Consider the following 121,896-nt stretch of genomic DNA (forward strand, 5'->3'; position numbering starts at 1 on the left):
TCACCGCCCCACACTGATATGAAAATGGGTATAGACAATGACGTTGGTCCTATCTACTCGTAAACGTAGGTATACACTATAGTGAGTGAGTTTGGTTTAACGGCGCTTTTAACATTATTCCAGTTATATCACGGCGTGTCAGATTAATGTGGGAGGAAAGTCCGAAGTGATGCAGGTCTCAGACGTTTACCACTTCGGTGAAACCCACGAGCACGGGTATGGTGCTGACAAACCTAGAACAATAATTGGGGCGAACTGGGATTCGAACCCACAATCATAGGTTTCTGGCGTGCCCAAGGGACGCAACTCTGCACAGCGAATCGTGGCGCCTTAGACGACTGGGCCACCCGTGCCCCGGTATATAATATAAACGAATGAGAACTCCACGTATACAGTACAAAGTTCGCTTTATGAAAAAAAACGGTTTGATAATCTTACAACATTTCAGCTCGTGGAACACATTTATAAACTACAACGTATATCAGATTTGATTGATTGCTCGTATATCTACTCTCGTCTTGGTGGTCTATAATCAAGATTAAGGTATCAAAAAATAGACAGATGTGAAACGGCAATCACGTTGACCTCACACTATAATCTATTGCAGCTGCCAGCAATTCGTGTTCGCTGTACGACATAAACACTAATCCGAGTGTCAATACACAAAAGGAACTGGGGAATTGGTTACTTAAAAAACCTTGATCTCCAATTCTGTTCTGTCCGCCATTTTGGAAACGTTGCGACCCCTTGCAGCAACGTGTAACACGCCTCGCCTTGAGAGGAATACCCATGTCAAACTGGCTAAGCCCGATGCAATTGTTTAAAAGTCTGACATGATAAATGTACACCCTTTCCGATGTCAAGTGATTGTTTGGTTGGTATATATCGTGAAACGTGTGAGTTTGGAGCTGTCGGAGTGATAAGACTCATCTTAAAACGGGCAGCCATGTTGACATCATGTCAAACATGCCCGGAGCTCCTGCCACCAGGGGGCGCTATGGCGGCAAAGCATGCCGGGATGGCGGTCGGGTTTCTCCAGAGAAAAGTATCCCCCGGATCGTTATCGTGGTGCAATCATGACCGAATATGTAATACAAATGACAAGCTTATGTTCCCGTTGTGGCTTCAGAGGTAGTCTACATGAGCTCGGGTTTCGTGGGAATAGTTAGGATCGTGATCGAGCTCATTGGACCACCTACGGCCCAGGATTTGAAAATCCACGAACCTTGTTAGCGTGTGCAGGAGATGGTCTTATGTAAAAACACAAACATGCTCCTACAAACGACAAGCTGGTTATAGGTGCGAAATATGGCCATTTATCTTGTTAAACAAGAATCATGCCGTGACACTGGTTGGACTCACCGCATGGACTTTAGACTTCTAACAAACAATTCTTTTATATTATCAAGCCTCGCTATGAATTCTGGTAGAATAACTGACAACGGAATTCTCTGCCAGTAAATACATCATCTTTTCCTACAACCGAAAATGACGTGTACATATGATACACAAAAGAAGTTAAGAACATCCCATGTTTTTCATATGGCTATGGTTACCCTATCATGGCTGGTGGGTATTGCAACACACAGCCTTCCACAGTGGATGTTCTTTCACTTGGTATTCAACTAGAATTCATATTTGAATACTGCGTGATTCTTCGAGGTGTTTTATTTGCCATGCTAAATACTTCACTAGCAGCGTTCCAGTTTATATATGATATAGTTAATATTTCCAGTTAATATAGTTTGATATATATGAATGTCCTTAATTTGTAGACATATTTTATGTGTAGTTTATTCTCAATTTACTTCCAAGGATACTTTGGCGCCCCTCGCCGGAATATTTTGGAATTTTGCTAAAAACGACGAAAATACAGACTCACTCTCCCTGATGATTCCAATGAATGATACTCCGGGCGTTCTATAAATAGCTTTACACAGCAACAAACCGTACTCACTCATATTCAACCTAAGATTTCATAGGAAAGATGTTATGGCGCAAATATTCTTCTTTCTTACACACTCAGGAGTCTAAAATATTCCATTTCCCCCTATTTTCATCTTGAAACCGATAATTCGAAAACCCCAAGACATTCTATGTTCAGGGAATGCTGTTTCTCAGCAATAAACAGGATTACGAGTTGCATCGCGTATGTTACAGAACTGTTAAGTGACATGTCCAACTTGCAAGACCTATTAACCAAACATTCAATGGCTGAGCAAAATGCGCGAAAGAATACCCATGATAAAGCTATATGCAGCATGGACTCAATGGTCAACTTGCTGACAATAACTCGATATAACTGCGAGGACGATAGTTCAAAAGAGATTCAAAAACATTGTCTTCGAAACATCTTTTTCAAGCAGATTTATTTGAATACGCCAACACGTTCTATGTCCCGTGACGCTGTCAGGGAGAAACACGTTTACCAGGAGCATTGCAAATAACTGCGATTATGCTATTCCAAGAGATATTACATTATATTCCAAATGTCGCTTTAAAAAACATGAGACTCGTTCCTTCATAGTTACACAAACATGTTCCTCTACAGCTTAGGTTGAATAAAGATGGAGACAGAAATAGTTTCGAGAACGTATAAATATGAGTATACAATTATCAAATCACTTTGAATAACACTTTTCTGTAATCAATGAAACATTTATTAAAAAAATATTCTTAAACAGAAATTTGAATTGACACCTTGAAAAAATCTCCAATACCACAGGGTACAACCTGTTCTGTTCCGTAGGAACATTCCTCATTGAGCTACCACAGTGTCAAAAATAGTATACGTTCGTCTATTATACCCCGGCAGACATTGTCATTTAATAAATCATACAATTTCTATCTTCTGGTATGCACTTGTTGCTATAAAATATAAATGCTCATACAAAATATATTTTGATGATGATTGTTTCCATCGTGTCAGTTAAAATTTAGGTCCATTTTTACAGGATGACAAAAAAAAACGAAATAATAAAATAAATATAGAAAAGTCGAAGAAGCTGTGTATTAGGAATCTGACAAATTCAATATTTCTACAACAAATTCCACACCGTTGTATTATCAGTCCATGAAGCATTGCGATTATTTTCTCGTTGGTGTATATGCATTTGTAATGCATGCGCATTTTGTCCTTGTTTAATTATTTTCAAAACACTTAAATACTGTGTAGAACTATGCATCGGGAGATAGTTTTGCAAGCATTCTCTTTGGAGCAAGTCATTGTTCATTCAGGCAGTTAAATAGTTCAATGCTAAGGACGAACGGATTTCAAGAAACACGACAAGTTAAACTTTCGTAAAAAGAGATATAATAAAGTTCTCTACCGTGACACATAGAATCAATTGCAATTTAAACTCATCTTAAGTTTAACAAAAGATCAAAATGTGCTTTAACCAGAACAGATAGTTACAGCCGACATGTTGTAAACAGTTGTAAGGAAACAATCATCTGCCTTACATTACAACGCAGCAAATCTTCCCCCACACCAAACAGTATAGAAACGTTCTTCACATTTAATGAGATAATTCCGTCTCTCATTGCCGTCTTACACAATTAAAAATTCCTTAGCACGTCTTACAACCCAAACACGTAATTGAAATCTACAGTGCAACAAAAAACTCCGAACAATTAACACGGAACGTCGTACAATATTTCTTTCTAACGACAATCGATTAAAATGTAATCGCTCACCATCAAATTGAAATCGACACTCAAAACGTAACTCTTTCTAATCATTGCGCTTTTATCACTCCGACCGCCCTACGCATTGTGTTAAACCGCGACGGGTTATAGTCCCGCTGGTCGTAAAAAGGTGGTTAATGATAAGTGACCGATGATGACCGCTACCTGGCATGCCGGACAATGGTCACTACCTGTTAGGTGTTACGGTATGATAGCTTAATCAAACGGTGACACCTACCTATTTACCTGTCCCGAAACGTCCCACCTGAGCAAAGGTATACACAGTTTAAATTTCAATTAGGGAGATAAAGAGCTTAAGTTTCTACAATATGTTCTTTAGATGTGTTTAGTTTAAACGATTCACGTTTCGTTTCCAATTTTACAGATGAATGACATTGCGCAAAAAGACACTTGTTTTTGTCAGAAAGATTTTGTCGAAATGAGCTGAATGGTTGTCAAACGATGTTGCGTGAATGGACATCTGTCTGATTTAAAACAAATTTTGTCCAAAATACTCTAACTCTTTCAATTTCAAGTCAAAACGTTGTAATCGTTTAACTATAGTGAATAAGTAGTGAAAAGAATGCCAAATGTGACTTAGGGTGTTGGTTATCGTTTCGTGTTTGGACTAGATGGTATACGAAGAACCTTCTGTCCTTTTAGATATAATTAAGATCGGAACGACGATGCAAACGCAGAAGACGCTTCCATTGTGACGAAGGTTCACCAAATCCTATTTTTGAAATATGCATGCCGCATATAATGAATGGTCTACATTACAGTCATTGAAAGATAATGAAGAAATACCTCGAATTCCCATTTGTTCCTATTAAATCTATTTCTGTTGGAAATCTATTACGTGATATATAAAAAATCCGTCATATAATATGACAATATTAGTACAATTTCCTTTTGTAATTGATCGTCCACTCATTAACTTTTTATTTTACGGCAGTAATATTTTCAAACTGACGGAAACAATGGTCGACTTTTATGGCCAAAAAGTGTCATAAACTGACTGTTATGAAATGAGTGTAATTATGCTAGATCTGTGTGGTGATGAACAATATACCATGAGTTTGAAAACGAATTACCGTTAACCTGCCATTATATATACAGACAGGAGGATAGTTAGGCCTACGCATATACAGCCAGGCAAAGGAAATTATACACCCATGTTTGGCGGTGGCTAAAAGTGAAACAAACAAGAAAAGGTTCATCGATGGTGATGAGTTTTAAAAAGGAGTTTTGGGCGTTACGTTTGCGATGGTACAGCGACTGTTTTCATCCTAATAACGTTTTGATAACGTTTGTAAATGTTTGGTCAAATCCAATTTTCAAGTGTATACTTTCTTTTGCCCGGTACTTTACTTCGATTCCCGTTATAGATGCAACAATGTTTCATTTGTGATGCTGCAGATTGTTGGCGGTGTTTTTCTTGATGTAGACGTCTTCAGTGTTGGAATCATTCGTGTGTTACTTCTTGATGCCAAGTCTCTCGATGTGTAAATTGTCACACCGATTAGCTATCGTTATTGAAGGGTGCCATTGTCCGTGTCCGTCGCTATCAAATTTGTTGATGAGTTTCAGTAGTTTTGTTTGAGTGGAATGGATTGTCTTGATGACTATTTACGAATGATAACAATTGATGATGAACTTCAAACGACCCGCCTTCTCCCTTCGTCATTGTTGTTACTGAAAAAGATCAAGTTTTAATTAGTTGTGAGAAGTCAGTATCTCTATTGTATAAAGTCCCTCTCCATTGAATTAAGTTTATAATTGAACCAGTTCCTATTGTCTCCGAATTAAATGCATATCTAAAGCAATTGAGGAACGGATTTGAAATACGTTTGAGAGCACTTGAAAACATGTGTTGACCTCTTATTGTAAGCTCACAGTTTAGTTAATTCGTCCTTTAAATGCGTTAAAGAGGTCGAAAACTTTAGCTTTCAATAGAAAATGCCCCCTTATTGGAAAATCCCAAGGGTAATGAACGATAGTCCTCAAGAATGGGACAGAAGAATCCTGATCCGAATGACGTTACGATTGAAGTTTTCGTATAAACCTTTGCACCATTCCCGTGAAGACTAATCCGATCAACAAGGTCTTAATAAGATCATCAAAAGGGCCCGGTATCGCTTGTTTGATGGAATTAAATAGCATTGATACTTTAACACTTATTAGTTCGCACTAGAGAATTGGACAGCCGCTCGATTCGACCAAATCGGAACTAAAAGGTACTTTTTCTTGGACCAGATGGTCGCTTTGAACTCACCGATGGGCGTTTTAAGGTTTTCAATTCTTTTCATAAAGAATAAAGAAATTGGACAGCTATTTCCGTATTTACCAACTGTAGTCACCAAGCTTTACCATGTCTTGAATGTAATAATGGGGCTTTGATATTGCTGAAAACACCATGGAATTTACACTCAGACGTGGACGTTGAGAGGATTGGCAAACATGTTATTTATCATTATGAATCGGGAGGGACCATAGTACTCCGATGATCTTTTCTTGATCACACGGCGTTTAACAACTCATTGAAATTTCCTTACGACAAAGTATCAATATTTATTTTACATTGTAATGAGATTTTTTAAAGTTGGGTATTTTTAGTTCGCTTTGATCTCGATGGATGTGTATGGAAGGTGTTTGGATACCTAATGCGCGTTTTACTTGTATTAAAGAAGTTATTTAACCTTGTGAACAGAAACATGAAATTGAAATAAGATCCTGACACTTAAAGTGTGCCAAGCTTCAATAACATCATCTAGAGCACGTGTTCATTTTTGTGTTTCTTTTCTAATGTTCGCTTAAACCAGTTTTGACTCTTCCAGTTCACTTCCTGAGAGAAATATGAAAATGCTTTTATCTTTTCAGAATAAATTTTCTTTCATCTAAAATGAAATCACTCTTTTGCTTGAAGACCTCTCTATTGTTTCCTATTCATTCAGCGGAACTTTCAATTAGTTAATTATTAATAAAATGTTTAATAATTATACAGTAGTTGCTTAAATTATTTTTCGCTGAAATATTATTTTGGTTATAAATCATGAAATGAACTAATAATCTCAAATCCAAGGGTTCAGGAAGTAAACGCTTTTAAAGAAAAAATAGATTTGTCTTCAAAAAGCAATCTATCCATCCCTACAACCAATAAACGGAACGCAAAATGGTTTATTACTATATATTCATAAGTAACTTGTGTGCATATGTTTTTGTAGCTGCTCATAAATAATACGAGAGAGGAACATAAAAATGTTAAATATATAATGTTGACACCAGAGAATATTATCCGCCGAAAAAGATTCTATTGAGCGTAAAAGGCTAAATAGCGACGAAAGGCATATGAAAAGATCACTGAAAATCAGTGATGACACCAGGTGTTCGCGAAAAGACACTGTCCTCTCATATATACACTTTGTACTTTTTATATATGCCGTGGGGAATTCGGTTGGAGCTGGTTCCCGCAATCTATGTTGGTCCTAAGAGGCGATCAAATGGATCGGGTGATCAGGCTCGCCGACCTGGTTGATAGCGTGTCATCGTACCCCGACGGTATAGGTCGTTGTTCAGAATATCAGTCACTGGATTGCCTGGTCCATACTCGTTTTTTTACAATCCGCCTTCATTCAACTGTAATGTTGTTGAGTTTGGCATTAAACAACAAACAAACAAAAACTTTCACATATACATGTGTCATCGTTTATTATATTTCTGGTTAAATAAGGACTCCCGAATTAAGCTGAATCATAAATAAGACACTGAAACTACCCCTTCCGCTTTAGAATATTATTAATAGGTCCATTAATAAGGCGTGATTCCTTTAAGTAAGGGCAAATCCATTTGATTTCTTTGGGGGCGGGTGTTTTTATTTTTTTTAATAGTTTCTTCAGAAATATATACACAAAATGAATAGTTTGTTGTCAGTGGCGAAAAAAAATGAATAGTTTGTTTTGAGGAAAATATTTTTGTGTTAATAGTGAAAATGAATAGATTGTGTGATGGTGTTCAGTTAATGTCAAGTTTCGTGGATATAGCTAGGGGGAAATCGATTGTTCTACACAATTAAAGGGATGTTCCCCTAGTTAATGCCCATGGCTGACAGAAGGAGAATGACTGGCAGGGCAGCGTTGTGTGACGAGATGTGTTTTCAGTTGATATTTGTAGGATGGGGATGATGGATCTGATGAAGCCAGAGACCTGATGTGTGGTCAACAGTGGTGATGTACAGTACTGGACAGATCTGTGATGAGGCTGTCAGACGTTACTCTGAGACTTGGAGCAGGTGGTCAGAACGCGGACTCTAGGTGGCGTTTTATTGCTATGTACGGGCACAATCATGTATATATCTGTCACTGTCTTCTCGGTTCAGTTCTACAACAGGACATGTGACGTGAAAAGGGGTTTAACGTCGCCTTCAATATCATTTCACGTGAAGAGCGATGTACATGCACGTGTGTGTGTGTGTGTGTGTGTGTGTGTGTGTGTGTGTGTGTGTGTGTGCGCGTGTGTGTGTGTGTGTGTGTGTGTGTGTGTGTGTGTGTGTGTGTGTGTGTGTGTGTGTGTGTGTGTGTGTGTGTGTGTGTGTGTGTGTGTGTGTGGTGTGTGTGCGTGTGTGTGTGTGTGTGTGTGTGTGTGTGGTTGCTTGTACTTGCACAGCCAATGAAGGTTGTTGTGATGTAGTGAGATAAATACTTCGGTTCAACATTGCCACTCTAATCAGACACATTAAACCACCTCCGAGACGACCAGTCCTTGTTTTACCCCCTTTATGTCGACCACCAGGCAGGGTAACGACAAATACCACCTTTTAAAGTCTTTTGTTATGATGCAGCCAGGGGATCGAACCTCCGAATTTCCGCTCTCCGGACAGACACTCTTTCCACTAGACCACGGAGGCGATTTCCATAACAGGTTTTGACGTGAAGCTATATATATATAATTATAACGTTCCCATTATGCCAGTTTCATACGCTTTTCTAAAAAGAATAAAAAAATATTAATTCTTCAACAAGATTAATTGAACTATATATGTAATTGTAACTTTATATTTTTACAAAATGCACATAATACCGAAAGGGTAATGTACCAACACCAAATTCAATATCCTAAACTATATTCCCATTTATCTGCTCTGAATTTAACACAAAAAATGTTTTTAAATCCTAACATAACCGTAGCAGAATAAGACCCTGAACACCATGACATGAAAACGCATACTTTATAACAGAAACATGCACCTAATAATGTATGCGTTTAACGTTTTCTTCTGTGTATAACATTAAGTTATTTTGTAAGGCTCTTCTGGGATATTAAGGAGATGTTTTAGATGTCTTCATCTGACGGAGATATATAAGGCTGTTGTACTATGATACATATTTTTTTGTGTGCGTGGCGGGTGCTACCGGTAATGGCAGGGCATACTGACACTTTTTTGCGAACAGTTCATGTCATCACTGATTTTTAGTGATACATTTATATAATTTTCACCGCTACTTTGCCTTTTACGCCTAACGGAATCTGTTTCGTCGGATAATCGAGACTGGTTATTTCTAGTGCTAACTAATATTTACTGACTTGGAAATCAAATTAAGAAATAATTGTCGTGCCATTACTAGTATTTGTGGAAAAAAATAATTATGCTTTATAAGTATTGATACGTAATTGAATTACAGACAACTGAGCCTCAACGACGTTAAATGTCGAAGAAGAATACATTTGAAGTTTGGATCATCAGTTTTGAAATAATTTCAAATATAATAGCAAAGTCGATACACTTGTGTATATTAAATAGTTCACACATAAAATTTCATTATTCATGCAGTTTAATCATTTTGTATATACAAGCATGTCTTGTTCTACCTTTATCATCCGCCATTCACACAATCTGCAAAAATGTAAGTCTTTGTTGTCTGAGGCCGCACAGCAGTAGCCCTGCCGCACGTCTGATTTACGTTTTACGTGGCCACAATGAGGTCGCAACGACAGTTTTAGGCTACTGTATAAAAGAAAGGAAGCAATACAGAAGTTTGATTATAAATTAAATATTATTGGTAAGAAAACTGACATGCAAAGGTATCATATTTCGAATAAGTGGCCTAAAAACTATTTTTCCTACCTTAGACACGTTTGAAGTCTATTCGTAACGTTAACTAAAAGACAATAAAGGCGACAAAATCATTTCCATAATCATAAGTAATGTCTGCTAAAAGAAAATTCTATCTATATTGCTGAATATATTTTCTCCTTCGAGTCCGAAATTCGCGTTTAAACATACATAAATTTCAAAAATTATTTACAGCATAAATATAACACTGAACTGAATAAATATAACCTCTGCCAGAACCAAACATGTCGCCAAACACATAAAACTAAGGATTCAATAACTGATATCATTTGGAGTACATAATGCCACTTTAATCGTGGCAAAAAACAAATTAATCACATGAAATGCTAACAGCGTAATCCTCAACGATTTCATTTCAATTTCCAAGGGGTAAATCAATTGATAAAGCCAGTGGGAATTAAAACACTTAGATGGCATTATTAAGTGTTTGAGTAACCACTTTGGGAGCACTCACGTGCATCTTGAAACTCCTCTGACCAATCAACGCACAGGTTGCTCTCTTGTCACGACAATCCAATCATTTCTAACTGAGAGTCATCTGTCAATTTCTTTATTTAATACCTGACAGAAAAATCATTTCGTATTAAGCTATCATTGTGAATTATTTGGTTATTGGATTAGCCATATTCCTATAGCCGTGAATGACTGTGTTACTTCAGATTTAAGCATATTCGATCGATTTCTCCAATGAGAAATTAATAATTTGATTATGATTATTGAGTCATTTTTCATTGAAACAAATCTGTAATGATTTTGCGACACGATCACCGTATTTCAGCTCAGCTGTGTTAACAATGAGCAACAATAGGTGGCTGGCATTTCCGAGAGCTTGGCACTCTTTCTCAAGACGTTTTCATTCTCAGACCTGCCAATGTTCCATAAATCACACAATTGTTTATCAAGGATTAATGAAAACTATATTGGAAATGACCGTTCAATTGCTAGCTGAACAAACTGACCCTTGGTCAAACGACCGTTAATCTTTTAACCGCCCACGATGCCAGACAATCACAATGACTGCACAATGGTGTGACTTCGGACAGATGAGGAGCATATCTTTGTTTAATTCTGTCAATCACCTCTATCAAATCCATCCCTCAACAACCGCTCCTTTCACGTGACCATAATCCACCATTACCGGAAATGACCGCCATTTTGTACACCACCTGGGTTCCCAGCCCTTCATTAATATTCATAGCGAGGCTCAACTGTTTCTATATTTCTTAACATCTTTTCAAGTCAAAGCAGTTTACAAATGAGCTCTTTCACTTCATTCTTATCCCACCTGACAATTCCTTTGCCAATAAGATCAAACAGCCCTCCCCAATATCAATATTATTCTACCTTGCATTTCGACGTTTGCGCTTCGTCCGACTTGTATCCGTCCCCTTGTTTTTTATTCTAATTAAATCTTTACCCCCATAAAACTGGTCACAGTAGTAGTTATTACTGAAAACGGGGACAAACACAGGTGGCCTAATGACTCTTTAATCTCGTGTTTACATGCAGGTCTTTCAAGTATTGGGACTATTGGTCTACTCTCGCACGGTGGTCCCGTGTTCTCCAACCGAATCTTTAACAAATACACCTTTGATTGAGGTTGTTGCTCCAAACCCCACCACTGCGGTAAACCGGACAGTAAAATGGAAATCTCCGAGCTGAACCTGTTCACTACAACACAAACACGATTCAACATTGATATGACACGGCAATAAAGGTTTAGGAAATCCCAGAATATACAAAGTAAACGGAAGTCGTTAAACTGGTACCGTGACGTTTCAACGACAGACAATTGTTACCTGCTCGCCGATTACCATCTTCTATTCTCACCTGTAAGGTGCGAAAACATTGCTTCACCTATTTAGAATCGTTGGTGGCCAATGGATTGTGAAATCATCTCGACTTTTGACCGGTTTTAGCTATTGAGCTGAGGTGTGAGGCTCGTCTACGCATGTAATGGCATACCGGTGGTTGTACAGTGAAAAGAAGGCGATGTATGCCTACGCTGATGATTAGATTAGGAAGGCAGTGCTAATTTTCCTGAACAGGTGACGGTATGTCTCGAGTTCCTGTGATGGGTTTCTGATTCACCTTTTATAGTAGCTCTACATTTGTATCTGTGTTGCAGAATGTTGAATATGCTTGAACATAAACAGTTTCTTCGTGAAGAAAACATCATATGTTTGTAAACATTTAGAGAATGTTTGAGGTTATGTGTCAACCCCCTATACTAACGTGAAGAAACTTCAAATTCAATTCAAGTACAAAAGATGAATTATTCCATATGAAAGGGTATGGAGCCTCTACTTTTAAAGTTCCATGCTGGTGCCACCACACTACCGTTATCGCTCTGTTTAATGGTAAATTGGATTGGATGAAACTGTAAACTGTACAAGAGATTACACAAGTGTTGTATCTGCCTCAATGAATATTAAAAAATAATTTCAAACACACGTTTATTCATACGTATTATGAACAGTGGGTGCTCCGATGCTACATGCATATGTCTGCATGTATGTAAACATATCTGAGCAGTTTATTTCATATTTATAATCGTTCATAAATTATTCGTAATGAGTTCAATCATATAAATATCCGAAACACCCTGACACAAATGAAATTGTTGAGTTCTCCTGGAGGATCCAATTCTGTTTCATATTCCACGTGGCCGAGATACGATTTGGAGAGTCAAAAAATAACTAGCACGTATTATCCTCGTCTACGATAAGCTCTTGAGTTTATTTGCAAAATCGGGCCGAAGGAAGGGCTTCTAGAATAGGAAAATTAAATACATATTTGTTATTTACTTAATACCTGAAGGACAATATGTTTTCTTTTCCCCTTCGCCATCAGTCCCCGCTTCCCAGTACAATGTTTTATGTCAGACAGCTTGTGAAACATGTCTGAGTTTAATAGGTAGAAGTGTACACTTGTACATAGGCAGTATTGGTTTTCGGTATATGATAAATTTGGATGACAGTCACATAACCATTGTAGTGAGATGGGTTTCAATCAAAACGTGGTGAGGTGAGCTGAAATGGCCTTTAACGTCGCGTTCAAGATTATTTCACTCTATATATAACGACGTGTAAGTGTGTGTCTGTGGTTGTGTGTGCGCGCGCGCCTGTGTGTGCTTGTACTTGTGCTATCCCACTGATACACCATGCAGCAGTTTAACATGGATACTCAGACACCGAGCCCACCAGTCTTTGTTTTATCTCCTTGATGCCGAACGCGTGGCAGGGTAACATCACGTACCATCTTTTCACGTCGTTTGATATGACGCGGCCAGGGGATCGAACCCCCCGGCTCTCCAGGCAGACGCCCTACCCTCTACACCACAGAGGTGGTCTATCAAATAGTGGTTTCAGCTGTTTACGAAAAGGTGAGCGTATCTTACCACACAGGTTACAGGTTCAATCTTATCGAAAGGAGTACAGACATAATTGAGTTTCAAGAAATATTAAATATTTAAATTATTCTTGACTGATGCAATGTTTTGTATATGAAAATGTAATACATTTCTGAAATTATATTATCATTTTGTCCTGACATAAATAATGTTGACAAATCATTATAGTATAAACATGGGGTGATGTTGTCATAGTAACAAAATGTCACTGCCAATTATCATATCATAATTATTGATGTAACTTTTGCAAAGTATTAATATCATTTACATCTAATGATAATAACAAATATATTTGTGTGAGACTGTCATGGTATAAATGTTCTCTCATATTTTCATGTCAAAATGCTTTTGTCATGTCATCACAGAAGACATATAATATATTATCATAATTAAAATGTTTGTGAATTGTCTTGATATAAATATTGTTTTCATATTAAGACCAACATCTCACTTAAACCGACGAAATGAATTAAAAGAACTTTGTTTTAATTAATATTGTTTTACATTTATCATGTGTGCAACTAAAAATACCACATCTTATCCAAAATGGAAGCCGTGTCATGATGTAGAGATTGATTTTCGTTTCTATCTGGATCGCAAGAATGACAAGAAATGACATCGCTTGGCAACCTAAAATGCATGCTGACGAACATGACAGATATTTAATAACTGGATATTTAATGACCATGCAATAACATGACAATATTATTAAAATTGAAAATTCAGAAAGTAAATGATCATGTGTAAATCATATCAACAATTCGTGTCATCAAAAATCATTATGTACCGATATCAAAAGGTTGCTTTAGACGTAGATTGAAACTTATTATTAATTACAAGAACATTACTAAAATGAAAATCACAGAGCCTAATTGGTCTTGAATTTCTCAGCACAAGGAGAGAAAGACTGGCTTAGAAATACCATGGTAACGGTTCCTTTTTACAATTTTTGTTCATTTTCAGATTAAGGAGGTCCTAACCTATGATTTTCCATTGTATGTGTTTACATTTTATTTATTTTGTAACGCTATTCGATAAAAAAAATAGTGCGACTGATTACTTTGGGATGGATCAGTCATCCGACCCATTGCTTTGACTCCAGGAAAGGAAAGTTGTAACTTTCTTTGGCGCCTATCCTTTTCATCGCAACACATTCGTAATAGTTTCTCACCGCTTCACTAATCCACAATAAACTCGTTTTCGCTGATCAAAGCGAATGCAGACACTTTCATGTCAATTTCGTCTTTTGATATTGTCAATTTCACCTGTCAGGTGTGCTGTCCATATCTTCTCACTCATGCGGACACCCGTCAAAATCGGGGATTCTTTAACGTTAATTTCAAATTACGGCGTGGAAATTAGACATACAGCGCGAGTGACACATTCAGTTTTTACAACACTGCTATCACATGTCAATTTCAGAATGTAATTTACAAGGTGGCTTGATGCGTTTAAGAGGCCCGTGATATGAACATCAGCAATCAGCTGTGAAAGTATATTGACATGTGACCTTTTCACGGCGGTCGGGACATTAAGAGGTTGTTAGTTGCTCCAATGACAACACAGTGATAAGAAATGCCTTGTAAATAACAGATTCTACCTTCGCGTTACATCCATCAAGAGGTACATTTCATTGTCACTTTGTCAATTGCACACAGGTACGACAAAGACATGTTGGGTCTTGCGATCATCTGGAATGTTTTTGTCATTCGAAAGATAGCTTTGCAAGAAGAACGAAATGTTCCCAACAGGTATACTGTGAAAACCTCCATAGCTCGAGACCCCGTTAATCCGGAAAACTTGCCGGACGATCAATTTTTCGGGATATTTACATGTATTTATCTACAAAGGACATTTGTTAATACGCAAGTTCATTAATCCGGTATATATGAACTCCACCTTCCTTGAGGTTCTATTTTACCAAGTCGGTTTATCTGCTGGCTGTGATTTTGACCCTGAGACACATCACTAACTTATGGACACTTAACTTATGGACATATGATGCCTTTGACAGAGATTTCGTATGATTGTGGAAAAGCTATTGATGCTTTTAATACACAAAGTGTCATTAACATCATAAGCATCATTCAATGTTTACAAATTCCTACAGTAAACGTAGCCAAGTTTTATTTTATTTTATACAGGATAAAAATGCCGATTTGAAGTGATAAAGGATATATTGCCCATTGTCTGTTATGCTGATTATATATAAATGAAAAATGAGAAAATCTCATAAACCTACATACATTTGTGCTCATTAAGCTGTCTTTATGTGAGTAAAAATGATCTAAATAACATTATTATAGTTATGTTTTATTGTCTGAATGTACAATCATATTGGGTTATATGACACACTTATGTAGCCGCCTCACTGTCTGGAGATTTACGCAGTGTGCACGTATATGAATATAAACAACGGGTAATAGACATACATAAATGCACACACATAAACATACATTTACATACAAGCATTACAAAAATATCTTGTGGTGCAGATAGACACAGATCCACAGCAATGGATAAATATATTAATTTGGTGATCTAATACAGCTGATGATTGTTGCGTTAAATGTTTCAGAAACTGGCCATAAAATGTGTGAATTAAGTAATAACTCTACATTTGTTCATTGTTGATTTGAAAACACAAGAAAATGACCTCTCTGGAGAGAGAAAGATACTTATCATTGTGATATATCCTGGTTTTATTAAATCGCCTTTTTAGAATAATCGAACGGTTTTAGGTATATTCCTGAAGAGTAGAAAGCGACACACGCCCTAGTTTGAATGTTCATTGCTGCTTGGTGTGATGTCACGTTTTCGTCGTAGATTTTTAAATTCAAGCGACAAGACCCATTCTATAATTATGAGAAATCTTTGCTAGAAGCAGTTTACATGTTCATTTCTCTATGACGGACAGAAATGATGCTATCACTTATATTCAGTTATCTGTTTATAAAACTTTCACCATGATTTTGCCTTTAACGCAAAATGGAATCTTTTTCGTCGGATAACCGAGACTGGTTATTCTCTGGCATTGTTGTTTTATATTTTGATGTATCGTTTAGAAAAAATTCAATTTCATTTCTCTAAAGGTTACTTTTAGACCCAACTTTGGACCCAGTCCACGTGGATTCTGAAAGATTATTTAAATGATAAACTCGCAAAGTTACACACAGTGATAAGCCATAAAGTGGAAATACATCATGTTTTACAACGATAACAAATGATAATTTTAATGACACTTACATGAAACACTTGTGATGCTAAAATATTTGATATAAATCCATTTTAATTACTAACAATATGATTTTAAAAATCAAAAGACTTGGATGCGTCTATTATGGATAAATATTCGATTCTATAAAACAAATCGACAGAATGTGGGCATGTCTTACTGTTCCAAATGAGCAGGTACCTCCGTAGAAGAGTGCCATCATCGTCAAACATTTCCCAACCTCAGGAGAGCCTCTTTGTAGATGATGCAAATTTCATATTGATGATCATTTTCTGTAGAGCACGAGAGCTCAGTATTTGTGACGAGAGACAGACAAACACAGAACATGTAGATTGTATGTTATCATTACATTTCCGAGCTGAGCAAACCAAACCCGTCGTGATCGCCAATGAAGTGAGAAAGACCAGCTGGTATATTTCATGTTGATTTCAAAAGCTGAAATTGACGACACCAAACACTCGAAATGAACACGCTCGCAGTCTCCGTCACTAATTCACAATGCTTGCAAAATTTCGCACATTTTGGTGTGGTTCTAACAACTACCAGCACCTATGTTACTCCAGCGCTTCGTTTTGTCAGCAAACACGTGGAAAAAAGTATTAATTCTCCCTCACGGGTTTTTTATTTTGATATAATTATGTCCCATTGGGACGAAGGATGTTTCGCGCTAAAGTGAAATGTTTACCAATCTCTCATGTGAGTTTTGAAGGATCACAGGAGTATGAGCTTGTCAATTGCATTGAGGCGGCAAGGATCAAAGGGTTTGGGTTGCATACACAACTGATTTAGTCCATCCGTTTGTTTGTCGTGCATACACCAGGGTGATACAGGGTCTATTTGAATATTAGTTCTATGAAGACGAATATGCCTTAACACGTGTAATTGTTTGTTTTCGGTCCTCGTGATTGCTACAAGATGATCGCCGAGCTCGGGCAAATATTTTCACGGTCTTTTGAAGGAAATTTTTACAAGAGTGTAGTGATTTGACGCGAGGTTACGCGGGTGAAAACAATGATGTACATATCAGAATGCTTGTCTGTTTGTGAATGACAGATGTACATTGCGTGAAGTCGCCCTGTCGACACCCCGGGTACATGGCACAATCAGATATGAATAATACACTGGCTTGTCAATTAACTTCGTTACAGGGAGTCGCACGAGAAACGCCCAGAGAAGTATCTGTTAATTGGTGGTTTTCATGACAGTGTTATCTCATAAAACTATTGAATTGTCATGCAACAATCTGGTTGATTTCAAACAAGCCTTGTTCACTTTATTGAGAGGATGGGTAGATTTGGAAAGAAAGGTCTTCTTGTCAAGCTGGGGACCTGATTCGGTTACCAACATGTTTGCTTGGATCGCATAATTATTTTCAAATTATTTTGAACATTATAAACTAAAACATTTAAACAATTTTGAAAAGACTGTGTTTAAATTGTCTCTGTCATATGCACTTTACCAATAGATATTTCTTTCAAGATCATACGAGGTCATTAGGAGACAAACACTCTTAAACTCAGTCGCTAATACTGTCACATTTCGCAACCCAAAGAGGGCCTCTTTTGAAATCTGACTCAGGTTCTTCTAAACATTTTTAAAGTAATAAAAAGGCGAGTTCTAACAACTGTTCGGGCGTTTAATTTCCTCCGAAGTTGTTGCGACAATTTCCTGAGATACATATTATTGTCTTCCTGGCGTGAAAGAGGCGAGACCCTTCAAACATGGCGCCGCGACTTCCGGAAATTGGGTTCTTGTTTTGGAATGTGGGTTCCAGAATTTCTTGAAGAACAGACAAACGTATGTTTGAATACTCGGCCCATACATAGTGAAATTAGTTGAAACTAGGGAAAAAGCCTTTCTAGTCTTTGGTCATATTTGCGTAGCCATCTCCGGGTGTTTTTGATCTAAATTTGGTACGAGGAAAACATGGGCGCTTTGGTACCCCATATTACTTGACTCATATATATGCGATTATAACTAGCAAAACGTCTGGATACAAAACATGCAATATGAACAATAGGTTCATCTCTGTATCATTGTTATATTTTCGAAATGAAATTACAATCTGATGGCCTATGCATTGATGACATACAAACTGACATGCGAGTCTGGGATATGGCCTGGCAGTTCTGAAACTTTCTTTGACGAAACTATCTCATTTCGGTCCTGTTTAGAAAGGACTACTGAGTTTTGGTAATTATCGGGGTAAACTTTAAGGGACCGGCATTTGGTATTCGGGGGAGGTGGGGAGGATTTTGTCGAAAAAATTAAACTGTAAAAAAAATCTTGAAAAAGTAATTATGTTTCGGAGTGTTAAAAAAAGAATTTGTCTGCCACAAAAAATAACTTTTTGCAAGGTGTTTTTCTTATAAAATATATTCAGATCCACAAATATTTTTTTTTAAAAGATCTGGTTTTGAAGCTGCAGCTGAAAAAAATATCTAATCTCAAGACAAAATCTCATTAAACATCTGCCGATTGTAAGATTTACAGAAGAAGCACGGTATATATATATAATATTGTGTGTGTGTTTCTTTCAACACACGGTTTGGTTTCTGTGCCTGTTAAATTCCTCACTCACGCACTCCACGACCATTATTGAATCTCCACAAACCCCAGGGTATTGATTCTTTGAATGACATGGTGGATGTAGGTTACAGTAATAACAGGCAGCTGGATTGATGAAAACTCATGTGTGTCGACCTTGGTGCAGGGAAGGAGAAAATGCTCACTTTATGTTGGCGATTCTGTCCTGTATGCAGATGTTGTAGGCTGGCGAATGTATTATTCATGATACACCGGCTAACTGTTTGTCAATGGAATAACCGTTGGGGTTTTTCGGTGTTCAAGTGAGTTGCCTTTGCATGTGTTTGTGACGGGTTTCACCGGTGGGACAGGATACGCTCACCTTTCACGAACACCTGGTATCATCACTATTTGATAGCGATTCATGAACACATGTTTATGATATAGTCAGAATCGTACAATGGGCTCTGCTTTCGGCAATAATGTCTTATGAATGTGGAAAGGGTTTTGTCGCTTTTAGTTATATATACATGAGCAAGTTATGTGTTGTTAATGTATATAGACTGTTTAACATATTTTTTTACTATTTTGGAAAGGGTTTTGTCGCTTTCATCATTAGGTTTATAATTGCAGTCAGTACTCATTTTCATCTCTATTTATACTAAAAGAACAAATAATGTCGATGTTTTTGGGTGTTACATTGTCTTATATAATGGAAAACAGGCCAGAGATGCTCTTCATCCTTGAGCTGAAGACATCTAGACTTGCCAAACAATGTGAGGGTTTTCAGATATCTTTATTTTAGGTTTTGAGAGTCTAAAAACAATAGTAATTCTACGGGAATAGCTACTTATTGAAGTCACCGTAAAATATCATAATCTATTTTGGTTATTGAAAGGGTTTTGTCGCTTATCTTTTCTCAAAAAAAGCTTCGAGCTTTGCCGAAGCAGATAATATGTTTTCATAATTTAAATTACTGATAATAAAATAGTTTTAAGAAAGAAGAGTTAAGTTTGTAAGTTTTCCACGAAATTGAGAAAAAGTAAAAACGAACCTTACATAAATCGAATTTTGATGACGAATGAATTTCATTGGTCAAGTTTTATTCGTTTAAATAATCTAATTATATTTGATATAACAAAACTACTTGACTTCGCCAGAAAAAAATTCCAAATCAATTTCAGACAATAAAATATGCCAAAAAGGAAAGAATATTAAATTATTTTTTCTATGGACAAAGTTAACTACAACCTTCGTCATGTTATCAGCATTCGTATTTCAAACTCTGTTTAATAGCTGAACGTGTGTTTAACCCCGGTCAATTTCATTGACAATGCTTGATCACTCCCCAGCTGTCAATCAAAGAACGTGATCGGCCAATCACTGGGTTTGAAATTACCCAGACTCAGCTCTTTTGTCCAACAACTTCAAACCAGGAAAACGTTATTCTTTCACAATATATTTTCTGTACACCACAGTTGCCACCTAAATACTGATGTTAACATTTCGAGCAATTAGAATACTATACCCCTCAAAAGAAGTGAAAGAACACTCGATTTTCTTCACATGACAGTTAGTCTGTCATGCCATGGCAGATGAAGTATGGCATGACAGATTAACTATAATAATTTGACAAAAAATATCGTCAGATTAAATATATAAACATGCATATGAAGAAATAGGTTATTTTATACTTCTTTTGATTATTTTATAGATTCGAAAACCTAAAGAACTATTGATACACACAACAATGGGCGTCGCTCATACGTCAGTACCTCCGGAAATGCCATAGTCATGACATTAGCAGAATACATATTTAGAAACTCGTATAAGAAATTGATGTGTTCTCTTTTAAATTTTTGTATGCGTGCGTGTTTTAATTCCACAAAGGCGAAAGGTTTGTAGTGCATGGACTGAGGGTTCGTGTCACGGTCTAAGGGACGTAACTCGTGGATTTCGACATGACTAAGAATTAAAAACAGTGCTGTAGGTTATACAAGCTGGATGTAATGGTGAAATTGTGCATCTGTGAATTATGATAGAGTACATTTTGTGCTCAACAAGAAAGAAACCCTCAATGTTTTATTAAGGACGAGTCATGAATCTCATTATGATCGAGCCATGATATGTCTCCTATAGTCAGATGTCAGTCAGCAATACCCCAGTGCGGCCTATAAATAGTCTGGGATAGAAACACCCCCGTCAGGCAACAGAATCCCTTCTCTTTATAAAACTGTCTCGGTCTAAGGGATGTAACTCGTGGGTTTCAAGGTATTCAAGGCGGTGATGGACTTTACAAGATGGAACTATTCGGCACTGGATTCCTATTATCTATGACCAATACTACTCAACAAGAACGAACCCTATATGATTTTGTGACATAAATTCTTATTAATCCCGTCTTAATGGACTGCCTCCTTGGCCTAGTGGATAGAGCGTCTGCCGGAGATTGGAAGGTCGGTGGTTCGATCCCCTGGCCTGGCCGGTCCAATCAAACATTCTCTTCCTACGAAGATTGCAAAGAGCGTCATACGACTCTTGCTCAGAAGTTGTTTGATCAAGGTTACACCATTCTAGGCCGCAGTAAAGCGTTAAAAAAGTATCATGGTAGACATGTGGAGGACTTTTCCAAATATGACGCATCAGTGACAAAAATTATGTCCGATGCAATTTCCTATTTTGACTTGAACCATACGTTCCCAGTTTTTTTTCAGGTGAACAATTGGCTTGCCTTTGCGTGTGTTTGTGACGGTTTTCACCGGTGGGGCAGGATACGCTCACCTTTCACGAACACCTGGTATCATCACTATTTGATAGCGATTCATGAACACATGTTTATGATATAGTCGGATATTGGGATAATTAAAGTAGTATATAGAAACATAGTTGTATCACTTGCATTTGTTTAAAACAAAATGGCGGCGCCCAGTCAAGACGATCTGCTCGATAATCAAGATCTATATTGTGATAAAACGGGTCTTACCTCGCGAAGTGCATCAAATCACGTGAGCACCTTGATTAAAAACGCGAAAACATGCTTTGCAAATCACGCAATTGACCGAAATCTGCACGACAGTTTACGAACCGGATTTCGATTTCGGTGAGCGAAGTCACTTAATTCCCTTGCCTCGGGAAGATGATAACAAGGACGTGTGTGATAGGGTCAAATGAATGTGTATAATTATAAACGCCATTTCACAACGCCTTCTTGACAACACAAATAATTGAAACTGCGACATCGAATGAAAGGTTGAATTGCATGACGTTTATTTAAGACCTGGCTGGAAAGTTTCGCTGACGTGGACACGCTTCAGCTTTTTATCCTAGTTCGGGGTTGTTATTGTGATATTTTACGGTAACTTCAATCACTATCACTGCTGTTATTTGTAAGTCATTTTGTTGGTGGTGTTCCATCCCAAGCGGTGATGTCATGTGAAATTTGGTCTAACGTCGCGTCCAAGATTATTGCACTTATAAAGCGACATGCATGCACGTGTGCACGGAGAGCGGAAGGTCCGGGGTTCGATCCCCGGCTGCGTCATACCAAAAGACGTCAAAAGATGGTACTTGGGGACAAGGACTGGTCGGCTCGGAGTCAGTATACTGTGTCTATTCATGTTAAACTGTGGCATGGTATCTCAGTGAGCTAGCACTATAAATCGGCATCAGTCCGGACTAGTACAAGCAGCCACACACACACACACACACACACACACTAGTGTCTGCTTGTACTAGTCCGGACTGATGGCGATTTATAGTGCTAGCTCACTGAGATACCATGCCGCATGAAGAGACACAGTATACTGACTCCGAGCCGAGCAGTCCTTGTTTTAGCCCCTAAATGCCGAGCGCCAGACAGGGTAACAACAAGTACCATCTTTTGACGTCTTTTGGTATGTCGCGGCCGGGATCGAACCCCGGACCTTCCGCTCTCCGTGCACACGTGCATGCACGTCGCTATATAAGTGCAATAATCTTGGACGCGACGTTAAACCAAATTTCACCTCACCTCAAGCTCTTGTTACTGGTGACATGGATACAGTTTGGACTCCAATGCTGACTGACTGCTGTATGTTCCTTGTCATGTCCAGTATGTCCGCTAACTCATCACATGTACCTGCCACCTGCTGTGAAGGACCCAGACTGGCTAGAGCGTGGTGCATTTCGTTGTTTTGAGAGTTGACAGCAACACAGGATCTGGAGTTACATCAACTGTAACTCTTTCACTCCTGTCTGGAATACCGACAGCTGTCTGACTCCCACTTAAGGTTGCTAGTTGCCATGGATAATCAGAAAGCAGCAGATGTTTTACAAATGATTTGGAATGTGATGTTGATATATTTTGAATTTAGTGTTAGCCTGATCTGCAACTGATGGTACATTGATATGGTCAACCAATACCACTGTGAGGTCATGAAAATAAGGATTGCACGTGTCCTCATCAACCAAACAGTCAATGATGTGTTGTAGAACAGAAGTGGACTCGAACAGTCTTAAGTGCGGACGCACACATCAGCATTTAGGAAAATGCAATGAATGACTTTTGACAATATGTTTTGAATTATGACGTTCTTAAAACGTAGACAATATTCAATTTGTCTTTTGACAGTGTTTTAAACGTTGAAATATCTGTAAAAAGAAAAGTCCATTGTACGTGTCCGATGTTAACATGAACATGGGTTTATGACTCACGATGAGTTAGGGATGATAGCGCTCTTTTGGCTTTCTCGTGAATGAAATCTATAATATGTGTTGCTGTGTTGATGATCACACCAGTTTCCGATACAGTGTCGTCGTTTCCGATACAGTGTCGTCGTGTAAATCAGGAGTATGACTGTCCCCACCCTCCTTACAGTCAATGATGTCATTAAGAAAATGAGTAGCCTGACTGTCACTCACATCAGGGACGACTTCAACTTCCCCCAGCTGTAGCTCGTCAAATGCTTTCCTCAGTTTGTCCATGTCGTGTGTGAATACAACCCTTCCTGGTGCTGGTCTGTTGTCCGCTTCTCTGTTGTCTGTATTCGCCTTACCGATCGAATCATAGACGGCATACATGTCCACCTCACAGTTGGACGACACAGCAGTGGCTGTGAACTCATACTGCTACTGGTACATCTGTAGCTCGATCTCCTGGGATTGGATATCCACTAATAATTCTTGTAGTTGTTTTTCAAAAGTTTGGTCGACTTCATCAAGAAGCTGTTCTTTAAAAAGACTTCTACTACTCTCTCTCGTAATTTTCTGATTTGATCTTTGATATTTTGCGCATTAGTCTTAACTTCTTTGAGTTGAGATTTCTTCAAGATTATTCTCTTTTCTGAAGCTGTCATGTTGATTTTCAGTTCATGGTTTTCATTTGACAACTTTTCTTTTACAATAGTTGTCATGCTGTCTAAAGCATCGATATTGTCGCATTTCCTGTGTTTTAGACTGCAGCATGTGTGACAAATGGCCATCTTACAATCTTGACAGAACAACTCTATCGCTTTGGATTTTACACATGAAGCGGCGTTTTGTCTGTCTCTTGGTAGGGTCAGACAAATCCATTACTTCATGATCACGTGACATTGGCATCATGTTATGCATCTTGAGACATCCATCACAGAAAACATCGTCACAGATGGAGCACCATGAAGTGGCTGGAGTGGTCTTCCCTAGAGTTATGCAAACACTGCAGACATTTGCATCGGCAGCTGTAAAGAAAAATATTAGTCTACACTGGTGACGCACAAATCATCATTTGGTATTTTTGAATTATAAACTTGACAATTGTGTAAACGTTGAAAACTGACAGTTTTTGAGAAACTCAAAAATATTACTAGATGTATATTTCTAGACTATATATGTCTGTTTACGGATTTAATATTTATATACGTTTCATAATATATTTTATGAACTCATGCATGTAGATGATAAGTATACTATACTACGACATTGGTTCGGAACACGAACGTCCACGCAGTTTCGCATTTGGGTTCAACGTATTACACGTTTCATCTAATATACGCACACATGGAGTACATGCATTTCTAAAATATTTGTAAAAAATTCATATAATTCAGTTTTACATTTGAGATGAAGCCATCTTTCTATGACATCTGAATATATTTATCGAAATATGAACTATCCATTATTTACCTTCTGTCCCTGGTGCCAAGTCATCCATCAGCCCCTGTATCACGTGGCTTGGCTTCAGCTGACTGATTCACTCCTCTACTGAACTGTCAGAGTTGGCCACCTTCGTCAGTTGTCTACAGGTGGGACATGAGACGGACTTGGCTTGCATTGCTTCAGGCTGTGTGTTGGTGTATTTCAGCAGACATGACTTACAGAATGTATGATGACACTGAAGTGTGGCTGGGTCTGTGAACACCTCTGTACAGATGACACAAGTGAGGTGATTTTCTGTCAGCGTCTTAGCGGTCGCCATCTGAAGTGAAACAGACAGTTTAGTTGGGAGTGCATTTAATATTCCTTTTCCATAAAATGGCTTTCCCAACTCAACTCATAGCAAAATTTAATCATTTGTAATAAATACAAAAATAACTAATGGAAGACGAGCTTACTTCAAAAGTAGTCATCTAGACCATTAAAGTCAACGAATCAATACGAAGATGTCATACATCTCTTCAAGAGTGTTTGATCAGGGTTACAGCATTCAATGCTTTGGTATAGCTTTCAAAACAGTTTATGCCAGAACTGTTGCATCAGGGGCCAAAAGGTTATCAGAAGCAATTTCCTATTTCCTGCGAGATGAGCACAGATTTTACAAGTACGGGTCCTTCAGTTTCTTTCACAATCAAGCTGCTCTAAAGTTGTCTCTTGAGAGGGAGACCGAGGTGAACTTGTTCAGGCACCAACTGTTGAGCAAGATAAACCAGCTTTTCGAAAAACACTTGTTATCACTATTTCATTATGATGAAGTCGGAATCGTATGCATTCAATATATACTTGACATATTCTGGGGGTACGGGTGGCCCAGTCGTCTAAGGCGCCGCGATTCGCTGTGCAGAGTTGCGTCCCTTGGGCACGCTAGAAACCGATGATTGTGGGTTCGAATCACGGTTCGCCTCGATTATGTTTCTAGGTTTGTCAGCACCATACTCGTGCTCGTGGGTTTCACCGAAGTGGTAAACGTCTGAGACCTGCATCACTTCGGGCTTTCCTCCCACATTAAGATGACACGCCGTGATATAACTTGAATACTGTTAAAAGCGGCGTTAAACCCAACTCACTCACTCACTCACTCATCATACGATATCTAAAATTCCTACATTTCGAATATATCAAAATCATGATGGCAATACAGTACACAACTCCCATCTTTACTCAAATATCGAAAACTATTAAATGGTGGCCGCAGTAACTTATATAAGAATACCAGCGACAACATGTGAGCGTTCACAATGTAACTAGTGAATGTTTTGGGCGCCAAATGTCTGTATATGCAAACAAGAACATAGTCGGAAGGTACACATCACAATATTGAGTTTGGTATTAATACCCCCAACTAATCCCTGATAAGCAGACCATGTACCCGTCAGACACCAGCAGATATTTGATATATTGATCATTTCTACTTTCGTGATAACAGGTCACTTTGACCTAAGATAAGGGTAGGTGAAAAACTGTCTGCCTACATGTATTTTCACGTAAATTAATGTTTATAACGGTAATACATTGACGAAGACACCAAGAATATTTATCCTTTTTGCAGCCATGAATTTTAGTATAACTGACATTACACAGGTATATTACAGATGTATTCATATTTGACTCCATTAGGATATGCCGACCGATACAAAGCTTACTTTCTGTACTAAAGTCAAACCTATGTTAGGTAACACAACGATGTATTTTCACAAAAAGGAAAGTTCTATGTGTGTGAAATGTTACCTCAACGTGTAACCTACCGATGTGAAAACGGGAATCTCTTCTGTCTGAAGGGTTTCTCACGTCCTGGTTGCTGGCCTCGTGTGTGTCACGTGACGTGACTTCAGCGTCGTGATCTCTGGACGGTAGTTATGTACAATATCGACGTTTATACAACGATTTATAGTTAATGGTAAATAGGTCTGTCTTGTTAGTTTCGCATGTGCGCATGCGTGTGTTGTGTGTATATTCCTTCTCTATCCTATTGTAACGCTCTTGTATAAGCTTCTTGTGGACACAGTTTGACAATTACTTGATCAGTAGAAAACGTTTATTGCACATCAGTTTGTTCATACAAGCATTGTGATATTGGTATGATTTTCAGACAATGAAATCACTCTGAGGTATTGAGATGGTTTCCTGAAATGTTTTAAGGACGTAGGCCGGTTCTGCATTAAGAGTATTTGACTTTTTCTAAGAAACATTTTTTTCTGAAAGGCTTCCTGCTGTAGAGTAAAATGTCTTTTACATCAGAAGTGACGCTATAATGCTTACCAGGCAGTTCTTTCATCAAGTTTGGAAAAAGCATTGCAGTCATGGCTACAAAAGACTTGTACACAGATACATTGTCCTGTTGGAACAGCACACCTTTAGTGAGTTTCCACGACGTTTGATATATTGCCTTAGCAGATTAGCATAAAGGACCGAACATTTGATATTCCTGGGGCATTTTATCGAAAAACAAGGTATTTCTCGAAAATAATTCAGGTTTATAGGTTCCAACAATTAAATAACTGATTTTGTAGCTGTTGTTGATAAAAATATCTACTTGATATGAAATTCCAGCCCTCAACCCCACCTCTCAGAATATCAATTAGTAGATCCCCAATGTTGGTCATTAATGGTCTTGACTTTCGGTAGTCAACATGTAGATTTATTTGGAATCCCAGAAAACCGAAGGTATCAGTCTTTGCCTTCTTTGAAGGAGGAGACTTTCGATGTTTCCACTGACTTGACTGTTGTTTAGTCTCTGGCTGCTCGTGGTGAACCAAAGATACAGCCATGATTACTGCTCAAGAAAATCAGCTGCTTCAAAACAAAGCTTCAAATTTTCACGAGAGATAATGAACCTAGGGTGTTTTTGAGTTGGAGTCAGAAGCCTGGAACCCTGCCCATGCTGCAACCTTTGTCATGTGCGCTTCATTCAGTGGAATGTTCTAAACTCGCCCATGAGACATGTGTACTGTAATGACTATTTGATGTGTCGTCGATCATCCATAATCATATGACGTATTTCATTAACACTTTCCTCAAAGTGGTAGTTGAAGGTCTATCTGATCTTGAATCATCTTCGATGCTCTCTCTTCCTCTCTTCAACTCCGCACCCACCTCTTAATAGAAGGAGCATCATCTCCTAAAGTTGTCCGATTGAATGTCTGTTGGGAGTAGTCACTTTCGTGCCTACAGAAAAATGCTTACTTTTTGTGTATTTGGCTCAAATGCAACAGTTAAGCATGGAACTGTATTGTACTTAGGACATGCACACTGTTAGAGTTGTACTGTACATTAGAACCTTTCAACCAGCCCTCGTATGTGTGTCGTGTCTTGTGGTGTTAAGGATGTTGCGTTCGTACAAGCGTGTGTGTTTGTTTGTCCCACCGCAATTAGCAATACTTCAGACTCGGCCCTGTCATAAAGGAGTCTGGACCAGGCAATCCAATGCTTTTAAAACCAATATCCAAGCCGTAGGGTTACGAGGACATGCTGTTAACCGAGGCACCGAGTCTGGCCACTTGATCCATTAAGTCTCTCCTCACGGCCAGAATACATGGGAACAAAACCTGTCATAATCTGTCAGAGGAGGAACCGAGGCTCCTGGAATGTATTCAAATGAAAGACCACACAGCTCTAAGGACAACGTCTGGACCTCGTCTCAAAGGGGGCTTCAGATCATGTCCCTCTTTAAGATGCTCTCGCTCGGAAAATAAAACCATTCTGGCGCTCGGCTGACATCACCATGGCATATGTTCAACTTAAATAAGTATATTGACAAAAATTGGAAAACCGTCGAAGATCTTTCTGGCATTTTCATCTGAAACATCTCCATATTATTCAAAACGTTATGCCTAAGGTATATGAGTAGAGACGACAAGCCAGTTTCTTCCAAATCACTCTCCAACCTTGAATCAATTGTTATCAGGTCTGACAGAACAGCTCTCATTGAACAACATCCAAAACAGGAGACAGTAATCTGACTCTGGCTCTTGCACGACCTGGATGTATCACAACAACCAGCACAGAAGTTTTCTTGACAGCACCTCCACAAGTTGATTCAGTTGATATGATCTCATTTACTAAGATAGAAAACTCGTAGCAGAATAATGCAGAATATTTTTATTTACGTAACAAATAATGTCCATTGGTCCGACGTATACTGATTGTATATGATTGCATGCATAATTATCTAAGTTGATCTGGGTGAGGTTACGTGTGATGCGAACCAACCCAAATCATGTATACAGCCGATCCATACACAGCTTCATTAAACCAAGATATTACTTACTGAACAGGAAGTCTCTAAATGTTTTGATTATCTTGCAAATAATAAATCTCCAGGACCAGATGGCATCTCAACGGAGTTCTTTAAAGCCTCAAATAGCTCTCTTAACGTTAACATTTAATAAGATATTCCAAGACGGGTCGTTTCCTGATACCTGGGGGAAAAGGATTATTTGTCCCATCTTCAAACCCCAACAACTACAGAGGCGCATCCCTGATAGACTCTGTGTGTAAGATATTACTTCTATTTTAAACAATCGGTTACGACAATGGTGTGATCAAAATAATATTATTCATGAGACACAAGCAGGATTCAGATCAAATTATTCCACTACTGATCATATAGTTTCACTCCATGCAATGATCAAGAAATACGCCTGCAAAAAAGGGAGATTCTGCTGTTTGTTTATTGTTATTGCAAAAGCCTTTGATACTGTCAAACATGACGTGTTACTGTCAAGCCTTAAAATGAGGTATAAATGGGAAAATCTTCAAAATATATATATATATACATATATCCTGATGCAAATAATCTATTTGCTTTCGTGTCGCTGATACTGCATTACATATACAAAAAAAAGATAATTGGTTTGGATTTTCTTCGTGAATTATATATATATACATATATCCTGATGCAAATAATCTATTTGCTTTCGTGTCGCTGATACTGCATTACATATACAAAAAAAAAGATAATTGGTTTGGATTTTCTTCGTGAATTAACTGGTATGAAAGTAAATGTGAAAAAGACTAAGGTTACCGTATTTCGTTACAGCGTCCCACTGCGACACTATGAGAATTGGTCTCCTCACGGCCAGAAGCTTGAGGTGGTGTCATTAATAGATATTTAGGTATAGTATTTACACCCAGACTAGTTTCGACTAAAGCACAGTCCTGCCTTGCACCGCAAGCAAATAAAGCCCTAATGGCAATATACAAGTATCCAAAACAAGTAGGTAATAATAATTGATCTGATCTTTTCAGGATTTTTGATGCAATAGTTACACCAATATTGTGCTATGGGTCAGAAATCTGTGAAACAACATATTGTAAAACTACTGAAAATGTTCAGATAGGAATGTGCAAATACTTCCTGAAAGTTGGTAAAAGTACAAGCAATGATATAGTACTGAGTGAATGTGGTAGAGCTCCACTTCAGCTGACATACAGGTCACTGGCAGTTAGGTTCTGGTGTAGACGAATCAATCTTGATACAAATAGGGTACTTCATCAATGTTATTTAATGTTAAAGTCTCTTGGTGATGCGTTTTGTTTTGTATGGATTAGCTAGGATGTTGGGAATATTTCCATTTTTATCAGATTTAAAATAAGACTTCGTGATAATTTTAAACAAAACTGGTATTCTAAACTACTCTCTTCTCATAAATGTGCTAACTATGTGTTATAAGACACTTTTACATGTGGAAACATACATGTGCATTGCTATTTTTGCATATGCCTTTATATTTGAGAATTTGTTTCACAAGATTTAGATGTGGCAATTTTAGACTTATGACAGAAACAGGAAGATACACTAATATACCATACCATTGAAGACTGTGTCCTCATTGTTGGCTAAATGACTTAATGTACTTAGAAGACGAGATCATGTTTTACTTGTATGTCATGCATATACCTCTATTACAAAAAAAAGTATATAAGTAAATACATCAGAAATGACAATGCAGTAAATATATTCATAAATATTATGAACACTCAAAATACACAAAGTGATCTCTGTATATACCTATTCAATGTGTGTGTGTGTGTGTGTGTGTGTGTGTGTGTGTGTGTGTGTGTGTGTGTGTGTGTGTGTGTGTGTGTGTGTGTGTGTGTGTTACGAAATGAAACCTCTATGTCTGTATTTGGGGCCACTGGCCTCTATACTGAATAAATTGTCTTGTCTGTCTTGCCTTGTCTTGCATGCATAATTATTAATCTTATCCTTGAAACAGATGAAGTTGTGAAAGAAATAAGGTACATCTTGAAAAAGGCACATATGTCTCAGAGATCAATTATATGGTCAGGTCGTGAACACTGCCTTTACTCGTCCTAACAGCGGTAGGTATCGGGACTTCTGGGCGTCATATTCCGCCCGGTAGGCTGGATCGGCTGGGCCCCAGTCAGGCTTGGCACTCAAAGGAGCCTGAAGAATCAACACATAGAACAATACAGTCAAGGTTATACGTCTCGTACGTACCTACCAATGTCTACATGTGTCAAATGTTACTGGACGTACACATACAGTGACGTTTTATGCACTGTCGTATTCAGAGCGCTACGTGATCGCAATGCTCATGGTATCAATCACTGGATTGTCTGGTCCAGACTCGATTATTTACAGACCGCCGTCATATAGCTGGAATATTGCTGAGTGTGGCGTAAGACAACAAACCAACCAACCATAAGTGGACAGAGACAGAGAACTGCTTAAGGTGACCAGGAAATGGCATACATTTGTATTGTTTTACCACTGTAGTCATATTCAAACGCCGCGTAGATGTATTTGTGTAGTCACAACATCGCAGACAACAATAATTCCATGGCAATGAATGTTATATTTCAGGTATGGATCAGTTTAGCAGAGACATCAAGATGATGACTGGTCTGCGACCTCCTGTCGCCTTGAAGTTCATCTGGTGTTTCGTACTTCCTCTCCTTATCCTGGTAATGTCAAGAGTGCCTGAGTGAGTGTATGGTTTTACGCCGCTTTTAGCAATATTCCAGCAATATCACGGCGGGGGAAACCAGAAATGGGCTTCACACATTGTACCCATGTCGGGAATCGAACCCGGGTCTTCGGCGTGACGAGCGAACGCTTTAACCACTAGGCTCCCCGACCGCCCCTCCATCTGAAAGAGAAATTGAGTATGTTGTGATGCAGTCCCGGCTGGTTCACTTCAAGACCAGCGACCCACCCTACCAGGTTCTTTGAAAACACAATCAGCCCACTCGTCTAAGGCTCAGCATAGTTGCGTCCTTTGGGCACGCCAGAAGCCTATGGTCGTGGGTTCGAATCCAGAGTCGTCCCGATTATGGTTCTAGGTTTGTCAGTAGTAAACTCGTGCTCATTGGTTTCACGTCCAGGGCATGCATCACTTCGGGCTGTCTTTCCACATAAAGCTGACACGCCACGATATAACCAGAATACTGTTCGAAGCGGCATAAAACCCAACTCACTCACTCACTTTACTACAATCAGTTAAAGATGGGGCAATGATGAATGGTACTGCACAGTGCCTGAAGAAAAAATATTTCAACATATCACAGTTAGTGTTTCCAAGATAAACCTCTCCTCTAGTGTCAAACGTTGAATACACAATGCCATTTAGAAAGTGGTCAAATGTAACTAATGTTATATTTGGGATAACACTTTCTTAGTAAAGTACAGATTCTAGTACTTTTTTGGGTTGAGTCCCGTCCGGGATTCGAACCCACACCTGCCAGGGTGAGGCACCTACTCGCCAGCACACAAAGTCAGCGATCTAACCCACTCAGCCACCGAGGCTTCCACAAAATGGAAGTTCGACAACTGGTAGTCTAGATCACGTACTTTGAGTACCCCCTGACAAGTGTAAATTGGCACGGCTCCCACATTAACACATTACGTTCTTACAACAAACAGTCACGCCGTCAGTTCTTACAACAATCAGTCACACATTCAGTTCTTACAACAATCAGTCACACATTCAGTTTTTACAACAATCAGTCTCACATTCAGTTTTTACAACAAACAGTCTCACAGTCAGTTCTTACAATAATCAGCCACACATTCAGTTCTTACAACAAACAGTCACGCAGTCATCTCTTACAACAATCAGTCACACATTCAACAAACAGTCACGCAGTCAGTTCTTACAACAATCAGTCACACATTCAGTTCTTACAACAATCAGTCACACAGTCAGTTCTTACAACAATCAGTCACACATTCAGTTCTTACAACAATCAGTCACACAGTCAGTTCTTACAACAATCAGTCACACATTCAGTTTTTACAACAAACAGTCTCACAGTCAGTTCTTACAACAATCAGTCACACATTCAGTTCTTACAACAATCAGTCACACAGTCAGTTCTTACAACAAACAGTCACACAGTCAGTTCTTACAACAATCAGTCACACATTCAGCTCTTACAACAATCAGTCACACAGTCAGTTCTTACAACAATCAGTCACACATTCAGTTCTTACAACAATCAGTCACACAGTCAGTTCTTACAACAATCAGTCACACATTCAGCTCTCACAACAATCAGTCACACATTCAACAATCAGTCACACAGTCAGTTCTTACAACAATCAGTCACACATTCAGCTCTTACAACAATCAGTCACACATTCAGTTCTTACAACAATCAGCCACACATTCAGTTCTTACAACAATCAGTCACACAGGCAGATCTTACAACAATCAGTCACACATTCAGTTCTTACAACAATCAGTCACACAGTCAGTTCTTACAACAATCAGTCACACAGTCAGTTCTTACAACAATCAGTCACACAGTCAGTCGATGCTCATGATATTAATCACTGGATTGTCTGGTCCAGATTCGATTATTTACAGACCGCCGTCATATAGCTGGAATATTGCTGATATATCTTTAAGAGGCGTTTAGAAGTTGGAGCTCTAAGTAGGGATACGATTTATGGATGACGACTTGCTTGATAACGGTGTTAGAACCTACATCGAAACGTCGCTCCTAATTGTAATAAACAAGTTGTCACTTGCTTAATAACGATGTTAGAACCTTCACCGAAACGTCGCTCCTAATTAATAAAGAAGTTGTTCATCCATAAATATTATCCTTACTTAGTTATCCTGTTAATCTTACCTGATTTCTAACAATAACGAGCGAGACCACAACAAACAATGGAATCGGCGCAAGCGGTACCAGGGAAATGAACCAGCCCATCACTACAGCCCACGTGGGGAAAATGTAGCTACCATAAAATAGTCCGCGTTCTTGAGAGAGGGATAGAAACAACAGCAACTGAAAGGTAAGACGGGAAGTAGTTACCCAATATAGATTTGAATCTAAAATCAGATAATGGAATTTTATTACATTCGAAATGTTAAATGTAACGATACTTACATCTTATATTCTGGTTTACATGTAATGATATTACATGTATCAATTTCAAGGCGTATGCGGTTAGACAAACTGCACTCGAAATTTGGTCTCACACGACCTTGCAGATTATAAAATCCAATACGCCCTGCTAATATCAGATCAAGCTCCAAAGACATGGTTTGGTTTGTTGTTTTACGCCGCACTCAGCAATATTCCAGCTATATGACGACGGTGTGTAAATAATCGAGCCTGGACCAGACAATACAGTGATTTACATCATGAACATTGATCCATGCAATTGGGATCGATGACATGCAGCAACCAAGTCAGCGAGCCTGACCACCCGATCGCGTTAGTCGCCTTTTACGACAAGCATAGTCACCTTTTACGGCAAGGTTGCTTTTAGGTTGCTGAAGACCTATTCTACCCCGGAATTTTCACTGGTCCCAAAGACATGGAGCATCAAGAACCCCAATGGTCGAGGATAATTATCCTGAGTGACTAGACGTACTAAACAACAACTAATGTTCAAGCAGCATTACCAGAATAACAAGAGGAAGTACGAAACACCAGATGAACTTGAAGACGACAGGAGGTCTCAGACCAGTCATCATCTTGATGTCTCTGCTAAACTGATCCATGCCTGAAATATAACGTTCGTTGCCATGGTTTAACACTTTAATGTTTGGACTGCACACATACATCCATGAATCCACTGAAAGTGACTATATCGGTAACTCGGTATATATGATACATATGTATCTCCTTTTCCAGTGAAACATAACCTTGACAAAGGTAGTAAACATAAGCTTGACAAAGGTAGTATCGAGCCAGTCGTCTCCAGCGCTTTTATTTCACTGTGCACAGTTGGAGTGAGTGAGTGAGAGAGTGAGTGAATGAGTGAGTGTATCGATTCGCTTGCGCCACCGGATGTGTCACACATTTGGGTTTGGTAAACGATAGTTAATTATATCATTAAAATGGTATCAAGATGACGAGTTTAGTATTATGTATCTATATGTACGATTTTAGGATCAATGTTTTTCCCTCAATCTGTGTCTGTAGTTTTAATGAAGTCTATATCGTATGTTAATGTTTTTGTCAATAACAGGTGTTCGTGCAGTGTTTGTAGCAATGGCGGAAGTGGTTGGGAACCTTCCAGAATCCAATTTCTGGAATTTTTCATTGTTCTTCCTGGTTCTGTTGATTGGACTCAGGTATCCGAGAGTGGGTGAGTGGGTGAGTGAGTGAGTGGGTGGGTGAGATAGTGATTTGGTGGGTGGGTGAGTGAGTGAGTGAGTGAGTGAGTGAGTGAGTGCGTGCGTGCGTGCGTGCGTGCGTGCGTGCGTGCGTGAGTTGGGTTTAACGCCGCTTTTAACATTATTCTAGTTATATCACAGCGTGTCAGCTTGATGTGGGAGGAAAGCTCGAAGTGATGCAGGTCTCAGACGTTTACCACTTCGGTGAAACCCACGGGCACGGGTATGGTGCTGACAAACCTAGAAACATAATCGGGGCAAACCGGGATTCGAACCCACAATCATAGGATTCTGGCGTGCCGAAGGGACGCAGCTCTGCACAGCGAATCCCGGCGCCTTAGACGACTGGGCCACCTGTGCCCCCGAGAGAGACGACAAAAACGTGTTTCAGTTCACATACCATATATCCATCCGACCGTCAGGAACTGGAGGAAACCAAGTATATAGACAGAAAGCCTCATAGCACTGACATCGACCATAGTGAAAAAGTACACTCCGCCCTGAAAATTAAAGACAAAGATAATAAACAACGCAAGAATATATGTACTACTATGTCTCTATTTGTAACTTTACTTCTTCATATACATATACTACTATGCTATTATTTGCCCACTTGTTCTATTTGTTCCATTGCTGACGAAGCCACAAGTGAAATTTTCATCTTTTTCAGATCATGTGAAATATCGATTTTTTTCCTTTAATGTTATATATCTTTTTTCGAGGGCAATATCGGCTTCATATTGTCATATAAATATAGTTTGTTTTTTGTTTTTGTGTTGTTTAACGCCGCACTCAGCACAATGTCAGCTGTGTGACGTCAGTCTGTAAATACTCGAGTCCGGACCAGACAATCCAGTTGTGACCGATGACATGAATCAACCAAGTCAGTGAGCCTGACCACCCGATCTCGTTATTCGCCACTTATTATAAATATAGTATTCCATCACAAAGTAATCAAAAGACTATTTCAAAAAGTCGTCCGTATTCAGAATGACAGGTTTAATAATGAAAAAAGGTAAAATGTTATAATGAATTATCTAGGATTCAATTCATATTCTGACCGTCTGTGACACGTGGGTGTTGGTGATCTGGTGCCTGCTTTCTTTGAATGAGTGAGTGAGTGAGTTGGGTTTAACGCCGCTTTTAACAGTATTCCAGTTATATCGCGGCGTGTCAGCTTCATGTGGGAGGAAAGCCCGAAGTGATGCAGGTCTCAGACGTTTACCACTTCGGTGAAACCAACGAGCACGGGTATGGTGCTGACAAACCTAGAAACATAATTGGGGCGAACCGGGATTCGAACCCACAATCATAGGTTTCTGGCGTGACCAACGGACGCAACTCTGCACAGCGAATCGCGGCGCCTCAGACGACTGGGCCACCCGTGCCCCCTTTTTTTAGAGTGTCGTACTACAGATGTGTGGGAACGTGGTCCCGTGCACAGCGTATAGATAATGTGTGACCGTGCTCCACACTGAAGAACAGTGAATGGGTACCGGATAGGACGAAATGACAATGTAACTGTTAACCTTACAGCGCCTCACAAGGCAATTTTGGTTTGTGTACTCCCAAGAAAGTCGAGAACGAAATTCGACTGCACATTAAGCCATTGATCATGGCTAATAATGTAGGGCTTTGCGTCTGCTGTTTGGTGTGGATTTGGCGCACAGCCATGTTTACTCAAACGTTTTTCAGCCCCTCAGCACATAGCGGCGAGATACAATTAAAGAACATGGACAAAGTGCTGAGGTCAAAATTTAACATATCGCAAAAATCAGACTGTACATGTGAAACCGCACTGCTTACTACACATACTAATTGTCCAAAATACATGTAAGTTGGAACAATAACGACTACGCAACGGCCATAACGTTTCTTAAAGTAACTACTCTGGCCATTTTGAAAACCAGATTTGAACCTGTAAAGTCACTTCGTGAAAATATTTTTTTAATTGGTGTATACGATTATACCTAATGATGAAAGTATTTCTATGCAATTTTGCATTTACAAAATTGCTTGTATTTAAAGTTATTTCATTCTCTAAAGTTATATAAATGTTCATGTAAAGTGGACCGCGTCCGTGGTCTAGAGGTAGAGCGTCCGGCCGGAGAGCGGAAGGTCCGGGGTTCGATCCCCGGCCGCGTCATACCAAAAGACGTTAAAAGATGGTACTTGTTGTTACCCTGTCTGGCGCTCGGCATTAAGGGGCTAAAACAAGGACTGGTCGGCTCGGAGTCAGTATACTGTGTCTGAGTGGGGTATTCATGTTAAACTGCGGCATGGTATCTCAGTGGGCTAGCACTATAAATCGGCATCATCCCGGACTAGTACAAGCAGCCATACAAACACACATGCGTACATGCACGTCGCTATATAAGTGCAATAATCTTGGACGCGTCGTTAAACCCCATTCCACCACCACCATCATGTGAAGTGTTTGGACTTACCCTGGAAAGGTAAGGAAGTGTGAACAAGAAGGACCCGCCACAGAAGCATGCGGTGATGAGGAGTCTTATCAGCCGAGATCGCCGTGGCAAACAGTCAAGCACTGCCGTTATTACAACCTCTGCAAACATTATCTGAAATAGATTTCGTAATGTTATTATATACATCTATTCTAAAGTCATTTATGGGATAAGGTGGCCGAGTGGTCTAAGGCCGTGAAATTTCCGGGCTTACATTTCCAAAGTAATGTTCCTATGATCCTGGGTTCGATTCCCAGGTTCAGACTGATTATAATCAATGGTATGTCTGCACCATATCCGTTCCCTTGGGTTTCACCAAAGTGGTAAAGGTATAAGGCCTACATCTGTCACCAAGAGGTGTAATAGATATTGGCAACTAACAGAAACTCTGAGATGAATAAAGTTTATTCAAACCATTCTCATAGGGGCAACAGTCGTCAATGTGTTCTCAAGCTCAGATATTGAAAATCGCGAGATTTGCAAAATGGTCACAAAACTGAGTGAAGTTGCATTCCAGCCCAACCCCGGATCAGAAACGGCACTAATCGAGCTTTCTTCGGCGACAGCTAATGAACGGAGTTTGGTCCCTGTCCAAGGTAGAACTACAAGACCACCGTCCACTACTCCTGTAAAGAACTTGAAGTTCTTCTGGTAATGGCCCTATGGTCTCTTTCAATGTGCAGTTCTAATGTGACAGTAAAAATTATTTCCATCCCAACTAAGCAGCATGGCTGCAAATGTTTCACATGACTTGCTTCTGCCACCACCTCAATTATAGGCGAGTTGTCACTATCTTGGATAGGGGTCATACAACATGCATGTCTTCTTTGTATCTTAAAGAAACACATGCCTACAAATTAAAAATGAGAAATTCAATCAAAAAAAACTATGACTTGAAATACATGATTTTCTCGTGTTATTATCTTTTTCTAAGAAATTGGTCGTGAAAACGTATTCAAACTTTAGGTCAAATGAACCATCATAATGGGATTAGGGCGGTCGGGTAGCCTAGTGGTTAAAGAGTCCGCTCGTCACGCCGAAGACCCGGGTTCGAATCCGACATGGGCACAATGTGTGTAGCCCATTCCTGTTGCCCCCCGCTGTGATATTGCTGGAATATTGCTAAAAGCGGCGTAAAACCAAACTCACTCACTCATAATTAGATTACCTTGAAACCAGTGATTAGTTTCGTACCACCCCATGTCGTGCGTTATGCGCTAAGTAAATGTTTAATATAACTTTCATGTCAATAACCATCATGTTTTGTATGATTTACGTGATGTTATGAATGGATGTTCCTATTTGGTTTCCTTTTTTACGGCGTCGTGTGCAAAACAAATTTCCGTACATCCATTCAGCATAATATCACGAGTAAATGACACTTTTTTTTAGGATAACTTCTATACTTTGTCAGGATGTTTCAGAGCTACGTCTTGCGTCTTCATCAGTTGAATGAAACTCATTTATTCATGTTCTCTCAACTTCTAAATGCCCATCAAAGACAGCATAACATCACGCAAATCTTACAAAACGAAATAGGCCTATATTTTTCTAATTGTTTAACAAGGGTTAACGAATGGCCTTTCCCCCATTGGCCGCCTACTTATTTCAGTATTACAGACATAGTTGTGAATACTGATCAGACCATAACCACAGCACTAGTCACGCAGCACTTGTCTCTTATAGGATTCTCAGATATAGATGTGCGTTCGAATCCCGGTTCGCCCCGATTATGTTTCTAGGTTTGTCAGCACCATACCCGTGCTCGTGGGTTTCACCGAAGTGGTAAACGTCTGAGACCTGCATCACTTCGGGCTTTCCTCCCACATTAAGCGGACACGCCGTGATATAACTGGAATACTGTTAAAAGCGGCATTTAACCCAACTCACTCACTCTCGGATATAGACCTTACCTGTATGTTGAGTCCAATCAACAGAACCAGGAAGAACAATGCAAAGCACCACAAATTGGATACTGGAAGGCTCCCAGCCACTTCCGCCATTCCTAGAAACACTACCCGAACACCTGTTATACACAAAAACATTAACATATTGTATTCAGATATAAACTTCATTAAAACTACAGACAAAGATTGAGGGAAATATTGATCGTACATACAATCCTAAAATCTTACAGACAGATACATATAGAGAATACAACACTCGTTATCTTGATACCATGTTAATAATAGAATTAACATCTATCGTTTCTGGGGGGAGCGAAATTTTCGTTCGTTTACCAAACCCAAGTTTGTGACACATCCGGTTGCGCAAGCAAATCGATAGTCGCTAAACATACGCCTGTATGAAGAGTTCCTGCTGCTCTTGTGCACAAGTGAGTGAGTGAGTGAGTGATTGAGTTGGGTTTAACGCCGCATTTAACAGTATTCCAGTTATATCGCAGCGTGTCAGCTTAATGTGGGAGGAAAGCCCGAAGTAATGCAGGTCTCAGACGTTTACCACTTCGGTGAAACCCACGAGCACGGGTATGGTGCTTACAAACTTAGAAACATAATCGGGGCGAACCGGGATTCGAACCCACAATCATAGGTTTCTGGCGTGACCAAGGGACGCGACTCTGCACAGCGAATCGCGGCGCCTTAGACGACTGGGCCACCACCCACATTAAGCTGACACGCCGCGATATAACTGGAATACTGTTTCAAGCGTCGTTAAAACCAACTCACTCACTCACTCATCCACAAAGTTTCGCACGATTGGTATCCGGAGTGTCCCGCGCGAGTGATCGGGGTTGTCTTTCATAAAACATTTCGAAAACAGTGCCACAAAATATGCTTGTATGGAGACACAGGTGACACAGGTGACACAGCCGCAAGAGGTAAGTAAGTCTATGTATGGTTCGAAGTTTTCTCAAGTGATTTCATTTCACCTCGCTGAATAGTGTATTGAAAGTCGGTTGCGTCAGGCACAGATGTAGGCCTCGTCCATTGTGTCTGCATGGTAAAGTTGGAAAAGATTTAAGTGCCTCACGTCACGTGCTTGTTAAGATTCACAAAGAGTGAATATCACAGACTGTTCGAGACCAAAACATCGCCACAAAACTGAATTACAGGAGGGAGAATTTGAACTTTCCAATACTTAACATTCCCTTTATGTCGAGCAATATTCTATCAGCTCCAGCCTGTGCTGTCTACAGTTAAAATAGCGTCATACGACTCTGGCTCAAAAGGTGTTTGATCAAGGTTACAACATTCAAGGCCTAAATTAAGCTTTCAAAATGTCTAATGGTAGCCATCGAGAGGACATTTCCAAATCATTTAATGTGACGCTACTGTGACAAAAATGAAATCCGATGCAATTCCCTATTTTTCTTTGTACCACATGCTTCCGTGTTTGTTCCGGTGATACTTGACTTGGATTTGCATGTCTTTGTCACGTGCCACCTGTGGGACAGGATACCCTTACGTTTTATCGCTCATCTGATTTCATTACTATTTGATAGTGATAACAAGGACAAAACCCTTTCCATTCTCACAAGATTTCTTCATCAAAAGCAAAGTCGATTGTACGATTCCGACTGAATCATGAGCATGTGTTGTATTCCCGACATGGGTACAATGTGTGAGGCCCGTTTCTGGTGTCCCCCGCCGTGATATTGCTGGAATATTGCTAAAAGCGGCGTAAAACTATACTCACTCACTCCATTAATGCATGTTCAGGAACAACTGCCGCCTCGCTTTTTTAACATAGTATTCAAGTGGTGAGTGGGTTAAATTTTACATCGCATCGGCAATAATTCAGCCATATAGCGAACATAGTATTCAATGAAGCGTTGGACACAACACAACTATATTAGCTCGTGCCAGGATCCGATGAGCTACGGTCCTAATCCCAGATTCGCCCTGCGCATGCTCCTTGGTGTCACTCACTCACTCACTCACGCACACACGCACGCACGCACGCACGCACGCAAGCATGCACTCACTCTCTCACTCACTATCTCACTCACTCAAACCCACTCACTCACTCACTCACTCACTCACGCGCGCACGCACGCGCGCACGCACGCACGCACGCACGCACGCACTCACTCACTCACTCACCCACTCACTATTTCACTCACTCACTCACTCACTATCTCACTCACTCACTCACTCACTCTCACTCTCTCACTCACTCACTCACTCACCCACACACACACACTCACTTACTCACTCACTCACTCACTCACTCACTCACTCACTCTCTCACTCAACTGGTCATATGGTTGTACAGATGCAAAACTTACCTCTGTCAACTACGTTGATCATCTCCACGTTTTTCTGATGAGCCAATGCCCCGAAGAAGCTAAACACCATCATACTTGCAAAAACCCCAACGCCGAGAGTTACACCATACACTATGAAGGAGTCTCTGCAAACAATAGAGAGCCATGATGTTTCATTTCTTATACCAGCCGTGATATTGCTGGAATATTGCTTAAAGCGGCGTAAAACCACACTCACTCACTCATATCTTATGCTAATGACAATACCTGCTCATGAAACGAAATTAATTGAAATAAATTATATAAAGTATAAAATAACCACTAAAAACAACATAATGTCAATGCTTGCTCATGAAATTAATTAACTAAATTAACTATAACGTTAAATCTGAAAACAATAGTATTCATGATGGATAGTGGCAAACTTATGCCAACACTTGCTCATGAAAAACATAATTTAATTAAATTAAATATACGTAATGTCTGAAAACAAGAGAAGCCACGATGCATCGTTTCTTATATGCCGATGGCAATAACTTTTCATGAAATTGAATTAGTTGAATTAAATTAACTGACTGAGGTGCGCGTTGTCTTCATATGTATTTGTTTTACATTGTTAATTGAATTACTGCCTTTAACAATGCAGCGCTAAGAATTAATGTGAACATGTATACGTCAAATGGCCCATTACACTGATAATGATAGGTCACGTATCTGTTGAGGGCCAGGTGAGCTAGGAAGTGATGAAGCTAAAACTGACCTCAGTGCTGTAGAGGTGAAGCGTTTGTAGCTTGCCAGGGTGCTGATGATGCCTGTTGTCATCCCCGTTGTATACAGTGCACTGAGAAATGCAGAGCTCCACGTCTGAATGGAAATATAGTCTCATGATATACCAAAAGATCTCAAGAAACCATGATAAAGAGTTACATACATATGAAAATGGCCAAAATCATGATTTACGAACGTTTATCGCTAATCAATTTACTGTTCGCCCTTATAACAGTGGCCACCTCCGTGGTAGAGCGTTCGCCCGGAGAGCTGAAGGTCCGTGGTCCGATCCCCGGCCGCGTCATACCAAAGGTGCAATAATCTAAGTGCAATAATCTTGGACGCAAAGTTAAACCCCATTTCGCCTCACCTCTTTTCTGTTCGGTTGTAGACAGAACACACACACACACACGCACACATACACACGCACACATACACACACACGCACACACGCACGCACACACACACACACGCATGCACGTCGCTAAATAAGTGCAATAATCTTGGACGCGACGTTAAACCCCATTTCACCTCACCTAACCTTATAACGGAATGTTTATCGTTTGTCATTTAAATGTTCGCCCTTTCAACCAGGGCACAGTTGGGTACATGTGTACATATAGCAGGACAACTCACTGTCTCCTGTAACCTAGGGCCAAGAGGGGACCAAAACTTTGAAAAGGAGGAGGGGGTTAGGCAGTGGTGCTGCACACTCCCCAGGAAACAAAGTGAAAAGCAACAGCATGACAGAGGGGCGGGTTTACACGTACACAAAGTAGGTGTCTTAAAATAAGAGGCGTGGGCACCTTGCACACGCCTACTTCCGGTCTGAGTGTTCTAAGGCACAGCATGGCTTTGCCGTGTTTGGAGCCATCGATAGTGGGTATGAATCCAAATTCGCCCAATTAATGATCCTTGATTTGTGAGGGCCACATACCAGAGTTCAAGTAAGTATATGTTTGCCACGTTTTGGGAAACGCCATGATACAACTAAAATACTGTCCAAAGCGGCGTAAAACTGCACTCATTTAAACACGTAAAGCAAACCTTACCTGTACGTCCAAAAGACGGTCCGAGGAGGGATAGAGGAGGTACCTCACACCCTCCAGTGATCCCGGTAACGTCATGCCTCTTATAAACAGTGTCAGAAGGAGGACGAAGATGAGTGGCACCGTGACGAGCACCAACTGGAGAGACGGTCAATTGACAGTCAGTGAGGGTCTGACCATGTGGTATCATGTTCCAGAAAATACACGACAATAATATGTTGTTTTGAATGCTGAAAGAATTGTAATGTGAAGAAAGACTCAATGTTAGGTGCCTCCTTACAGAGAACAGAGTGGATGTATTTAAACAGTGACTGAAAACAGACATACAGTCTCCAAAATTATAACCATTCCAAGACCAATCCCAAACCCTGCACATACACCCTCCACACCATCCACACCACACCACACTGCACCACACCCATCAAACCACCCCATCCCACACCACACACTACCATACACTACCCATTACCACACCATACCCATCACAACACACCGAACCGCACTGCACCACAACCATCAAACCACCCCATCCCACACCACACACTACCATACACTACCCATTACCACACCATACCCATCACAACACACCGAACCGCACTGCACCACACCCATCAAACCACCCCATCCCACACCACACACTACCATACACTACACATTACCACACCATACCCATCACAACACACCGAACCGCACTGCACCACAACCATCAAACCACCCCATCCCACACCACACACTACCATACATTACACATTACCACACCATACCCATCACAACACACCGAACCGCACTGCACCACAACCATCAAACCAAACCACCCCACACCACACCCATCACACCACACCACACTGCACCACAGCCATCAAACCACCACATCCCACACCACACCCACCACACCACTCCACACCACACTGCACCACACCCATCAAACCACCCCATCCCACACCATACCACACCCACCACACCACACCAGACCACACTGCACCACACCCATCAAACCAACCCACCCCACACCACACCCATCACACCACACCGCACTGCACCACAACCATCAAACCAACCCACCCCACACCACACCCACCACACCACACCACACCACACCACACCACACCACACCACACCACACCACACTGCACCACACCCATCCAACCACCCCAGACCACCACACCACACTACACACCACACTACACACCACACTGCACCACACTATGCACCACACTACACACCACACTGCACCACACCCATCAAACCACCCCACACCACCACACTACACTACACACCACACTATGCACCACACTATGCACCACACTACACACCACACTGCACCACACCCATCCAACCACCCCAGACCACCACATTACACTACACACCACACTATGCACCACACCCATCAAACCACACTACACACCACACACCACACCACACCACACCACACCACACCACACCTATCACACCCGCCACATGTGTCAATCACACCCTTTGCTGTTTCATTCTGTGAAAATGATAACTCGGTCACTTTAACAGCAAGAAGTGTTATGTTGTGCAAATGGGCTGATTTATTTTCCATACCTTTCCAATGACCTTAACTCCCAAGAGCAAAGGAGCAAATATGAGAACCACGGTGCCGAACCTACATCCGACCAGCTCCCACTGAAGTCCCCCGGGGTCTTCGATTCCAGAGGAAATTTGCAAGACTCGATTACTGCAATATAAAGGAAAAACACATCTTCATTCATAAAAAAGTACGTGGCCTGATGTTCATAACGCAGGTCGCCACTGCATACGCTTCTAAGACTCATTTCTCGAGAGTAGACAATGACATGCACGGAATAAATCCTTTATTGCTGCGTCCATTTACAGCGGCATTAAACCCTAAACAATCACTCACTCACAAAACCTGAAAACCAGAATAGCAGAAGTACACACTAGATGAATTTATTGGATGCATTAACACTTGAGCTTTTTTCTCATCAAATATTATATAATCAATTTGTAATGAAAGTTTCCTTTTAAAATTTATAGATTTGTTTCCAAAAGAAACAAATATTATTTCTATAAAATAATAATGAGCATAAGGTGTCACGTCATATAGCATGGCCAGAATACATGGATATACAGTAAACAACGGTTATAACGAACTCAAAGGGACCACTAATTTTAGTTCGTTATAACCGTAGTTCGTTATAAGCATATATACAGCATATGTACAACAAGTGGCCGGGACTAAAAATAAGTTCGTTATATCGGTCAGTTCGTTATAAGCGTGTTCGTTATAACCGTAGTTTACTGTACCTGTATCATACAATATTCAAAATAGGATAAAAACATACACAAACGTAAATTATTTTTATGTTCAGTGCTACAAGCCGCGTGTTAAAATACTATGTTTAAAAACGTCATTCCACTTGGGCCTAAGCATGGACCAGTCAAACATAAAGGAGATACTATATAGTCAGTAGGTCTAGGTAAATATATAAAACTGATTTAAACATAGAGTAAAATATGTTTTGAAAATATGCTGTAGAGGTTTCTGCAAATATTTGACAATTAAAGTTAGGACAACTATAAAATATACAGTTTGTTACTATAAAATAGTTATTGACAATCTAGAACATATAGAACGGCAAGCACAACGATGGTCACAAAGTTCTACCAAATTCCTATCATGTATTGATCTTGTCAAGGATGTCATGTATGCTAATTTAGGAGACTATACACAAACTGTATTTGTTTTTTGCGTCACAAGCAGTTTACAAACTTATTTCATGCTGTCATGATCTTGACCTTTAAAGCTAGCCATTCATACGTCATTGAAGACGACTTAAACATATACACAGATTAGTTCAAGTGTGAATGAAACAGTACAGAGAGATTTTAAATTGGATTTTAAACTTATTTTCAAACACTGCCAAGCCTACCATTTTAATTTTAAATGACAAATTGACTTTCTTGGAAAGGAGGATCTTTATTAAATCTTTTCCGAACAGAAAACGTTGATGCGAAGGCTACATTCTTTTAAAATAAAAAAGCCTCCTTTCGTTGCCAAAGACATGAAGAACATGTGATCGGAATATCATACTGATATGCTCAGTAGTGTGGAAGAAGAATTTGTGTAAGTTCCATCCGCTGACCACAGTGACCGGATCCTAACATGGCTAAGGGCCACAACCCTATACAACTATCTCTTCTAATGATACTATACATTAAAAAACAGTATAATGTCACTGTGTTCATATATGAGTGAGTGGGTATGGTTTTACGCCGCTTTTAGCAATATTCCAGCAATATCACGGCGGGGGACACCAGAAATGGGCTTCACACATTGTACCCATGTCGGTAATCGAACCCGGGTCTTCGGCGTAACGAAGGCTTTAACCACTAGGCTACCCGGCCGCCCCGTTCATATATTATGATTGCGCTTTGCCAATATACAGAGTGGCCTTCATACAGGTGTGGAACATGATATGTTTCCACCTGGGCCTTACTCAAAGTATTCTTCACCAGGAGACGACAGTCTTCTAGGCATGTAGGAGTCTCCACTCGAATTAAAGGGTAGGGTTTGACCGTCGACGCATGACCGGGTGTTCCAGTAGTTATTGCAGGTTGTCCATGGCTGGACGGTGGACCCTGACTGGAAGAGGTAGTACATCCCCCATGACGGGATGACGCCATACATTGGGTGAATCACTGCATTCACTACGACCATTCCCACGCCTACACCTGCAACAAGGAAAAAAAGAATACAGTTTTGACAACGACCACTCATGTCCCTACCTATATCTGCACTTGCAACAAGGAAAATAAGAATACAGTTTTCACAACGACCACTCATGTCCCTACCTATATCTGCATTTGCAACAAGGAAAATAAGAATACAGTTTTCACAACGATCACTCATGTCCCTACCTATATCTGCACTTGCAACAAGGAAAATAAGAATACAGTTTTCACAACGACCACTCATGTCCCTACCTATATCTGCACCTGCAACAAGGAAAATAAGAATACAGTTTTCACAACGACCACTCATGTCCCTACCTATATCTGCACTTGCAACAAGGAAAATAAGAATACAGTTTTGACAACGACCACTCATGTCCCTACCTATATCTGCATTTGCAACAAGGAAAATAAGAATACAGTTTTCACAACGACCACTCATGTCCCTACCTATATCTGCACTTGCAACAAGGAAAATAAGAATACAGTTTTCACAACGACCACTCATGTCCCTACCTATATCTGCACCTGCAACAAGGAAAATAAGAATACAGTTTTCACAACGACCACTCATGTCCCTACCTATATCTGCACTTGCAACAAGGAAAATAAGAATACAGTTTTCACAACGACCACTCATGTCCCTACCTATATCTGCACTTGCAACAAGGAAAATAAGAATACAGTTTTCACAACGACCACTCATGTCCCTACCTATATCTGCATTTGCAACAAGGAAAATAAGAATACAGTTTTCACAACGACCACTCATGTCCCTACCTATATCTGCACCTGCAACAAAAAGGGAAGACACACAGTCTTCCTGATGACCAACCCCAACCTAACCCGTAAAAGGTGAGAAATGCAGGTTCCATTACGTTCAACCCTACCCTGTTACTGTTACAGGCTCTTAAAGACCTTTCCAGCGCCTACCCACACTTGCTAGGAGGAATTGCTCGGCCACCTCGAGATCGAGATCGAGAGAGAGAGAGAGAGAGAGAGAGAGAGAGAGAGAGAGAGAGAAGATATGACTGACTATGTGGCTGAGAGAGAGGGAGACTGGCTGTAGCTGAGAGAGACAGAGACAGAGTGAGATAAGATATGACTGACTATGTGGCTGAGAGAGAGGGAGACTGGCTGTAGCTGAGAGAGACAGGGACAGAGTGAGATAAGATATGACTGACTGTGTGGCTGAGAGAGAGGGAGACTGGCTGTAGCTGAGAGAGACAGAGACAGAGTGAGATAAGATATGACTGACTGTGTGGCTGAGAGAGAGGGAGACTGGCTGTAGCTGAGAGAGACAGAGTGAGATAAGATATGACTGACTATGTGGCTGAGAGAGAGGGAGACTGGCTGTAGCTGAGAGAGACAGAGACAGAGTGAGATAAGATATGACTGACTGTGTGGCTGAGAGAGTGGGGACTGGCTGTAGCTGAGAGAGACAGAGAGAGAGAGAGAGAGAGAGAGAGAGAGAGATAAGATATGACTGACTGTGTGGCTGAGACACAGAGGGGGGAGGGGGACTGGCTGTAGCTGAGAGAGAAAGAGAGACAATGTGAGATAAGATATGACTGACTGTGTGGCTGTGTGTGTGTGAGAGAGAGAGAGAAAGAGAGAGAGAGAGAGAGAAGATATGACTGACTGTGTGGCTGAGAGAGAGAAAGAGAGAGAGAGAGAGACAGAGTGAGATAAGATATGACTGACTGTGTGGCTGTGTGTGTGTGTGAGAGAGAGAGAGAGAGAGAGAGAGAGAGAAGATATGACTGACTGTGTGGCTGAGAGAGAGAAAGAGAGAGAGAGACATAGTGAGATAAGATATGACTGACTGTGTGGCTGTGTGTGTGTGAGAGAGAGAGAAAGAGAGAGAGAGAGAGAGAGAGAGAGAGAGAAGATATGACTGACTGTGTGGCTGAGAGAGAGAAAGAGAGAGAGAGAGACAGAGTGAGATAAGATATGACTGACTGTGTGGCTGTGTGTGTGTGAGAGAGAGAGAGAGAGAAAGAGAGAGAGAGAGAGAAGATATGACTGACTGTGTGGCTGATAGAGAGAGGGGGGTGAGGATGTAAAGAAATATAAGTGGGGGAGGGAAAGTTGCTTTATATTATACAGCAACATCATGGCCGCCTGTAAGAGTGAGAGTTTATCCATATAACAATATCTGCCCCGTCATATATACTTGAATATTTGTGACAAAGAAACACAAAAGAGAGTGCGAATTAGATTTTTTACTTAAACACACCAATGCAGATTGATTCTGTTATTCTTTCAAAATGTCAAATACCGACACAACTGTGAGATATGGGGCCCGGGACAGACACGCCATTGTAGTATACAAAATATGAATTTTGAAATCTATATAAGAATTGGTACAAATTATTTTCCCTAGATATGTATGTAACGTCTAAAGCAAAGATGATGCGATATTACTAGTATTTTGTATTTCCATTAACGCGCAGGTATTTCACTTCTGTTGAAAAACGTTTATATGGTAGAAGTCTCAAAGTAAGACATGTCCAGCATATCTAGTTTATCTCTCGTGATGTACAAAATACTGAAAATAATTATATGAACAACATAGCGTGTTCGAGATGTTTCTATCTGAACTACTGAATTGAATAAGAGTGTAGATGGTACATATGTTTCGTGAAATAATGCTTACCAGATAATGAGAGTGTAGATGGTACATACGTTTCATGAAATAATGCTTACCAGATAATGAGAGTGTAGATGGTACATACGTTTCATGAAATAATGCTTACCAGATAATGAGAGTGTAGATGGTACATATGTTTCATGAAATAATGCTTACCAGACAATGAGAGTGTAGATGGTACATATGTTTCATGAAATAATGCTTACCAGATAATGAGAGTGTAGATGGTACATACGTTTCATGAAATAATGCTTACCAGATAATGAGAGTGTAGATGGTACATACGTTTCATGAAATAATGCTTACCAGATAATGAGAGTGTAGATGGTACATATGTTTCATGAAATAATGCTTAGCAGACAATGAGAGTGTAGATGGTACATATGTTTCATGAAATAATGCTTACCAGATAATGAGAGTGTAGATGGTACATACGTTTCATGAATTAATGCTTACCACATATTGAGAGTGAAGATGGTACCTTTTGTTTCATGAAATAATGCTTATCAGACAATTAGAGTATAGATGGTACAAACGTTTCATGAATTAATGCTTACCAGACAATGAGAGTGTAGATGGTACATATGTTTCATGAAATAATGCTTACCAGATAATGAGAGTGTGGATGGTACATATGTTTCGTGAAATAATGCTTACCAGATAATGAGAGTGTAGATGGTACATACGTTTCATGAAATAATGCTTACCAGATAATGAGAGTGTAGATGGTACATATGTTTCATGAAATAATGCTTACCAGACAATGAGAGTGTAGATGGTACATATGTTTCATGAAATAATGCTTACCAGATAATACGAGCATAGATGGTACATATGTTTCATGAAATAATGCTTACCAGATAATGAGAGTGTAGATGGTACATACGTTTCATGAAATAATGCTTACCAGATAATGAGAGTGTAGATGGTACATACGTTTCATGAAATAATGCTTACCAGATAATGAGAGTGTAGATGGTACATATGTTTCATGAAATAATGCTTACCAGACAATGAGAGTATAGATGGTACATATGTTTCATGAATTAATGCTTACCAGATAATGAGAGTGTAGATGGTACATACGTTTCATGAATTAATGCTTACCACATATTGAGAGTGAAGATGGTACCTTTTGTTTCGTGAAATAATGCTTACTAGACAATGAGAGTATAGATGGTACATATGTTTCATGAAATAATGCTTACCAGATAATGAGAGTGTAGATGGTACATATGTTTCATGAAATAATGTTTAACACATATTGAGAGTGAAGATGGTACCTTTTGTTTCATGAAATAATGCTTATCAGACAATTAGAGTATAGATGGTACATACGTTTCATGAATTAATGCTTACCAGACAATGAGAGTGTAGATGGTACATATGTTTCATGAAATAATGCTTACCAGACAATGAGAGTGTGGATGGTACATATGTTTCATGAAATAATGCTTACCAGATAATGAGAGTATAGATGGTACATATGTTTCATGAATTAATGCTTACCACATATTGAGAGTGAAGATGGTACCTTTTGTTTCATGAAATAATGCTTACCACATATTGACAGTGAAGATGATACCTTTTGTTTCATGAAATAATGCTTACCAGATAATGAGAGTATAGATGGTACATACGTTTAATGAATTAATGCTTACCAGATAATGAGAGTGTGGATAGTACATATGTTTCAAGAAATAATGCTTACCAGATAATGAGAGTGTAGATGGTACATATGTTTCATGAAATAATGCTTAACACATATTGAGAGTGAAGATGGTACCTTTTGTTTCATGAAATAATGCTTACCAGACAATGAGAGTATAGATGGTACATACGGTTCATGAATTAATGCTTATCAGATAATGAGAGTGTGGATGGTATATATGTTTCATGAAATAATGCTTACCAGATAATGAGAGTATAGATGCTACATATGTTTCATGAATTAATGCTTACCACATATTGAGAGTGAAGATGGTACCTTTAGTTTCGTGAAATAATGCTTACCAGACAATGAGAGTATAGATGGTACATACGGTTCATGAATTAATGCTTATCAGATAATGAGAGTGTAGATGGTACATATGTTTCATGAAATAATGCTAACCAGACAATGAGAGTGAAGATGGTACATGTGTTTTATACAATGGTTGTGCCTGTCAGTGTAACCTTACCTCTGAAGAGTGGACTGAAGTTCCAGATGTGGGCTGGGCCTCTGCCGCAGAACTGCCCCAGACTTAGATCCATGTAGAAGATGGGGACTCCGATCAGCAGGAGAAAGATGGCGTAAAGGATCATGAAGACAACTGGGGAGTAGGACATGACAGAATGTCAATCACTGGATTGTCTGGTCCAGACTCGATTATTTACAGACCGCCGTCATATAGCCGACAGACAGTAGTTTTGAAATAAAATAAACTCAAAACCTCAAACTTGTAATTCAATATTTTAGCTTAGTTCAAATTAAATGAAATAAAATGTTTAAAACCTCACTTTAATTTCAGGTTTCTCTTTTTCTGTCATCATCTAATTCAGAACTGCAAGAACTATTTTAACAAATCATATCCCGTGTGAGTTTTCCAGCTAAACAATTATCTCCAAAAACGTACATTCCATGAATAAATATATTCTCGTACAAACCTAAATATTGTCGCTAAACGTTGAATTCGCAACGATACAATACTGTCCCAGTTATAATTTCAAAAGACTATTTTATTCAAGCAGTACTATATAAAGTAGCCCGTGAAGATCCGGGGTAGAATAGGTCTTCAGCAACCCATGATTGCCGTAAAAGGTGACTATGCTTCCCGTAAAAGTGAGTGAGTGAGTGAGTGAGTGAATACGGTTTTACGCCGCCTTTAGCAATATTCCAGCAATATCACGGCGGGGGACACCAGAAATGGGCTCTCGTAAAAGGCGACTAACGGGATCGGTTGGTCAAGCTCGCTGACTTGGTTGATGCATGTCATCGCATCCCAATTGCGTGGATCGATGCTCATGGTGTCAGTCACTGGATTGTCTGGTCCAGATTCGATTATTTACACACCGCCGTCATATAGCTGGAATATTGCTCAGTACGGCGTTAAACAACAAACAAAACTTAATAAAGTAAGCAAATGCTTCAGATGCCGAATATCGGTGTATACAATATTTTCCTCGTGTTATATCATTCAATATATATCATGAATTTGAGCTATTGCGCGGCCAAGAATTATGTAAGAGATTCTTGGATTAGAACCAGCGATCATGGATTCTGGCACAGAGCATTAAGGTGACTTTGACGATTGAGTAAACAGTGCTCCCACTAGGTTGACTGGGGTGAAAAACAAAGAATCACTTTATATACTTTGCCAGTCATATTGTGTCATGGTTGCATTGTATATATTTAGACGAGGCTGTCCACATTTCCACATCACAGTGCCTGTAAATTGTCTAAATTCTTACCTGCAAGTACCCGAATATTGTCTATTCATCTAAGTGTACCCTCAAGTTGTCAACTTGTCCTCACCTTACGCATATGTATTGCCAACATGAAAGCGTCCTAATAATGCCTACACGAACACGTTAGAACTCTAATATTGCCTACGTACGTGTCAAAATGAACGTGAAGTTAGGTAATAATTGAAGGGTTGGCATGGTTAGAATATATTATGTTCTCCGATCCGTGAAATGGTTTGAGTGAGTGAGTGAGTTGGTTTAACACCGCTTTTAACAGTATTCCAGTTATATCACGGCGTGTGGGAGGGAAGTCCGAAGTGATGCAGGTCTCAGACGTTTACCACTTCGGTGAAACCCACGAGCACGGGTATGAGGGTGACAAACCTAGAAACATAATCGGAGCGAACCGGGATTCGAACCCACAATCATAGGTTTCTGGCGTACCCAAGGGACGTAACTCTGCTCAGCAAATCGCAGCGCCTTAGACGACTGGGCCACCTATGCCCCCTGAAATGGTATGAATATGAGCAAGACATTCTAACACTGATCACTTACCTCCGCCGTGTCTGTAACACGTATAGGGGAACGACCATATATAGGAGTAATCTGTGGTGAAGGCCAACGCGGCCATGATAAACTCTGCATTGCAGGTCCAATGCTCCCGCTCCATGCCCTGAGAAACAGCTGTCTGGTCCTCGAATTCAAACCTAGTTACATGAATAGGTACCGCGGGTCCCGATGCAGAAGGCGCTTGGGTAGTTCTAAGAGGTTGCTCTTGCTCGGCAAATTCGTTGCTGAGAACCGTAGCTTCCTTGCTCTCGAGCTCCGCCATGTTTCGTGTGTCGCCTTCCTCTGCTAAAATGTAAACATATATTGTCAGGGTCAAACGGTATTTTCCTTAATTGATCCCTTATCCAATTGTCTACTTATGTCGTCAAATCAGGATAATTGTCCTTAAAGTTCATTTGCACGAAAGTCCCTATTAGAACGTGTTCTGTTTAAAAGCTACACGGTAAATTGTGGGGAAGGCAGATACTATCTCGGAGTTTATTTCAGTCGTTTGCATCAATCAGTAACACCTCCAAAGGTGTAGGACCGAGACGTCGAATTTAAAAAAAAAATTACTGTAGAACCGCGGCATCGATTAACGTCTAGGTACCGGGGCGTAAAATAGGTATAATCACTGAGGCTATACGAATCTACCGTACTATGAACAGGTGATGCATAACACACATATCTTCATCACTGAAGCGAAAGACGACTGGTGCATTACAATCATATCTTCATCACTGAAGCGAAAGACTACCGGTCTTCACGTGCACCCTCGACAGGAACCTTGAGCTGCTGTACGAGTCTACCATACTATAAACAGGTGATGCGTTACACACATATCTTCGTCACTGAAGCGAAAGACTACTGGTCTTCACCCTCGACAGGAACCTTGAGCTGCTGTACGAGTCTACCGTACTATAAACAGATGATGCGTTACACACATATCTTCGTCACTGAAGCGAAAGACTACTGGTCTTCACCCTCGACAGGAACCTTGAGCTGTTGTTCGAGTCTACCGTACTATAAACAGGTGATGCGTTATACACATATCTTCGTCACTGAAGCGAAAGACTACCGGTCTTCACCCTCGACAGGAACCTTGAGCTGCTGTACGAGTCTACCGTACTATAAACTGGTGATGCGTTACACACATATCTTCGTCACTGAAGCGAAAGACTACTGGTCTTCACCCTCGACAGGAACCTTGAGCTGCTGTACGAGTCTACCGTACTATAAACAGGTGATGCGTTACACACATATCTTCGTCACTGAAGCGAAAGACTACTGGTCTTCACCCTCGACAGGAACTTTCAGCTGCTGTACGAATCTACCGTACCATAATTACACACTATCTACATCTCTTTGACCAGACGCATACCACTCACGGAGATCCACGAGTTTAAGTCTTTCCTCCTGTCTGTACTGTCTACAACCGAACAGATAAGAGGTGAGGTTAAATGGGGTTTAACGTCGCGTCCAAGATTATTGCACTTATATAGCGACGTGTGTGTGTTTGTGTGGCTGCTTGTACTAGTCCGGACTGATGCCGATTTATAGTGCTAGCTCACTGAGATACCATGCCGCAGTTTAACATGAATACCCCACTCAGACACAGTATACTGACTCCGAGCCGACCAGTCCTTGTTTTAGCACACTAATGCCGAGCGCCAGACAGGGTAACAACAAGTACCATATTTTAACGTCTTTTGGTATGACGCGGCCGGGAATCGAACCCCGGACCTTCCGCTCTCCGGGCGGACGCTCTACCACTAGACCACGAAGGCGGTCCGAACAGAAAAGAAGAGACTTACGTCTGAGTGTTTGAATACATCCAATTAGCTTTTCAAAACCTGGGATTGCACCTGATCCCTGCTGTGTTTCAGCTAGAATTGCAGCCCATAATGCAGTGGGTGAGAGTTCAGCTGCGCACATCTTGATCCGGAAATGACATCATCACATCGACGCGGTGGCGCAATGTAGCAGTCGGTGACGTCAGAGAGGTGTGTACATACAGTTGAACGGGCCCTGGCAGCTCCCAGGAAACACAGAAACGTCAACATCGGTGCCAGAATCCGTGCTCTGAATGATGATCTCAGACACACCATGTGGGTAACTGAGTGCACGGAAAATGTAACCGAGTTGATACATCTCGAGTAAATGTACTGAAACATGTTATGCTGCTGTGGTTAGGTTGAGTTGGGTTTAACGCCGCATTTAACATTATTCCAGTCATATCACGGCGTTATGCTGCTATGGACAAAATGAGATCAAATTATATAACATTAAAATGAGATAAAAAAATGTTGTACATTTATATTTATATGTAATCCAATGTTATATTTTAGAGTGAGTGAGTTGGGTTTAAAATCACTTTTAACAGTATTCCAGTCATATCACGGCGTTATGCTGCTATGGACAAAATGAGATCAAATTATATAACATTAAAATGAGATAAAAAAAAATGTTGTACATTTATATTTATATGTAATTCAGTGTTATATTTTTTGAGTGGGTGAGTTGAGTTTGATACCACTTTTAACAGTATTCCACTTATATCACGGCGTGTCAGCTTAATGTGGGAGGAAAGCCCGAAGTGATGTCGGTCTCAGACGTTTATCACTTCGGTGAAACCCACGAGACGGGTATGGTACTGACAAACCTAGAAACATAATCGGAATTCGAAAACACAATCATAGGTTTCTGGCGTGTCCAAGGGACGCAACTCTGCGCAGCGAATTGCGGTGCCATAGACGACTGGGCCATCCCTGCTCCCTTATACTTTCGAAAACAAATAAGCACTATCTAGTGACAATGAGATCACAGTCGATGTCATTTATCCAAGAACATTCATAGACAGTGTTTGAAACTCAGCAGAATAATCTGAGGGTCAGCACATTAAAAAAGCTGTAGGCCCAGTGGAAAAACTGTAGACCCAGTAGAAAAACTGTAGGCCCAGTGGAAAAACTGTAGGCCTAGTGGAAAAACTGTAGGCCCAGTGGAAAAACTGTAGGCCTAGTGGAAAAACTGTAGGCCTAGTGGAAAAACTGTAGACCCAGTGGAAAAACTGTAGGCCCAGTGGAAAAACTGTAGGCCCTGTGGAAAAACTGTAGGCCCAGTGGAAAAACCGTAGGCCCAGTGGAAAAACTGTAGGCCTAGTGGAAAAACTGTAGAACCAGTGGAAAAACTGTAGGCCCTGTGGAAAAACTGTAGGCCCTGTGGAAAAACTGTAGGCCCAGTGGAAAAACTGTAGGCCCTGTGGAAAAACTGTAGGACCAGTGGAAAAACTGTCGGCTCAGTGGAAAAACTGTAGGCTCAAACATTTTAGCTGAAGCAGTGAGACATACTCCTACAATACAAATTACAAAACACAACCACTCAACCATAAGTTTTAACTGCTCTCACACCGAGTTCACAGATACACAATGGTGATAGATGAAGCATACACCATTTTAAAGGTCTAATCCTACTGTTTATGAATATCAAAGTTATGTTTATCACAAAGGCTTAATAAATAATAACTTAAATAAAATGAATGCCGTAAGGGTCTGCTGAAATTTAAAACTATGAGCCCGTGAACAAATTTGTCGGCCTCGGGCCTACGCGCCAATGTCTATTTCGAACACTGTTCATAGATGCCTATATTATAAGTGCTTACAATAAACGGTGTCCGTACTGTAGAGATTTAGTCTTGTTTTTACGATATCACGGTACCTGGACATGGATTTATCAGATTGACTCAACCACAGCAAGTACCAAACGTCGAACGAACTTTCCCCTACCGTGGTAGAGATGTTCGATGTCCCTGCCTGCCCACGACTACGCAACGGCGGCCTCCTCCTTATTGTGAATATTCTCTATAAATAGACCCGATAATTTCAAAACAACGTGGCCGTAGACTCCAACTATGATGCAATATCGCTGCAATCACGTAACAGCGGATATTTAATAATACAGGGCGTGATAGAAATAGAATAATAGTATACTGACTCCTTTGCGTGTGATGTCCGAAAGAGCGTCACTGTTAGTTGTAAGCAGGCTTCTCCGTCGCCATTGAAAGGCACTAGGAAACAAGCTGCCCAGCGGAGTTGGGGGAAACGACCTTGACATCAGATGCGGGCTATGGGTGAAGCGTGAATAGCTGAGGCATTTGTCATGTTCAGGCGGGGGTGGGGGCAATGTTCAGGCGGGAGTTAGGGGCCATGTTAAGGCGGGGTTTGGGGGCCATGTTAAGGCGGGAGTGGGGGGCCATGTTAAGGCGGGAGTGGGGGGCCATGTTAAGGCGGGAGTGGGGGCAATGTTCAGGCGGGAGTGGGGGGCCATGTTAAGGCGGGGTTTGGGGGCCATGTTAAGGCGGGAGTGGGGGGTCATGTTAAGGCGGGAGTGGGGGGCCATGTTAAGGCGGGAATGGGGGGCCATGTTAAGGCGGGAGTGGGGGGCCATGTTAAGGCGGGAGTGGGGGCCATGTTAAAGCGGGATCGGTGTCCATGTTGGGGTTTTTGCCGTATTGTATGCAGAAAAGGTATAAAGATATTTCTTAAAGCGATAAGAGATTTCAGAGAAGTTTGGGTTAATGAGCATACGTTCTCCTTTTTTGTGCCGTCATTTATGATGTCAGAGATTCTTTTCATGATGTTTTAAATGTATTGGACAAAAAAACATCCCTGATGTTATAAAATAATTATTGATAGAGCAAATTTTAATTTGACAAATGTACAAATAGATTAAAGATAACGAAAAATTAATGAAAACCCATGTACAAAATATACGTTCGGATATAACGAACTGTGATCTGGTCCAGTCAATTAGATGTTTATGTGTACATAACGAACTTCGGTTATAACGAACTAAAATAGGTGGTTCCTGTCAGTTCCTTATAACCGTAGTTTACTTTACATACATACACATATATATTCTGGTATTCTATTTGTATAGTGACATACATATACTACCAGGTGTTGGTGTGCTATTTGTATAGCGACATACATATACTACCATGTGCTGGGGTACTATTTGTATAGTGACATTCATATACCACCAGGTGCTGCTGTGCTATTTGTATAGTGACATACATATACTACCAGATGTTGTGTGCTATTTGTATAGCGACATACATATACTACCAGGTGCTGGTGTGCGATTTGTATAGTTACATACATATACCACCAGGTGCTGGTGTGCTATCTGTATAGCGACATACATATACTACCAGGCGCCGGTGTGCTATCTGTATAGCGACATACATACATATACCACCAGGTGCTGGTGTGCTATTTGTATAGTGACATACATATACTACCAGGTGCTGGTAAGCTATTTGTATAGCGACATACATATACTACCAGGTGCTGGTAAGCTATTTGTATAGCGACATACATACATATACTACCAGGTGCTGGTGTGCTATTTGTATAGCGACATACATATACTACCAGGTGCTGGTGTGCTATTTGTAAGGTGACATACATATACTACCAGGCGCCGGTGTGCTATCTGTATAGCGACATACATACATATACTACCAGGTGCTGGTAAGCTATTTGTATAGCGACATACATATACTACCAGGTGCTGGTAAGCTATTTGTATAGCGACATACATACATATACTACCAGGTGTTGGTGTGCTATTTGTATAGCGACATACATATACTACCAGGCGCTGGTGTGCTATCTGTATAGTGACATACATATACTACCAGGTGCTGGTGTGCTATTTGTATAGCGACATACATATACTATCAGGTGCTGGGGTACTATTTGTATAGCGACATACATATACTACCAGGTGTTGGTAAGCTATTTGTATAGACCAGGTATGCGGGGAATGAACCCAATGGACGTGTTGTCAAGGAAACCCAAAATTCTATAAATAGACATAGCACGCATGTCTAGTACCTTTATGCCCTGTTGCGGACCCTGCCTCCGGTAACCTACGAATTTACAAATATACACCGGCTCAGCTAACGCAGCCAAGAAACACCGAGGAGCGACATCTGAAAAAAATACTGAAAATAAATTGACCACCTCGGATAAACTCCGAATCAAAGGACCTTCCGAAGTCAATGCAGGAACCACGCAAATTCCTGTCAACACGTGCGGCACCATCAGGCCAATATAAGGTCAACTAAGGAGAGGTGGAGAGTTACACAAATATGCTTTAAGAAACTATACCTCTCAGTTGATTTTACCTTATGTTTGATGGGTATCTTAGACATATTATCTTTGAAAATTAATATATTTACACAAATGTACAACATTTCGAGGGACAGAGGTGGCCCAGTCGTCTAAGGCGCCGCGATTCGCTGTGCAGAGTTGCGTCCCTTGAGCATGCAAGTAACATTTGATTGTGGGTTCGAGTCCCGGTTCGCCCCGATTACGTTTCAATGTTTGTCAGCACCTTACCCGTGCTCGTGGGATTCACCGAAGTGGTAAACGTCTGAGCCCTACATCACTTCGGGCTTTCCTCCCACATTAAGCTGACACGCCGTGATATAACTGGAATACTGTTAAAAGCGGCGTTAAACCCAACTCACTCACTACGACATTTCGAGCATGGTAGGGACCATGTGGTTGCAAATTCATTTCTCCCCCAACCTCACCAACCACAGATTACTGTTTCCAAACTGTTGCAGAAATGAGTGATGGTTAAATAGACACAATCAACAGTTCTTACAATTTTCATGAAAATTGGTATACTTTATTTGACGGTTCATTGTATAAAGTGTGCACATTGCTTCTTCATGATAATACTACATGATATATTCACCCTGTTGAAAGAGATACCAGCCGAAAAAGCTACTATGCACTCTTAAACTTATTGGCAATTGATGTCAAGATTGAAAAAAAACATTCGCCCGCACCGGCTCGAGTACCCACATGGGGAGAATTTGGGAGCCCATTTCTGATGTCCCCTGCTATCGTTTTTGTGGGAATATAGCCCAAAGCGACGTAAAACCCTATTCATTGCCTCTTCAATAGTCACTAAAGCGTCTGTAAAATCTTCTTGCAAGAAGAGACCGTGGGGTAGAAATGTCTCCCTCTCATTAGTGTGCCGAAATGTTTTATAGAATTGCTGGAATTAAATTCGACTTTAAAAATATACTTAGTATTTTTCATAAATAGAATCAGTCTATAAGACACATTTCACGTTAAACCAAAATAGAAAAACACACTTAGACAAATATGACAATTTCTTTCGATTCCAATACAATTACCCATAAGTCCCATCGTCATAAACTATCGTCGCCGAAGGCTCTCGTCGCCTGCGACAGCATTGTTTTAGGATCTGTCATGCGTACAAGACTGCCACACAACACGAGTAACTAAAGATGGACGACTGAGTGACTGTATTGCTTATGTAGTCCAGTTTGTAACATGTGCCCACTTCACACGCACAGCGCAGAACAATACCAACAGTACCACGTGACAACATAGACTCCATCGAACTGCACAAGGAGGCGAGAGGTAGGTGTAAATGTAACGTTGAAAGCTTGATGTGAGGGGCACGACATGATTTTTAAACTGGGCTCTGGGATTTAGTATCGAGATTAGATATTTTTCAGCTACTGGGACAAGACCAGATAGATCTCTATATTTTTTATTCATAACTATGACCCATTTTTTTTAAAAAAGAAAAACAGATTGCAAGAATGACATTTTTGTGTCAGGCAATTTATTTCTTCTTTTTTTCAACAGTCTAAGGCATAATTAATTTTTCAAGAATTTTGGGGACATCATATATTCTTTTCAATAAATACCCATCATAGATTCTGCCACATTTTATGCTCTGGTGTTTCCACCCATTAGTGCTATTTACCACAAAAGGTGCAATTAAACAAATGATTTTTTTTTTTAGATGGCCTCTAAATACAAGAAGCTGACAGACAAGCACCTTTCTTGTGCTATCTGTACAGGGGTGTTCACACACCCTGCCACACTTCAGTGCAATCACACATTCTGCAAATCCTGTCTGCTGAAATACACCAAAACGCGTCCTGAAGCAATACAGGCCAAGTCCATCCCATGTCCCTCCTGTCGACAACCGACGAAGGTGGCTATCTCTGACAGTCCCTTAGAGGAGTGGGTCAGTCAGCTTAAGCCCAGCCACGTGATACAGGGGCTGATTGACGACTTTGTACCGTCAACACAGGCAGTAGAAGGTGATTAGCCATTATTTTTCTGACTGACAATGTGTTCAAAATAAGAGCCTGCCCATTAGGTCCAGTGCCTTTCAAATTTATATGGGTCGTCATGGACTGCAGTAAATTTACATGTCGATTTATTTGTCACACAAATGAGGGCCTGAAGAATTTAATCAGGACCTGCAGCTTCTAAAGTTTGTGGGTCCTTATGGCAGCTTGGCATTATTATTTTTTTCAAACACCGACTATTAGGAAAAATGCCTTTCCTACAGGACATGTATATCATCCCAAAGAAGAAAACCCATGAAGATCTGGGGTAGAATAGGTCCTGCAACCCATTCTTGCTGTAAAAGGCGACTATGCTTGTTGTAAGAGGCAACTAAGGGGATCGGGAGGTCATCGACCCAAATTGCATGGATTGATGCTCATGATGTCAATCACTGGATTATCTGGCCCAGACTCGATTTATTTATAGATCGCCGTCATATAGGTGGAATATTGCTGAGTGTGGCGTTGAACAGCAACAAACCAACCAACCAAAGAAGACAATTTTTTTACCTACTCAGTACCATTTACGTGCATCTGTTAGTGGGTGGATAGAGTATACATTGCTGGATTCCTTATGAACATAATATTTTGACATTTTGGTACACACGTTGATGGAAACAGTGGTCCTTGATATTGCCACTTTTGGGGAGCTAACATTTAGGAGTCAAAAAACATTTACCAGTTCTTAATTTACTTATAATATTCTTAGTCTCCTTTCCAAGACTTATGACTGCTTCCGGATCTAGTGGTAGAGCGGAAGGTCTGGGGTTCGATCCCTGACCGCGTCATACCAAAAGGCATCTAAAGATGGTACTTGTTGTTACCCTGCCTGGCACTCGACATTGAGGGGCTAAAAGAAATACTGGTCGGCTCAGAGTCAGTGTACTTTGTCTGATTGGGGCATATTCATGTGAAAATGCACCATGGGATCTCAGTTCGGACTACTACAAGTACACACTCACACACATGCATGCACGGCGCTATACAGGTGCAATAATCTTGTACCCAATGTTAAGCCCCATTTCACCTCACCTCCAAGACTTATACACTAAATTGGTTGGTCCAGACTCAATTATTTACAGATCGCCATCATATAGCTGGAATATTGCTGACGGAAGCGTAAAACAACAAACCAACAAGGCTTATACACGCACACATTTAAATTGTTTGATAGGCATTTCTTAGAGATGTTAAACATGTTAAAAGTTGACGGATGTCAAAGTAGACACACACAAAATTATTTATGGGATAAAACATCTTTATTTTACTGTAATAGCTGCATGGTATAGATCCTTATACCGTTGTCAAGGCAAGACTGACTATTGAACATGGTACAGAATTATGTATGGTAGGCAAAGGATTAACAGTAACAAGAAACTATTCATCAGAGGGATAAGCACACACACACCAGGGTTTTACCAGATGCACAAATGTGCGTCCAGTACACACTAATGTAGAGAAAGGACGCAGAAAAAATATATACTGCGTCCCAAGGGACGCACAATAACATTCATTCAATCATGACCGCTGTCCACATGATCATTGATTCATTCCAGGTTCTAAATAATTATCTAAATGTGTAGTACACTACACCATTTCATTACTTTACCAGAGCCCCATTTAGCCCATGTGGACCCTTACAATTTATTATGGGCGGTCCCCTGTACCCCAACTTTTGCATGTCAAGGTAAAACTCTGCACACATATAGACACACTAGTGCACATACAGATGGTTGCATGCACATGCACACACAATAATAACTGAGAAACTTACTTGTACTTTTGTTAGTCCTGCCAATGTCTGTGATTGCTGAATTTACAACTTCATGTATTGTTAGGAAAACAATAAATTGGTTGTTTTTGAGTGACATTCACACAAGACATGTGAAGATCTGGCTTAAAATAGGTCTTCAGCAAAGCATTCTTGCTGTAAAACTGTGCTTGTCGTAGGAAGCAACTAATGGGATCGGCTGGTCTGGCTTGCTGACTTCGTTCAAGCATGTCATCCATTCCCAGTTGAGTGGATTGATGTTCATGATGTCAATCACTGGAGTGCCTGGTCCAGACTCAATTATTTACAGACCGCAGTCATATTGGTGGAATATTGCTGAGTGCGACATTAAACAACAAACTAACATATACACACAATATATAATTCAAAAATATCTTTTCAGATATAAACATCTGCAATGTTTGCAAAACACAAGGGAAGACAACTCCAGCCACTTCATGGTGCTCCATCTGTGACGATGTCTTCTGTGATGGATGTCTCAAGATGCACAACATGATGCCAATGTCACGTGATCATGAAGTAGTGGATTTGTCTGATCCTACCAAAGTAAGGACAAGGCGTTGCTTTATGTGTAAGATCCACAGAGATGAAAAGGTGAAACTGTTTTGTAAGGACTGCAAGCAGGCGATATGCACAATATGCTGCTGTATAAAACACAGGGCTTGTAAGGATGTTGAAACGATAGAGAGCATGACTCCTCTTGTGAAGGAACATCTGACAAACAAAACAGAGGAACTTAGAATCAACATGGAAAATACAAAAAACTACATCGACTTGAGAAAATCTACAATTCAAAATATAAGGAGTAATGGACACAAGGTTAAAGATCATATCCGAAAATCAAAGGAAACATTGGTAGAAGTGATCCTAAAGAAAGAGAAGCTTCTTCTTGTGGATGTGGATGAATTTTGTAATAATCACACTCAGAAATTACAAGCAGATATAACACTCCTGGAGAATGAGCTTCAGGTGTGCCAGCAGCAGTATGAGTCCACAGCCACTGCTGTGACATCCAACTGTGAGATGGACATGTATGCCGTCTATGAGTCGATGGGTGAGGCGTCTACGGACAACAGAGACATGGACAACATGCCATCACCAGGAAGGGTTGTCCTCAAACATGACATGGACAAGCTGAGTAAAGCAGTTGATGAGCTACAACTGGGAGAGGTTGAAGTCGTTCATGACATTGGTGACCGCCATTCTCCTCCTGTTCAACATCACACCATTGACTGTAAAGTGGATGATGACACATGCGATCCTTTTTTGCATGACATCACAGTGGTAATTGTTGATGACATCAAAGTAACAGTAGTTGCAGATTGTGATAACAATAAGCTCAAAATATATTATTCCTCAAATTCCAAATCATTTGAAAAACATCTACCGCTTTCTGATTATCCATGGCAAATAGCAACGTTAAGTGGGAGTCAGATAGCAGTCAGCATTCCAGACAGGAGTGAAATAGTTACAGTTGATATAACTCCAGATCCTGTGTTGCTGTCAACTCTCAAAACAAACAAACAGTACTGCGCTCTCGCCTGTCTGGGTCCTTCACAACTGGTGGCAGGTACATATAACGACACTGTCGACATACTGGACATGGCAGGGAACCTACTGAGGTCCATCAACACGGGTGTGATAGGGAGTCCAGACTATATCCATGTCACCAGAAACAACAACCTGATACTTTGTAATGAAGAAGTCCACTCCCTTGTATCTGTGACTAATGAAGGAGACGATGTGTTCACCTACACTCCCACCGGAGACAGAACTTTGATATGTCCCCAAGGTATCACTACAACCAAGACCGGAGACATTCTGCTGGTCGACGAAACTTCAAACAGCGTGGTTCAGCTGACAGAATCTGGTCAGTTTGTCAGATATGTTCTCCAAGAACAGGATGGCCTTCAGTCTCCTAATGGCATCTGTCTTGACAGTGACGGTTTACTGTATGTTACGTCTGACAGATATGTAAAGGTATTTAAATTTTGCTGAAGATGAATGTGGAAGTTAATACTCAAATACATAAACATATCATGACACAAGTTGATTGTTTTCTTTGATCCGGCGTTGGCGTTTTCCTTCATGGTCTAGACTCGGGTGTCGTGGAAAGAGCGTCTGCACAGAGAGCGGCAGATCGGTGGTTCGTTGCCCTGACCGCGTCAAACACAACATACGTTAAGAGATGGCGCTGTGTTTACCCAGGATAGCGGTCGGCTAATGGGATAAAACAGACTGGTCGACTCCATTCAGTATGAGTATGATGTTAAACTGCGGAATGGTATCTCATTGGGTTGGCATTTAAAACCGGCAGAACCCCGGGCCAGAACAAGCAGCCTCACAAACACGTGCATGCACGTCGCTGTACAAGTGAAATAATCTTGAACATGACTTGAAACCTAAGTTCACATCACCACCTTCATTGTCTATGTGTACATACATGTAATTAAGTATCCCACATAGTATTTGCAATGATCTTGCCGTTGGCGATGATTTAAGATCAAGATCACATCATTCTTAGTAAATTCTTACTCATGTGAAGCGTTATTTTGATACACGTTTTGTTTGTTTTGTGAAGTGTTATTTTGATACACGTTTTGTTTGTTGGTTGGTTAACGCCGCACTCAGCAATATTCCAGCTATATTACGGCGGTCTGTAAATAATCGAGGCGTCTCACGGGATCGGGTGGTCAGGCTCGCTGACTTGGTTGATGTATGTCAGCGTATCCCAACTGCGTAGAACATATGACAAATGGACTGCGCTACTTGCACACAGCAACAGCAACTGTAATTACAGTTAGGCTCAACATTACAAACACCACAGATAAGTCTTGTTCCACGTGCACAAACAAATCAAAATGTTCATTGGTGGAGAAATGATGTAACCGGGGATCCTGTTTACATAGGCCCGCACACAGCTGTGGTGTAACCCTCCTTCATCGTACCGTGGATGGTGTAGAAGAGAACAAATGCACATCTTAAGGAAGATTTGTTGCAACATTCAAGACCTCAGTAAAGCTCTCAAAAAAAATTATGGTAGACATTTTGAGGCATCAGTGACAAAAATGTCTTGTTCCATATGTTTCCATGGTTTTTGTTGCATTTCAACACTTACCTTGCCTTTAACAATTGAATTGGTTTTGCAAGTGTGTGGGACAGGATACACACACCTTTTCGGGAACACCTGGTGTCATCACTATTTAAAAGTGATTCATAAACATGCTCATGATATAGTCGGAATCGTACAATCTGCTTTTAGCAGATATTTCTTATGATCATAGAAAGGGTTATGGTGCTTTTGATTACGAGAGTAAAGGCTGCTAAAGGCTGCATGAACCAGATTCACTCATGCATTAACTTAATTGATGTAGCCGTCTGCCAGGAAAACCAACGATGCTTGTCACTGGTCCACAATATCTACAGCAACCCAACCATAAAGAAGGTTCCGACATTCTGCCTGAATTGTTCTTCCCCTATATTCCCTGTTGAGTTCCTCTGATCCTCTGCTCAGGATTGCGTTGGCATCCTCCACTATCTACCATTGCCACCAATCACCACCCAACTACCTACACCCTCTTTCCTCCACAGGGGCGGTCGGGTAGCCTTGAGGTTAAAGCGTTCGCTCGTCACACCGAAGACCCGTTCGATTCCCGACATTGGTACAATGTGTGAAGCCCATTTCTGGTATCCCCCACCGTGATATTGCGGGAATATTGCTAAAAGCGGCGTAAAATCAAACTCACTCACTCACTCTTTCCTCCACATCCTCGTATCAGACAACTCATATCAGACACGCATTTCTGTCACACTTTGTTTGCACTTGTGTATTGAGCACATTGCTGCTCGTCCATTCCACTTTGAATATTACAGACATGTTGGTAACCTTTATGTCCTGTACCTTGTATCTCAAGGTCTTCAAGGGCAGATAAAATCCTTAAACTTTGCAGATTTGAATACGTTACCATGGTTACGGCATTCTTAATCATTGATAAAAAATTAAGTTAGATAAACGGAAATCCCTTAAAACAGACGGAAAAAATACAGGCGAAATCGTCACCCAGTCGAAAAATCAGCCACGGAGAAAGTAATAGTAAGTGATTATGGGGATTTTTTTGCATATCGTCAGTATTTTTGGTTAGGTTTTTTCGAAAGTAACGCATATTGTAGACACGGCAGTGTTAGTCTAGATTTTAACTAGGGGGCACGGGTGGCCCAGTCGTCTAAGGCGTCGCGATTCGAGTTGCGTCCCTTGGATCGCTCGAAACCTATGATTGTGGGTTCGAATGCCGGTTCGCCCCGATTATGTTTCTAGGTTTGTCAGCACCATACCCGTGCTCATGGTTTACACCGAACTGGTAAAGGTCTGAGACCTGCATCACTTCGGGCTTTCCTCCCACATTAAGTTGACACGCCATGATATAACTGGAATACTGTTAAAAGCGGCGTTAAACCCAACTCCTTCAGTCACTCACTAGATTTCAAATAAACAAGTCCTGTTATAACTACCCGTGTTACCATCTTTTACTGATGGCTGCCATTAAAAAACACAATAATGGCGGGTCTTGGCGTTTCTCAGTGGTTATGATAGCTGAATAAGAAGCCATTAGTGACGTTTCTCGGCGGGACAGTGGTGATGATAGTAGAATAAGAAGTCATTAGTGACGTTTCTCAGCGGGACAGTGGCGATGATAGTGGAATAAGAGGCCATTAGTGGTGTTTCTCGGCGGGACAGTGGTGATGATAGTAGAATAAGAGGTCATTAGTGACGTTTCTCGGCGGGACAGTGGTGATGATAGTGGAATAAGAAGTCATAAGTGATGTTTCTCGGCGGGACAGTGGTGATGATAGTAGAATAAGAGGTCATTAGTGACGTTTCTCGGCGGGACAGTGGTGATGATAGTAGAATAAGAAGTCATTAGTGACGTTTCTCAGCGGGACAGTGGTGATGATAGTGGAATAAGAAGTCATTAGTGACGTTTCTCAGCGGGACAGTGGCGATGATAGTGGAATAAGAGGCCATTAGTGGTGTTTCTCGGCGGGACAGTGGTGATGATAGTAGAATAAGAGGTCATTAGTGACGTTTCTCGGCGGGACAGTGGTGATGATAGTGGAATAAGAAGTCATTAGTGATGTTTCTCGGCGGGACAGTGGTGATGATAGTAGAATAAGAGGTCATTAGTGACGTTTCTCGGCGGGACAGTGGTGATGATAGTAGAAAAAGAAGTCATTAGTGACGTTTCTCAGCGGGACAGTGGCGATGATAGTGGAATAAGAAGTCATTAGTGATGTTTCTCGGCGGGACAGTGGTGATGATAGTAGAATAAGAGGTCATTAGTGACGTTTCTCGGCGGGACAGTGGTGATGATAGTAGAATAAGAAGTCATTAGTGACGTTTCTCGGCGGGACAGTGGTGATGATAGTGGAATAAGAAGTCATTAGTGACGTTAAAACCATCTGTGCACAAATGTCAATTGGATTTAGCAACGAGAATCCAGAGAGACGGTGAGACAAGATTAGTATTACGATTTCCACTAAATATTTTGTAAGAAAATGTTACCTGACGTTATGAAAAAGAACAACTCGAGTCACTTTGCTAGCAAATTTTAGGAAGGCGTTAAATCGGAATATCAGAGACAAACTGGCATGGTTAGTACACTAAAGCAGCTATGTTAGATGAATTGAATCCTCTTCACAGCAGCAACAGCAGCTTGGCAACAAGATTATGAGCACTTGATATTTCTTGATCAGGATTATACAGAAATTGAGCGCTTGTAAATAACTATGTCCGACTTGATACAAAATGATGACGTGGTGTCTTTTTCGTTCTTTTCTTATTATTTGAACACAATGTTCTTGCATTTTTACACCATTGGTTTTAATATCGTTGTGGCTTTTTACTCTGACCGGCCATTTCGAGGATGTATCCATCGTTTAATTAACGGCAATCCATGCCCATTAAGGCGGCCATGTCCTTCTCTATGCAGTTCAGGTTTGATGATTTTCACTGAAGCAGTTGACTTCAAATCTGAATTTACACGTTAAAGTTTCACATTGGTATTGATGGCAAAGTGTTTCTCCGATGATAGCGGAGTCACAAACGGACCTCTTCCATTCACACCCTTTCGTCACGATTACGGAGAAGATTGAAGTCACTCAAAAACAATCTTACCTCTTCTTTCAATCTTTTATCATATTTAACCATATATGTGAAACAGTTATAAAAAGAGGTCGTTTCTTAATTTTGCAAAAGGTTACAGTCGGCGTCCTTCAACATGTGACCCGTGAAGATCCGGGGTAGTATAGGTCTTCAGCAACCCATGCTTGCCGTAAAAGGCGACTATGCTTGTCGTAAGAGGCGACTAACGGTATCGGGTGGTCAGGCTTGCTGACGTGGTAGATGCATGTCATCGTATCCCAATTGCGTAGATCGATACTCATGATGTCAATCACTGGATTGTATGGTCCAGACTCGATTATTTATAGGCCGACATTATATAACTGGAACACTGCTGAATGCTGCTTAAAACACCAAAAGAAACAACAACGAAAGGAACGTTAACAAGAACATAAATGGTTTATTCATGCAGTGTTTATGAATGCATGCATGTAATCTGTCACACTATGGACAGTAAGACAGAAAAGGATACAGGTTCATACTGAAGTGCCCATGTTGACTGTTAGCTGCATTTAAGTTATTGTAGCTGCTGTCAATAGGCTTAAGACATACTTCAGCTCAAAATTCAAATCGTCTTTAACCATTCAAATGACGCAGTTAAGCGATAGTCAGACAGCTGTGGATGTTCCATGGTGGATGTCCTGTTGTTACTGTCAGCTATTATAAAAGCAAACATTACTACGCCCTCGTCTGTCCTGAGAGATTGGTGACAGGTTCCAGATCACATTTCGTAATAGCTGACAGGAACATTCTTAAATCTTATCAACAGGGGAGTGTTAAGGAGCCACGCCTGTATCAATTCTATCAGTAGCCACTTGATTCCCGGTGAGGTAGGACATCCTTCTCCACTTCAGTGTTGCGTGAGAAGCTGTTCACCTGCACTCACACAGAAGGCCGAGCTCTGGCACGGCCTCGAGGTATAACAAGCTCCGGGCTTAGAGACCGAGCTCTGACATGGCCTCGAGGTGTCACAACCTCCAACCTAAGACACCGAGCTCTGGCATGGCCTCTAGGTATCACAACCTCCAACCTAAGACACCGAGCTCTGGCATGGCCTCGAGGTATCACAACCTCCATCACAGGAGACCGAGCTCTGACATGGCCTCGAGGTGCCACAACCTCCACTCTAAGACACCGAGCTCTGACATGACCTCGAGGTACAACAAGCTCCGACCTTAGAGACCGAACTCTGACATGGCCTCGGGGTATCACAACCTCCAACCTAAGACACCGAGCTCTGGCATGGCCTCGAGGTATCACAACCTCCAACCTAAGACACCGAGCTCTGACATGGCCTCGAGGTATCACAACGACCAACAAAGGAGACCGAGCTCTGGCATGGCCTCCATGTATCACAACCTCCAACCTAAGAGACCGAGCTCTGGCATGGCCTCGATGTATCACAACCTACATCACAGGAGACCGAGCTCTGACATGGCCTCGAGGTATCACAACCTACATCACAGGAGACCGAGCTCTGACATGGCCTCGAGGTATCACAACCTACATCACAGGAGACCGAGCTCTGGCATGGCCTCGATGTATCACAACCTACATCACAGGGGACCGAGCTCTGACATGGCCTCGAGGTATCACAACCTACATCACAGGAGACCGAGCTCTGGCATGGCCTCGATGTATCACAACCTCCAACCTAAGAGACCGAGCTCTGGCATGGCCTCGATGTATCACAACCTACATCACAGGAGACCGAGCTCTGGCATGGCCTCGATGTATCACAACCTCCAACCTAAGAGACCGAGCTCTGGCATGGTCTCGATGTATCACAACCTACATCACAGGGGACCGAGCTCTGACATGGCCTCGAGGTATCACAACCTCCAACCTAAGAGACCGAGCTCTGGCATGGTCTCGATGTATCAACACAACCAACACAAGAGACAGAGCTCTGGTATGGCCTTGAGGTATCAACACAACCAACACATGAGACAGAGCTCTGGCATGGCCCCAACCTCCACAAACAGCACATGAGATATCCTAATTCCAGGCAATAACTCCCACGAACTGATCCAATTAACAGACTCTTTTCAGTAACATTGAGAATCCGTGACAGAATGAGGCAACATTGTTTACTTATCACAACAAATAATACAGATTTGTGTTAAATATGATTTTTTTTGTGTGTTTGCATGCAATATTATGAATATTATCTTTGAAATAGATATATGAAGTCTTTCAAGAAATTAAGTTCATCCAGAATGAAGATAAACACGTTTCAAAGACCAACGACAACATCAGCTTACGAAGACTGCCATCATTCTTTCTGTCAGCGTTATGTTCCGGTACCTCTGCCTGTCATACTCCGCCTGGTAGGCTGGGTCAGCTGGGCCCCAGTCGGGCTTTGGGCTCATAGGAGGCTGAATATTCAACATATAGAAAAATACAGTCAAAGGAATACATCCCTCACGTACCAAGCAATGGTTACGTACGAACCTACATGCACTGATTTAAACTTTACTGAAAGTACTTATACATCAACGGCTCATGCCCCTCTCTCTCTCTCTCTCTCTCTCTCTCTCTCTCTCTCTCTCTCTCTCTCTCTCTCTCTCTCTCTCTCTCTCTCTCTCTCTCTCTCTCTCTCTCTCTCTCTCTCTCTCTCTCTCTCTTACCTGATTACCAGTAAACATGATCGCGACCACAACAAACACTGGAATCGGTGCAAGTGGCAGCAGTGAAATGAACCAGCCCATCACTTCAGCCCACACGGGGAAAATGTAGCTTTCATAAGTAAGCCGGTAATGATGTATGAGCGACTGCAAAAACAACAACTGAAAGGAAAGACGAGAAGTGCTGTTACAATTTTTATCCTAAAAACTCTTTTAATGAAGGAACATGATAAAACGTTGTTATCGAACTCAAGGTAATGCATGATGATAGCATCAGAACTTATATAACAGTCGTAATGTTTATTGTGACGTTTACATGTTTGCCAAGCCTTTTGTGTGCTCACATAGAAAAACATGGCGCTGCTACACAAAGCTAGTTACCTAATCTATATATTTTAATCTTGTTTATTCATAATCATATTAACATGAGTCATTAGCAGGATGTGTTAGAGTTGACAAACTACAAGTTTTATAGTAGACATGAGGAGGACATTTCCAAATTTGACGCATCAGTGACAAAAATGATGCCAGATGCAATTCCCTATTTTGACTTGTACCATATATTCCCGTGTTTTTTCAGATGAACAATTGACTTGTCTTTGCATGTGTTAGTGATGGGTGACACCTGCGGGGCAGGATACGCGCACCTTTCGCGAACACCTAGTATCATCACTATTTGATCATGTAGTCGAAATCGTAAAATCGTACAATAGATTTCTATTTCTATATGGTTTTGTCGCATTTATTCAAAAGACCTTAATATTAATAAGTCCAATACACCCTCCCCTCTGACACATACATCGCCAAAGTTATCAAGCATCAAAGACAATCCTGAGTGCACTACAAATTCCTTATGAATGTTCAGGCACTCTTGGGGGCGGTCGGGTAGCCTAGTGGTTAAAGCGTTCGCTCGTCACGCCGAAGACCCGTGTTCGATTCCCAACATGGGTACAATGTGTGAAGCCCATTTCAGGTTCCCCCGCCGTGATATTGCTGGAATATTGCTAAAAGCGGCGTAAAACCATACACTCACTCACTCACTCAGGCGCTCTTGACATTACCAGGATAAGGAGAGGCAGTACGAAACACCAGATGAACTTCAAGACGACAGGAGGTCGCAGACCAGTCATCATCTTGATGTCTCTGCTAAACTGATCCATACCTGAAATATAACATTCATTGCCATGGAATTATTGTTGTCTGTGATGTTGTGACTACACAAATACATCTACGCGGCGTTTGAATAAGACTACAGTGGTAAAACAATACAAATGTATGCCATTTCCTGGTCACCTTAAGCAGTTCTCTGTCTCTGTACACTTATGGTTGGTTGGTTTGTTGTTTTACGCCACACTCAGCAATACTCCAGCTATATGACGGCGGTCTGTAAATAATCAAGTCTGGACCAGACAATCCAGTGATTGATACCATGAGCATTGCGATCAAGTAGCGCTCTGATTACGACTGGCGATCAAGTAGCGCTCGGATGGCGATCTCGGTGATCGAGTAGCGATCTGACGGCATTCTTGGCGGAGCGCCACGGATCTGCAGGGAAATCCACAGGCGGCGACCTTGACCATCAAGGAGATCAGTTACAGATAAGATAGCGATCCATTAACGTTTCTGGAGATCTTAGCGCTCTATATGGCGATATATGGCGATTTGTAAGAGCGACACAGAGCGCCGGTTAATGGAATGAGGGTATACCGATTTATAGTACTAGCCCACTGAGAGACCATGACGCAGTTTAATATGAATACAACACTCAGACACGGCATACTGACTCCGAGCCGACAGTCTATATTTTAGCTCCTTAATGCCAAGCACCAGACAGGGTAACAACAAGTACCATCTTTTTACGCGGCCGGGGATCGAACCCCGTACCTTCCGCTCTCCTGGCGGACGCTCTACCACTAGACCACGGAGGCGGTCCATCAGCAGTAAGAGCCGAGAGGTGACTTAAGCGTGTTTCAGTTCACATACCATATATCCATCCGACTGTCAGGAACTGGAGGAAACCAAGTAGGAAGAAAGAAAGCCTCATAACACTGACATCGACCATAGTGAAAAAGTACACTCCGCCCTAAATGAAAAACAAAGATAATACACAAAGCATGTATATATGTCCTACAATGCATCTTGTTGAAACTTTACCCCTAATGACTTTGGTATGGAATCGAGAAGTATATGTTGTAGATCAAATTTTTCATTATTTAGTTATATATTCAGGGTGTATAGGAATGCCTGACACTACAAGGTTCATTTGACCACAAGGCGCTGGCGATTGTCCTCTTTGCCTGTGCAAAGTATATGGATGCCATTTTCAATCCAGTAGAGAATATTTGACGTTTTGTGTCAATAATAATAAGATAACAATAAGATAACGATGTAATCTCATCAGATTGATCTGAAAAATATATATTGTTTACATGACTGACAAAGCCATAAGTGAAATTTATCGATTTTATGTTTTGAGACAAATATAGTGTTTCATCATTAAAAATACAAAGTCTTCAGAAGACCATTTATTGGGATTTTGTACGGAGATTAGGTATTTTTCATCTACAACTAAAAAACAGATTTATTTTAAGTTAAAACTGTGAGTCTAAATCAAAATTAATTTTGTGAGAGACTTTTTTCTCTCCACAATCTAAAGTATTTTTTTAAGTATATTTCTCGGACAATTAATTCTGTTCGATAATTCGTGTCACACTGAAAAAGAAAATAATATCCAAATACATGAGATGTCATCAAATGAAATGTAAAGGGTGATGATCTATTTTACCTATATGGTAGTCTCCTGCTTAAGATAGTTGCACCATAAACAAGGCGTTGCTGTGTGTTTGCATTGATAAGCAGTGAAATATTGGTGTGTATAGCAATTCCTCCCTCTCATTCCCATATCTTGCTATGGAATAATCTCCCTACCGCATCAGTTGTTTACCGATAAGGGCAGAGGGCATTAAGGAGCAAGGTCAAAGTGTAAAGGTCAAATAAGGTCAAAATTTAAATAATCGCAAACATCGGAGCACACATGTAAAATTTCATTTCTTACTCCTCAAATACAAAATAACATTAATACATTTTGCAAAAAGGGTCAGTGTGATGCTCATATTCGTCCATGCTGTGGTTGGATTTTCAGTGATCCATTCATATGATATTCGTTTAAGTGGATATATGTATTGCATTTAAAGTTACTTCATTGCTAAACGTTAGATAAAAGGTTGCTGTGAGGAGTTTAGCCTTACCTTGGCAAGGTAAGGAAGGGTTAAGAGGAAGGAACCGCCACAGATGGCTGCGGTGATGGCGAGTCTTATCAGCCGAGATCGGCGAGGCAAACTATCAAGCACTGCCGTTATTACAACCTCTGCACCAAGGACCTGAAACAGATTCGCAGTGTTACCTGTATATCTTCGTATTGTATGTGACCGCCTCCGTGGTCTAGTGGTAGAGCGTCCGCCCGGAGAGCGGAAGGTCCGGGGTTCGATCCCCGGCCGCGTCATACCAAAAGACGTTAAAAGATGGTACGTATTGTTACCCTGTCTGGCGCTCGGCATTAAGGGGCTAAAACAAGGACTGGTCGGCTCGGAGTCAGTATACTGTGTCTGAGTGGGGTATTCATATTAAACTGCGGCATGGTATCTCAGTAGGCTAGCACTATAAATCGGTATCAATCCGGACTAGTACAAGCAGCCACACAAACACACACACGTACATGCACGTCGCTATATAAGTGCAATAATCTTGGACGCGACGTTAAACCCCATTTCACCTCACCTCACCTCGTATTGTATGGCGAAATGGAACATCATGATTGAACATTTCGAACCAGGGACTTTGGTCAAACAAGAATACAATGAATGACTAGTCTAACCTCCATTGTAACGTTTGCGTGGGTTCAAGACGGGATATGAACAATTTTAGCATCTTTTCTGTAAACATATATGTGGCACGGTGGTCCGGTGGTCTGAGGCCGTGAAATCCCGTGTTCAGGGTTAACGTCCTTACATGGGTTGGATTCCCAGATTCAGCCTGTTTACGATCTACCCGTGAAGATATCCCATGCTTGCTGTTAAAGGCGACTAACGTGATTGGGTGGTCAGGCTCGCTGACTTGGTTGACTCATTCGTTCGTGGATCGATGTGCATGACGTTAATCAAAGGATTGACTGTTTCAGACTCGATTATTTAAAGACAGCTGTCACATAGCTGGAATAGGTCTTCATAGGTCTTCAGCAACCCATGCTTGCCGTAAAAGGCGACTATGCTTGTCAAAAGAGGCGACTAACTGGACCAGGTGGTCAGACTCGCTGACTTAGTTTATTCATGTCATTGTATCCCTATTGCCTGGATCGATGCTCATGGCATCAATCATTGGATTGTCTGTTCCAGACTCGATTATGTACAGCCGTCATATAGCTGGAATATTGCTGAGTGCGGCGTTAAACAACACAACAACAACAACAACAACAAACATGTCAATTTTAATAATCATACACGGATAAATAGCTCAGTAATTCATAAAAGTGAGTGAGTGAGTTAATATTTAGAGTCACATCGGCAATATTTCAGCCATATCGTGAGAGTAATTCATAAAAAGAAGGCCCGTTCAATATCACTGTCGCGACTGCCATTCTAAAAGTAATTAAAAAGGCCCGTTCAATATCACTGTCGCGACTGCCATTCTAAAAATCGGATCAGAATTCTGTGAGTGCCTTTACCAGCCATCATAGAGTTTGATTCATTCATACACAGTTTCAGATTCAGGAGCCTTGTAATTTTAGATGAGATGTCGAAAATGTAAATGGGTGAGTGACAGCAGCTGCTCGTTATTGCTTCTGCGACGTAAATTCGTTACTTGTAATATTAAACAAGCGTGAACGAGTGGTTCTTCCAGTTGTAGTTTTACAGAAGTGGTTGTTGTGAATACTGATTAGAACAAAAGCACCACAAAAGTCACACGTAGATTAGTATGTGTTCCTGGTGTGGTATCGGATATATGCTGTACCTGTATGTTGACTCCAATCAAAAGAAACATGAAGAAAAATATAAAGCACCAGAAGTTGGGTACTGGAAGATGTGCAATCATTTCCGCTATTGCAACGAACACTGCTCCAGGACCTGTAATAAAATATAACATTAATTAGTATATTTTGAAGTACAAAAAAAGATGTGAGAAAGATTGATTGATGTTAGTTGAAATTCTAAACTCGTATCTGTAGATACATAGAGAATACTGCACTCGTTCTTCTGAGATATAGAGAATCTCACCCGAGTGTCTTTTGATATCAAATATATCAACACGAGTTGATAAAAGTGGAAAAATTCCGAGGCTTGCCGAGGATTTTTGACACTTTTATCAACGAGTGTTGATATATTTGATATCAAAAGACACGAGGGTGAGATTTTATTTATCATCCAACATCATTCTTCCAACTTTTTCAATTTGTAGACAGTAATTAGCAGTGTTTTCAGTGTAAAAAGTACTGCAAACAGCTTCAGTAGCAGAGCCATTAGTGATGTCATTTGATTGTGACGTCATGGTAACCAGTGATGTCACAATGGTCTGCAAAACATTGTGATGTAATTTCATTGCAGCGATATCTACAGTGTAGATATCGCTTGATCTCACCTAAGCGATATCTCCTGTGGGAGCCAGTTTTGGATGATAAATGATTGTTACAATAGACAGAATGTGGCATCTGGCCGCATCAACCTGTGCAACTCGCAGCAGGATCCGATGACTTGGAGTTATGTTCTCAGAATGACATTGATTATGATCCAAGGTCTTGGCCTCTAGGACCTAAGGTGCCCCTCCTACCCAGTGATGTTACCGAGAGTATGATAATAATTTGATAATAACCCTATTTACTCACTCATTCACTCACTATCTCACAAACAATATATACGATGCATCTGCAAAACTTACCCGAATCTATTACTTCATTTATCCCCACGCCTTTAGTCTGTGCAAGAGCCCCGAAGAAGCCAAACATCATAACACAGGTAACAATACCCAGGACCAGCGTTACGCCATAGACTATAAAGGAGTCTCTAAAAACAACAAAAGCCGTGATGGATCATTTCGTATGTCAGTGAGAATACCTGTTCAAAAATAAATTAATCAAATTAATTAAATTAACTGTAAAGGATGTCTGAAAGCAATAGAAGTCGTGGTGGATCAATTGCTATGTCATTGATAAAACCTGTTCATAAAACTAAATCAATTAAATAGCTTCATATTTATATGGTGTGTTTTGCATTATTACTTATATTTTAGAATGACAGATTCAGTCATCGTAACGACTGGCCAAGTATCAGACACATGGGACCAAGACGTCGACATGAGAGCTGTATATTTTACAAATAAAAGCCACAAAACCCTTCCCGCATTAATTTGAACTATCTGCTAAAATAGAGTCCAATGTACGGTTCTCGCTATATCACAAGCAAGTGTGTGGAATATACCCCATGGACCAAGTAATGAAGTTGTTACTTGAGTTTCCCCAAAACACGTGCTTATGACGTTGCCTTTTCGAATTTCCAACAGGTATCATGGACATGTAAAACATGTTATAGAAATGTGATATTCATGTGTTCAGCCCTCTTTGGTGACGCCTAGGTAAGGTGAAATGGGGTTTAACGTCGCGTCCAAGATTATTGCACTTATATAGCTACGCGCATGCCCGTGTGTGTGTGTGTGTGTGTGTGTGTGTGTGTGTGTGTGAAGCTCCTTGTACTAGTCCGGAATGATGCCGATTTATAGTGCTAGCTCACTGAGATACCATGCCCCAGTGTAACATGAATACCCCACTCAGACACAGTATACTGACTCCGAGCCAGCCAGTCCTTGCTTTAGCCCCTTAATGCCGAGCGCCAGACAGGGTAACAACAAATACCATCTTTAAACGTCTTTTGGTATTATGCGACCGGGGATCGAACCCCGGACCTTCCGCTCTCCGGGCGGACGCTCTACCAATAGACCATGGAGGCGGTCGCTAGGTAAGTTTATAACTGATGAAAATACAGCTGACCTCAGTGCTGAAGAGGTGAAGCGTTTGTAGCTTGCCAGGGTGCTGATGATGCCTGTTGCCATCCCTGTTGTATACATTGCACTGAGAAATGCAGAGCTCCACGTCTGAATGGAAATATAGTCTCATGCAACAACTGAAGATGGTATGATGAATTTCATGTATATGAAAAAGGTCAACGAACGTTTATCGATTATTAATTAACTGTAGAGTTATATTTTACAATATTCCAGCAATATCACAGCAGGGGACACCAGAATTGGCTTCACCTTTATAACATGTAGAGCCCGGGTCTTCGGCGTTACGAGCGAAATTTTTAACCACCGCTAGCCCTTCGTCCCACGTGTTTCTTCTAACCAGTGTAAAATTTGAAACATGTAACATGACAACGCCTTTCTCTGTGTCTTCATGTGATCTGGTACCAGACAGGAACCACAATTGTGAAAAGGGGTGGGTGGGGTGCACACTCTACAAGACATGTTTGTTTGTTTTGTTTTCCACCTATATGACGGCGGTCTTTACATAAACGAGTCTGGACCAGACAATCCAGTGATTGACATCATGAGCATCGATCAAAGAACTTGGGATACGATTACATGCATCAATCAAGTCAGGGGGCCTGACCACCCGATCCCGTTAGTCGCCACTTACGGCAAGCAAAGTCTCACAAGACATGACGTGAAAATGAAACATACTAGAGTGACGGGTTGACACGTTTACGATACAGAGGGCTAAAATTAGGGGTGCGCAACCTATACACCCACCCACTTCTGGATGTAAGTGTTCTAAGGCACAGCAGGGTTGCGCTTCCTAAGTTATGTTTGGATCCGCTGATTGTGCGTTCGAATCCAAAGTTCGTCTAAATGGTTATCCTCGAGTTAAACCAAATAAATAAATAAATGTCTGAGACACTTTTTCTTTTTGTGATTTAACTGAAATATGTTTCAAAGCGGCGTAAAACTGCACTCATTTAAACACGTAAAGCAAACCTTACCTGTACGTCCAAAAGACGGTCCGCGGAGGGATAGAAGAGGTACCTCACACCCTTCAGTGATCCGGGTAACGTCATGCCTCTTATAAACAGTGTCAGAAGGAGGACGCAGATGAGTGGCACCGTGACGAACACCACCTGGAGAGACGGTCAGTCTATTTTGAACAAGGGACTTACTTGTGTTAATAAAATCTTTATTGTTAAGCTCCATGTCAGAGGAAAAGGTGTATATCTTGACGCAGTGACTGAAGAAAATATCCTGTCTGCAACAACAATCAATCCCAGGGTGCTCATCGCCTGGGTCATCTTCCCGAGGCAAGGAGTTAACTGACTGAAAAGTCCAGTTTCCACCCTTGCCGAACTAGGCTGGGATTACTGGGCTCGATCGTAGCGCCACCAATGGCTGTTTCTAGTGATGGCCCTTCTAAGCCTCTCCATGGACCATTCAGATTCCACCACTCGTATCACTTGCGTTTGCTTCACACAAAATGGTGGCGCCCAGTCAGGACGATCTGATCGATAACCAAGATGTATATTGTGATAAAACGGGTCTTACATCGCGAAATGCATCAAATCACGCGAGCACATTAATTAAAAACATGAAAAGATTTGAAAAATATCTGCTGACAACGAGTTGGCGGTGCACATGCTTTGCAAATCCTACAATCGACCGAAATCTGCACCACGGTTTACGAACCGGAATTCGATTTCGGTGCGCGATTTTGATCGGACTATGCATAGACTCATTAGTCCAGCCAAAATGTAACTCCATAATACCAGCCTAGTTCGGCAAGGGTGGAAACTGGACTTTTATAGTCAGTTACCTCTCTTGCCTTTGGAAGATGCGCCTGGGTTGGATGACCCACACGAGTACAATGTGTTGGTCCCATCCTTGTCATTTAACAAGCCAAGCGTGCTATGTTGTGGGTGCAAATAACTAATGTAATGTACATACCTTTCCAATAACCTTAACTCCCCAGAACAAAGCAGCAAATATGAGAACCACGGTGCCGAACCTACATCCGACCAGCTCCCACTGAAGTCCCCCGGGGTCTTCGATTCCAGAGGAAATTTGCAAGACTCGATTACTGCAATATAAAGGAAATAAACACATCTTCATTTTATTATCTAATGAGCTTACATGAATATACCTGCATGTTACAAAATTCAAAATAGGTGAAAACGCACACGCTCACACACGCACACGCGCTCACACACACACACACATACACACACACACACACACACACACACACACACACACACACACACACACACACACACACACACACACACACACACACACACACACACACAAACCGCCATCTAAAATCTATGTTAAAATAAAGTTAAAGTATGATCTGACTATCATTCTGTATTAAAGAAATTCAAAAATAAAGGCGATAATATACATTCTTTCAAGTGTAGGTAGATAAATGAAAATAAATATATTAGGTTAAATCTAATTTCGAAATATCTTGCAGAAATATGTCACTTTTTCTACCCTTCAAATGAAGTGTTACTGCAATATTAGCTAACAATCCTATGAAATGTATAGTTTGCTTCTATAAAATGGTCATTGATAATAAAGAATAAATAGACCTGAAAGCTCAAAGATGGTCAAAAAGAGATCAACTGTAGATCTTGCCTAAGCAGTCACGTATGCCTAGTTAGGTGAATATGCATATACACGTCATTTGTTATTTGCGTCACGGGCAGTTTTCAAAGTTAATTTATGTTGTTATGACCTTGACCTTTAAAGCAAGCCATTCACTCATCAATAAAGATGACATCAACATATACACAGTATATTCAATGTATATTCAACATTTTAACGTTTTAAATAAAAACATACCTTGTTGGGAAAGGAGTGTCTTATGAAAATCCTCTAAACATCAAAATTAATGTATGTAAGCGTTTCTGAACAGAAGGCGTTGACGTGAAGGCTGAGATGGGAAAAGTCGCCAGTGGAAAAATGTGGAGCTTGACACCGGTAACACCGTTTTAATCTTAATGTGTGAACGAGTTACAAAGGATTGAAAGCTGCCTCAAACAAGATTTCAGTTATATCACGTCGTGTCAGATTAATTGGGGAAGAAATAAAAAATGTTGACACAAACTTGTCATTGCGGTTCGACACTTTATAACACAAAGGATACCAACGACCGCGGGACTAGTGCTGAAGGCCAAGGATAATAATAATGGTGAATCTAGGATTCTAAACCACAAACTTCGGATCCTAACATGGCTAAGGGACGCAACTCTGCACATCTATATCCACAAATGAATACTTCTAAATGAAAACAATAACATGATACTGAAGATGTCTACATTGTGCAAACATCTATTCCAAATCATAATACAGAATATTGCCGATAAACCAAGTCGGCATTCATATGCCTGTTTTTTGTGTAAACTGTTAAAGTGCCTTACTTAAAGTATTCTAGCCCAGGGGTCGACGGACTACCAAACACGTAGGAGTCTCCACTCGAATTAAAGGGTAGGGTTTGACCTTCGACGCATGATGGGGTGTTCCAGGAGTTACTGCAGGTTGACCATGGCAGGACGGTGGACCCTGACTGGAAGAGGTAGTACATCCCCCATGACGGGATGACGCCAAACATGGGGTGAAGCACTGCATTCACGACGACCATTCCCACGCCTACACCTGCAACAAGGCAAATAAGAATACAGTTTTGACAACGACCACTCATGTCCCTACCTATTTCTGCACCTGCAACAAGGAAAAATAAGAACACGGTTTTCAAAATTCAAGATTAACATATCGTTAATATTAATGTAGTTTCAACAAAATCAGTAATGGTACACTCGTGTCAGTGGATTTTCTGGCTCATCGATCGCTTGATTGGCTGACATCGCATGGCAGTTGTACTAATGTGTTGGGTTCTACCGGTCGGGCAGGACATGCTTACCCTTCTCGCCAACACCTGGTGTCATCACTAATTACCAGTGGTCCATTCATATAATTTTCACAGCTATTTGCCCTTGCCAGTTTTCATAAGACCACCTCATGCCCGTACACACGCCTGTAGGGGCGGTCGGGTAGCCTAGTGGTTAAGCCGCTTGCTCGTCACGCCGAAGACCCGGGTTCGATTCCCGGCTTGGGTAAAATGTGTGAAGCCCATTTCTAGATTCCCCCGCCGTGATATTGTTGGAATATTGCTAAAAGCGGCGTAAAACCAAATTCACTCACTCACTCACTCACTCACTCACTCACTCACTCACTCACATGCACCTGTACCAGAAAGGGGGGACAATGTTATAACGACTATCCCCAAACATGTACGAGGAATGGGCAAATAGATCTGACCCTTACTACGACGGATGTACAGAACACCTTTAACACTATTTCATGTGGTAAGTACAATGCTGTCCATACTTACAGACTGCATTTAAACCAAATACACAACCAGGGCCCACTTGCACCAAGTGATCTTAGCGCTAAGACTATCGTTAGCCTATGTTAAAGTATGGGAGTTACGATCATCTTAGCGCTAAGATCGCTTTGTGCAAGTTGGCCCAGACAGCCTATTTCTGCAGGCATCAAAGTGACGAGATATTCTCTGTTGTTGAAAATGGTTACCGAGCTGTCATCAAATATCTGAACTGAACTCTGCCAGCCAGCCATGCGGGCATGTTAACATGGTGTCGACCTCGGATGGGCTTATGTTGAATTATAATGATCAACCAGATGACTCAACTCGGTCCATCATAATGAGGCTCAGAACTTTCAACCACCCCTTATCGTTACAACAGAGCGGGAAGAATACCCTGCGTGCGTCATGCTTGCACCGGTAGTGAACCGTCAAACACAAACCTATCCCTGTAACGGGGAAGAGTGAGTGAGTGAGTTTGATTTTACGCCGCTTTTCGCAATATTCCAGCAATATCACGGCCGTGGACAACAGAAATGGCCTTCACATATTGTACCCATGTAGGGAATCGAAACCGGGTTTTCGGCGTGACGAGCGAACGCTTTAACCACTAGGCTATCCGACCGCCCTAACGGGGGAGAAATACAGTTTATCTTAGCGACCACCACATAGAGAGGCGCTGCAATGACCGTATTTGTACACTCCCTATGACAAATTGTGGTTGGAAAAAATAGTAAAATAGTGTTGGATATACACTGTACACCTGGAGCTTGATTTGACTGCACAACTGAGCACTTAGTCTGAGGTGTTACATAAATGTCACGAAGCACGTGATGGAATTATGAAACTCAACGCCAGGGAATAATCAGACTTGATTATCCGCTGAAAAGGATTCCATTTGGCGTGATGCAACGTATAGGAGACATACATCACTAAATCACCCAGTCGTTACCTTCACCAGAAAATATATGATTCACAGACTGATTGTATTTTTTATTAAAAATGTCAAATACCTGCTCAACAATGAGAGATGAGCCTGGAACAGACAAAACAAAGGTAGTTTGCAAACTTGAATTTGTGAAATCTACAGATGACCGGGTACAAATTCATTTCGCTACATATGTATTTAATATCTGAAGTGTGTTTGTTTGTTATTTAACGCCGCACTCAGCAATATTCCAGCTGTATGACGGCGGCCTCTGAAAAATCGAGTCTGGACCAGACAATCCAGTGATTGATAACATGAGCATCGATCCACGAACTTTGGATTGATGACATGCATCAACCAATTCAGCGAGCTTGCTCGTTAGTCGCCTCTTTCGACAAGCAAAATATGATTCTGATGTACTTTCAGATTTGTTTTCATGACAATGAGAGTATAAATGGTACATACGTTTCATGAAATAATGCTTACCAGATAATGAGAGTATAGATGGTACATACGTTTCATGAAATAATGCTTACCAGATAATGAGAGTATAGATGGTACATACGTTTCATGAAATAATGCTTACCAGATCATGAGAGTGAAGATGGTACATATGTTTCATGAATTAATACTTACCAGACAATGAGTGTGTAGATGGTACATACGTTTCATGAAATAATGCTTACCAGATAATGAGAGTATAGATGGTACATACGTTTCATGAAATAATGCTTACCAGATCATGAGAGTGAAGATGGTACATATGTTTCATGAATTAATGCTCACCAGATAATGAGAGTGAAGATGGTACACATGTTTCATGAATTATTGCTTACCAGACAATGAGAGTTTAGATGGTACATATGTTTCATGAAATAATACTTACCAGATCATGAGAGTGAAGATGGTACATGTGTTTCAAGAAATAATGCATACCAGACAATGAGAGTTTAGATGGTACATATGTTTCATGAAATAATACTTACCAGACAATGAGAGTGTAGATGGTACATGTGTTTCAAGAAATAATGCTTACCAGACAATGAGAGTGTTGATGGTACACGTGTTTTAAACAATGGTTGTGCCTCTTTAAATGCGATCTTACCTCTGAGGAGTGGACTGAAGTTCCAGATGTGGGCTGGGCCTCTGCCGCAGAACTGCCCCAGACTTAGATCCATGTAGAAGATGGGGACTCCGATCAGCAGGAGAAAGATTGCGTACAGGATCATGAAGACAACTGGGGAGTAGGACACAGTGACAGAGTGAGTGAGTGGGTTATGTAACAGCGTGTCAGCTTGATGAACTTGTCGCGGGGGATAAACGTTTACCACTTCCACGAAATGGGATATGGTGTCCGCTAACGTTTGACAATTCAGCTTTCAATATTATTGAGAATAAGACATCAAAAGCTCAACATAGATATTGTGTTCCAAGTTTTAACACCCTGTTTGAAGAATTATGTAGAACGTCAACGCCAGAGACTAACCAGGCTTGATTATCCCACGAAACAGATTGCGTTGGGCGTAAAATGTCAAAAGATCAAAGTCGCTCTCGTAATTCAGCATTTTAATTTAACACCATCACACACACACACACACACACACACACACACACACACACACACACACACACACACACACACACACACACACACACCTAACCGTATCAAATAATCCGACCCTTATGCAATGGAAAAATGTTGACCCTACAACAGGCGATGAAATAGTCAACAAATAACTAGTGAGTTAATGTTTAAAGTCACATCGGCAATATTTCAGCCATATCGTGACTAACAACAAATAACTAGCCAATTGGGAGAGCTAATAATAATTCGAAATAATTTTATGAGCAATAAGCACAACACTGTTAATATTGGAGTAACCCTGAGAAGCCAGTAAGTAACCATTAGCCGCGGTGAGTTTAACAGTCGCAATCGGCAACTACCATGTAATTAATGATAAGGTCATCTGTAATTGACATGAACCCGCAGATGAAAGACGAGAATCACATTCCACGTACTACACGATGCCTGTGATAAGTACGTTAGCACTGCCAACCAAACAACATAGGTCTTTCTATTGCACAGTGACAGAATCTTATAAACTAGATCCTCCTCACATGCGCAGCCTGGAAGAACTTCACCAGTGCAGCTATTGGCCGTTGAATCTATGGTAGCTTTTGGTTCACGATTATAAAACTATACACGCAATTCCATACATGCAGTCATATGCAGATAACTGAGGTCTCACGGTGTATTCACAGTAGACATGGATCTCAAAGGGATAACCTGTTTACGTTGTGAATGGTTATAAGCATCTAAGCTAGGGCTGGGACGGGTAACCCGGTTACCCGGCTCGAGTGGGTACTGAGTAGGACCAGGGTTCCCACAGGACTACCCGGACCCGTGGTTAGTCACGTGATGGAAGGTAACTAGAACTCTATGGTTACACTACAAGTCACAAATGTTCTCATTTCTTTCTGACCTTGCACCCCTTCCTTCTGACTTTTCATATCATTGAATAAAGATATAACTTGAGTCAACTTCAGTGTATGCATGACCAGATTGTTTAATACAGGTATCTACGTTTTGCCAGTGCTATGGTAAAAAAATGCTCTTGAGACCTACAGTGGGTATCCGGGTAGGGTCGAGTAATAGGGGGGTGGGTACCCGGGTAGTAAATTCGGACTAGTCCCAGCCCTAATCTGGGCATAATAGTTTCTTGTATATCATCCTCAGATCACGCCCATCTGAATAGCTACTACAGCTGATGATGTCACGTGGCTATGATCATTTCACTAATTTAAATTGGCCAGGCTATTTCCAAGGACACACGTTCAACTAATGCTTCTCTATTGTGTATCGGGTGTCCAACAGTATGACACGATCCAAACCGTGGATCAATTAGCATGTTAAAGCATATTTACACGTTGGAGTGTAATACGGTATGAACTGCCCTTTCGCACGGGGAATGATACCACTCTCCGTTGTAAATGAAATACAGTAAATATTGGCTGAGATTAATTCGAGCATACGACTACCAAATATAAGTAGTTTGATTATGATTACATGCCCAACGTGCATTATTATTACCTACATACCTGTATACCTGTTTATTCTGCCGGGGCGGACGAGTAGCTTAGTAGTTATAGCGTTCGCTCGTCGAGCCGAAGACCCGTTTTGATTCCCGACATGGGCACAATGTGTGAAGCCCATTGCTGGTGTTCCCCCGCCGTGATATTGCTGGAAAATTGCTAAAAGTGGCGTGAAACCATTCTCACTCACACTCACTTTAATTCTGCCAGAATTATTTCACGCGAGTAACTACGTATTGACTACATTCCTACATGTACCTATCTTAATATTAACTACATCCTTACGTTTATATACTTTGCCTTTGCATGTATTTGCATGTCCCTATTTGATAGTGATTCCTAAACTCATGTTTATGATATGGTCGGAATCGCATAAAGTACTCTGTTTGAAGCAGAAACTTCTTGTTTCTTCGCTTGTTTTGTCGCTTCGTACCTATTCCAACATATTCCAACGTCTACATATTTGTTTAACAACAGTGTGTACATTTCTACGTGTATGGAGTCTAATATGTCTAAATTATAAAATGTAAGAACATTGTTGTCTCCTTTCCGACACTTTAAATTCATTAAACATTGTTTACATTCATAAATGTAAGTGGCTTAATATGTATTCCTTTTGTGGTCTTTATTCATATTATGTACATTTCTACATATTACATGACATTATGTACATTTCTACATATTACTTGATATTATGTACATTTCTACATATTCCTTGATATCATGTACATTTCTACATATTCCTTGATATTATGTACATTTCTACATATTACTTGATAGTATGTACATTTCTACATATCCCTTGATATTATGTACATTTCTACACATTCCTTGACATTATGTACATTTCTACATATTCCTTCAGTTGACATTATGTACGTTTCTACATATTCCTTCAGTTGACATTATGTACATTTCTACATATTCCTTGATATTATGTACATTTCTACATATTACTTGATATTATGTATATTTCTACACATTCCTTGATAATACGTACATTTCTACATATCCCTTGATATTATGTACATTTCTACACATTCCTTGACATTATGTACATTTCTACATATTCCTTCAGTTGACATTATGTACATTTCTATATAGCCCTTGAAATTAAGTACATTTCTACATATTCCTTGATATTATGTACATTTCTACATATTACTTGATATTATGTATATTTCTACACATTCCTTGATAGTATGTACATTTCTACATATCCCTTGATATTATGTAAATTTCTACATATTACTTGATATTATCTAAGTGTCTACATGGAAATATATACCTTAATCGTGTCTATGGTGTTATATACCTACGTATTGGTAGCTTCATATACGTCAGAAACTTAATATTGCCTATGTGTCCACATGAATGAATGAAGTAAGTGAAGGATTGGCATCTTTATAATCTGCAATGTTCCCTGAGCCGAGAAAGATATAAACATGAGCAGTACAATTTGGGCACTCACCTCCTCCGTTCATGTAACACAAGAAGGGGAACCTCCAAATGAGACTGTAATCTGTGGTGATGGCCAAAGCGGCCATAATAAACTCTGCATTACAGGCCCAATGACCCCGCTCCATGCCTTGTGAAACAACTGCCTGTTCCTTCAATTCAAAGCTAGTTACATGAGTAGACACTGCGGGTTCCGATGCAGTAGACTCTTGGGTTGTTTGAAGGGGTTGCTCTTCTTTTGCAACTACCTTGCTTGGAACTGTACCTTCCTTGGTCTCGAGGTCCGCCATGTTTTGTATGTCTCCCTCATCTGCTGACATGCAACTTTGTACGTCAGGGTGAAACAGTATTTCCTCAATTGAGCTCTTATCCAATTAGGTATTTATATCGTCAAATAAGGATAATTGTCCGTTAAGTTCTCTTGGGCGAAAGGCCAGATTAGAATGTGCCCGTTGACAAACTGACCCCCTGTTCTAGATTTGTCAGACAGCTTATAACATTTCTGGTTAAGTGCACAACAAAACTATTACCTCCTATTGGGGATGGAATTGTCCATATAAAAAGAACAAAATCTGATTGTAGCCTTTAGTCAGACAGAACAAATGTCGTTTTTTTTCTATTTGAAAATATAAAGTACATATGGTTTTCATTTCTTCATTGAAGATTTGTTGTGCGAAATTTAACTTTGGAGTAAGATATCACAGGATACCACGAGAATGTAGCACTCCAGCTTGGTTGTAGAGACTGTTGCAAATAGGTCACTGGTATGCAAATAGGTTTCGGCTTAAATATAATGCAATCAAAAGTGCAGTTATTACTTTCAGCAACCGTAACAAAGTAGTTGATGCATGTAATGTGTATCTTGGTGACTCTGATTGTGTCATGACTGTGCTCTTTTATTCCTTGTTCCTTGGCCCAGTCATCCAAGGCGCCGTAATTCGTTGTGCAGCGCTGCGTCCCTTGGGCACACCAGAAACCTATGATTGTGGGTTCGAATCTAGGTTCGACCCGTTTCTAGGTTTGTCAGCACCATATCCGTGTGTCTTCAGCAGGGCTCGATTCAACAATCTGAACTGAGGGGCAAATGAAAGTATACCAAATTTGTTTTTTATGTAATTGAAAATGAAAAGAACTATTGTCGAAATTTATGGTGTCTATTTAAACATCACTCATTCCTGCAACAGTTTCTAAAAATAGATTTGTAGGTTTGTAATTTTGTGATCCAATATATTGATTCAATGAAGACTGGAGTAAGTAATGAATTTGCAACCATATGGCTCTTACCAGGTTTGAAATGTTGTAAATTTGTGCCGAAAACAGCACATTTATTGTTTTTCAATGATAAAATATCTAAGATACCTATCAGCAATTATGTATTATTTTGGGTTTTTTATTTTTTGAAACGTTTTTATATTTTTTTTAAATATAAGCCGTTCTATCTTTTCGTGATAATTTTGAGAAGAGGGAAGAAATTAAATCAATTAGAGTCATACTTGATGTAAATGATTTTGTTACAATGTGATCAAGTAAGAATGATTTTATAATGACAATCCCTCTAAGTGGGTGTGTCTTCTTTGAGGGATGGACCAGATGTATCTGGTCAGATATGATGACAATGATGTTTCAGCTGAAGATCTAAAAGATCTACTGAGTCTACACCCGCAATTAAATTAATAATAAAGTAATTTTCATGCTTAGCGTAAAAAGACATTGAATTTGTTCATGAAGAAAACAAGATTTGTATAAATGATGATTTGCATGTTTAACTGTATCTGCAACTTTGGAGGCAATTAAGAAAATATATCTATCTGATCAAAGTATTCCCACCCGAGTGGAGCTCGACTGTCTTATTCTTACAATGGGCATTGTCCTGATTCCTCCACTGTCTAACATCTGACTGGACGACAAATGCCTCTCTGACATATGAGAGACGCTGACACGGTAGTAAATTGTCCGGAAGAATGTCAGTTTCTCGGATGTAGTGCAATGTATATGTAAGTTATTTCCCATCGACCACCGGACCAGTAACACGACCATATACGACATGTACAGTTGGAAAGTACGCTATGCGCAGTGTGGAATAAAGCTATACGTACAACACGAACAACCATCCCAGTTTATAATGCAAGCATTATACATACGCAACCGGCGTCCTCTTTAATGGGAACAATATTACGAATTCTATAAACTCGTATCAAAAAGCAGTGTGGATCCATGGTAACGGGAACTGCAATACACCCGCAATCACATTTAAATTTATACCGGATCAGAGTATAATCCAACGGGCAATAATCCTTTGTGGTGGTGGTGGTGGTGGGGTGGGGTGGGAGGGCTGGGGGGTCAGAAGGAACGTCACTGTTCCTTGTTAGCAGGTTTCTCCTTTGCCATTACAACTCACAGGGATACGAGTTGATAGGACGTTGTGTAAATGACTTTGGCATATACATCAGGATTTAGAGTCATCAGGTGTGTGAAAACGTTTGAGCGAGAACAGCTAGAGTCATACAGTGACCGAGGAGGAGGACGGGTTGTAAATGGCTATATCTTTAAGCAATAAGTTTCTTTAACGATTTATAAACCCCAGCGACGTGACCGCATTGTTTCGTCAGTCTTTAAGCTCATAATTCTTCCAATTTGTATTGTGCTTTCTTGCGAACACTGTTTGTGAAATGTTAGACTTCCTCATTGATAACATCTATGTAAAAATTGGGGGTAAGACAGTTAGGCAAGAAGTAGGCATCCCATGAGCACCAATTGTGCTCACCTCCCTGCTGATATGTTTCGTTATGCACATGAATCGGAATTTGAACTCTTCTACTACCTTGACGGGTGTACCATGTAAATTATTTGGGGTTTTTTAATATATCAAGCCATTCTCAAGAAATGTCAGGGGCGGTCGGGTAGCTTAGTGGTTAAAGCGTTCGCTCGTCACGCCGAAGACCCGGGTTCGATTCCCGATATGGGTATAATGTGTAAAGCCCATTTCTTGTGTCCCCCGCCGTGATATTGCTGGAATATTGCTAAAAGAGGCGTAAAACCATACTCACTCACTCACTCACTCAAGAAATGTCATCAACTTGACTAAAATTATCAGACAGGGTAGAAATTATTCATACTTGAACGCATTTTTTTGTTGAAATATTTGTTGAAATGATGCAATTCAACATCAAGTATCATATGTCTCAACTAAATCGGAAAGTAAAATATTATGTTGTTTGTTGACGCGTAATTTTTTATAAACGATTCTAGGCATTCCAGCCAATAAACCAAACTGTATGTTACATATATTGGTGTCCAAGTACCAGACTTATTGACTGTAGCTAATTATATAGGACGGTAATTTGATGGCTCAGGCTTTGGGAATGATAATGGCAGTTCGGGGGCTGATAATGAATGTTATCAGCTCCTGTTACATACTGCCAAAGGGAAGTATGTAATTCATGATATTAAATATTTCGTTATAATTATTATCATATTTTGAATTGACCTTCTTCTTTTCTTGTTGCTTTTGATACTTCTGAAACTTGTGTCAAAGGTAAAACTCTTACAGTGAATGAGCAGAATTCTTTCCAGTGGAAGAATGTGAAAATGCGTGTCGTTGTTTGAAATAAAAATTTCCAAAACTTTCCCCGTATTGTTTGTATGAGCATTTGTCATAGATACTTGTGACTATTTAGATAGCCAATGATGAGACATGATGATATTTGGGAAACTGGACGAACACTTAGCAAAAGTAATGAACAATGTGTTATGGCAATATCCAGAAAGGCAGTTACTGTTACGTGGAGACATTCAAACTAGCTTCTGTAGGTTCCCCTTAATGGTTAAAGCGTTGGCTCGTCACACCGAAGACCCGGGTTCGATTCCCCACATGGGAACAATGTGTGAAGCCCATTTTCCGGTGTCTACCGTCGTTATATTGCTGGAATATTGCTAAAAGCGGCGTAAAACCATACTCACTCACTCACTCTAAAGGAGATGTTATACTTGGTTGTTGTGATTTCAGCTATTGTTGATGCTTTTCTAATTGCTTTCTTTTTTAGACAAGCTTAAGTGAACAGGTTCAACCGCCTCCGTATCTGGTTCTTCTTGTGTTCAGACTCTTGTGTTACATTTGTGATTTGTTGGTTTTTCTAAAGAAGAAATTTGGACTGTTTTTCAGACTTTTACCCATGACAGTAAGGGAAGCGGGACAACAGGTTGCAAATTTGAAATTGACTAGAATGCTGATGTGTTTGTCAACTGACAGGCAACCAGCTTCTCAGCTTCTTGGAAGGTGATGGTGTTTTACTCATTTCCTTGCTGCATCCGGTGCTCCCATGCTCGATACATGGAGCTATAACAGGACTTTAATCCATGTCTAAAATTTCAGCATCAGAGTGAATCCGGGACATATATCCTCCACTTCAATGTTGAAATAACCAGCTTTGATATATTGAGGGGTAGTCATATGGGCAAAGGTGAAAAGTTAGGAGTTGGATCAACTACAGGTTCGAATGCCACACTGAATATTGCAGTACACCAACTGTAGTCTTCGATATTAACTTCCCATTCTGCCTTCAGTCCCAATATGTCTATATCCTATTTCACCTACAGAAATTAGTGTAGGCACAATGTGAATCACGCTGTATGCTCATTAGTTAGCATGGCTCATTATTATCTAGGAGAGATAATGCTGATGTTTAGCATGTGATGTTACACTGAATAAAAATAATACATGTCACTGTGTGAAAATGAGAAACATAGATTATCCACAGACAATCATATACAAAACTATAATATTTATTGAGTAAATATTTCATACAATCACTGCAAAAGAGCAAAGCAGCAAACAGCAAACATACCCAAGAAACAATCACTCTATTTGTTTGAGGGGCACTGGCAATTCGCAATTCGCCGTGCAGAGTTGCTTCCCTTGGCCTCGCCAGAAACCTATGATTGTTGGTTCGAATCCTGGTTCGCCCTGATTATGTTTCTTGGTTTGTCGAAGGGTTTCACCTCGGACTTTCTTCCCACATCAAACTGACACGCAGTGATATACGTTGTAACTGGAATACTTTTAAAGCGGAGTTAAACCAAACTCACTCATTAACTGGCAAGTACTTTGAATATCAGTTTGATTTATTGACCAATCAAGCTATGATTCAACTGGCCCAGCTGGTAGCTTGTGCATATTGTCAATATATTTTACCATGAGTAAATACAGAATATTGTAAAGGTGTGAATAAATATGAAGGGTAACTTTGTGAATGCAAAACGTATAAAACCATGTTTATAAGTTATTTATGCATCACACGACAAAATGACACAGGTTACCTGGTCAGACCATTCTGGGTATTCATTCGAAGATTTATTGAAAAAGCGTGCCAGACTTCAGAATAAAGACAAGAATTGACTCTGTTTCTTAAATATTAGATTGTAAATGTATTACAGTTATTAATTGATGACCAAACAATAAGGACATTGCAACTTGATCCATAGGCGAAATATCTGTGTACGAGACAGACAAAGTTGTTAGGTTTAATCGCCACTGTCAGCAATTCTTGTCTGTCCGGTGTATGTAATCATTATTGCAATCAAGGAAGAACTACATGCTTGAGAACATCCTTTGTTACAATGCCTGAAACCGGAAGATGTCAGAAGGGCGATGTATAAACTGCGGTCATGGGGTATGGCAATTTATAAAGTTACGGAAAACTTCAAAATACTTAAGTCTTTGAATGGCATTTAGAAGTGATACACGTGATAGAGAAAATTTATGAATGTCAACTTCTTTCAGGAGCTCAACGTTTTGGAGTATATGCTTTCTCCATCATCAGTATACATTGTATTCCTTATAGTAAAGAAGCTGACATCCATAAATTCTTTCTCTTATGCAAAATACTGGCATGAAAGTCATCAACAAGAGTTCCATGTAACCAGTTCTGTTTTAAGTCGAATTCAATGAATGAAACACGTTGTCAAAGCATTCCAGCTACGTTTTCATACCACAGCGACAGGATGTTAAGTAGATGTTGATATTACGTAAATCAAGCACGTTGTAAAGTACGTTCAGGTGACATTTTCATTTTTGTCCCGAACCTTTGAAAATAAAGATGTTACTATGTCTATGGTCACCACGTATAATGACAAATGTCCCATGAGTAAAGGAATGAAGTTTTTAAAAAACGAGATGATGATCTTACATTATTTAGATAACCTTCTCAGAGTTTCGTATCTTTGATGAAAAGAGCATATTCATTTTATGCGTATTTTGTTTTGTGTCACAGTAGTAGATGCGGTTGACAATTGTTTTCCCCACACACCACTTGTGTTTGCACTGTTTCAATCAACAAATGTGCATCATCAATAATTTCATAGAAATTAACCTACAAATTAATCATCATTGCAAAAACCTTGAAGTTTGTAATCTGAAATGTTCATATTGTACATTCTATCTTTCTATCTTTCTATCTTTTCTACCGTTGTCATCCCAAATACTGACAAACATAATCACCAAGTCCTTTTGCAAATCATATATATTTATTTTCACGTTCGATCTGAATCATGAACAATGAAAAGAACCAAGTCAGTATGCCATCGTCAACGAATCCATTGTCGAGAAGCAAAAACATCCACTCTTTGTAATCAGGAAAACAACAGATTTCATAATTTTGTAATAGTCCACAGAGTAAATAAAATGATCAAGCAACAACTGATACTGTAATTATTTACCCAAGAGCCTTTGAGTAACATTCAGTAGATTAGGGTTGGGCTATTTTCAAACAATTTTGATAAACTGAAAGTTCCCAGTACTGGTGGGTATGGTTTCTATATGCAGAAGTCGAAACCTTCAAGCCTCATATAATAATTACACTCATTGTCCCTGTTGTTTGTTACAAATGTTTTAGTGTTTTAGTGGCAAGGCCTTACTTACAATCCCTACGTTGGTCTCGAATAAAGGAACACCTGTATCACGAAGGCACCTTCGAATCAGGTACATCAAAGCTCTAAGGGTATCATCAAAGCTCAAAACAAGTATCATCAAAGCTCAAAACAAGTATCATCAAAGCTCAAAACAAGTATCATCAAAGCTCAAAACAAGTATCATCAAAGCTCAAAACAAGTATCTTCAAAGCTCAAAACAAGTATCTTCAAAGCTCAAAACAAGTGTCATCAAAGCTCGAAACAAGTGTCATCAAAGCTCAAAACAAGTGTCATCAAAGCTCAAAACAAGTATCTTCAAAGCTCAAAACAAGTATCTTCAAAGCTCGAAACAAGTATCATCAAAGCTTGAAACAAGTATCATGAATGCTTGAAACAAACGTCATCAAAGCTCGAAACAAGTACCATGAATGCTTGAAATAAACGTCATCAAAGCTCGAAACAAGTTTCATCAAAGCTATACAAAAGTACCTTCAAAGCTATAAACATAACCATCAATGCTCTAAAAAACACAATACTCAAAGTTCTGACACACTTTCATCAAATATCTACCATATCAACCTCAACGTTCCATCACAGTGCCCTTTTAATTATACAATAGTACCCAATGTCTAAAACTATCAAATCAACGCAAAAAACCTACGCGTTAGTTCTATAAGCTCCAAGTGATTTACATGTTAAACAAACTGAAGAGAAATGCTAAATTAATTTTGAAATGAGTTAGTATAACACTGTTTGCTCTACTTTATTGACTTCAGTTTTTCTGGTGTTTTTCCACAAGTTCCAAAGAAAAGTTTCCTGTGATGTCAGAAAGCTACCTGAAATCGAACCCCACGGCGACATCGAGCCTGGCAAATGCTCAGTCTCAATCCTAAAGAGGGTCCACGAGCGACGAAAGCACGAGCTCGTTGTATGGGATTCGACATCGAGCACCCTGTCAGCGGCACAGTCAGCGGGCTCTTAAAGGAGACTTCCACTTGGATTGTATCAGAGAGGGAGGAAGTCGCCGGACTCAGGTTGTAGATGTAAATCACCGAGTCAACCGTGCGCAACAATATACTAAATTACACCACATTTTAACACATAAAAAAATAACCAACAAAATTGTTGCTACTTATCGGCCTCACTATTGGACCCTTTCATGTGGAAGTTGTTTCAGAAGATATTCGATTAATCTCCGGCGTTGATTATTTTAATTTCAAATTGTGCAAACATTTATAAAACATTTGTCTGATAGATACGTTTATTACGAACACGCTTATAACGACGGATATGACGAACTTATCTTTTGGTCCCGGCCATTTGCTGTAGGTATGGTTATAACGAACTACTGTTAAAGCGAACTAAAAGAAGAGTTCGTTATCATGGTAGTTCATTGTATATACAATATCAGTTATATGTGTCGGCTAACTGGTAATAATTGATATTATGTTCTTCATATTTTGGCTTCTTACTAAAGATGTACAGCTGTGGCTTTAAAATAAGTGTCTGATTGTATTGTTCTGATTGTATTAATATATGCATAACAACATGGGTTAGGTTCTTGATGTAAACGTAATAAGACTAAGTTTACGGTAAAGTCAGTAATATTCCAGCAGCAACCTCTTAATAGTAGAGATGGGGGCATGTTAACTCGTGACTGAGCGCATAAAACACGTCATCGGGGAATGTAAGCACGCATCAACCAGGTCTAACATTGTGTCCATCCGATCCTAAATAGTTGGCATGGACTACCTTCATGGGGATACACACTTGCCATGGCTGAGCAGGGGGTTAAACCCAAGAATTCCTGAGAGTAGGTGTTTCATATAGCCCAGATAGCTTCAGGTCGGGTTTCCCCATGCGGAATGCCTTGTCCTTTGTGGTTGTGTCATGATCGTGTCCCTTGCAAATGGCCATTGCTGTAAGTTCAATGTTGAACTCAGCTTCAGGCCTCTGGTCAGCTTAATCTTCGGTTTCCTCTATTCTGAAATCTTTGCATGGAAAAAATACATGGATTGTGAAATAAAAGCGACAAAACCCCTTTCACACCCACAAGATCCCCCCGCCAAAGGCAGAGTCGATTGCACGATTCCGACCACACCACGAGCATGCGCCCAAGAATCTCACTCAAGTAGTGACGGCAATAGGCGTATCATGTCTCACTGATGGCAACCGTTCACCTGAAAAAACACGGGAACACATGCTACAAGTCAAAATAGGGAGCTGCATTGGAAACCATCTCTGAATCGCCAAATTTGGATATGTCCTCCACGTGTATACCCTAAAACCTTTTGAAAGCTTTTCTAGGGCCTTGAATGTTGTAACATTGATCAAACAACTTCCGAGCAAGAGACGTAAGACACCATTGGAAACTTGGTAGAAAAGAACATGCTTGATAGTACCTAAAAAGTTGTTGAATGTAGACACAAAAGGCTTGAGCTGCAGGAATACTGCTTGACATAAAGGCAAGGTTGACCATCTCTCTTGTCTACAGTCTTGAAGTAGATTTGTAGATGTCGCTAAACACTGGATGCCTCTCAGTTCTTCTAGAAAGAAAAAGAAAGGATTCTATGTATAACTAGGTCAGACAACAATCTTAGGCTAACAGAAGCATGAAGTTAGGATCAGAGAGAGTTTAGACAACGAGAAAACTGACATCTTCCATGAAAGGTGTGGAGGAATACAGACAATTGGTCATCACTCCGATACCACAAAAGTAAAGCCTGTGAGAGACACATCAATATCATTCCTCAGATAAATGTATTATGCTAGACGTGTTTTATAAGGAATCAGACACCTATTGTTATTACCTAATGTAATCCTACATCTGTTCGTATTGGTCACATTACGTAAATGGTGATGCAAAGAGAGGGTTATGAATATCGTGCAACACTTGCCTACATGTTGGAGTGAAGGTTTCTGGTTTCTTCCGTGTAGAAACAATTCACCTTATATGACAACTATGGCTATGTTCCTTTCTTAAATGTAGGTTCCATGTGACATTCTCATTAATTGAAATATATTATTTGAAAAGAATTTAATGTCGTTCAATCAGCACACGTTGTGGCTGAATCACGGAGACGACCAACCTATACAAAGAATCACATGCACTGAGCTTTTATGCAATGGCTACCCAAAGATAGGGAAGGTATACAGTTGACCTTGGCGACTACTTTACAAGAAACCACGGGCCTGTCTTACTGATTCAGCCAACTTTAATCTTTGCCATTGGTAAAAGTACATTTCAAAAATGAGGTAAAACGGCGATGGTATGGTATTTGCTCATGCGTGGTAGCATAGTGTTAATTCAGATCGATGATGTGGTTACTTCTCCTCACTGGAACCAGTAACAGACAATGGTAATCTTGCCAAACTCTGGGATTCGAACTCAGGAACACTGGATTCTCGAACGACTTATTATACTCTCTGCATACAGAAAACACTTGTCACAATTTTATGAAATGTGTAAATTTGGCTTCCCGGTGGACATATTCACAAGGGGAAAGCGCTGCCCATGCCATCGAGGTGGGAAGGAAGCAACTACAGTAAACTACGGTTATAACGAACACGCTTATAACGAACTGACTGATATAACGAACTTTTTAGTCCCGGCCATTTGTTGTATATATAATTAGTATGCTTATAACGAACTACGGTTATAACGAACTAAAATAAGTGTTCCCTTTGGGTTCGTTATAACCGTAGTTTACTGTACCACTTTCTCGCTGCAGTGTAAAAATGTGATTTCACCCGAGCACATGAAGCATGATTAAGACATGTTTTTGCCTTTTATTTAATATTTTGAACTAAATCGAACTTATATCATACACCGAAGGGCTTCCGGGCCATTATCGTTAGAGTATTTACATACAACACCCGATAATTAGCTCGATAATTATTTGTATCTTTTCTTTTCATATCATCTGGCGCGATCGCGACGACTCGAAACCTAGGTGCTATTCAGCCGCGACTACCGCGACAATCAGCTTACATAGAAAATCAACAACCCAGACAGTGTTAACAACTCCCATCAACTCGTGCATTGTTTGGTTTGTTTAACATCTCTGAATATATTCATAACACAAAGGTTATACATTGATACAAATCCTAAAATAGCCTAATAAAGATAAAATTGACACAAAAGTACGCTAGAATGTAATAATAAAGCTGTTTTCACTCTGAAAAATACCAAGTTTCGACTCGTCGCCATCGCGCCATGTGACATAAAAACGAATATGGTCCGGAAGCCCTTCTGTGTATGATGTAAGTTCGATTAGTTCAAAATACTAATTATGAGGGGAAAATCTTGGTTCATTTTGCTCGGGTGAAATCACACTTTTTACTGTTCAGCGAGATAGGGGTAGTTGCTACCTAACATGTAGTTTCCGGTTTGGCATTACCCAATGTGATAGTGTGTTCTATGTGTTAGCATGCTCCTCTGGCGGCGTCAAGTGATGTTCCAGACATAGCTGTAGACAGTTTGTTGTTGTCATTCATAGGCCTACTGTAGACGACTGTATAATGATGAATTATGAGTGAGAAATACCTATCGCTATATCATGTAGCGGGTGAAATTTCCAATCTAATAATGAGGAAAGAACTTGATCATGAAACTCATCGGAAAACTGGGTCTTGCCTTTGCCGACGCAAGCAACTTAAAAATAGAACATAAACGCCAGAGAATAACTATATTAGAGTAGAAACGGTTGCAAAAAAGGCAAAAAGTGCATGTACGTGTGCGTGTTTTTGTGTGGCTGCTTGTACTAGTCCGGCCTGATGCCGATTTATAGTGCTAGCTCACTGAGATACCAGGCCGCAGTTTAACATGAATATCCCACTCAGACACAGTATACTGACTCCAAGCCGACCAGTCCTTGTTTTAGCCCCTTAATGCCAAGCGCCAGACAGGGTCACAACAAGTTCCATCGTTTAACGTCTTTTGGTATGACGCGGCCGGGGATCGAACCCCGGACCTTCCGCTCTCCGGGCGGACGCTCTACCACTAGACCACGGAGGCGGTCCCTGAAAACTAGATTAACCACTTAACCACTCTCTTGTACTAGTTTTAGCATCGTAGCTGTCGCCTGATCGCATCCTCTCAGAAAATGAAATTTGTCATGTACAGTAAGTATGCATATTTCGATACGGAACTACAGCAAATTTATTTTTCTTTGTTATTTCCATATAGGGAAAAAGGACGCATGAGATTAATTTATTGTAGAAAGATGCAGGACATATGATTCCGTTTTTCTAATTTAAACAATATGGATACAAATAAATGCGACACAATCCTTTCCATATTCATAAGAAATCGCTGCTATATGCACAGTCGATTGTGAGATCCCGGTTACATCATTATCATGTGTTTATGAATCACTATCAAATGGTGTACCAGGTGTACGCGAAAAGTAGAGCGTATCCTGACACACCGTTTGCACACGTCACAAACACATGCAAAGTTAAGTCATTAAGTCATTTCATCAGACATCATTTTGGTCACTGATATGTCATATTTCCAAATGACTTGCACATGTCTAACTTGAAAGCTTTACGAAGGCCTTGAATGTTGTAACCCGAATCAAGCAATGTTGAGCTAGAGTCGTCAAAGAATATGTAAAATTGTGAATTGTTAATACCCAAGGTTGGAATATTGCTCGACATGTTCGACATGTTACTCGAACTTCATTCATAACAAAGAGCAATTCATGTCACAAAGTGGTTCTGTAAATCTGTCATATCGTCAAACGTTGAAATAACACAAAGGCTACGGGGGCGATCGGGTGGCCTAGTGGTTAAAGCATTCGCTCGTCACGCCGAAGACCCGGGTTCGATTCCCGACATGGGTACAATGTGTGAAGCCCATTTCTGGTGTCCACCGCCGTGATATTGCTGGAATATTGCTAAAAGCGGCATAAAGCCACACTGACTCACCCACTCTCACAGAGGCTATAAATACTAGGGACAGACACAGAGCTAAAGCTGTCTGTAATGTGAGTCTATATATGTGTGGGGCAGGATACGCACACCCTCTCTCGAACACCTGGTATCATTATTTGATAGTAATTCGTAAATACATCCTTCTGATAAAGTCTAAATCCTACAATCGACTCTGTTTTTTGCAAAGATTTCTTATGAACATCGGAAGGGGTTTGTGCATAAAATATGGGAGTAGCAATAGTGTCTGTCGTAGTCTATCTGATATAAGAGAGCAGGAATCGTAACAGCGCTAATACTTTCGTAAGTCTTTGTTAAAGTGTTGCAGAAGCAATGATGACAGCGCTAAGGCTTCGTACGTCCATGTTAAAGTTTGGGACAAGTAATAGTAACTTCGTAAGTCCATGTTAAAGTTTGGGACGAGTAATAGTAACTTCGTAAGTCATTGTTAAAGGTTTGGAGGAGCAATAGTAACTTCGTAAGTCTATGTTAAAGTTTGGGGCAAGCAATAGTAACTTCGTAAGTCCATGTTAAAGTTTGTGACAAGTAATAGTAACTTCGTAAGTGCATGTTAAAGTTTGGGAGGAGCAATAGTAACTTCGTAAGTCCATGTTAAAGTTTGGGACAAGCAATAGTAACTAAATATCTGGTTTATCTACAGTGAAGAGCAAAGATCTGCCGACTTATGGGGCTGGAATATTGCTGAGTTTTGTGATAAATAGCAAGCAAACTGTTACAGTTGTTCTTTAATTGATAACATCTATTTGAAATTTGGGGATAAGATATATAGGCTAGCTGAAGGCGTCCCCTTTGGCATCAGATGAGCTCCCCTTCTTTCTCTTTATGTCGAGCAATATTCCAGCAGCTCCAGCCATGAAATTTGTTTTATACAACCTTCATAGTTAGGCTCAGAACCTTTCAGCTAACACTGTGTAGCGTTCATTTATATAGTCCCCCTGTATAGCGTTCATTTATATAGTCCCCCCTTTGTAGCGTTCATTTATATAGTCCCCCTGTATAGCGTTCATTTATATAGTCCCCCTGTATGGCGTTCATTTATATAGTCCCCCTGTATAGCGTTCATTTATATAGTCCCCATGTATAGCGTTCATTTATATAGTCCCCATGTATAGCGTTCATTTATATAGTCCCCCTGTATAGCGTTCATTTATATAGTCCCCCGTATGGCGTTCATTTATATAGTCCCCCGTATGGCGTTCATTTATATAGTCCCCCTGTATAGCGTTCATTTATATAGTCCCCCTGTATAGCGTTCATTTATATAGTCCCCCTGTGTAGCGTTCATTTATATAGTCCCCCTGTATAGCGTTCATTTATATAGTCCCCCTGTATAGCGTTCATTTATATAGTCCCCATGTATAGCGTTCATTTATATAGTCCCCCTGTATAGCGTTCATTTATATAGTCCCCCGTATAGCGTTCATTTATATAGTCCCCCTGTATAGCGTTCATAGTCAGCAGTCCTAGCAGTGATTTTTAAAAGACTATTTACTTTTGCATAGCAATGGACAGCGAAACCTCAACCCCTATAGTGTTGCACTACATCTGTCCACCCCTAGTTTGCATACAGCAGCACCATATAGACATGTAAGGTGTCGAATAACAACAGCTGTAACAGGTAGGATTTACAATCGTAACATGTCCCGCCGAGGACCAATGAGTGTCCATGTAATACACGTGATGAATATAATCCATTCATCTGAGGAATGATCCCTATATATAGTGATGTGTCTGTCGTGGGCTTTACGTCTTCGTTCTTGTAAGTATCGGAGTGATGACCAACTGAGTGTATTCCTCCACACCTTTCATGCTATATGTCAGTTGTCTCGTTGTGTAAACTCTGCTCCGTATTCGTGCTTCTGGTCGCCTGACATTGATGTCCAACCTGGCTTAACATGAATTCCTTTCCTTTTCTTTCCAGACGAATTGAGAAGCTTACTGTGTTCAGCAATAGTTGCGGATTTGCAGATCTTCATCGGTAGGCCATAGACAATGTTGGGCTTTTTTCGAGGATTCAACCCACGTCTGCCTGGCAGGTAGGCTCTAGATAACATTAGCATTAAAATGTATCTTCATTTTAGCATGTGACATGTAGGGTAATCGTATAGCGACACTACTGGCTGTTAGTAATGCCAGTGTTGGTAATTCAGCTTGGAAAATTGCTTTAAGCAGCGAGACATTGATGAATTGTGAATGATCAGTACCATTCGCTTGTATTGTAAACGTCAAAGAGCTCCCATTAGCCTGACAAACAGTAATATAAAGGACTGGAAATAATGTTGGCGCAAAACCCATTTCACTCACTCACTCACTCACTCACTCACTTACCCAAAACAGCATTCAACACTCACTTACCCTATTCCCACACACTCAGTCACTCACGCATTCGAGTTTTCAAGCGGGTTTGCATGTATATGAATTTATTGAACGTGAATATAGTTTGAGTGTTTTTGCGTCATTTTAGGTCCAGCTCTCGCAGAAGATACAGGGACTGGGGCATCGGAGGCATACGCAGGAGCCATTTTGCCCGGCGGTTCCCCTCCTACTCCAGCTCCAACTCGCGACCACGACCTTCAGAGTGTGACGACAGGTTCGTACACCCTCAAAGACCTGGCTTCTCTCAACAGCCTGGCATGGAACAATCTACAGTGTCTGATAAAGACGATTCGAGACCGCAACAACCTTCGTTCCGCCCACAACGCCCTGGACAGCAACGCCCGAGGCCCCAACAACGCCCGGGACAACAGGGTCCGTGCCGCCCACAACGCCCTGGACAAGAAGATCCGTGCCGCCCACAACGCCCTGGACAAGAACGCCCAGAACAGCAACGCCCGAGGCCCCAACAACGCCCAGAACAACAACGCCCGGAACATCAACGCCCGAGGCCGCAACAACGCCCGGAACATCAACGCCCGAGGCCCCAACAACGCCCGGAACATCAACGCCCGAGGCCGCAACAACGCCCGGAACAGCAAGGCCCGACGCTTGGTCAAACAGTCCTCACCCAACAACAAGGTAACAATCCTTATGCAATCTTGTTTTACATTATATTTACATACATTTCCAATTTTAAAAGCTTTTTGAATTGTGTCAGTTGCATGTATATATTTCTGGATACTCCTAACATCAGACATTTTTAACCTGATTCAATAACCCGTTTTCATTATCAATCTTTCCACATTCTGTCACTCCTATATTTTAGGTAACCTCATTCTAAATCAGGTCACGGTCTGGTCCTGACATCCGTAGCACCTCAATTCATTGTGCAGAGTTGTCGTCCCTCAGTTGTGCCAGAATCCTATGCTCGTGGGTTCAATTCCCATATTCGTCCCGATTAAGTTTCTCGGTTTGTTAGCACCTTGTGCTCGTGGGTTTCAAAAAAGTAGTAAACGTCTGAGGCCTGCATCACTTCGGGCTTTCCTCCCACATCAAGCATATACGCCGTGATATAACTGGAATACTGTTCATAGTGGCGTTAAATCGTACTCACTGACACGTATCAAATCTCCACCAAGAACCTGCTGTAAATTTCACCAGGGCTGGGAAAGTTCCGATGGATTCCTGTGTGTTCCTTGTGGTGGGATCCCGGGTCTCAGCAGGTCACCGGTACATTAGTCATGAAATCTTCAGGCAGAATAGGATCTGTTTGTTTCTTGTTCAACGCCTAGTAACCAGTTCCCAGTTATGAGTAAATGCCGACAGGTTATCAATAATTCAGCCTGGACCAGACGATCTAACGAGTGTTATTATTGCGTAATCTCAGGCTGAGAATAAAATGACAGAACAGTAAACTACGGTTATAACGAACTCAAAGGGACTACTAATTTTAGTTCGTTATAACCGTAGTTCGTTATAAGCACATATACAGCATGACTACAGCAAGTAGTCGGGACCAAAAAGTAAGTTCGTTATATCCGTCAGTTCGTTATAAGCGTGTTCGTTATAACCGTAGTTTACTGTACTGAACTTTATCACCGATCCTGACCACCTGATCTGGTTAGTCGCCTCGTACGACAAACATAGGCTACTAAGGACCTATTCTAACCCTGAATTCCCACTAGGTCACTCATATAGTGAGAAATGGGTTCCCGAATATAAGTCAAGTGAAATATGTTCACAGCCTGATTAGGTTACGGATCACACTATAACTACTACGTCAACCGTCAACCATTTCGATTTCGATGCACGAATAATCATGGAATTGGGCCTGGCCAGTCATTGTGGTAATGAGTGGATACGGGTCCAGCAATTAATTCATTAGTTTTGTTGTCTACGTGATGTGAGGTGAGGTGAAATTGGTTTTAACATCGCGTCCAATATTATTGCACTTATATAGAGACGTGCAAGTGTGCGTGCGTGCGTGCGTGCGTGCGTGCGTGCGTGTGTGTGTGTCTGTCTGTCTGTCTGTGGTTGCTTGACCTAGTCCTACTGATGCCGATTTATAGTGCTAGGTCACTCAGATAACACGAATACCCCACTTAGGCCAACCAGTCCTTGTTTAGCCCCTTAATGCCGAGCGCCAGTCTCTGTGTTGTAAATAACAGTTGAAGTTTCTTCCTTTTCGTCATCACCAGAGCAAACAGTGCCACAGAGACCAGCAGTGTGTGTGGAGCCGCCAGTGCCAGTGCCAGAGCCAAAGCCGGAGCCGGAGCCGGAGGTGTGTGAGCCGGAGGTGTGTGAAGAGCTGGAAGAGCCAGAGGAATTAGAAGAGTCAGACGAGTATGTTGAACCAGAGGAGCCAGAGGAGCCAGAGGAGCCAGAGGAGCCAGTGGAGCCAGAGGAGCCAGAGGTTGAGGAAGAAGAACTGGCAACAAAACTGCACGTCACTGCGGTTGACCTTCACTATGAGGACAATGCCAAAGAACACCACACTGACATGTACGCATGCGCGAAAGGAACTGAAGAGAGAGATGCAGAGCTGGTTCTCCGTAGAGGTCAAGAGTTCAAGATGACCATCACCTTCGATAGGCCATATGACATCAAGAAGAATGACATCACGCTGACGTTTAATTTGGGTAAACTACTTAACAAAATGTGTTCAATACAAAGATACTGACAAGGGAGATTGTAGTACATAGTACTATTTCACGTTGACCACTTACTTAGAAAAATAATCCCATGATGTTATTCTTTATCGATGCACAATTCCTTCTTGGGTAGACGTTCGCGTTTTTCTGACTAAACATATTCATCCAATGCAGGTGACGAATACAAACCACACAAGGGTTTGAACGCATCCTTCACGGTGGACGAAACTGGGGCCACGAAGTACAAGCCTAACAACTGGGGTGCGACGGTCACCCGGCAGAAGGGAAACTCCCTCACACTGTCCGTCTTCATCCCCGCAACCACGCCCATCGGCGAGTGGGAGTTTGCCATCCAGACAATCGTGGACGTCAAGGACGACAAGAATATTATCTGGCAGTACAACCATACAGCTGACGTCATTGACATCATATTCAACCCATGGTGCAAAGGTGGGAACAACAACCCCTTTCTTCTTTGAAGAATTGTTGATTTCAATTCAGTTTATTGTATTCAAGACAAAATGCCTACATACATACACGTTACATAACGTTAAGGTTAGGGTAAGACATGGATATACATGTACAGTGTGTGGGACGTTAACCAGACTTAGGATTAGGACAATATTTCAACAATTACATTATTAGTATCCATCATAAAAACAGAATCGTTCAAATAATAATATTTTCTTTATATTTTGGGGACATATAGTTTTGTATACTATCATACAATGCGGGATCTTAAAATTACGTGAAATTCATCTTCAAATAATATTCAAATTACAAAACTGACAGATTCGGCTTTCTATTGGAATATTTTGTCTGCGTCCTGTGTATGTCTGTAGCCCTGCCCCAAGTGCCCTTAATAGAGCCAGAGTGAGTGAGTGAGTTGGGTTTAACGCCGCTTTTTACAGTATTCCAGTCATATCACGGCGTGTCAGCTTAATGTGGGAGGAAAGCCCAAAGTGATGCAGGTCTCAGATGTTTACCACTTCGGTGAAACCCACGAGCACGGGTATGATGCTGACAAACCTAGAAACATAATTGGGGCGAACCGGGATTCGAACCCACAATCATAGGTTTCTGGGACGCAACTCTGCACAGCGAATCGCGGCGCCTTAGACGACTGGGCCACCCGTGCCCCCAATAGAGCCAGATGATATCTAATAATTAATATATTGTTATTGGTAACATAAATTTCAGGATATATATTTATATTTATATTTATATTTATAACTGGAATAATTTCATATCTGGAGCTTTCGTTCAATTTTGCATGCCTATCTTTAAAGGACAAAGTCTCATTTTGACTTCATTAAAAATGTATTCAGTATTCCCGACTTCTTTTTAGACCCATGCATACCCCATACCAAATGTAAAAATGATTAATAATGATTATATCTGTTATATGCCTTCAGTATATTGTTAGCTTTCTTTGGGGGCCGATTATTTGTCATATGTTCAAGGGACAGCCAGTATTTGATACATCTAAATTACGATTTATTAAACAATGGGTCTCTTCCAGAACCCTCAAGTGCCGTTACATTTGGTGTATAATTCGGCACTCCTAAAAATCTTTTGCATGCCGTTGATGGAATTCACTCCATAGTTTAGTTCAATACAAAATAATAGGTTTAATCATTCAAATGTCTTGAAGAACATGTCGAAGATAAGGCTACCAAAGAATACAATGGACGCAGAAGTTCATATAGTGCCACTTTAGCTGTAACACCGATATTCTGCAGTGTTTCTGTATAGTTAAATTAAAGTAACACATCACCCCAACATCTTTTGAGAGACTATTTCAATGTTCCCATTTCCAAACTTCCATAATTCGCATTTCTTTCAATGGATCCTTTTTTCGGAAAGCAATATTTTTTTTTTCTAAGTTGACATTTAATTTCCATTTTATACACTATAAAACTTTCCACAAACTTTCCACAAGGTTCATTCTGTCAAATAGGAATGTTATAAAGAAGGTTAACCATCAATGAAGAGAATTTATCTCTGTCAGCTTCTTTATCATGAGGAACAGAACGTTTCGGAATATATACTTACTCTTTCATCTGCCAAAGGTGTAAGTTTATACCCCGAAAGGTTTTGTTCCTCATAATAAAGAAGCTGACATCCATAAATTCTCTTCCTCATGTGTATAACTTCTAAATGCCTTTCAAAGATTTGTTAACTATCACGTTGTGAATGTTTCAAAATATGATTAATGGTTTTGAATGAACTCTATCTAACAGAGGACTGGGTGTACATGGAGGACGATGTCTGGAGGACTGAGACGGTCCTCAACGACCACGGCACTCAGTACTACGGCACCTATAGTCAGGTCGGAGTCAAAGCATGGGCCTACAACCAGGTAATCACAGCAGAACCTTCGTCATTATTTTCTCTATACGGACCTTATCTCTGCTGAAGTATGGAGTTTGGTGGATCGTATTGTGCTATTGTTACGGGTCCTTCACGATGTCCATGTTACATTACCAGTCAGATGGTGGTGTACTGCACTTGGAGTTCTTGCATGTGAGACAGTGGGACCAATCAGAGTGTGTCTTGTACCTGTGTCCTGGGAGTTGTTCGTGAAGACGTGTATTGAGGTGCGATACCGTAGCAGTAAAAAACACGTATTTCATATGAGAGTCTCTGTTTCCGTCCCAGTGAAGATAGTAATAGTTTCCTGTGTATTAATTGGATGTCCATCTGGTGACACTTGGCTATCTGCTGTCATGTTTCAGTTCAACTATGGCATACTGGACACTGCTCTCCACCTTGTGAGGAAATCGTTCGGGCTCCAGGCTACGCCAGCTATGGCAAGCCCGGTCAAAGTATCCAGGATGATCGCAAAGATTGTGAGTTTTACAGCAGTGTCATTGATGCCATACTACGACACTCGCTTCATCCTAAAACATATATCCTCCAACTCACAGTACCTATAGCCTCCAAACCGTATCTATATTATTAAAACGTTCAGTAACTACATTAACAGTACCTTATTAATTGACAAACGAATTTTATATGACCATTTATTTTCCCTTCACCCTTGAAAACGATGTCCACGTCTCTTCTGACTACGATTGAGAACTGGTATGGTTACAGGTGAACTCCCCTGACGATGACGGAGTACTCATGGGCAACTGGAGTGGAAATTATGCTGGGGGTGTTGCCCCGACCGCGTGGGTGGGCAGCGAGAAGATCCTGTTGGAGTACATGAAGACAGCGAAACCAGTACGGTACGGCCAGTGCTGGGTATTCTCCGCCGTCACCACTGCTGGTAGGTCAAGCACAGTTCCACATGTGTATTTCAACAACCACCATACACATATACTATATTAACGTCACGACATTTGTCTCTTCCTTTGGACGAGAGGCTGGAGACATGACCACGAAACTGATGTTCATAAAATTATGAACGTCACATTTTGAGGTCTATCCATTTTTCATGAGACTGTATTCTTGAAATGACAAACACTGACGGACAACTTCCACATTCCTGGGGAAAACCCTGGGAATTCCCAAGCACGAATGCATACAGAGGCATTGTTTCTGATCATTTAGATCTTTTAATCTTGAACTCGGCGTTTCAGCATACATAGAGCTTAACCCCATGCCCGTTCTAGAATATCCTCAACGACCCACCGTCGTGAACAAAACCAAATTATTGACTCGGTGCATGTCTAGGCTGACAGTAGCACTCCAGACCAATCTATGAATTTGCCTCAGTATCTTTCTGACACATCTATATAATCACCTTTCAATGACTGGCAAATTGCTCGATGACAACAATAATGACTCGCAAGCTCTGACGTCCATACAGTTTGTCCCCTCACTCTACTCCAATGAACTCTTACAAAATGAAAGTCAATTCCTAAGTATGTAAGAGGATTCTTACCCCACATCTAGAATCAAGACGATGGGTGGAGAGGAGCCAGTTGGTGCCACCCTAAACCATGACAGACGTTGCAGGAGGGTCCCCCAGAATGTTGAGAGATTTGACAGTTTGGCGGACTATCAAAGTACTGGTCCCCATGGTCCAGATATTTTTTTCTTAGCCTCTACTAACTTTAAGTTAGATATTGAATATGATTAGTGGCTTGGTGATGGCGTGCTTTAACAAACTGGTAACCATGCATGACGATTTAACTTGATCTAGACAACTGGTTTTATACAAAAATCACACACTGGTTGAAATAAGCATAAACAAAAGCAAACATGTATTGTGATAAAGATGAGGGAAAATATTAGTCATCTGGTTTTTATCCGTGCATAGTGTGCAGAGCTCTTGGACTGCCTTGTCGCAGCATCACCAACTTCTCCTCTGCTCACAACACCGACCTGTTCCGTCTCAGCGTCGATGTCATCAAAAGAGAAGTGGGGGGCGTAATCGAAGAAACCAAGGATGATTCTATTTGGTAGGTTCAGGAGGAAGTGGACCTTTTTGTTTTCATAGCATATGCACTACAGTTAGGAAATGCGTCACACATTCTAGTATGTCATCAACAGACTCAAAATTAACAGATGGAATTGATGATTACCTCAATGACAAATGAAATAACGTTAAAAGGTATGTTTTTATTTCTTCTTGTATTCTTTCTCTGAGATAAATAGTATAAACAACATATTATTTGTTACCCTGAGACTTTTACAAGAAATCTTGTTTTCTGCTGATTGAAAATTGTGTCATTAGTTGTCAGAAGTATTACCTCGTGTTACACCCATCAATAATAATAATAATAATACACCCCTCGGCTGTTTACCCCAGAAAGTTCTTCCAATTCGTGGAGCTAACACAAAGCATGTTAGGTCAATAAGATATACCATATCTCAGTATCAGGTGCAATTACCTCGGCTGTTTACCCCAGAAAGTTCTTCCAATTCGTGGAGCTAACACAAAGCATGTTAGGTCAATAAGATATACCATATCTCAGTATCAGGGGCAATTACCTCGGCTGTTTACCCCTGGAAGTTCTTCCATTTCGTGGAGCTAACACAAAGCATGTTAGGTCAATAAGATATACCATATCTCAGTATCAGGGGCAATTACCTCGGCTGTTTACCCCTGGAAGTTCTTCCAATTCATGGAGCTGACACAAAGCATGTTAGGTCAATAAGATATACCATATCTCAGTATCAGGGGCAATTACCTCGGCTGTTTACCCCTGGAAGTTCTTCCTATTCGTGGAGCTAACACAAAGCATGTTAGGTCAATAAGATATACCATATCTCAGTATCAGGTGCAGTTACCTCGGCTGTTTACCCCTGGAAGTTCTTCCAATTCATGGAGCTAACACAAAGCATGTTAGGTCAATAAGATATACCATATCTCAGTATCAGGTGCAATTACCTCGGCTGTTTACCCCTGGAAGTTCTTCCAATTCGTGGAGCTAACACAAAGCATGTTAGGTCAATAAGATAGACCATATCTCAGTATCAGGTGCAATTACCTCGGCTGTTTACCCCAGAAAGTTCTTCCAATTCATGGAGCTAACACAAAGTATGTTAGGTCAATAAGATATATCATATCCCAATATCAGGAGCAATTACCTCGGCCGTTTACCCCTGGAAATTCCTCCAATTCGTGAAGCTAACAATAAGTCTTTTACGTCAAAAAGATGAAACATTGACGCTTCAGTGACAAAAATGATATCCGATGCAATTCCCTACTTTGACTAGTACCGTATGTTCCCGTGTTTTTTTTTCAAGTGAACAATGACTTGCCTTTGCATGTGTTTGTGACGAGTGCAATCGGTGGGGCTCATGCGCTCGTCTTTCCACGAACACGTGGTATCATCACTATTTCATAAACGCATGCTCATTAAATAGTCGGAATCGTAAAATCGACTTTTAGAAGAGATTTCTGTTGAATGTGGAAAGGGTTTTGTCGCTTTTATGTATATATGTTCTGTTTCTACCTACAGGAACTTCCACGTCTGGAATGAGGTGTACATGAGACGCCCGGATCTGAACACAGACGCCATAAAGTACGACGGCTGGCAAGTCATTGACGCCACGCCACAGGAACGCAGCGATGGTGAGGTTTACCAAATTTGTACTTTAAGACCTTTAGTTAGAAGGTATAGGACGTTAGCAACATGTCTGTTATAGTCAACGTGTTGTGTGTGATTGAAGATAGATAGATAGATAGATAGATAGATAGATAGATAGATAGATAGATAGATAGATAGATAGATAGATAGATAGATGTGCGTGTGTGTGTGTGTGCATTTCACTACCACCATATACATATAATGTATTAAAGTGAAGTTTAAAAGACATTCGTCTTTTCCATTGGACGAGAGGCTGGACATATGACCACGAAACTGAAATTAAAAAAACTAATATATGTTAACGACCTTATGAGTTGAACCAAAGGTAATAAATGCTGGAAGTAGTAGTATAGGTAATGATGGTTCTGCCGCAACTCCACTGGAGCTGGATTTATATACCTATACCTATACTACAGGGGGAATTGTTTATGCCAAAATGATAATGCGATTCAACGATAGTCATGAGATTAAACTAAATTGACTCTAGCTCACCACCACCTGGAGTCTATGTAGAACCATTGAGGTACAAGACATACACTTCAGTTCATATCTGTCGTTGTCAATGTGTTCAGGGTGATTGTTCCTATTGGTGCACTACAGTATCTGTGAGATGTAACTGCGTTTCTTGGTATGTAGGTGTGTATGTGTGCGGCCCAGCCCCTGTGGTTGCCATCAAAGAAGGCCACTTGAACGTAGGTGACGACACCAGCTTCGTCTACGCTGAGGTGAACGCCGACAAGGTGGAATGGACGAACAGCAATGTGCTCAATACACTCGTCGAAACGAAGCGGAACAGATATGCGTGAGTTTGTAATCACTTAGATGCCAAGAAAAGGCAACTGATGGAAGGGGCGAGCGATCCGGGCACAGCATACTGACTCCGATCCGACCAGGCCTGGTGCGTCAGACAGGGTAACAATAAGCACCATCTTTTAACGTCTTTTGGTATGACGCGGCCGGGGATCGAACCCAGGACCTTTCGCTCTCCGGGCGGACGCTCTACCACTAGACCACGGAGGCGGTCGTTGAATTTTAGTGAGAGAAAAGGACCGAGACAGGATACCTCTGAAATCAGATACAGAGGACTTAGGCCAGATCTTTGAGGAATTAGAAACTTTCTGAGTTAGGTTTAGGGCAGGAAGGCTTTTTGAGCAGCAAGTTGATCAGGGGTCGTTGTACAAAACAACCTTAGCGCTACGATTGTCGCAAGTCTATGTTAAGGTATGGGAGTTACGATCACCTTAGCGCTAAGATCGCTTTGTGCAACGGTACCAAGGGATATAAGAGGGAATGCTGGGTGTACTAGGGTGTATAGAACGAGGAAAGTATATGAAATGAACTGGGCACGATAGGAATCGTTGGCATAAAAAAACTGGCTTGGTGAGAATGTATTGGAGTTTTACCTTATTCTGGTAGGCACACCACAGAGAAGTTCATAATGTTATCTTGGCTTGATTCAGAATCGGCAAGAACATCAGCACCCACAAACCGACAGGCAAGCCCTACGCCTCTTCCTCTACAGGCAACTTCATGACTGGAGATGACAACATGGAGAGGGAAGACCTCACGAAGTGCTACAAGTACGAAGACGGTACGCCAAGAACTACATTGAAATCTTGAACCCGTGAAGATCCGGGTAGAATAGGTCTTCAGCGACCAATGCTTTATTTAAAAGGCGACTATGCTTGTTTGAGACGACTGACGGGATCGGGTGGTCAAGCTCGCTAACTTGGTTGATGCATGTCATCGTATCCCAATTGCGTGGATCGATGCTCATGATGTCAATTCCTGTATTGTCTGGTCCAGACTCGAATATTTACAGACGCCGTCATATAGCTGGATATTGCTGAGTGCGGCGTCAAACAACAAACAAACAAATTGAAATATTATATCACTGTAGTTAAACGTTGCACTATCTAATGTGATGGACCAATGACCGACGGTGGTTTGCCTTCTAGACAACTAGGGGGCACGGGTGGCCCAGTCGTCTAAGGCGCCGCGATTCGCTGTGCAGAGTTGCGTCCCCTTGGGCACGCCAGAAACCTATGATTGTGGGTTCGAATCCCAGTTCGCCCCGATTATGTTTCTAGGTTTGTCAGCACCATACCCGTGCTCGTGGGTTTCACCGAAGTGGTAAACGTCTGAGACCTGCATCACTTCGGGCTTTCCTCCCACATTAAGCTGACACGCCATGATATAACTGGAATACTGTTAAAAGCGGCGATAAACCCAACTCACTCACTCACTCACTCACTTCTAGACAACTATGCCATGATGTGTGTACCGTATAATATTGGGGGTGAATATATTGGTGCATATGTAAGATACCAGGAAGACTAAGCAGCGGTACCCTGAACCCAATATAGCACTGATGTGTTTGTGAAGGCTAGATTTGTCAGTGTTATGTTCATCTAGTCAGTCATTAACAGTTTGGCGATTGTTAAGAACATGTTTGAGATGAGTTTGTTTGTTTGTTGTTCAACGTCGCACTCAGCAATATTCCATCTATATGACGGCGGTCTGTAAATAATCGAGTCTGAACCAGCCAGTCCAGTGACTGACATCATGAGCATCGATCCACGCAATTGGAAATACAATGACATGCATGAACCAAGTCAGCGAGCCTGATCACCCGATCCCGTTAGTCGCTTCTTGCGACAAGCGTAGTCGCCTTTTAAGGCAAGAATGGGTTGCTGAAGACCTATTCTACCCCGGACCTTCACGGGTGAGATGAGAATGCAGTCATGTATATGAGTGAAGGATCCACACTGTGTATCTTATTGAACATATTTGAGCAGTCACAGCATTTGAAAAGTGATCAGAGAATACATGTTAAGACGCTGACCTGTTTCAGGCTCAGCCAAGGAGAAGGGTGTGTACGCATCTGCAGAGAAGCAGTTCTATCTGATGAATGGCAAAGACAGCGAAGCCAGTGAATCAGTGACACAGGTTGGTGTATGTCATTGGGCATTGGTAGTGGTGCAAGTCACATAAGTGCATGTTACTTTCATGTACTTCATGATCTAAATTAGGGTTATTAACCCAGTGGGGATTCCTAGGGAGAATGAATCCAAGATAACCCATTTCTCAGCGATTCTCTAGTAGTAAGAGGATTATTGACAAGAAATTTAATCTTCAGTGGTAGGTGGTAAGGTGATTAGAAAGCAGTGGTTCGCGAGTGCCTCACGGGAGGCAGACGTGGTGACATGACTGGTGTATTAGCCATGTTTGTTTCACTGGAGTCAGAAGTGGTGACATGACTGGTGTATAAGCCCCATTGGTATCACGGGAATCAGTGGTAGTAAGATGACTGGTCATAAGCCCATGTTTCTTTCACGGGAATTCATTGGTTGTTAGACGACTGGTGTATAAGCCCTGTTTGCTTCACGAGGGTCAGTGGCAGTAACATGACTCATTTATGAGCCCTGTTTGTTTCACGGAAATCAGTGGAAGTAACATGACTGGTGTATAAGCCCATGTTTGTTTCACGAGGGCCAGTGGCAGTAACATGACTCATGTATAAGCCCTGTTTGTTTCACGGAAATCAGTGGTAGTAAGATGACTGGTGTTTAAGGCCATGTTTGTTTCACCGAAATCAGTGGCAGTTACATGACTTGTGTATAAACCCATGTTTCATTCACGGGAGTCAGTGGTAACTAATGATGTAACAGATTTGAAAGTGATGACAAAAAAACTTTTCTTTGCAGACTAGCAGCTTGGATATTGAGATTGATGAGATGGGCGATATCACTGTCGGCAGCCCGTTCGCCTACAGACTGCTGGTCAAGAGCAACAGGAGTGATGCCTGCACCGCCAAAGTCAACCTGAAGGTGCTCTACAAGACCTACTTCGACACCGTCACGGGGATTGCTGCTGAAAAAGATTGTGGCGAGATCAAGCTGCAGCCTGGTGCTTGTATGCATTTTTTTATCCTCTGAAAACAGTTAACCAAACCATAGTGTTTATGTTATATGTTTTCGGCAAACGAAATTTGGTAGGACCACCCAACTCTAAGTCTCCCTAACAGGCTGGTTGTGTCATCTGACAATGGCTTGAGAGGCGTTTGTAATCTTTAAACTTCAGATGTGGCGGATGCTACCGGTAGGGCGGGACATGCTTACCCTTTTCGCGAACACCTGGGCCCACTTGCACAAAGCGATCTTAGCGCTAAGATGATCGTAACTCCCATACTTTAACATAGGCTTACAATAGTCTTAGCGCTAAGGTCGCATTGTGCAAGACGGCCCAGGTGTCGTCACTGATTTTCAGCAGTCCGCTCATAATTTTCACCGCTAAGTGCCTTTTACGCCCAATGGAATCTGTTTCGTGGGATAATCGAGACTGGTTTTCTCCTGGCGTTGACGTTCAATATATCTCTTACCTTGACGGGAAATCAATCAACGCGGTCATGTTCAAGCTAGAATGCTTGATTTACATTTTGTAAACTGAAACACTTTTTAACCTTCTGTTCAAATCAACGTCAGGGAATAGGTTTAGGAAATACATTTTTACTCTCTTCTAATTAACTATGTATTTGTTACCAGCCGAAAAATTCATGATTGAGGTAACTGAAGATGAAGCCAACAAGAGGCCTCAAGATGAGTTCAATTTTGAACTGAAAGCGGTGGCCATTTGCAAGGAAGATGCGAGAGACAACGCCACAACGGACCTTGGATTCCGCATGAGGAAGCCCGATATCCAGATCTCGGTACTGACACTTTTTCAGGCTTATATGAAACGCATACTTTTAGTAGGGATTCATTGGGCGTATGTAGCCCCAGAACCCCATGCTTGTTGTAAGACAATGACTTAGTTGGGTTTCCGGTACTGTTAGCAATATTCCAGCAATATCACGAATTGGGCTTCACGCATTGTACCGATGTAGGGATTCGAATGTAGGTCTTAAACGAAGGATTTAACCACTTGGCTGAAAGGAGAAAGAAGCATTCAAAAGTACAGTAAACTACGGTTATAACGAACTCGCTTATAACGAACTGGCGGATATAACGAACTTACTTTTTAGTCCCGACTATGTGCTGTAGTTATGCTGTATATATGCTTATAATGAACTACGGTTATAACGAACTAAAAATAGTAGTCCCTTTGAGTTCGTTATAACCGTAGTTTACTGTAACAGTGCACAGCAGCCTGGCTGATTGTTTGTCACCCAATGGCGTGGAAATGTCATCATGCTGATAACCAGTGATTTACCAGACTATGACTTAATTATTAATATGCTACCATGAAATGGCTGGATTATTGCTGACTATCGTGAAAATCAGCGTGTGCCTATTTTCAAGTGGTATCAACGACTACATATAATTATGGATAACAGGCCTGCATTTGCATTTCCTGATGTTGGTGTGTGTTTAATGAGGGTTTTGATCACTGAATGCCTTGAAAAATAACAGCTCCTTTCCAAGAAAAGAATGTAACTTGAAGCAATAACAAATATTTCGTTTCCAACATAATTCCACCGGCACCGGGGCGGTGGGGTAGCCTAGTGGTTAAAGCGTTCGCTCGTCACGCTGAAGGCACGGGTTCGATTCACCACTTGTACAATGTGTGAAGACAATTCCCGGTGCCCCCCGCCGTGATATTGCTGGACTACTATCAAAAGCGGCGTAAAACCATACTCACTCACTCCACCAGCACCCTTATCCAGTAGATAATCCAGGAGATAATCCTGGTAGAATTTTATAAAAGAACTTAATCAGCGTCTATCAATCTCGAACTAAGACGACCTACTGAGTCAAAAATTAGGGGATGGGGTAAAAATGACCGAAAAATGGTAAGGCATGTGGCTTAACATATATTGATATCTACAACCAGGGTCCGGCGACCTGCTCCCTCTCTGATACAATCCAAGCGGAACTCTCCTTTAAGAATCCACTGACAGTGCCGCTGTCAGGGTGTTCGGTGTCCTTTGCAGGAGGATTCGACCTTGTTGGTATTGCGTCAGATACACTGTATTTCAGGTGAGATTAATAATGCAATAGTTTGGACATATCAGGTCCTTCCTGGTACTGGTTACACTGTGCTGGGTTGCGTCACTTTGTGGTGCCAGGATCTGCTGATTGTGTTATTGGTACTTGGTTCGTCGGCACCATACCCGTGTGCTCGTGGTATTCGCTCGATTTCACCCACGTCATCTTTTTGTGGGAGGAAAGCCCAAAAGGAGACAGGCGTTTACCATTTTGATGAAACCTATGGCACGTTTTAGCAGGGACAACCAAGAAACGTGATCTGGGATTCGAATTTCTGATTATTGGATTCTGTAACGAATAAGGGACATAACTCTGCATAACGACTGCAGAGCCCTGAAACGAATGCCAAACGAATGCCAGACGTCCCATGTTCTATACACATACAGAGGTCATTTAGTCCTCTGGGTCCCTAGTTTCATTGCATTTAGAGCTTCTGTTGCTTCGGCCCTGTTCCACACTGAAGCACGTTTAGCACATGCGATGTCTCCTTGGGAAAGTTATCAATATGAGTCTGTTTACTTAGCAATGAATCGGTACCAGTAGAATGAGATGGTAATCTGACTGTTAACCTTCACCTCACAGACTGCTTGGGTGTATACTCCCAAGGGAGTTGAGAATGAAAATCTAGTACAAACTGGTCCGGTGACCAGAGTAAAAATAAGATCCATCATAGTCCAAAAGCATTTGACCAGTTATAAATTGGAAAGTGAGATATGCAAATTAATAATTTAATTTAACTTTAAAACTAACTTCTTTTCAGCAACATTGCCGCTGGTGAGACCTGGAGCAAAACATTCGACCTCCGTCCCAAAGAGGCTCCCCGTGGCCAGGCTGAAAGAGCTCTCTGTGTGGGATTTGACTCAATTGAGCTTACTGGTATCGCAGGAAAATATTCCACGAAACTTGTGTAAATACTCCCGGAAAATGAAGTCAATGTAATCAGGGCATGCGTTTATCAGATGTGGATCAATGATTTTGAAATGTTTGGGGAGGGGTGCACCCAGCTTCTCGATCCGCCAGTGAGATATATTGTAATTGATGTATCTAAAATTACCTATTCTTTATCAAAATCATGCTAGACGTGTGAGGTACTTTTCCAGGGCTATATTTTCAAGGGATGTGTTTTGTTCTTTAAGGAAACTTGGTTTGTTTTGTATTTTTTAGATTTGTCCGGATTGATACACAAAACTTTCAATTATTTGCACAAATGGAAACCGTTGTTTTTTCCTGTAAAAGAATGTATGAAGTCCACGAATGGGCCTAGTTGCTACAAAGAAATCAAATGGTTTCAAATGAAAGTAACGTTGGAGAAGTCATGGCAGTTGTTGGACTGAGAGTGATCTTTGGCCAGGGAGAATGTGGTAGTGATGACGGTGGAGTTACCTCCCTTAGACTAGGAAACGAACCATCCAAGTCCATGTCCGATTTCCAAACGTCTTCTGTTTTATGTTAACGTGTGCGGGCCTCACTGTCACATTTTGGGGGTGCAGCACTTGGTGTGATTGCCACATTTTCTTCTATTCTTTCATTTATATATTTTATTCCAATACATTCAGGTTGATTAATTACACTTAGTTCTGTCAATAAACTGGTAATAGATTACAAACTTGTGTTTTCTGTGCTTTGATTTTGTCAATTTCTAGAAGAAAAGTTCAA

At 40.8% G+C, this 121,896-nt stretch overlaps 5 protein-coding genes and 1 pseudogene across 6 annotated transcripts; 3 read left to right on the forward strand and 3 right to left on the reverse strand.

Annotated features, from left to right (window-relative positions):
- Nucleotides 1–23,757: 23,757 nt before the first annotated feature.
- LOC139453867 (E3 ubiquitin-protein ligase TRIM56-like) lies at nt 23,758–25,423 on the reverse strand (annotated as a pseudogene).
- Nucleotides 25,424–30,693: 5,270 nt separating this feature from the next.
- Nucleotides 30,694–58,704, reverse strand: LOC139454467 (sodium- and chloride-dependent glycine transporter 1-like). Of its 2 annotated transcripts, none has more exons than XM_071236186.1 (14): nt 58,626–58,704; nt 54,642–54,941; nt 52,823–52,954; nt 47,755–47,989; nt 45,839–45,971; nt 44,276–44,410; nt 43,216–43,319; nt 42,477–42,601; nt 40,141–40,253; nt 38,210–38,341; nt 36,163–36,262; nt 35,046–35,146; nt 34,264–34,422; nt 30,694–31,570 (listed from the first exon to the last, which is right to left on the reverse strand). In XM_071236186.1, exons 2-14 carry the CDS (start codon nt 54,916–54,918, stop codon nt 31,448–31,450), a joined length of 1,869 nt encoding a protein of 622 aa, XP_071092287.1. In that variant the 5' UTR covers nt 54,919–54,941; nt 58,626–58,704; the 3' UTR covers nt 30,694–31,447. The 2 variants fall into 2 exon arrangements, with proteins under 2 accessions (XP_071092287.1, XP_071092288.1); XM_071236187.1 differs by lacking the exon at nt 58,626–58,704 and adding an exon at nt 58,418–58,453.
- A 3,224-nt stretch (nt 58,705–61,928) lies between these two features.
- Nucleotides 61,929–66,617, forward strand: LOC139451721 (uncharacterized). The gene is made up of 3 exons (XM_071233041.1): nt 61,929–62,101; nt 62,493–62,796; nt 65,001–66,617. Exons 2-3 carry the CDS (start codon nt 62,493–62,495, stop codon nt 66,614–66,616), a joined length of 1,920 nt encoding a protein of 639 aa, XP_071089142.1. The 5' UTR covers nt 61,929–62,101; the 3' UTR covers nt 66,617.
- A 6,112-nt stretch (nt 66,618–72,729) lies between these two features.
- On the reverse strand, nt 72,730–90,714 carry LOC139454466 (sodium-dependent dopamine transporter-like). Its single transcript, XM_071236185.1, has 13 exons — nt 90,332–90,714; nt 86,873–87,004; nt 83,878–84,112; nt 82,400–82,532; nt 81,448–81,582; nt 80,457–80,560; nt 79,352–79,476; nt 78,431–78,543; nt 76,672–76,803; nt 75,407–75,506; nt 74,485–74,585; nt 73,427–73,585; nt 72,730–73,174 (listed from the first exon to the last, which is right to left on the reverse strand). The coding sequence occupies exons 1-13, from the start codon at nt 90,636–90,638 to the stop codon at nt 73,052–73,054; spliced, it is 1,899 nt and encodes a 632-aa protein (XP_071092286.1). The 5' UTR covers nt 90,639–90,714; the 3' UTR covers nt 72,730–73,051.
- Nucleotides 90,715–105,171: 14,457 nt separating this feature from the next.
- LOC139451732 (annulin-like) lies at nt 105,172–115,873 on the forward strand. Its single transcript, XM_071233049.1, has 12 exons — nt 105,172–105,215; nt 105,644–106,063; nt 106,097–106,194; nt 107,754–108,194; nt 108,381–108,656; nt 110,450–110,568; nt 110,945–111,058; nt 111,306–111,480; nt 112,477–112,618; nt 114,125–114,237; nt 114,890–115,055; nt 115,714–115,873. The coding sequence occupies exons 1-12, from the start codon at nt 105,172–105,174 to the stop codon at nt 115,871–115,873; spliced, it is 2,268 nt and encodes a 755-aa protein (XP_071089150.1).
- An 828-nt stretch (nt 115,874–116,701) lies between these two features.
- On the forward strand, nt 116,702–121,151 carry LOC139453868 (annulin-like). The gene is made up of 6 exons (XM_071235319.1): nt 116,702–116,714; nt 117,108–117,202; nt 117,961–118,168; nt 118,798–118,961; nt 120,086–120,231; nt 121,001–121,151. Exons 1-6 carry the CDS (start codon nt 116,702–116,704, stop codon nt 121,149–121,151), a joined length of 777 nt encoding a protein of 258 aa, XP_071091420.1.
- Nucleotides 121,152–121,896: the final 745 nt, after the last annotated feature.

This window comes from Haliotis cracherodii, unplaced genomic scaffold (genome assembly GCF_022045235.1).
Source record: "Haliotis cracherodii isolate W230 unplaced genomic scaffold, xgHalCrac1.p SCAF_10, whole genome shotgun sequence".
Lineage (NCBI taxonomy): Eukaryota > Metazoa > Mollusca > Gastropoda > Lepetellida > Haliotidae > Haliotis > Haliotis cracherodii.

Bases quoted from the DNA above. Each gene is read 5' to 3' on its own strand.
- LOC139453868 (XM_071235319.1), top strand. The intron at 118,169-118,797 runs GTATGCATTTTT...ATTTGTTACCAG, and splicing joins CAAGCTGCAGCCTGGTGCTT to CCGAAAAATTCATGATTGAG. The intron at 118,962-120,085 runs GTACTGACACTT...ATCTACAACCAG, and splicing joins AGCCCGATATCCAGATCTCG to GGTCCGGCGACCTGCTCCCT.
- LOC139454467 (XM_071236186.1), bottom strand. From the start codon at position 54,918: ATGGCGGAGCTCGAGAGCAAGGAAGCTACGGTTCTCAGCAACGAATTT. The intron at 52,955-54,641 runs GTAAGTGATCAG...CCTACTCCCCAG, and splicing joins GTGTTACAGACACGGCGGAG to TTGTCTTCATGATCCTTTAC. The intron at 45,972-47,754 runs GTAAGGCCCAGG...TTTATATTGCAG, and splicing joins CCTGGTGAAGAATACTTTGA to TAATCGAGTCTTGCAAATTT.
- LOC139451721 (XM_071233041.1), top strand. From the start codon at position 62,493: ATGGCCTCTAAATACAAGAAGCTGACAGACAAGCACCTTTCTTGTGCT. The intron at 62,797-65,000 runs GTGATTAGCCAT...ATATCTTTTCAG, and splicing joins GTCAACACAGGCAGTAGAAG to ATATAAACATCTGCAATGTT.
- LOC139451732 (XM_071233049.1), top strand. From the start codon at position 105,172: ATGTTGGGCTTTTTTCGAGGATTCAACCCACGTCTGCCTGGCAG. The intron at 108,195-108,380 runs GTAAACTACTTA...CATCCAATGCAG, and splicing joins CACGCTGACGTTTAATTTGG to GTGACGAATACAAACCACAC. The intron at 114,238-114,889 runs GTGAGGTTTACC...CTTGGTATGTAG, and splicing joins GCCACAGGAACGCAGCGATG to GTGTGTATGTGTGCGGCCCA.
- LOC139454466 (XM_071236185.1), bottom strand. From the start codon at position 90,638: ATGTCAGCAGATGAGGGAGACATACAAAACATGGCGGACCTCGAGACC. The intron at 79,477-80,456 runs GTCAGCTGTATT...TGTTGTTTTTAG, and splicing joins TTCACCTCTTCAGCACTGAG to AGACTCCTTTATAGTCTATG. The intron at 73,175-73,426 runs GTAAGAGAGAGA...TTGAATATTCAG, and splicing joins TCATGTTTACTGGTAATCAG to CCTCCTATGAGCCCAAAGCC.